General features: G+C 37.6%; 4 protein-coding genes and 2 long non-coding RNA genes across 8 annotated transcripts; 4 read left to right on the top strand and 2 right to left on the bottom strand.

Annotated features, from left to right (window-relative positions):
* The first annotated feature begins 11,740 nt into the window (after positions 1–11,740).
* Positions 11,741–29,909, top strand: rundc3aa (RUN domain containing 3Aa). Of its 3 annotated transcripts, none has more exons than XM_063018433.1 (11): positions 11,741–11,869; positions 21,786–21,901; positions 22,593–22,726; positions 22,890–22,975; positions 24,113–24,202; positions 24,345–24,425; positions 25,425–25,590; positions 27,323–27,480; positions 27,693–27,812; positions 29,130–29,230; positions 29,454–29,909. In XM_063018433.1, the coding sequence occupies exons 1-11, from the start codon at positions 11,763–11,765 to the stop codon at positions 29,594–29,596; spliced, it is 1,302 nt and encodes a 433-aa protein (XP_062874503.1). In that variant the 5' UTR covers positions 11,741–11,762; the 3' UTR covers positions 29,597–29,909. The 3 variants fall into 3 exon arrangements, with proteins under 3 accessions (XP_062874503.1, XP_062874502.1, XP_062874501.1); XM_063018432.1 differs by having other exon boundaries at positions 29,127–29,230; XM_063018431.1 differs by having other exon boundaries at positions 29,124–29,230.
* Positions 15,782–18,480, bottom strand: LOC134335827 (uncharacterized). The gene is made up of 2 exons (XR_010015654.1): positions 18,208–18,480; positions 15,782–16,961 (listed from the first exon to the last, which is right to left on the bottom strand). It is a non-coding gene; the product is annotated as an uncharacterized LOC134335827 (long non-coding RNA).
* Positions 27,409–32,276, bottom strand: LOC134335828 (uncharacterized). The gene is made up of 3 exons (XR_010015655.1): positions 32,238–32,276; positions 30,280–30,359; positions 27,409–27,478 (listed from the first exon to the last, which is right to left on the bottom strand). It is a non-coding gene; the product is annotated as an uncharacterized LOC134335828 (long non-coding RNA).
* A 483-nt stretch (positions 32,277–32,759) lies between these two features.
* Positions 32,760–52,225, top strand: fam117aa (family with sequence similarity 117 member Aa). Its single transcript, XM_063019048.1, has 8 exons — positions 32,760–32,977; positions 35,780–35,928; positions 43,223–43,318; positions 44,197–44,310; positions 47,363–47,479; positions 48,352–48,478; positions 49,156–49,309; positions 51,883–52,225. Exons 1-8 carry the CDS (start codon positions 32,866–32,868, stop codon positions 52,139–52,141), a joined length of 1,128 nt encoding a protein of 375 aa, XP_062875118.1. The 5' UTR covers positions 32,760–32,865; the 3' UTR covers positions 52,142–52,225.
* Positions 52,226–66,111: 13,886 nt separating this feature from the next.
* slc35b1 (solute carrier family 35 member B1) lies at positions 66,112–82,113 on the top strand. Its single transcript, XM_063018665.1, has 8 exons — positions 66,112–66,257; positions 66,933–67,063; positions 68,673–68,703; positions 73,382–73,542; positions 73,641–73,767; positions 77,934–78,040; positions 78,306–78,459; positions 79,910–82,113. Exons 1-8 carry the CDS (start codon positions 66,242–66,244, stop codon positions 79,960–79,962), a joined length of 780 nt encoding a protein of 259 aa, XP_062874735.1. The 5' UTR covers positions 66,112–66,241; the 3' UTR covers positions 79,963–82,113.
* A 6,142-nt stretch (positions 82,114–88,255) lies between these two features.
* On the top strand, positions 88,256–96,376 carry ndufa4a (NDUFA4 mitochondrial complex associated a). Its single transcript, XM_063018826.1, has 4 exons — positions 88,256–88,394; positions 92,602–92,690; positions 93,169–93,229; positions 96,080–96,376. The coding sequence occupies exons 1-4, from the start codon at positions 88,353–88,355 to the stop codon at positions 96,134–96,136; spliced, it is 249 nt and encodes an 82-aa protein (XP_062874896.1). The 5' UTR covers positions 88,256–88,352; the 3' UTR covers positions 96,137–96,376.
* Positions 96,377–111,990: the final 15,614 nt, after the last annotated feature.

Here is a 111,990-nt window from a genome sequence, read left to right as displayed (position 1 = left end):
GAGTACACCCCACAGTGAACATGTCCAAATTGTGCCCAAAGTGTCAATATTTTGTGTGACCACCATTATTATCCAGCACTGCCTTAACCCTCCTGGGCATGGAATTCACCAGAGCTGCACAGGTTGCTACTGGAATCCTCTTCCACGCCTCCATGATGACATCACAGAGCTGGTGGATGTTAGACACCTTGAACTCCTCCACCTTCCACTTGAGGATGTGCCACAGGTGCTCAATTTGGTTTAGTCCATCACCTTTACCTTCAGCTTCCTCAGCAAGGCAGTTGTCATCTTGGAGGTTGTGTTTGGGGTCGTTATCCTGTTGGAAAACTGCCATGCGGCCCAGTTTTCGAAGGGAGGGGATCATGCTCTGTTTCAGAATGTCACAGTACATGTTGGAATTCATGTTTCCCTCAATGAACTGCAGCTCCCCAGTGCCAGCAACACTCATGCAGCCCAAGACCATGATGCTACCACCACCATGCTTGACTGTAGGCAAGATACAGTTGTCTTGGTACTTCTCACCAGGGCGCCGCCACACATGCTGGACACCATCTGAGCCAAACAAGTTTATCTTGGTCTCGTCAGACCACAGGGCATTCCAGTAATCCATGTTCTTGGACTGCTTGTCTTCAGCAAACTGTTTGCGGGCTTTCTTGTGCGTCAGCTTCCTTCTGGGATGACGACCATGCAGACCGAGTTGATGCAGTGTGCGGCGTATGGTCTAAGCACTGACAGGCTGACCTCCCACGTCTTCAACCTCTGCAGCAATGCTGGCAGCACTCATGTGTCTATTTTTTAAAGCCAACCTCTGGATATGACGCCGAACACGTGGACTCAACTTCTTTGGTCGACCCTGGCGAAGCCTGTTCCGAGTGGAACCTGTCCTGGAAAACCGCTGTATGACCTTGGCCACCATGCTGTAGCTCAGTTTCAGGGTGTTAGCAATCTTCTTATAGCCCAGGCCATCTTTGTGGAGAGCAACAATTCTATTTCTCACATTCTCAGAGAGTTCTTTGCCATGAGGTGCCATGTTGAATATCTAGTGGCCAGTATGAGAGAATTGTACCCAAAACACCAAATTTAACAGCCCTGCTCCCCATTTACACCTGGGACCTTGACACATGACACCAGGGAAAGACAACGACACATTTGGGCACAATTTGGACATGTTCACTGTGGGGTGTACTCACTTATGTTGCCAGCTATTTAGACATTAATGGCTGTGTGTTGAGTTATTTTCAGAAGACAGTAAATCTACACTGCTATACAAGCTGTACACTGACTACTCTAAGTTATATCCAAGTTTCATGTCTATAGTGTTGTCCCATGAAAAGGTATAATGAAATATTTGCAGAAATGTGAGGGGTGTACTCACTTTTGTGATACACTGTATATATATATATGTATATATATGTATGTATATATATATGTATATATATATATACAGGTCCTTCTCAAAAAATTAGCATATTGTGATAAAGTTCATTATTTTCCATAATGTAATGATAAAAATTAAACTTTCATATATTTTAGATTCATTGCACACCAACTGAAATATTTCAGGTCTTTTATTGTTTTAATACTGATGATTTTGGCATACAGCTCATGAAAACCCAAAATTCCTATCTCAAAAAATTAGCATATTTCATCCGACCAATAAAAGAAAAGTGTTTTTAATACAAAAAAAGTCAACCTTCAAATAATTATGTTCAGTTATGCACTCAATACTTGGTCGGGAATCCTTTTGCAGAAATGACTGCTTCAATGCGGCGTGGCATGGAGGCAATCAGCCTGTGGCACTGCTGAGGTGTTATGGAGGCCCAGGATGCTTCGATAGCGGCCTTAAGCTCATCCAGAGTGTTGGGTCTTGTGTCTCTCAACTTTCTCTTCACAATATCCCACAGATTCTCTATGGGGTTCAGGTCAGGAGAGTTGGCAGGCCAATTGAGCACAGTAATACCATGGTCAGTAAACCATTCACCAGTGGTTTTGGCACTGTGAGCAGGTGCCAGGTCGTGCTGAAAAATGAAATCTTCATCTCCATAAAGCTTTTCAGCAGATGGAAGCATGAAGTGCTCCAAAATCTGCATTGACCCTGCCCTTGATAAAACACAGTGGACCAACACCAGCAGCTGACATGGCACCCCAGACCATCACTGACTGTGGGTACTTGACACTGGACTTCAGGCATTTTGGCATTTCCTTCTCCCCAGTCTTCCTCCAGACTCTGGCACCTTGATTTCCGAAAACAGTACTTTGGACCACTGAGCAACAGTCCAGTGCTGCTTCTCTGTAGCCCAGGTCAGGCGCTTCTGCCGCTGTTTCTGGTTCAAAAGTGGCTTGACCTGGGGAATGCGGCACCTGTAGCCCATTTCCTGCACACGCCTGTGCACGGTGGCTCTGGATGTTTCTACTCCAGACTCAGTCCACTGCTTCCGCAGGTCCCCCAAGGTCTGGAATCGGCCCTTCTCCACAATCTTCCTCAGGGTCCGGTCACCTCTTCTCGTTGTGCAGCGTTTTCTGCCACACTTTTTCCTTCCCACAGACTTCCCACTGAGGTGCCTTGATACAGCACTCTGGGAACAGCCTATTCGCTCAGAAATTTCTTTCTGTGTCTTACCCTCTTGCTTGAGGGTGTCAATGATGGCCTTCTGGACAGCAGTCAGGTCGGCAGTCTTACCCATGATTGCAGTTTTGAGTAATGAACCAGGCTGGGAGTTTTTAAAAGCCTCAGGAATCTTTTGCAGGTGTTTAGAGTTAATTCGTTGATTCAGATGATTAGGTTAATAGCTCGTTTAGAGAACCTTTTCATGATATGCTAATTTTTTGAGATAGGAATTTTGGGTTTTCATGAGCTGTATGCCAAAATCATCAGTATTAAAACAATAAAAGACCTGAAATATTTCAGTTGGTGTGCAATGAATCTAAAATATATGAAAGTTTAATTTTTATCATTACATTATGGAAAATAATGAACTTTATCACAATATGCTAATTTTTTGAGAAGGACCTGTATATATATATATATATATATATATACACACATAAGTGGCTTACCACTTCTGTCTTCCCCAAAAGCTTTTTAGTAAAGCACCAAGGGGACTAGTGAGTTTTTTTTTCTTGAATAGCTTTTATGCTTTGCACCTGTTTTTATCACCCCTAGAGTATGCCAATAACCCAACATAGCCGTTAGGTGCTTTTCTTTTTTTTATCCCAAAAAGCTACACTATGGAGGATCTGTTACATTTAACTGTAAATGGCCTGCAGTTTAAAATACCCCATTAGTGCTTTGGTGTTCAATTTTTAACCTCTGCTGTCTATGCTTTTATTTTCACTCTGTTACATCAGTTACACTAAAAACAAAATGATATGAGTGATGTACTTACATTTTTTATAGGGCTGCACAATATAAAATAGGAAAAGGAAATAAAACAATGTGATTTTGCTGCTACAAATTGCAATTGTGATAAACCCTCCATTATATTAACAATTTGTATAGCTGTAATGTGCCATGTGTCAGATTTCACAATTATTAACAGACCCACAGAAAACGTATCTAAAACCAAAGTGCCATGTCCATATTTGGCAATTTGCATTAGTAGATACTTTGGAGAAAAGTTTGAATATAGACTTGCTACAGTCATGGCCAAACATATTGGCACACCTGCATTTTTCTTAATAAAATGCACCACTATCCAGTAAAGCATTGCAATTATAAGAGCTTTGGTATTCACGTGTTTAATTCATGTTTGCATTAGAACAACACAGAAAATCTTACATTATGTTACATTATTTCACATGGAACTACAAAAATAGGCAGGAAAAACTGGCACCCTCAACTTAATATTAGGTAGCATAACTTTTGGAAACAAAAACTGAAATCAGTCTCTTCCTGTAACCATGAATGTGTTTCATACATCTCTCTACTGGAACTTTGGACCACTATTCTTTTACTTTGTTGTTGAGCTTTGTTGTTATCCAATTTTGTGTAAGTTTTAGATTTTAAACATTTGTTACTTTCCACAGGTGAGTTTAGAAACAAATTAAATAAGCATTACGAATTTAAAAGCATTACGGATGATGGAAATATTCCTAACCTTTATTCCCAACAATTGGTGGCAATAATTTTGTCTAGTCCATTTCTTTGTGGAATACTTGATATTTTCTTACTATGTTTGCAATGCAAAAAAAAAATGTGAATACCAAAGCATTTGTAATTTTCTGGAAGAAGTGTTGTACTTTCTGAAAGAAATTCAGTATTTTTGGACATGACGTGTTTATGCAGCATGATTTCTTGACTTATTAAAAGAAAGAGGTGTTATGTAATTACATCTAATCTATTTTTAAAACAAGTTTAGGGAATAAGCGAAAAAAAAATTGGGGTGAGTTGTAGTCTATTTTCACTAAGAATGCAATACTATACCACTATAATGGTATGACATTGCCAGGATAAGCATAAAGTAGATGTGTAAATTATTCATACAGTATTATTATGTTATATTTTGTTTGTTTCCATATAGATTTATATATATTATACATACAATATACACCTTTTTCCTTTGTATTTAGATTATACTTTTTATTGAAAAAGAAAATGAATGTGTCCCCTATAAGTGGCTTGCTAATTGTAGATTACTGCTTTCTGAGTGATTGATTCATAAGATGAAAAAAAGAGTTTCATTATATGTGATATTTTTCTGAAAGATCCATATGAGAAAGCTTTATAGTTAATCACACCAACTACCCCAGTAAGAATTGTTAGTTTATTGTACAACTTTTACACTTTTATTTGTGTAATTGAGTTATTGAACATTTAGACTATTTTAGGGACAAATTTTGCTATTGGATGTAAAACACTGAAAGAAGATTCATGTGAGTCAGAGAAAACACAGCACAAGACTAGTGTCAAAAATGTAAATAATTGATAATTAGGTGTCGGGTCGCTTATTAAAAATAATAATTACAAATAACACATCTAAAATTTACTACTGTCTTCAGATAGCATTCCTTATTGTTTGTGTATACTGATCTCGTAAAACCTGACATTCATTGCAAAATATTACACAATGAATGTACAGTGCAGTGCAAGTTGTCACACAGTAGAATTGGATCTGATGCTGTTTGTTAGTAGATATTATGCAGGAAAAGCAGTTTGGTTTGTAAATATAAAAAAAACAGTCCGTTTAAACACATTTTATATGCATATGTAACATCTTTGAACATGGCCTAAAATGCTTGAAGAATACAATATTTTAACTCATTTGCATGTTGCAGGCTTCTGCGATATTAGTGTTACAGGACAATATTGCAATAATATTTAAAATGATGTATTGTGCAGCCCTAATTTAATGTGTGAGGAACACAAGTTAAACTGGCGTGTGTTCTTTACTCTGCATTACTAACCTTACACTGAAAACAAGCAGACTGGATCAAGGTCTCTTGATTTTTTAAGGGAAATCCTCATGTTTGCCTATTGCCTATATAATGCCAGATATTTTAAAACATTAACTAGGAGGTGCTTGTATGCTTGTACACCCAAATGTTTGTAAAGATTAGTTTAACTGAGTAAGCAGTTGCTTTTCAGGCTATTTAAGATTTTTATTTTCTACAGGTTCACAAGTTTTAGATAGTAGCATTTTTTCCCTTTATTTCATGTGTCAATGTAGCTTAAATGGGCACATCTTTAATCTCTACGTACTGCAGTTGTCTGTAATACCATTGGCAGCACTGACTTTAAAATAACTGTCCAGAATGTGATCAGCTTTGGCAACCTGAACAAAAAAAAAATCATACTGATCCCTTTAATAAGCACTTTTGTAATAGTTTATAGAACCCCAGTTAGCTTGAATAAACTGAAGTCTGTCTAGATTTATGCTGTGAACCTGCACAGTTACAAAATAACAAAATAAACCTGTAATGGAAAACATGTTGTACCAACTGAATGGGACATTTACCATAGTTACAGGAACATTTTCTCTATTTATTTATTTATTTATTTATTTATTTATTTATTTATTTTAGTAAGTTGATATTTATACCAAGGACACTATATGTATGTATAAATACATCAGAATATTCTGTTAAATAGGCTGCCTGGCAAAATGCTCTTATTGTAACTTGTTCTTTCAGATAAAATATACTCCGCTGTCTTCTGTACTCCAGCACCTTGTGTGTGATGTATTTTTGCTGACACTTAGACAGTATGCAAGATACCACACTGCAGACACATGAAAAATTAATGTAGCCTAATCGAATGTGCTTGCTAAACACACTAGTGTTATTTAAGCATACCCTTAATGTTGAGTGCTCACTGAGGTTTCATCAGTAAAATCCAGTTATGGGCTTACACTTATGTGCTGCCTTTCAATTATAGCCAATTTGGCTACAATATAATAATAATATATATTTTTTATATCATTATAGTTTGACTAAGGGTTGTCTGTGTATAGCTGACACTTTCCCCCATAACAGCCACTGTGCAAACTTTTTGCTTTCCTTCTCTACAGTCCTTTACTGCTAGACCCATTTACTCTGTTTGCTGAGTTCCTCTCCAAACTGTTAAATGAAGGTTGGAAGCACATAAACTTCTAGAGTGAAATTAAATAACGTATTTACTGGAAGTAAACAAACTACTGCAGACTATTATTGCACCTTTGTTGCAGACCAATAGCAGTGGCCTTTTTCTATTAGGATATCTGCTAAACTGCAAAAACTGTTTAGGAATGGTTTGAGAAGCATGAAAAAAGTCTGAGTGTCTGTGGGATGTGCTGGACAAACAAATCAGATTTGTGGGGGGCCCACCTTGCAGCTTACAGGATCTGCTGCTAGCTTGCAAGCCATCACAGAACAAACAACTCTTTACTAAACATGAGAAAAATTTCATTTAGGGACTGCTGCATATATAATGTGGATATGGTATGTATAAGTATAACATCTGTTAATACAACCCCTGGCAAAAATTATGGAATCACCACTCTTGGAAGATGTTCTGTCAATTGTTTAATTTTGTAGAAAAAAAATTAATCACAGACATGCCACAAAACTATCATTTTTCAAAATGTCAACCTTCTGGCATTAAGAAACAATAAAAAAAAGAAACAAATATAATAGTTGTGGTCAGTCACAATTGCTTTTTTTAGATCAAGTAGAGGAAAAAAATATGGAATCACTCAAATCTGAGAAAAAAATTATGGAATCACTCTGTAATTTGCAGTTTAAAAACAAAACATCTGCAGCAGATTAGATTTGCTAATTATTCTTCAGTTTAAAAAGAGTGCTTACACCTCGGAGAGCTGTTGCACAAAGCAGATTGTCATGAATCATGGTTCCAACACAAGATATGTCAGTTGAAACAAATGAGAGGATTATAAAACTCCTTCAAGAAGATAAATCATTGTGGAATGTCGCAAAAGATGTTGGTTGTTCCCAGTAAGCTGTGTTTAAAATCTGGACCAAGTACAAACAAAATGGGAAGGTTGTAAAAGGGAAGCACTGGTAGACCAAGTAAGACATCAAAGCATCAAGAAAACTTAAAGCAATATGTCTTGAAAACAGAAAATGCACAACAAAACAAATGAGAAACAAGTGGCCGGAAAGTGGAGTCAATGTCTGTGACTGAACTGTAAGAAATCACCTAAAAGAAATGGGATTTACATACAGAAAAGCCAAACAAAAGCCATCATTAACACCTAAAAAGAAAAGAACAAGGTTAAAGTAGGCTAAAGAAAAGCAATCGTGGACTGTGGGTGACTGGATAAAAGTGATCTTCAGTGATGAATCGCGAATCTGCATTGGGCAAGGTGATGATGCTGGAACTTTTGTTTGGTGTCTGTCCAATGAAATTTATGAAGATAACTGCCTAAAGAAAACATGTTAATTTCCACAGTTGTTGATGATATGGGCCTGCATGTCGGGTAAAGGCACAGGGGAGATGGTCTTCAATAAATGCCAAAGTCCACATTGAAATTTTGGACGCTTTTCTTATTCCATCAGTTGAAAGGATGTTTGGTGATGATGACTTCATTTTTCAAGATGATAATGCATCTTGCCATAGGGCAAAGGACGTGAAAACTTTCCTTCAAGAAAACATATAATGTCAATGGCATGGCCTGCAAATAGTCCGGATCTCAATCCATTTGAAAATCTCTGGTGGAAATTGAAGAAAATGGTCAATGACAAGGTTCCAACCTGCAAAGCTGATCTGGCAACAGCAAGTGACAGTTGAAGGCAGATTGATGAAGAATACTGTTTGTCATTAGTTAACTCCATGCCTCATAGAGTTTAAACCATTATAAAAGCCAGAGGTGGTGCAACAAAGTAATAATGGTGCAGTGTTTTCTAATGATTCCATAATTTTTTCCTCAGATTTGAGTGATTCCATATTTTTTTCCTCTACTTGATCTAAAAAAAAGCAATTGTGACTGACCACAACTATTATATTTGTTTCTTTTTTTATTGTTTCTTAATGCCAGAGGGTTGACAGTTTGAGAAATGATAATTTTGTGGCATGTCTGTGATTTATTTTTTTTCTACAAAATTAAACAATTGAAAGAACATCTTCCAAGAGTGGTGATTCCATAATTTTTGCCAGGGGTTGTATACATATATTCCTGCATTTCAGGCTTGCAACATATTTCAGAAAAAGTTGGGATGTGGGCAGTTAAGGACTAGTAATGAGGTAAAAATAACTAAATAATACTAAAAAATAAAAAAATAATAACCAGGATGTAAAGAAGATGAAACTTTGGGTCTCTGCATTCATATGGATGTTAATTTGATACTTAACATCTACCTAAATCTTGAACCTTCCTAGAGTTAGGATGAACAAACATCTGTACAGCACTCCATAAATCAGCATTAATGGCAGAGTGGCAGGACTGAAGCCACTGTAAGTGTTTTGCTACACAGCATGTTAAGGACTCAAACAAAAAAGGCAACAAAATAGGAAAGTTTTTTTTGGTCTGATAAAACAAAAATGTAACTGAGCAAAACAGCAAGCAATATGTTTAGTGTAAAACATGCACTACACATAACTTAACTCAGCCTTTAAAAATATTCTGATAGTGATCGGTCGTTCGCGAACGATCCGATTCTATTGAACGGCTCTTTAAAAGGAACCGAGTCGCGCTTCTGGGAGCCGCTACATATATGTTTATTTCTGCGGAGTTTGGCTGTATTTCCACCAGTCCGCTTCCATCAGTAGAGGGAATTAATCAGTCATAATAAGAGCTGTTTATTGTCGAAATTCTAATCTGAAAGCGGAGAGCGAGCGAGACACGCACACGCACACACACACACACACACACACACACACACACACACACACACACACACACAGAGCGCGAGAGAGAGAGACACTCAAACTTAAAAGAAGCTTTATTGGCATGACAAATAAAGACATTTGTATTTCCAAAGCAAGTTACAGAGAAATAATAAAAATAACAATAAGAAAGAACAAATATATACAAAACAGTTACATGTGCAAAAAATATAAAATAGAATAAAATATTAATAATTTAATATTTAAATTATTAATATATAAAACACACACACAAAATGAGAGAGAGAGAAGCACACACACACAAACTGATCGTTATTACTACCTCAATAATGTAAATATTATAATTTTTATTGTTATTATTTCGCACTGTTTTTATTAATATTTTATTCTATTTTATATTTTTGCACATGTAACTGTTTTGTATATATTTGTTCTTTCTTATTGTTATTTTTTTTATTATTTCTCTCTAACTTGCTTTGGCAATACGAATGTCCTTATTTGTCATGCCAATAAAGCTTCTTTTGAGTTAAGAGGGCCGTTGCCGAGCTACAGAGAGAACATGCAGAAAAGAAGCAGTGCTCTTTAGTATAATGACAAATAATTGAGAAATAAACTATAAACTCATTTAATTATGTTAAATCTGATTCATTCATGGCGCAAACTGAGCTTTTCGAGCCTAACTTACATCAAAAACAAGTATAGGGAGCGACTGAGGGCTCTGGACCAGGAGCTCCATGTCTGCCTCTCATCCATCCCTGCCAGAATAGGGCGATTGTGTGCATCATCCCAGGCTCAGGTTTCCCATTAAAAGTAAGTCACGTTTACCCCTCCCTCCCTAAATGACACCTTATGGTGTGTGTGCGTGTGTGTTAGCAGTCCGAGGGATGCAGAGTGTAAGTTTTTTAATACATTTAAAAAAAAAAGACTGGGGTGACTTGAGATTTTGCATACTTTTAAAGGGTACCGTGACTGAAAAAAGGTTGAGAAACACTGACTTAACTAATACAATCTCTAAGGTAAAACATGAGCGTGGCAGCATCATGCCAGAGGGTGCTTTTCAGTGGTCGAGACAGGGCAGTTGGTAAGAATTAAGAAATGTGTGAACGCAACCAAATACAGGAACATCTTTAAGACAACCTCGTCCAGACTGGGGAGACAGCTTACCTTTCGCACAGAATATGAGATGGTTTTACTATTCGTTGGTTTGTGTTTAATTAAAACAAACTATTTTTAATGGGGTAGAGGTATGGCAATATGGCTGGATATGACTTGATCACCGTCCACAATTATTGCTAATAGAGAAGAAAGCAACTTCAGTGTAACCTTGTACGTGGCTTGAATGATTAGTCCTTCACAAAGGCAAATCTGCATGATTCCAGCCTTGCTGAAGTACCCCCAGATCATTACCAATCCAGGTCTCCATCTAACCATTAGATAACCAGGGGTTGGGCCCAGCCAAAAATTAGACTCCAGACCCCAGTTTATGTATGTTGAACAGTATGGTTGGGGGTTGTCTTACCCTCCTAATTAATACTTGGACTGAAGGTAAAAACAACAGTTCAGGGGTGTCTGTATTTAATATATAAAGTATATATAGATACTATGAAGTAATTATATTATATAAAGTTGACCCCCTAGTTGTCATGGCTATATGTTTCTACTTTGCATGTAGTACCCAACCAGTACTTGCCAGAAATTTCTGCAGCTCTGTTAGTGTTGGTGTAGGCCTCTTGGCAGCCCAGTCCAGTGTTCTTTTTGTTTTGTTTTTTCATGAATTTTGAAGGGATGACCAGTTCACTAGCTGTGTTCCATCGTTTGTATATGTAATTCCTTGGAATTTGTATACCCTTCACCTGACTGATAGCTTTCAGCAATGATCCCTTTGATGCTTTGTAAGCTCTTGTAAGCTCTTTGTGGATCATGGCTTTTGCTATAAGATGCAATCAAGTAAATGTAAAGAAAATTCTACTGAGTTGAACTTTAAGAGGGTTACACACATATGCAAGCACATTATTTAGAATTTATTTTTCCTCTCTAAATAATTTTAATTTGTTCAGCTTAAACATTAAAGATGGAAGGCTGGTCCGATGACACAGTGGGTAGCCTCACAGCTAGAAGGTCCTCTCTGTGTGGGGTTTGCATGTTTTCCCTGTGTCTGTGTGGGTTTCCTTCCACAAATCCAAAGACATGCAGTCAGGCCAATTTGAGCTACTAAAACTAACCTAATTGCGAGTGTGTTTGAGTGCCCTGTGATGTCTTCTCGTGACGTTAACCCAATGAATTAGACCCACCGCGACCATGACCAGGATACATAGTTGGTAAAACAGACGGTGTGTGAATGATAAAATGTGAAAAACATGTTTGACATCCCTGACGTAGTCCTAGCATTGATTTCGCTATGTTATAGCAAAGTGTACGTGTGATGTGTTTTGGTAGAAAGGTGGGGGTTGTGTGGGAAGCTCAGAGTTAGGTGTACCAGCGGATGGAAGCTGCTTGTGTCAACACCGCGATGGCTATGGGTCTGGCGTCGAAAAAACCTGCTTCTAGAAACGTGGCGGTGGAGCGCAAGAACCTCATCACTATGTGCAGGTAGTGTTTTATAATATATTAATTTCTAGTCCCATTAGGAAGCAGTGCGGTATTCGGTGCGTGAGAAAAAGACTGGGCTAAATGTCGGTTGTTTTGTCAGTCTGTAGCCTGCGTTATCGATTTGACTGGATTTGTTGTTGAAAGCTATTTAAATATATGAAAATAGTTGGTTAATGACCGTTTTTATTAAAATAGCCAAGGCACGTTATTCTAGAGTAGGGCAAATCCTTAGTACGACACCTGAGTTTAAATGTTGGCGTAAGCCATTTGTAGCGTTTACACATGCATGCATTTATTTTCTAGCATAAATCACTGCTTTGTAAATATAACGGGATTTAAACAGCAGCTGTAATTGTAGAATTGTTTGTAAAACCACCAGTACTGATACGAGCTTTCACCTTCAACTGATCTGTGCATCCTTCATCACATCAGAAAGGACAAACTGCTACTGATGCAGGCTGTGCTATCCGAGGCTAATGTCACACCAAAACATTGTACAAAAACATACACATAATGCTGTCTAAAATATGAAATGACACTGTGGTGTAGTGCAACTTAAAATTCCACTGCTTAATATTTTATTGTTGTTCTGCTACAAATAAGGAAAAAATTAATAGCCAGAAGCATGAAGACATCTGAGCATGAGCTAGCTGTTCATCCTATTTCAAAACCATAGCTAATATGGTAATGTAGGCTATATCAGCCTTCACTCTTCTGGAAAGGCCTTTTTCAAGTTTCAAGTTTCAAAAGTGTGTCTGTGGGAATAAAAAAAAACAATTTTGAGGTTAGGCACTGATGTTAGGCGTGAAGGCCTGACTCGCAATCGACATACCAGTTTAATCCAAAAGTGAGGCTGAGGTCAGGGCTCTGTAAAGGCCACTTTGAGTACTTTAACACTGAACTCATCAAACTACGTTTTAATGTACTTCACTTAGTCTACAGGGGCACAGTCATACTGGAACAGGAAAGGCTTCTTTCCAACAGTTGCCATAAAATTGAAAGCATGTCATTTATTTTATGTAGTTGTTTTATATAGGGGTGGCACTGTCACCTCAAAGCAAGTAGGTCCTGGGTTTGATCACCAGGCGGGGCAGTCCGGGTCCTTTCTGTGCGGAGTTTGCATGTTCTCCCCGTGTCCGTGTGGGTTTCCTCTGGGAGCTCCGGTTTCCTTCTACAGTCCAAAAACATGCAGTCAGGTTAATTGGAGACACTGAATTGCCCTATAGGTGAATGGGTGTGTGTGTGTGTGTGTGTGTGTGTGTGTGTGTGTGTGGGTGTGGGTGTATGTGTGTATGTGTGTCTGCCCTGCGATGGACTGGCGCCCTGTCCAGGGTGTTACTGTGTGCCTTGTGCCCATTGAAAAGCTGGGATAGGCTCCAGCACCCCCCTGCGACCCTAACTGGATAAGCGGTTAAGAAAGTGAGTGAGTGTTTTATATAGCTGTTAATAAGGCATGTGGCTGAAACATCGGAACTTGGCGATTACTATAAGTCCTAACATACTTTTGATAAATAATTAAACAATTTGATTAAGGCAAGTGTATCATAAAACAGAGAAAACAGTAATTAAAAAGCATTGCTAGTCATGGTATTGACTCAACCACATCAGAACTCGACCACTAACTGTTCACAAATATAAACATGACAGACTCTCTTGTTAAATGGTTGGGATTTACTAAAATTATTGACATTTTCTTAAGTATAATGTTTTGCAACATATTTTCTTGCCATTTTACTACATTTACTGATAGTAAAAACATATCTATGGTATTTATGAACATATGAGCGGCATGGTGGCTAAGTGGGTAGCACTGTCACCTCACAGCAAGAAGGTCCTGGGTTCGATCCCCAGGTGGGGCGGTCCGGGTCCTTTCTGTGTGGAGTTTGCATGTTCTCCCCGTGTCTGCATGGATTTACTTCGGGTGCTCCGGTTTCCTCCCACAGTCCAAAGACGTGAAAGTGAGGTGAATTGAAGACACTAAAAAACTGTCCATGACTGTGTTCGATTTAACCTTGTGAACTGATAAACCTTGCAATGAGTAACTACCATTCCTGTCATGAATGTAACCAAGGTGTAAAACATGACAAACAAACAAACTAACTAATACACAAACAAACATTTATGAACATACCAGAAACACTTAGAACAAGGCAGAAATACACCCTAGACAAAATGTCAGTCCATCAATTAAATTTTTGACACCTAGTGTGTGTAAGAAAACTGGAGTACCTTAAGGACAGTAATGGAAATGGCTCCAAGTCATTAAGCTTTTTTTCAGATATGTCTCATTGTAAAGTGCTGTGACTGTCTGTGGGGCTCATCAGTGGTTATATTCTGTACCTGGTAGAGCTCTTTGAAATCTGTTCTTGTTGGCTTTTTGCTTCCTGGCTCATTGGTTTTGCGTTCTATTCTGTTCATTCCTCAGTGACACCTACATGCCCTGTGAGGCCAGTATCTTTTGTTTCTACCAGCTCAGATGCTGGCATCTTTTAGCTTTTTCAGAGGAACTCAGCCGATGTTGTAGTGCCCTTTGGCTGTTGCAGAGTATCCAGCTTGACTGGGCAAGCTTCCTCCAGAGGTGGCGTAACTGCACTATTTTGACTGGAGCCCCACAGACGAATCCACACTGTATGTGTTCAGTTTGATACTGTACTCCTCTCTTTTATCTCTTCTTCCTAAAAAAATGAGTTATCACAAACTGGTGAACCAAGTAGCTAGAGTTGTAATGACTTTGTTTAAACACCTTTTGTTTAACCTTATTGTTTTCTACTTTCCTTTGTGGTTGTGCATTTTACTAGTGGTGTGTCGCTGATGTCCCTTTGGGGTGAGTGCATGGCCTCCTGAGTTTTCTGACATATGCTGGGAACAGCATAGACTTATGTCCCTGTGTATAGAATGTCTCTTTTCTGTTCTGGAGTTCTCTTCTTTTTCTGGAGTGTGATATCACCTACTCAACTAATGCGCTTGCCTATCTGTTCTTTTGCCTCTTCATCTTGGGTGTTTCTACTGGCTGACCAGCTGACTGTAACACTGTTAGTGTTAACTGGAAACCATATAGCATTCCCGCTACATCTATAAACTGGCTCTTTGCCCAGATTTTATTTCTGACTTGAACTTGATGTTTCTATGTGAAATGGATAAAGTGGTTGGTAAAATAAATGAGTACAGCTAAGTCTTATGTTAAAAAGTTTGCACATGGGTATTAGCGCACACGTACTTTACTTTGATGTACTCAGTCAATCGAGTTTGACATCAACATGGGCTTTAAGGCTGCTGTGCAACAAAAAGCTCCTAATCTAAAACCTTCAGATTATAACTTGACTATAGTACATTGATAAGTTTGTTGTTGATTGCATAGACAAAGAAAATGCAAGAGCATGGGGTGGACATTAAATTACATTATATAACTTTCTTTACCAAAAACTAATAGTCTGAATTGCTGAAATCACTGATAAAACATGAAGAGCAAAACACATCATTCACAAGTTACAATGTAATTTTTTATTAGAAAAGGGAATTGTATTACCTGCTTTTCCAGAGGTTTTCAAACATTATGTTAGCATAAGCATTAGATAATTTGGACATTTTCACACTGTAAACTGTTTTCATTATTTGGAAGTAGGCAACTTGTATGTTGAATATTGGTTATTTAAACATTTGTGAAATAAAATAAAGATTGAGAAATTATTTAGTTCACTAGCAATCTAGGAGTGGTTAACATATGGCCCACTGAGATAATAAATGGCAATTACTCTGTTCTGTAGCCTTTTAAAAAGTACAAAATAGTGTAAAAATCATAGACAAAGGAGGCAGTTTACTTTAGCATATAGAGATGCACATCTAAACTTAATGTATATTTAAACTTCAGTCAACAAAGTAGAGCTAAATAGTATTAAACAAGACATAACCAAACAAAGTCAGCTAGTGTTTATTAAACATGCACCATGGTCAGAACCTTCCTTTCAGATAGCTGCAAAACACTGGTTAAACACAACACAGCAACAGAGAAAAGACTTTAAAATAACAAGACATTTTTTTTGACAAGGACAGTTTAGAGCAGTGTAATCTACTACATTTAAAGACAGGCTACATAATGACTTAAATAATAAAAAATGTTAAACTCAAAATATTAATACTTGCTAGCTTAGACATATCAACATTACATGATCATTTAACTTTAGCTTAAATATAAAAATGAGCTCAGTTTACATTACTAACGTTTCTAAGTACTTACTGTATTTGAAGCCCTCTGTGTTTCCAGATCATTTTACTCCCCAAATCACATCAGACATTAACATGTACACAGGGAGTTTATGTCTGAACTTCAGACAACAAAAACACAGTTGGATCTTACAGTAAGTTCTTGCTTGCCCCTGCTTGTATGTTTCACTTTAAACCCCAGCTACAGTTGGTCAGTCCGTATTAAAAGGTGTTCACATACATAATGAACAATACATACAGTGACTGCTTACATTACAATATTCTAGATAAAACAATTATGAAAAGGACTACATATTTTAGTTTGTATTTTAGGACATTTTATCCACTTGTGGTGTTCACAATACACTGGTTTAAAAATCTGGGATCAGTTTTTAGCTTTCATTTCCCAATGTCATATAGACAGTGATGGAGCTAATACAGTACACTAATATAGAACAAAATATAAGCACAGTAGTATAGATGTAAAATGGTATCATCATCATTATCATGACAGGGTGATCTTGAGGGCATTGTATGGGGCATGATGACTTTTTTCCAGGTCAAAATTGAAAGGTCAGAGTTCCAGCAGATCTGAAGAAAGTCTCAGTTTTGGTAAGTTGCCATGCATGTGTTCAAAGGCTTTATGCAAACTTAAAAGGCAAACAAAAAATCCAAAAATCTCTTGTCCTGCATGTAATGACCAATTTGGCCATAAAATTGGTCATTTAGGGAACAGTTGTTCTTACTTAAAATATTTTTCTTAAGAACATGGCTGATATAAACTATTAATTCAGATGTGTAGGCTGTTAAAAGTCAAAAAAATGTGTCTTGATTAGAAGACCAATTCATGTGGCAGATGCTGAGGGAAGTTGGTGTCAGCAGCATGTTGAACCTATAGAACATATGGAAAATGTTAACATTAATTTTATATTATAAACCGGTTCTATCTCTAAGTTTTCCTTTGTTTCCTCTCTTACCCTTCCAAAATGAAGGAAAATGTGATGAGAGATAGAAAGGTTAAAATAGTTTTGTTTTTACAGAGCAAGCAGAAAAGCTATATATATATCATTTAAATCTGAATTTAGAAATCTTGGTATTTTTTATTCATATTTGTTAAAGTGTAGAGTGGGCACCACTTTTCTTCTAGCTTCTGTCTTAAGATAAATTCTGTTGCTTGCTTCCTGAATAGCCTTCAGCATAGCCTTCAACACCACATCTTTTGTGTTTTTTATCTAGGACTTTGTCAACCCTCAGAAACACATACTCTTGTCATTTACTCAACACTTACAATAAGCCATTTAACATTCTCATTGTGTAATTAATGGAGGACCTAACTATATAATAAATCCTTTACGTTTCTTTTAGGGATGTGGTATATTAAAATAATTGTTTTTTCTTATTTATAGTCCCTAATCTGAGAAGGACTGGGGTTGTGGCATATAATTTTGGAAGAAAAAAGTTTTAAAAGCTGATCATGGGTCTGCTGTTGAGCTTCAAAAATGGAGACACCCTCTTATGTCATCTGATCCTGCAGTTACTGAAGAAGAGACACAGAGAGGGAAAGAAAAAAAAAGTGTTAAATATCAATTTAGAAAGAAATAACGAGGATATGTGTTATGGTTACCAGAGGACAAGGGTTACCAGTTGAAATAGAAAAGTAGTCAGATAGGAAAAAAAGAGATGCAATATCTAGCCTAGGAAGGACAGCAAGCAGCTATTCAAAGTGTATTAAAATTCAGTAATTTGCCTATCTGAGGGAGTGTTTAAAGAGGGTACAGCAAGGCTTTCCCTTGGCATACTGCCATAGTGGGCAAGAAGACAAAAGACAATTGTTGAGTGGTGGTACAGTTGTTTATCAGTGTCAAATTGTACCATGAGCATCTTGCTGCAATTTTCACCAATTTTAGTAGTTAAGCCATGCACTTTTCTACACTATTTAAAAATGTAAATTTTTTGCCTTTGTGAAACGTCTTAAAATGAACATTTTATATTACATTTTATATTACATTTTATATATAACAGTTAAATTTTTTTTTATAGTTTTACTAATTTATACTATGCTAACACATAATTGTCTAGATTAAATTTCTGCAACAAAACTTTTACTGGAAAGCACATAATCAACATTTATCACTGACCTGCATCCATGTCTTAATCCAGAGCAATAAAAGGAACAGAAGTAACCTTGATGTCATGTTCAATCCCACAGTTTCTAGGTGTCAAAATAGAAATTAAAAAATCATGGCTGGTAGCCCAAAACAGTCCCTTCAGAATTCCACTGTGATGGTGCTCTGACTTAAATTGTCTTTGATATTCAGACATGGTAGATTATGCTTTCCTCAACGTCTCAACCCTGGTTCCCCACACCCTCACCACACACCCTTGTTTAGACAATTCTGACCCAATTCCTGTTAAAGAGTCTTCCTTTTCGGCAGGAATGCCTTTCGGAAGGATGTGGTCTTGGTGCCTCTGCTATAGGAAGCACCCCCCAGAGAGATCTTGGTCTTGCCACTAGTAATAGTCGAGCCGCCCAAGGATGTGGTGCTTTTCCCACGGGAAATTAAGCTGCTGCCCATCAGGATCTTGGTCTTGTCCCTCTTGATGGAAGTGTTTCCTAGGCTTAGGGCCGTCTTGCCCTCTGTGATGCTAGTGTTACCCATAGTTGAGTAGAACCAAGTTGCGGTAGAGGAGGAGAGGCAAGGAATCTCTTCCTGTAGCAGCCAGCCTGGAATTTGTTGAGCACGTTGGGGTTAACTCTTGACTCCTCTCCTATCGGGAATTTTTTGATCCCTCGGATTTACAGGACAGGGATGTAATAGCATATCACATTCCCTGTAAGCAGGACACTTTTGCCGACAGTGCCTGCTTGGGTGTGACAGATTCATGTAGCAATTGCTGGGATAAGACCAGAATGCAAAGTGCATTCAGTACAGCCCCCGTATAACAGCAAAAAGCCGTTGTTGAGCAGGACGACGTGGGCTCTACAAGGCCACATACCTCCCTGTGCTCAGTGAATGGATAGATACTGCTGTAGGAGGCCGCAGCCCTATCTGGGGGCCGAAGGGACAGTAGATTCCATTGTACCATTGCTAAAGCGATGCTGTGGAGCACACTGAAGGACACATTGTTGGAGGATACAATCGATTATGACATCACTAAGTTCCATGGCATTGTTTTCTGGTAGTATTGTTTGCTAGTGGTATCTGATAATACTGTACATGGGTACTAAGTGTGATCTTTATAAAATTGAAGTAATGCATAGGAATAGATTTTTAACAATTTGAGTGACCATAGTTAGTAAACTGTTAAAGATGTATTAAAATAAATTTTTTAAACCAAATGCTGGTACCTTGGTAGGTCTTCACATGCATGCTTTCAAACCCCTGCAACTAATACAACATTCAGACACATGCAATATGTTTGATCTGCAGTAGTACTAACACATTATCTTATTACTGTTGGACCTACAAAGCCAAGAAATGACCAGCCCCAACCTACCTGAAGGCACTGATTAAACAAAACCTTGTAGCCTTAAATACAAAAAATTGGCTTCACTTGACCCAGCCCTTAACACACAACAAAGGCACAAGTTTCCCATGTGTGGAATGAATTTTGTTGGCCAGCAACAGGAGCATTTGCTGTGTTCAATAAATATTAACTATCCCTACCCCATTAAGCACTAAACTTACACCTAATTAAATAAAAAAACAGTAATGTGTTTCTTTTACAAAATGTTTTTAACTTTTTGTACTAGTGTTATATCTACATAATCTTTATATTAGTGTTATAATATATTTACATATTTTTATATTTGCTTTGTAAAATTTGGATATTACATTCCCTCTGTTGGGGGAAAATAAACAACAAAAGTTTCTAATTACAGTATATTTTGATACAGTTTATTAATATAAGTTAGCTGAGTGTATTAAATTGGTCAGTACAAATATTTTGTGTATTGGTCATGTCACATAAAGCATCTGCACTTTGGAACATAGTATTTAGTGTTATTGGTTCTTTCTAGACACATGATTCATTGCTTGTGTACACATGACACTAAACCAGCTGTTTCATGCTAAAATCCTCCCACCACACTGACATACAAGAACTTGCTTCAAACCAACTAGACACTCATACCATTAGAATCAGAACCCAAGGCTGATTTCCATCATAGAAATAATGAACATATTATTTAAACCAGCTCAGACTTTTCAACCATATTCCAAATTTCAAAAAACAGTTTCATACAGGATCACAAGCTGATTTAAGTTACAATACTTCTGACTCCACAACCTTATCATTGGAACAAACAGGCAAAACACTTGCATCTTACACAGCAACTAACTTACATAAACCTTCTTTATTCTTTATTCTGAAGTCTGTTTTTGTTTGTTTCAGTCAGAGATGAAAATCCCAGTAGAGGTTCCATTGAGTTTCTTTGCCTCTTTTGAGGAATGTTTTTACTACAGTTACAGACTTCTTTCCTCGACTTAAAGTAGTCTTGCTTAAGGAACTAGTGGTCTCCCCATGTGTAATTGTGGTTGTACCCACCGTAAAGGCAGTCTCTCCCCTCCGCAGCTTGGTCTTGCTTCTAGACACGGCTGTCTGTCCCCATGAGATGGCATTCTTGCTTCTCAGCATTTTCATCTTTCCTTTAATAAATGAGGTCTTTCTCATTAAAAGAGATGCCTGACTTTCTAATCTTTTAGTTGTTTCTTGTTGTGCTTCTGCTGTCTTTCCCTTTTTGATTGTCCTTCTTACTCTCTGCAACTTTCTTCTCAAGCCCGAAACTATGGAGCTTTTTTCCATCTAGGTGGTCCGACGCTTAGACAAGAGGGCCTTGCCAAAGGAGGTGGTAGTTTTGCCTCTGCTGAAGCTGGCTCTGCCCAGAGAGATGGTAGTCTTGCCTCGGGTGATCGTGGAGTCCCCCATGGATGTTGTAGTTACCCCACGGGTGATGGAAGACTTGCCCATGGTAATGGAGGTTTTTCCACGGGCTATAGATGAACCACCCAAAGACAAGGCTGTCTTTCCTTCAGTGATGCTGGTGTTCCCCATAAAGGCATGAATGGTGGTGGCTGTGGTGATGCTGCCAGTCCTTTTTAGTCTCTCTCTCCCCTCTGAACTTTCGTTGAGAATGAGTGGGCTAAAGCAGTCTCTGCATACCTCCTCATTTGCTGCAGGACTCTACAGGTTTGGCTCTGTAGTGAAGTCCTGTGGAATTGAGAAAATCCGCAGTGGCAGTACTATAGGCAGCACTAAATAGATAAGGCCATCGCTTGTTGAGTGAGTGGGTGGAGAGACAGAGTGTGTGGGTATTTGTTTTTAAAGTCTTCTGTCATTTTTTTTTTACTGTGAAGTCAAGCTAAAACAGAATAAAACCCAGGCAAACGGAACAAAGGTCCTCATGCCAACAATAGCATTGCACTATTGCATAGGACTACAAGGATTTGGATTGTGATTGCTGTCATTGTTATACATGCAGGGCTTTTGAAGAGGCACATTGTGTAGCACACAGGACAATTGAAGTTGACCTCAGTTGCCTGTCATGGCACCATTCCTTAGAGCTGCCAGTTCCTTAGTTAGAGAGAACTAAAGCTTGTGTGTGTATGTGATCAGTGTAAGACAACACATTTGTGCACAAGTGTTTCTATTTATAATGAGTATATATATATGCAGATCCAGTCTTTTTAGGTTCTGTCAATTCTGTCTGTTTTAGGTTTTCAGTAAAGACTTTATTGGAGAAGTACACTGCTGAGCCCATTGATGACTCATCAGAAGAATTTATTAACTTTGCTGCGATTTTGGAGCATATACTCAGTCATCGCTTTAAAGGTAAACACGTGTCCATACATTAAAATACATAACTGTAGTTGCGAGAAAAAGTATGTAAACATATATAATGTGTGACACTGCATTATTTACTTTAAAAGCATTGTCTGATTTTATAAAAAGTTACACACAACAAACACATCAATGAACTATTCACAGTCTAGGCTGAAAAAGTATGTGGAAAAGAAATTGAATGTAATAATTCTGTTGCTGCTAATTTGAGTATTGAAAAGATTTTCCCCAAATTTAAGACATGCATCTTTTTTAGGTAACATTGTTTTTTTTATGTTGTGTCACTCTATGAACATGTTTTATAGAGGACTGCTAAATAGCCAAGTCATTAAAAATGTGTTTGTAACCCTTTTCTAGATTAATGAATCCTTGATTTACCTGAACAGTTTTTATCAAAAGAGGATTGCATGACACTTCTGCAGCCCACATTTCCGATCTCATCTCATTAATTGCACTAAGTTTTAAAAAAGTTGTTAGCTGAAAGGTTTGTTAACTATGTTTTAACCAGGATTTTAAGTAATCAGTTAGGACCACACTTTTTGCATAGTTAAAGCATAAATGTTAAACATTTTAAGGGTTTTACAGACCTGTTCTTGTAGTTGTTTGACCTTTTGTGCGCAAGTGTAAATAGTTTTATAAGCCATAATGCATCAGTGAAATATGTATTTTGGTGCTGGATCAGGTCCAGGAGGCTGGTTCAGTTCAGATGGACAGAGAAGCTTCTGGGATTATATTCGTCTGGCCTGCAGTAAAGTCCACAACAACTGTGTCAGCAGTATTGAGAACATTGAGAATATCAGCACCTCTCGAGCCAAGGCAAGATGTTAAACACTCCCATGATTTAAATGACTTTAATAACCTTTCAACTGTTTTACTTTTCTGACTACATATTTTGTTATTCTTCTCTGATTCAGTTTGACCTTTGTCTAAATGCATTTTCCCATTGTTTTGATATTTTTTTATTCTTTCCATTTTGTAGGGGAGAGCATGGATTCGCATGGCTCTTATGGAAAAGCGTCTATCTGAATATATTGCCACAGCTTTAAGAGATACTCGGACCACCAGGTTAGATTACCCTACAAATTTGGGGGCTCAAGAGTGGTACAACACGTTTGCAACACACAAGTGTTTGCACTAATGTTAAGATTAAAATACTGATAAAGCCATAGACATCTGTGGTCAGGGGTCCAAGAAGAACATAGCTGGCCCTGCTCTCTGTCTGCTCTGTCAATCATAGTGGCATTAACCAATCACAAAAACCTGGTAAAGTCATGGAATTCTGTAGTGATGGTTCTTAAACCAGTGACCAAAAAGAATTGCATGTGTTATTCAGTGATACTCTTTAATACATATTTGAGGTCACAGTTTTTCAGTAATGAAAAAGTCATAGTCTCAAAAGTCATAAAAGTTATGAACAGGAACTCCTAACAGAAGGAGACCTTTAGTGCTTACATTCAAGACTCGTTTTAATGAGGTTGTGTAAACAGCAGATTAAAAAAGTAGTGGTTCATGTCTCTTTGGAAGCTTTTTCAGGTTTGTGGTGTTGTTTAATAGGGGAGCTAGTGCAATTGGCAAAATGACTTATTTGGGTAACAAATACAGTAACTAAACACATACATTTAGTTTATTTTATTTATTTATTAGGATTTTAACGTCATGTTTTACACACTTTGGTTACGTTCATGACAGGAACAGTAGTTACTCATTACACAAGATTCATCAGTTCACACAAGGTTATATCGAAGACAGTCATGGACAATTTAGTATCTCAGATTCACCTCTTTTGCATGTCTTTGGATTGTGGGAGGAAACCGGTGCTCCCGGAGTAAACCCATGCAGACACAGGGAGAACATGCAAACTCCACACAGAACGGACCCGGACCCCCCCACCTGGGGATCGAACCCAGGACCTTCTTGCAGTGAGGCGACAGTGCTACCCACTGAGCCACCGTGACACCCCATACATTTAGTAAGATTATGAATAAATTTTTGATATTTTTGTAAAATTTACGAACACTTATTAAAAATGCATAAAGCTTTCTTAATTCAAAAAAGAATCATGTACACGTTGTTATCCCCTTTTTTTGCAAATACTTTGTTGTTGGACCTGATCCTGTGTGTGTGTGTGTGTGTGTGTGTGTGTGTGTGTGTGTGTGTGTGTGTGTCTGTCTGTCTGTCTGTCTGTCTGTCTGTCTCCTGCAGAAAGTTTTATGATGATGGTGCCATCATGCTTAGAGAAGAAGCTACAGTCCTGACAGGAATGCTGATCGGACTTAGTGCCATTGATTTCAGGTAAGAATGCTCACACCACGTTTACTTTTTAGTCTACAAAGAAAGACAGACAACACACTTAACCTTTATAGCTATGACCTATGGATACTGGTATAAGTATTTTACATATTTAGTTTCTTTAATCTTTTTTTTTTGTTTACAGTTTCTGTTTAAAAGGAGAGATACTGGATGGGAAAACACCAGCAGTGATTGATTACACACCATACCTAAAATTTACCCAGAGGTAAGCAACCCTGACTGTTGCTTTATCTCTTTGTTAATTAATAAGTAAAAAAAGCAGTGCTTTTTTTTTTTTTTTTTACCAAAAATTACATTATACAACAAAAAAAAAAGTTATATTGACACATGACATTTTACCTGTATATAAATGTGTTTATAAAATAGGGTAAGATTCTATAAAAAATGGGAAATTGTGTAGTACCGTCTGCATATTTTATCATGATTATCTAATTATGATGCAGTTACACTTTACATGCTTAATACAAACTGATATTTTACAATAACAGCTCAGTATGGGGCAACAGTAAAAATCTCCCTCATTGACCTATCTGTACACTCTAATTTCCATTAAAGCAGAGGTTCTTAAACTGGGGTGCAAGTACTACTAGTGATGTTTATAGCACCTTGGGTATTACACCTAATTACCTTGGAAGACTGAAATAACTGCACTGAAATAAAAGGAAATCTTTTAAAATCGGAGTAAAATTGTAATAAAATAAAGTGCATATATTCTAGTCTGTATATTTCTAATATATATAAATAAACTAGGTTTCCTGTTTAATAAAAATAATGTGGGCTATGTAGCCTCTGCACTTCATTTCCTGATCTCCATTCCACCAAGACCTATTTTTCCAAGACCTATAACTTAAATAGCAAGAATTAATGTTTTGCATAATGTTAAAGCAAACAAAATCAGATTAAAGAAAAAAATATGCTGATCAGACACAACTGTTGACAATGAGAGGAATTTCTCGTTGGCTGCCCATGCAACATCTGATGTTCATCTTGGCCCAATGCTAGTGTTAGCAACCATCACAGAATGAGTAGAACACAGTATAACACTATCTTGACTGATTGGGTTTGAGCTTTCGAATAACTTTAGGTGGTTTTTGGAGGTTTAAACCATTGGTTTAAATGATTTAATTATACATTACTTATTATTATTATTATTACCATGTGTTCTGCAGCTATAATTATTCTGTTAATATTTCTCATCTAATAGCTATGATTACCTAAGTGATGAGGAGGACCGTCGCAGTGTGGACAGCAGTGCAAGTGAGGACAGCATTGCTGAGCATCCTTACATCCCCCTGGTCACTGATGAAGAAAGCTGGAGCACCAGGTGTCGCAAGATGGAACAGAGATTCAAGATCGTATATGCTCAGAAGGTAAATTTACAATAAGTTTTTTACATGAAAGTTTACTTGCTCATGTACAGAAAAGTAAAAAAAAATAAAGTTATAGTGTCAATATTCCTTCAGAGTTTAATGTTTTATAAAAATGTTTGGGCAGGAGTGGTCTTTGTAGCAGTGTGTTGCCTAGTTGCCTAGTGTGCAATTATTTCTTCTGGTGGTTTTTGGTGACAACCAGTTAATATCACCAGGCCTGACTGACTTCATTAACGACATCTTGTGCCTTTTATGCATCTTTTCCACACCATGTAACCTCTATCTGCCACTTGTGTAAGGTTTTCTTTTAAGGTATTCCTGTTCTTGTCGCTAAGAAGCACCCCCATAGCATATTGCTGCCACCACCATTCATTTTGAGGACATTATTTGCAAGATTATGTGTGTTGGATATGGCTGAACAGCCAACTCTAGATAGATTCAATGTTGTGCTGAGCTTCTTCCATTTCAGTATGAATGAGGCCACTGTGGTCTTTTGAAAACTCAAAGCCTTACATATTTTATATCCTTGCCAGAATCAATACTTTTCTGAATAAAAGATTTGTTTTTTTATATTTTTTTATTGTGTCTCTACGTAGACACATTGTAGACCTGGGCATTGTATGGCCCACGGCCACATCTGGCCCTTTGGCTGTCCCCAACCGGCCCGCATGAGGTCAGTGGCAATTATTAGCTTTGTGATATCCAAAAAGAATATCCAACAATAACAAATGACAGCAAATGAGGTAGTTACACTTTAAACAAATTAGCACTTTGTGTAAAGTTAATTTTAAAAACCTGCACATTTTGTTCACACCTGTTTTCGAGAAAGTCAATTAAATAGTGAAATAATGTTGATATTTTAGTCTGTCTGCTTCTTATTTTCACTGCCTGATTGTAACATCTACTCTTAACAGTAAAAGCTTATCAGAACTGTACAATTTACAGCTTTTTTATATAGAGATACAATTAATATTGAGCAGAATTAACTTTACCTTTGTTGGTCCGGCCCTCCACAACAGTCCCAGTTTCCTATGTGGCCCCTTGGAAATTTAATTACCCACCTCTGTTGTAGACTATACTTAGAATATTGTAGATTGGTGGTTTATTTTTAATAAAACTATTTTAATATTTAAATGTATACATTTCTTGTTAACCTGTGGAGGGAGAGACAAATTTGGAATACCAGGAGGTAAATGACACTGAAACAGATAGAATGTGCCTTTACATTTAGACTTATCTCACAAATTCAAATTTTAGAAGTGCTACTGACCCGGCCATGCTGGGTCTAAAGAAGAAGGGGTCGGATGGGGTTTTCACTTGCTGCCACTGTGAAATATTATCTGAACCAAGGTGGTAGTATATGAACTTTACAGAGTGGTTAACTTTAGCCTTTGTTCATTTCAGTGTTTACTAGCAGTATGTGTTCTGGACATTGGCAAATTATATTTATAAAACATTTACTTTGTAAATCATTGAGTTTTAAATGTCATGGGACTCATTTTACCATAGCATTTTTTATGATTTTTGTGCCATCACAAAATAAACATTCACTGTAAAAAGAGGCAATTTTAATGTTACAGCAAATACCATTTTCTATTGTAGCAATTATTTTTAATAATGCCAGTTCAGCCACAACTCTTCAATCATTGTTGAAGTGGATCATTTCATGTTGTCATTTATGTGCAGGCAGAACCGTACAAAAACGATTTGTGTATATTGAAACTGTGTCCAGGGTTATCTGGAAGAGCTGGTGCGATTGCGAGAATCACAGCTGAAGAATGTGGAGACAGAGAATAAGAGACTAAATGCTAAACTTGAAGAGCTGCAAATCCAGAGCCAACAGGAAAAGAAAGAGCTTGAGGCCATCATTCTGGAGCTCCAGGCACAACTGTAAATAGACACATACATTCATCGCAGATTTTTAAAAATTAAATTTTTACACACTTGTAAATGCATCCAGTGCCGTATTGTTACAACAGTTTCTTTATGCATAGTTGCTTTCTGTGGAATGAAATAAATGCATACCAAATTCTGCCTCCATAGTCAAATGATCTCCATCTTTGTCTTTCATTCTTTATTTTTCTCTGATTGGTGCCCTGTAGAACTGGTGTCATTCCACGTGAACCAGCCCATTTGCCAACAGACCTGTCAGTCTCCTTAGTCAACCAATGGCCGTCCAGACGGACTACCAACAACCAAGGGAGTGTAAAGCTATTCCGCCGGTAAGTAAGCGTGTGTATGTGTTAGATTTGTTTAAATAGGTGCATTTTGCCCAACAACAGTCTATGGTGCAGTACATTTTTAAACCGGTTATCCCAAATTTAGTGGTTGATTTCTTTGACAAGTGTCCCATATTGTACCTGCTTGCTAAATTTGGATACCCTTCTTGACCAGGGACCATGCATATTGCAGCGGGCTGTATTGGTAGGATAAGAAACAGTGCGGACTGTTAATTGGTCAAGCAGAACTACCGCACAACTGAGAGAATAAAAGAGCCATATTTAAAACTGAACTGCAATAGATTTTATTAAAGTGGTGTCATGAAAAACATTTAAAGAAAACTAAAGGAAAGTGAACGCCACATCAACCGCATAGAGACAAACTGAAAATCATCCTATTGTTGCTACTGCTATTGTCATCCTGTTAATCGTTTGCAGTAACACAGGGGGTTTTTCTTCAAAATGAAATTGTATGCTTTGTCCCATAGCCAGGCAGGTTTGCTACTCTGCTTTCATTAATGTCTTTAGGAACGTTCAAGGTACCAGAAATGTTCTTATACCCATTGCCCATTGGTGCAATGAAATTATCTCCTCTCTCAGCTTTTGTAACAGCTTTTTAGTTTTCACCATGGTTGCAACACACTTCTCTGGTGATGCTTATATAACACATCACAGCTGAAGCAAATTAACGGCTGTTATTGAGTTCTCAATGGTTTAATTATGTGGTTACTCAACTTTAGGTCATACAGACTAGCAGGTTTGAAGTTCAGCAGTGCTTTCTGTGGGTTAAATAATAGTGACATGCCAGTATTAACAAAATATGTTGCTAATCAAAAATACTAAATTGTTCTATTTTTTGTTCATTTGTTGTGTCATGAAGACGTAATTTAAAGCAAAACTTTTGCTACAGTAAATTAGCTCTACAGTAAAGTTTATTTTCTTTGGGGTTCCATTATTTTATTGTAATTGTACATTTAACATTTTACTTTACATATGTAATTTGTTTAAATTCAGCATTTAAAAACAATATTATCCAAATGTTCATGTCCCTTTTTATTTGTAAATTAAATACATTGTTTCTCAGTGATCTCTGTGCATTTTGTGCAAGGTTTCTAAATCAACAGTTGGTCAAAGAGAAACTGTTACCTTTGGCTATTGTTTTTGTTGCAAAAAATCTTTCATTCACTTTTGTGCTGAAACATTTTAGTCTTTTTGTACATTAATATTATTTAGTAAACATGGACTTTTAAAACATTTTAACTTAACAGTGCTTGACAAAGATGCATTTATATAAACTTGTGTGTGTTTGTTAAGGAGAAGTTTTCACTGTTTGAACCTCTGTGCTGAGGCCAGTCTAAACTCAAAAGATCCTTTTAAGACAGATGGGAAGCAGAATGGAGAGACAGGCTGGTGCTCAGCAGGTATAAGCACTCACACACAGAGACACACAAACATACTCACACACAAATACAAATTTATATTTATATGATTATGGCTTATGACATATGATTGTAATAAGCTGGTAGTTCTGTAAAACTGTGTGGGGGATAGATCATGCAGATGCAGGTTTACCCATTCCAAAGTGGGAGAAGAATTCTGCTCTTTGCATGTGATTAAGCTTGTTTTTCTTTGGTCTCCTCCCAGAGAAAGACACTACTCCGTCTATGTTGGGCCTGTGTGGGTCTCTGGCTTCTTCACCGAGCTGCAAGTCGCTGGCCAGTCTCAAATCCAGTGAATATTTGGTAAACATCAGTGCAGAACCTAGCCCGGCCCTGTCTCCCAGCTAGGTGGCATCAGAGTTCACTGAACTAGCAATTCAGGCTGATTATATGATATAAGAAAAGAGGCTAGAATGAATTTGTGTTCATCTGCATGAGATCTGACCTTCATCCTAATGACTATCAGTGTATTCACAGATCTGATGTGCTTGTGCCACCACCATGGCCTGGTGTTGTATGTGGGTAGCAACAAAAGACCCAAAAGTCATGTTTTCTTTGTTTGTGAATGATTGGCTGAATAAATTGTGCTGCTTTATTTATACATATATATTTTTATTTGGTAATGTTTTGGTCTGACAATAAAATGGTTATTTTTAGCTGACATTTTTGGCTGCCTATTTTGTGCATTTAAATCACTATGATAAAGAACTATTTCAGGGATCTGTTTTGATTTTTAGTTTTTAGTTTTTTTGTGTGTTTTCAAAAATACATACTGAGGCTATGACAAATAAAAACTGTGATTTGAGGAAAGTTGTTCAAGATGTATAACGTATTTTGAACAATAAAAGATAAGTTGTAGATATGTGTAAACCTTGGTCATCTTTGTGTATAAAAACACTCAATAAAGATGTATGCAAAAGTTTGGGCACTTCTGGCCGAATCACATATTATTTATGTTTAAGATCTAAACAGCCTCTGGATTAAAATGTTAGAAGGAAAATTCTGGGGTGCAGTAAAACATGTTAGCCCACCTGTGCTGAGTTCTTGAGCCTGGGTTTTCCTTGATCTGCCGATGGGGTGGTGGCAGCAACGAGAGAGATATAAGCACCAACTGGCAATAAATGGATTAGGTAAAAAAAAAAAAGTGTCATATGTGGGTTTTGCTTCGCAATTTTGTCCAGAGTAAAGTCACTTGAAGCATGTTAATATCTTTTTAAAGTATTTTCCTGCTTGGTAAATATCAGTTAGCTTGATTTTCAGGCCCTTAGTCAGCTGCTTAAATGAGCCATTATCCCATGGTTGCTTTAAAGTATCAGAAGTTTTTTTTGCTCTGGAATTGTCATCAGCTGACAGCTAATAGTAATTCCTAACCTGCCTAATTAGTCCTATTAAGTCCTAGTAAGGCCTAACAAGTTAAGTTTACTAAACATTTACAGATGCTAAAAATCAAGAATCAACAGAGATTTAATTGACTCCCCAGAAAGAAAAAAACAACAATATACTGTGCAAAAAGAAGCCTTATTTTAATCGTCCATAAGCATCATTGAGTTTGCTGGGCTTTGAGGCACCTGGTATGGACCATCACACAGTGAATTTGTGTATTGTGGAAATGGACACTGTGTGATCCAGACCAAATACGAAAAGGACCATCCTAAATGTTGTCAGCAACAAGCCTGGGTCTGTCATGGTATGGGCTTGTGTCAGTGCCCTTGGCAAAGGTAATTTACACTTCTGTGATGACAGGATTAATGCAGAAAAGTACATTGAGATTTTAGAGCATTATATGCTGTCTTCATGACGACACATTGTCCAGGGACATCCATGCATTTTTCAACAAGACAATCCAAAACCATATGCTGCACACATTACAAAGGTGTGGCTGCAGTCCTGACCTTTTCGCAATAGAGAATGTGTGGAGAATTTTGAAATGAAAAATGTGACAATGACAACCACATACTGTTGCACACCTTAACACGTATTGGCAGGAAGTGAAATAACATCTGAAACACTTTATTGCTTGGTATCCTTGGTGCCAAAATCTATTTTAAGAGTTGTAAGAAGAAAAAGCAACATTACAACGTGGTAAATTAAGTATAGCTAAGAAGCTTCCATCAGGCTTCCAAAATATAACCTGTAGGACATACCACCTGTCTTCAAGGAAAACATCGGGAACTGATTTCAGATGCCAGACAAAATTGACAGAAAACCAAAGAAGCGACCAGTGGAACTTAAGAGGTCATCAAAAAGAATAAAAGAAAAGCCTGGGAAAATAAAAAGTAGTAAGAAATCAAATTGGATGGTCAATGATGAAAATTGCAAAAAAGCAGTGACAATAAGTATTTTTCAAGGAAACTAAATCATAAAGCTGATAGAAAGAACAAGAACCAGTACTGCAATATATGTAAAACTTGATGAGGATGAAAACAATTGTGGTAAAGCAAAATTTTTTTCCATCACAACAAAAATCTTTTTATGCCAACAAATAAGCTGAATAATTAAAAAGCCAGATATGAAGAATATTGATTCCTTTGAATTTTGTGCTGGCAAAGACTTTTAAGACCTTGGACGCCGAAGTAGACAAACAAATAGATCTAAAACAAAATCAAACTAAACTCAGTGTTACAACTCAAATCCCAAGTAGTCAAAGTTAAGCTCACACTGCTTGTGTTCAGTGTGGTGTTCAGACTTATATGGGTTTAAAAAAAAGAAAACTTGGCTAAGCACTTGAGGGCGACACCGAGGCACAGTTGGTAATAATTCAGGTTAATTTGGCGATTATAGTTAAATGTCCTTTCAAACTGCAAGAAGATTTTGTTCGATAAAAACTTCCCCTCACACAGCAATGGCCAACTCTCGTCCACGCCATCGATGGTAGGATATAAAATTACTTACTTCGTCTAAGTTTGTAAAAAGCACTGATAAATAATAAAGTTGGGGAGCCGAATGAATCGGCTCTTATTAATGAGCTGAGTAAATTGTTATGACTCACTGAAAAGATCCTGAATACCTCTTAAACACAGTCTAATAAAGTAAACGTAAATTTTAATAAAGTGGGCGGAACATCTGCGTTCACACCTCTCACTCAGAAGCCGTCGGTACCGTAAACAACCAATAGAACATCAGTAGTAGTTTGGTTAGCTAATCAGATTGTAAGCATGGGTTTTGAAGCCCCGCCTACTCGACAGCGCGTGGAGGCTTGCTGGTGTCATAGAGGAGTAAAGAGAAACTGCCACATTTACCCACAATGATAAAGATTCTGGAAAGTTTAACGTTTAATTGTTAGGCATTAGTTTATACTGCCGCCTCGGTTAACGGGTTTATGTCAGCTTTAGTACACATTTTGTACGATAAATGAGCGATAAACTTTGCTTTACCGTTCATTGAATGTAAAAAGTTTTGGAGTCCTTGTTTTCACAAAAGAACCTTTGCTGGCGGTTAGCTGAATGAGCTAGCGTCTCATTAACATAGCTTTATATGGATTTATTAAATGCGCGTTGGTAGCTGAAGGTAATACCAATATATACATATATATCAAGATTTAGAAGTTTTATCAAATTTCGTTATAGGATAAACGAAAAACAAAACGCCGTTTCGAAAAACAACTCGTTTTCCTCGGGATGTCTGGTCGCAGTCTGCAGCCTCTCAGAGCCACAGTTCCCTTCCAGCTGCACAATAATAGCAATAACAACAACAAACCCCCAGCACAGGGATGGAGAGACAGCAAAGCGGGTATGGACACTGGCACTAACCTTTTATAACATTTGTATAAAGTGCTTGTGCAGTTGAAATAAACTGCATACTGAAACTACTTGTTCTTTAACTCGTATTGGTGGTTGCAGTTAAATGTGTTTACTTCATGTGTGCTTACTTAAAGGTGCATAGGGTAAAATTTAAACGCAGGGTTGAATACAGCAGACAATGTTTACCTTTGCACCCAAAAGATGTTGAAATTCTGTGCCTTTATCAAACGAGTCTGCCTTGTTTGCACTTGTGAGTAGTAAAAATAAAAGGGGTTTTAGGGGCATGCTTAGAAAATGAGAAGTGTAAACATGCCAGCCTGTCTCTGTTTTCTTAGATGCTTTTTTTGGTCTTGTGAAACACTTGCTTTGATTGAATTGTTTCAGTAATTATCTTTTATTGTGTAGCAAGATTACTGATAAACTAAAACCATCTCCTGCAATTGCAATGTTTGGAACCCCAGAAAATACCAACAGCAAAGCAGTCTGACGTTGTCGCCTTCCTCATAACCAGGCACCAAATACTGTCATATTAAATATGTCGTTTTGCTTCATCTTTTAGTTTCTGACTTAAATAAATGCTGCTCTTCTATAAATTACAGTGAACTTAGTTTACATGGATCAACTGACTTTTTTTTTTAATTGAAAGTCATTTACGAAGTGCTTTGAAACCCTGTCAGTTCTCTTATCCAATTGATGGGTAAAGTGCATCTAAAATCTGTAACCTGACAGCTGCCAGTGCCCCAGTTTGTAACCCCTACTTTTTCCCTTTCTTCAGCTTTGTGTGTTTTTATTTATTTATTTAACTTTGAGGTGAGGTCTTTAATGTAGCTATGTGTGTGATGGGAGTTTTTGCTTGTGTTGTAATAAAAAAACAAAAACCTTTTTATTCAGTTTTATTCATTCAGTCAAAGGAGCATCAGTTAGGTAATAATGAAAATAATAATGCAAAATTACAGGCCATGGCGATTGATGTTCCAGTTTGTCTTAAATATGTTCAAATTAAGACCAGGAATGCTGTAAAATGTTAAAAAAACATATGGACTAGGTAATGCTATCATGGTTTGTCTAAAACGATTAACAAACATCTCAATCGCTGGCAAGTATGGGCCCATATTTGCAACTTTGCAGAAAACAGTGAGTGAGGATCCTTCCACACTTTAAATAACAAATGTTGTCAATGCACATGCAAAACATTTAAACATCTTTAGTTCATAACATTATTAACAAAAATTGAGAATCCAGAGAAACCATTATGCATAAGGATAAATGCTTAAAAAAAAAAAAAATTATCATGGTCCTTGCGCTCTCACTTAGCTCTGCGTTCAAAACCAACATAATTCTGTAATGTAATGAATTTGTTTGAGAGTATTTTGGAAAATCTTTGTAAGCAAGCTGTTTGTTCCTGCATCTACAAATGCAGGTCAAGACTCTACTATGCACAATTTATGCCATATATGAACAACAATCAGCAATGCAGGCGGCTTCTTTGGGATCAAAGTAATTTGATATGGACTGTCATTGTAAACATGCTGTGGTCTAACAGGTCCACGTTTTAAATTGTAATTGGAAGTGATAGACATTGTTCTGTCTGGACCAAAAAAAGAACTTGGACATCTGTAAAGGGATCATGCTGAGGGGTATATATCCATTTTGGAACAACATATGCCCAAAATCTAGCCCTTTTTATTCCTGTCTTTCAGGTTGTGTTTATACTTGTAGTTTGGTTTTCTTGTTTTGGACCAACCAAGAAAAAGATAAATTGTTAGATTTAGTCCTGGTTTGCTTAGTGTTCACACTCACAAATTTACAAACCAAAAAAGCACCAGAAATACCCCACTGCACATTTATAAATGTATTATAAATGTTATAACAGTCAATTTCAATGCACTTTGTTCTCTTTTGGCATGTTTAGTGTCCTTTCTTGGGACATGATCAACAATGAGCTCTTTTTGTATATTTGGATTTGTGATTGACTAAACAAAAGTGTTCAGGCTAAATAGTAACTGTAACTTCAGTCCATGTTCCAGTGTGTGTTTATTTTAGCAACCAGGTCACTGTGTTTGGAGAAGAAGAGATGGGGGTGGTTTGCAAGCTCTTTTAACACTGTACACATGCGTTTAATTGTGGTGTAACATCTGCTGGCAGGGACTAGGCTCTCAGTAATGTGTCTATAGCAGTACAAGACACAGTGGGACAGCAGTGGCTGGAAAATAAAACTGCTGTAGTGGCAGTGTAGATATAAACAAAGGCTTGAAATTCCATTATATGTCACTGGGGACTAAACATATAGTTTTGTAGATACAGTTGCTTTTACAAACCCCATTATCAGAAAAGGTAAATCAAACCCAATTAACATAAAATGCAGAAGGTGGATTGGCTACTCTAAACTGCCTGTAGGTCCTGCCTTGCGCTCAGTTTTTTTGTAGTGCAGCTGGGCCCTGCGTAGCCTTGTGCGAAATGAAGCAGTTGATAAAATATTGAGGAATGAACTAATGACAGTTTAGAAGCATACAGTTTTGAAGCACCTGCAGACAAGTTAGCAATTACATGCTAAATGCTAATTAGCTAGCTGCATTTATTAGTGGTAGGCACAAGTGAAATGTTAGTATTCAGTTTAAATGAAATATTTTAGTACTATGCTGCTTTTTACTGAAAACCTGAAATATAAGTTGGATTTCAGATAAGTAAAAAGTTTATGTTCATTTGAACAGCATGCTCCAATTTCTCGTCTGTCAAAACTTGACTTTCTTTGAGCTTTTCTTGCTTAACCTGTTATCCTATGTTTTTCTAGTTGAAACCAGAACAAAGGCTCGTCCTCCCAAGCCAGTGCTAAGACGAACTCTTTCCCTGGACACTTTAGTGGGGCCATACCTGCAAGGCCAGTGGCTCAAACAGACAGAGAGCCAGACTGTAACATGTTTCAATGATAAAGCCACACAGGTAAATATGTAAAAACTAAAAACAAAGTATGGAATTTATTGAAAATAACATATACAAATGCTAATATCTTTAATTATGACGGTGAGATTGTTTTAAAAAATGTAACATTTGTTACAAATGTAACAAATCTTACTAAATGATGCATTAGAAAAAACTTTGAGTATACAATTAATGACTGTAGCATCTGTTGCTCTGTACACATGGTCATACCCCACTGACCAGATGTTATTTGGATAGTTGACCATTCTCAGCACTACAATGACGTGGTAATAACATGTTCGTGTGTTGTACTGATACACATTTATCAAGTGCAGTAGTGTTGTTGGAATTTTTAAATACATTTTTAAATGTCAAGGAGTGGAGGAGAATAAAGCTCCAACCTAAAAACCAACAGCGCCCTGTGATCAGAAAGTGTGCACTGATAAATACTAGAGAAGGATTACCACACATTTTGCATGATACATTCCTAATAAAGTGGCCAGTAAGTTTAAATCCCTACACTTAAACAGAACAACACATTACATGCATTACTATGTTAGTGGCACTGAAGTACTCAAAATGCTTGACCACCTGGTCATTGGGGGTCCTATAGGGGTCTCTCTTGATTAATAACTGGGCTATAGTGAAGTGACCAAGTGTGCAATATAACCAACAAACTCTCACTTGTTCTGTAAAATGATTCCTAAAAAATAAATAACAGGTGTAAACTATGGAAAAAATATTTGAACTTTTTAAGGAGTGTAAACGGTGAATATCTAATGTATACTCTGCACTCCAGAACATTCTATAGACATTTAATAATGTTCAAAAAGAGGTAATTAAGAAAGCCATGGAATGTTATGAAGCCACTGTTAAACAATTTTAGCTGCATTATCATCCTGGACTATAGAAATTATTAGAACAGATAGTCGTATGACACAATGAGCAGGGAGACTGCTTAGTTCTGGAGACTGCTTAGTTCTGAGCTTTGTGTTGCGTTGTCCCCACTAAACAACTGAAACATTGTCAAAAAGCTTAAGTTGTCCTCCTGTGGAGATAATTAGACACTTGTGTTCTTACGTCTTTGATCCTGCTAATACTACAGATCAAGATGATGCAGACCCATCTCAGGCTGATGTTGAGCCTCATATGGGAAAGTCTGATTCTGATATACTTTTGGGCTGCAAAAACTATTTTAGGGGCCATACAGACATACACTGCACTACAGCACTGGTTAAGCATAATGTTCTAAACCTGATAACTACAGTGCCTTGCAAAAGTATTCAGCCCCCTTGAACTTTTCAACCTTTTGCCACATTTCAGGCTTCAAACATAACGATATGAAATTGTAATTTTTTGTGAAGAATCAACAACAAGTGGGACACAATCGTGAAGTGGAACGAAATTTATTGGATATTTTAAACTTTTTTTAGAAATAAAAAACTGAAAAGTGGGGCGTGCAATATTATTCAGCCCCCTTGCGTTAATACTTTGTAGCGCCACCTTTTGCTGCGATTACAGCTGCAAGTCGCTTGGGGTATGTCTCTATCAGTTTTGCACATCGAGAGACAGAAATTTATGCCCATTCTTCCTTGCAAAACAGCTCGAGCTCAGTGAGGTTGGATGGAGAGCGTTTGTGAACAGCAGTTTTCAGCTCTTTCCACAGATTCTCTATGGGATTCAGGTCTGGACTTTGACTTGGCCATTCTAACACCTGGATACGTTTATTTGTGAACCATTCCATTGTAGATTTTGCTTTATGTTTTGGATCATTGTCTTGTTGGAAGATAAATCTCCGTCCCAGTCTCAGGTCTTTTGCAGACTGCAACAGGTTTTCTTCCAGAATGGTCCTGTATTTGGCTCCATCCATCTTCCCATCAATTTTAACCATCTTCCCTGTCCCTGCTGAAGAAAAGCAGGCCCAAACCATGATGCTGCCACCACCATGTTTGACAGTGGGGATGGTGTGTTCAGGGTGATGAGCTGTGTTGCTTTTACGCCAAACATAACGTTTTGCATTGTGGCCAAAAAGTTCGATTTTGGTTTCATCTGACCAGAGCACCTTCTTCCACATGTTTGGTGTGTCTCCCAGGTGACTTTTTATAGATATCTTTGAGAAATGGCTTTCTTCTTGCCACTCTTCCATAAAGGCCAGATTTGTGCAGTGTACGACTGATTGTGTCCTATGGACAGAGTCTCCCACCTCAGCAGTAGATCTCTGCAGTTCATTCAGAGTGATCATGGGCCTCTTGGCTGCATCTCTGATCAGTCTTCTCCTTGTTTGAGCTGAAAGTTTAGAGGGACGGCCGGGTCTTGGTAGATTTGCAGTGGTCTGATACTCCTTCCATTTCAATATGATCGCTTGCACAGTGCTCCTTGAGATGTTTAAAGCTTGGGAAATCTTTTTGTATCCAAATCCGGCTTTAAACTTCTCCACAACAGTATCTCGGACCTGCCTGGTGTGTTCCTTGGTCTTCATGATGCTCTCTGCGCTTTAAACAGAACTCTGAGACTGTCACAGAGCAGGTGCATTTATACGGAGACTTGATTACACACAGGTGGATTCTATTTATCACCATCAGTCATTTAGGTCAACATTGGATCATTCAGAGATCCTCACTGAACTTCTGGAGTGAGTTTGCTGCACTGAAAGTAAAGGGGCTGAATAATATTGCACGCCCCACTTTTTAGTTTTTTATTTCTAAAAAAAGTTTAAAATATCCAATAAATTTCGTTCCACTTCACGATTGTGTCCCACTTGTTGTTGATTCTTCACAAAAAATTACAATTTCATATCGTTATGTTTGAAGCCTGAAATGTGGCAAAAGGTTGAAAAGTTCAAGGGGGCTGAATACTTTTGCAAGGCACTGTAGAATTGCAAATGTGGAGAAGAAGAGAGTGGATTTTTTAGAAGCAACTGATGGTGAAGCACAAGAAAATTCACTAAAGCAGATGTAGAAAAAAGAATAATAGTTTGTGCTTCATCCTGATGGCAATGACATAACATGACACGACACGACATGACATGACATGACATAATCTAATTTCTAAGTGAAGCTACTAACATCTGGGATTAATTATTGGCAGTGGCGGTTGCCAATTATTAATTATTGGCAGTGGCAGTTGTAGCGTAGCGGTTAAGGTACTGGACTTGTAAGCAGAAGGTTGCTGGTTTAAACCTCACCACTGCCAGGTTGCCACTGTTGGGCCCTTGAGCAAGGCCCTTAACACTGAATTGCTTAGACTGTAAGTCACTTTGAATAAAAAGCATCTCCTTAATGCCCAATCTCCTAAATTTAGTGAGACGTTAAAGACCAACATTATATCAAAACTACTGAGTACATAAATTAGTATACTAGTCAAAAACAAAACAGAGTGAAAGTTAATGATTTGGAGAATTAGATTACATAGAAAGAGAATTAAAGTGACTGGCGACAAGCAGCAAGTTCGAAGAACTTACTCAATTGAAATAACAGTAAAATGCTATCATATCCCCAGCAAGTTGCATGATTTTCGTTAAGAGCAAAGAAAACTTATTTTGAGTTGATAAGGCTAAATACATGCAACAAAAATACTAAATACATTCCTCTCTTAAATCTATGGCTACCTACCCTAAATTATTAACATATTCTTTAACCTTTTAAGATAAAAGGTTAACTGGGGTTATCTGAAGCTCTGAATCCGGAAAACACACCAGCCTCTTCTTTTGCACCTGGCCCATTCCAGTGGTGAAATCACGATATGTGATATCTTGGTGTTCTATTACTCCTCTGGCTGAACTATTTGCTAAAAGTGAATCTGGATTCATTAATCGCAAATAAAAAATTACATGACATTGACAGATCAATTATACTGTATATTGCAGTCACATTTGTTAGAAATACTATTTGCATTTTTTAAGCAATTTAATAGAATAATTATTTGGAATGGAAAATTTCAGTATATCTCTACTGAACTGTCTCAGTGAAAATCTTTTATTGCCAACTTAAATGCAACATTTTATATTCACAATTTATTTCTATTCTGTTCGTATATCTTGAACTTTCTACATTACTTAATTTTCTATTTCAATAGATAGTCTTGACTTCAATTTTACATTCAACATAGATAATATTGGATGACTGATAGATTGTACAGATTTGGGCTTAAAAATATAGCGGATTGTTGTCGGTGTGAAACTGTGACAGTGTATGCCTTGTTGGGGCTGTTTTAAAATCCAAAATATTGGACTGCTATTCATGAATATGGTTGTGGAGTATTAGAGACAAGTGAAGATGGCCACAAACCAGTATAATGACTGACAGGCAAATAATTTTTTAAGGCTTGAAAGTAGTGAGAACATCTTCTTTTTTGGGATGGGTTGCAGAGATGGATAAGGTGGCAGCATATGATAAATTGTCATATAAACTGAAAGACTTGATGTGTTTACCTGTAAATAAAGCAAATATTAAGGTTTGTTTATATATCTACCCTAGTATGTATGTAAAACATTTATTTACTTTAATTATTGTTTTAAGCTGACTGTGATTGTAAAACTGACATTATGAAGGTCTGGGATGGGAGCATAGGGGAATATTTTTGTTTTATGTGTGAATATAAATTGCACCTGGTGTTGTTAGATTGCCTCATATTGTTTGCTCCTAAACTTCCAGCAGTTATTATCCATTATAGATCTCTGTCTAGACCGTTATTGACCCTTATTTGGCAGCTGGCATTGGAGAAAGCCAGATGAGACACATAACCGACAAGTAACATTCATCCAATTTTAGAAAATTGTTTCTAAAGTTTTTTTCATTGATTTGTGAGTCCAAGTTTTGTGTCTTTGCAATTTGCCTTTTGATAGTTTTTTTTTTTAAATGGCTGCATTGCCATTAAACAGTTTTGGTTAACACTGTGCTACAGAGGTTCTTTTTCAGTTTTATGGTTATTTCTATGACTGTTCTTTTGAGGCATTCACCCAACTATGCAATTCATTAGATTTAACAGCCCCTGTTTCTCTTTGCTGATACCATTTGTCAGTGTTTGTCTTTCGAATTAAGCTTCTTTTTCCGTTTCTGCTATTTTGCTTTTCTTGAATCAAGGTCTTCTAGCAAGCAGGCACTATTTCTGTACTGTTTTTCTTCTATGCTCTTAGGTGAAACCCACCCCTGTATGATTTAAATCATACTTTTAAATACCAACAGATTATTATGCCTCTAATGAATCAATTAAATTTATTCTTACACCTGGCACATTTCCCACCTACAGCCATTTCAATAAAGTATACATTCACCCACTTACCTACTTACCCACATCCTAAAATCCCATACCACTTATACATGGCTGTTGAAACCTTGCACCTGTCATCCAGATCACAGCACAGATACTGTGGTCTGTTTATAGACTCTGACCTGTGATCCTGACCTCCTTATTTCATTACGGTCTAGATAGATATTAAAAGGGCATGCGTTTAAATTTAAATCAAGTGTTACATTGGCATGGTATTTGGTTCATGACACTCAGCTTTATGTCACACTCTTACTCTGGATTAAGCTATGTGAAGAGGGTTGGTATTAGTCTGTCATGATAAAGTATAAGCCCTTTCACATATGTTAAATTCATGGATTTGTGATGACATAACCTCATCCTGAAGCAATTGGGATTTCTGCTACCTGTTGCTATCGTCAAGGTTGAGGGAGGGAATCGATGCAGCAAACTTTTCAGAAAGAGGTGGAACAGCAGCTGCTAAAAAGTTCTTAAAAATGATCTAGTGATCTTTAGCTTTATACACTCAGAGGAAGTGAGATGCAGCTGCAGCAAAGACAAGCTGGTTTCAACGGTTGATATGCTAAAGGCATAGTGTTTTTCAGCCTTCCATTTCCTTTCAACGTGTGTACTGGTGCCTGTGGGTACAAACTAGAGGCCGGAGGTTGTCATGGCGGTATGTGTGTGCGGATATGCATGCATGCTAGTGTAAGCAAAAGTTCATGTTTAGGAAACATGGATGTATCACTGAATAGTTAAGTTATAGTGTTTTTTGGACTAGTGTAGTTAATGTCACAATATATATTTTAGTATTTTCATGCATGGTTTTGCACAGCTGTGTGTGTATAAGAGTGTGTGTGTGTGTGTGTGTGTCACACAGATGTGCCTACCAGGTGTGTTGCATATTCTTTGTAGCATATTCAAATGCAGTCGCTGGGGTGAGAACCTCTTTCAGTTCCATTTAAAACAGGCTGAAAATTGGGTCATTCAAAGAGTGATTCTAAGGTTGGTAAAATGATGTGGGACTTGCCAGGTGCTGTAACATGATCTGGTGCATTGCAGCTGATCCACAATGATACACAGTTTAGGCAGGATTGGACACGTTGCAAACAGTAACTTGTTTAGCAACTTACTTCGAATACAAATCCAAAAGCCAAATATTGGTGGTTTTTGTTGAACAATTAGAGAAATGACCTTAAAGCAGGACAGAATCTGAATTGGATTATTAAAAGTTTTGTGTATGGCTATATCACTGAGGCAGTTTTGTTAAAGCTACAGTGAGTGATAGGAGTTTTGGATTTGGCAGAAGTATTAATATATAAACAGTTTGTTATACGTGTTGTGGGTACAAGTATACCTCATGCCTGGCAAGTGACAGGGCAACACAATCATGTAATTGTAAACTTTTGTCTAGTCCTGACAGATTATTATTAATTCATTCATTAATTGTCTGATTTAACTATCGCTTTATTCTGGTCAGGGTCGCTGTGGGTGTGATTTATTGGGCAAAAGGCAGGAAACACCCTGGACAGGTCGCCAGTCCATCACAGGGCAGACACATACATCGACTAGGCATAACATTATGACCACTGACAGGTGAAGTGAATAACACTGATTATCTCTTCATCACGGCACCTGTTAGTGGGTGGGATATATTAGGCAGCAAGTGAACATTTTATCCTCAAAGTTGATGTGTTAGAAGCAGGAAAAATGGGGGAGTGAAGGCTGGCCCGTGTGGCCCAATCCAACAGACTAGCTATAGCTCAAATTGCTGAAGAAGTTAATGCTGGTTCTGATAGAAAGGTGTCAGAATACACCGTGCCTCACAGTTTGTTGCATACAGTCAAGCCGGAAAGTCTGCACACCCCTTTCACCTTGTCCACATTTTATTAGATTAGAGACTCATTCTATAATAGTTTGAGTTCATTTTTTGTCACAAAATTCTACACAAAATAGCCCACAATGACAAAGTGAAAGCAGGTTTTTAGACATTTGGTAAACAATGTAATAATTGACAGACATACCTACCAAGATTTATCATAGGTAATAAATTTTTTGTTTTTTTCATTAGACCCCCAGTTCCTGGGCTGTGGATGCACGGGGCAGAAGAGGTGGCGTGGGCCACAAGCGCTCAGCATCATGGGGGAGTGCTGAGCATCTCCGTGAGGTCAGTGCTTATCTGACACTTCTTTTTAGACAGTTTCTGTAAAAAGATTTAAATGGAAATACATTTCTTTAGGTTTTATAATTAATTTTCAGACCATTTTATTCCACTGCAAATGTTTTGATCAATCTGTTTGAAGCAAAGCATGTTCACCTGCCGTACTAAGAAAATATATGTGAACCCTTTTGCATTTCTGCATTGATTATTAATAACATGTTGATTGTTGTAATGTAATCAAGAGCATGATTATACAGTAGATAAACAGAGTATACTAATAACACAAACAGTTTCACAATTTACACTATGCTATGTTTAGAGAACAAAAGAACACTGTACACCAACATTAAAACCTCTTCCAAACAGTGAAGCATATTAGAGGCAGCATCATGGTTTAGGACTGCTTTGCTTCCTTAGGGACTGGGTGCCTTGTGATTATTGAGGGAACAATGAATTTAAAGATGTATCAAAACATTTTAATAGAGAATGTAAGGGCATAAACTCAAGCTGAAGAGATGTTGGGTGATGCAACAAGACAGTAAGTACACAAGTAAATCAAATGGTCAGGAACGGTCCAAAATAGATCCTCGGCGTTGTGCAAATTTTTATTGGCAGCATCAGGAAATGTTTGGTGACAACAGTGGGAATTACAGTTTATGTACTCAAAGACATAAACAGTGCAACTTAAGCTGTGTCTAGAATTGTGACTTGGAGAACTTCAGACAACATTCTATTTTACTCTATAAGTAATTCTATTAATAATCAATGCAGAAATCCAGTTATTCCAATTACAAAGGGTTCATATACTGTTCTTGCAACTGTGGATATATTAGACAAATACAGAATTTCTGTCATGTATAATATCTTGTATGTCAATGTAACAGGTTGCTAAGCTAAGACACTCACTACAGAAGCGCTTCAGACATGCGCCACCTTCTGTTGGCAGTGACCGGCCACATCCACCTTCCATTCACACAAGCGTGTCCGGGGTTACACAGGTAAAATGTTCACACACTCTTAGAACACATTCGTTAATATGTGATTACATATGTGTGTAAGATGAGCGTGCATTAAAGCCTTTAATACCTAGTAAAATAGGTATAGTAAAATAAAGCTATAATTTCACTGTTACTTTACTTAAAATATTTAGTATTTATATGCATTCAAATATTAACTTTAAAATTATATTGTAGGGTCCTGCAAATATGTGTTGCAGTAATGCACAAAGGGATTTGCAGATTACAAAACTAAACTAAAAATAAGTGTAAACATTACAGCTGATCACTGGCGTCTCAGTAGTCATTGTAAAACATGTCCCAGTTCACGTAATGCAACTTAAAATTGTTTAAAGCACAATATTACATTTAAAGGCTCCAGCCCTCTCTAGTAAGCACACACAAAAATTCATAATGCAAAACGGATCAACTGAACTCCCTCTGGATGATTTATTATTTTGAGTGAAATTTCTACACATACACATGCAAACTCATCAATATACTTCTTATTAAAGGTCATATATATTTTACATGACTTTTGTTAAACACCCTAATATTGTATGGGGCCAACACAACCTTCACCACTAAGGTCCGGTACCTGCATGCACGGAGAGATTTGCAGGATGCTTAACCAGGGTAAAAAAAATTTGTAGCTGAAGAGCCACAAGCAAAGATAAAGCAACAAAGTAAACGGTGGCCAAGATAACAGAAATTAATGGGAAAAAATACCAAAAGGATAAAATAAAATCCACAGCTCAAAGTGGGGAGAGGATAAAACTTTCCCCGTTGAGCTTGCCCAGAAAATAAATGAGACTTTTAGCCCACAGGGATGTTGTTGCAAGCATATGTCGGAAAACTTATAGGGGTGAAAACGCTGGGCGGAAATTAAAAAGGAGCAGAGCAACTGTTTAATCACTGACACAGTCCAGTGTGTATTCCTGTATGGGGCTTTGGTCAAAGGGGTGTGGTCATGCCAACCAGTAAGCCAGCAAGCAAAAGCTCAGCGAGAGCGGCTATTAAAAGGATTTTTTGAAGTGCAGTGCATTACTGCTGTTGAGACACAGAGACTGTCATCTGCACCTCTATGTGCTCTGCCTGCCATAAGTGACAGGACAGATGGACATGATTCTGTAATCTGAGCCCACAGCAGATCACATGCCAGGTGGTCCTGTTACATATACAAAATGTTATTTTAATTTTGAGTTGATTAAATTATAGCAGAGACAAATGGAAGATTAAAGCCATAAAATCCCTTTTTTCCCTCAAACATTCACATTTGGATTGCATAAAACAAACAAAGGCATTGCTGTGATGTATTCAGAAGCAAAGACTATCAGGAGAAGGTCATATAATGATTACAACTGTGAAGAGTAGTTGGAAAACCATCTATAATAGTTCATCTACATACTCCACTTCTGGAAATGTTAGGACTTTTTTTTTTTTACTTCTGAACCTTCATTTAACTAATACATACAGAGAAACAATTACTTATGTTTTTGCTGACCAACTTAAATGTATTTTATGCATAAAAACAAATTTTGAGTTTAAAGCCAATAACACACATACAAAAGGGGTGTACATCACAGTCTGGGTGGTCTTTTTTCATCTTTGGCACCATTTGACTGACAACAAGACAAAACATGGACTCTTGTTTTAACTCTTGTCTTGTAGTCTGTCTTTCTCAGCCATGACCAGTCTTTGCATGTAAAGACTGATCCTGTGGTGGATCTTCCTTCTATAACCTATTATAAAACCATCACATGTTACCAGTTCACTTGCTTGTTGTATATGCTTTAAATTATGTAATTAAAAATTCTAACTTTTGACTTATATTTTGTCCTGCCAAAACTAGGTCTAATAAGAGGTCTAATAGTGTGTAATTTGTAAAAATGTGACAGCCCTGTGTATGTAACACATATTGATGAGCCAAAACATTAGGACCACTACCCAAAAATGTGCAGTGTTAATTTGTAACAATTATGCATGTCACGTTCTTGGATATCTTGAATGGGGAAATGATGGTAGGTATGCAGAGTACATGTGTTAAATGCAGCAGATATTGACAGCATAAAGACCTGAGTGACTTTATTAACATCCAAATTCTTATGAGCAAGTGACTGGGTTGAAGTGTTTCCAAAAGGTGAACGAAAAGGGGTTTGCAGAGGTACAACCTAAGAACCGCTGACAGATTGCTGAGAAGTCAAGACTCTTTAATGTCAGAGAACATGAAGGATATGGCGTCTGGTACGGACTGACAGAAGGGTTACTGTGGCTCAGATTGCACATTATTTTAATACTGGTGATGAGCTCCGAACGCAATCTCCTGTCCACCATCGAAAGCAACAACACTGGGCATGCTCTATAACTGAACATTTGGGCAGTGGAAGAAGGTTGACTGGTTTGATGAATTTTTTTTTTCCCCAAGATTATTTACTGGTGAAAGAGAACTTAAAGGGACTGCTGGTAATGTCTTGGTACTAGATACACAGGCCTCCTTGATATGACTTGTAAAGTCCATGCCATGTCTCTGTGGCTCATAACTGTTTTGACAGCATATTAGGCAGATGGACTCATCAGTGAGGTATGCTGAGAGGAAGCATGTTTAGAGGAGGTGTATTTGTGCCTCATCTTGTTATAAGAAAAGCATCTGTTCCACATTCATCCAGCAACAAGGATTTAAATAGAGTCTGACTTATTTTAAGTGGTGCCATCACTGAGCCACTGAGATTGGTAACGTGTAGGGACATGATAAGTTAAGAGAAATAGTTTTACCAATAATTATATTTTGATAATCAACAATAACACTTGTTATTGGCTGCCATAAGTTCGATTAGTGGTTGGTGACATTGGTTTTGCAAAACTATAAAATAATTTAAGTTTAATCTTGGCTGATCACGTTAGGGGAAAGTGAAAAATGGTCTACATTTCTTTTTTGGCAAGACTTTTACCATTCATTGGTTGTTTTCTAATCTTTCTGAAACACACAAAGAGCTGTCATCTTTTACACTAACTTCTAAACATACCGTTTTTGTTGTTTCTCTGTTTTTGTGTGCAGACCATCCCTCTGCTACCCCTGAGCAGGCTGTCTCCTAGACTGAGGCGTAGTGTAGAAGGACTTAACCTGGAGCTGGAAGGGGTTTTTGTTTCTGAAACGGAAGAAAAACAGCATGAGGTTAGAAATCGTCACCACACGCCTATGCATTTTCATATTGCAATTTAAAGATGTTTCAGGATAATGTATGTAGCATTATAGAGCATTTCAATTTACAAACTAAGACTATTGTTTAAAAAGCAATTGTAAAAAAAAAAAATCTTGAACTTGGCATTAATTAAACAGCAACAAATACAGTAACACTATTCTGTTGTTAACAGTTCATTACAAGACAGGATTAAATAAATATGCTTATAAAAGCATAGAGATGCAACATGTTACATGCTTATCGTGTGTATTTTGAAATAACTACTTTTATACAGGGTATGATGCAAAAAATCCAACTGTATAAAAATCATAATACACACATGCAGTACAGTCAGTCTAGATATTGACGCAAAATACCCAAGTGATTATTAGATCACAGGTTTATAATTTTAATGCATAGTAGTTATGATGTAAATAATTAAAATTATACAAATTCATTGATGTTTTCCCTGATTGAGTTGCAGCATGCTCTTTTGAGAGTTGGTGCACAGGTGCATGATTCAATTATTTAACACCTATTAAATGTGCACTAAACAAGAGTGAGAGTCTACACTGCTTTTGCACCATTACTCGTTAGTGCTTGTGAGAGATCTATGGCTTTGCTTCCAATTCAAATCTTACTCTTGTTGGAAATGAATTTAAATGCCCGAATTAATCAAACAATGACTTATTTGTTGGTTAGCTGTTAACTGGTTAATCAATAACATTTATAGTAAATGTATAAAATGTATAACTGAACTACAGAGAAAGTTTAAACAAACTCCTCTTGTACAGGTTTCCAGAGAAGCCAGTGTCTAACATAAAATAACTCTCAGGTTGTGTGTAACTTTGTGTTTACTGCATAGATTCTTGATGTGCCAGATGGTCACAGAGCACCTGTTCCAGTGCAGAGGTGCAGCAGTGGGTCTCAGAGTGATCTTTCCACTGGCCTTCTTTCCCCCTCCCAGTCACCCTGTCCCATAGTAGATTCTGGTAAGTCCCTATAGTGGTGATTATTTATTTCATTAAGACATGCAAGATTAAATATGTGAATCTATTGCACTGTTACTTTCCACAAAAAGATTTTAATATTTTAGATTTGGTGTAAATGGTTATTTGTTTTATGTATTTGTCGTCGAATTTTTTTTTTTTAATTTTTGCATTTTTCCCAATTTTACTCTTATCAAATCTAGTTACACTGCCATATTATTAAACACTGGCTTTTGAAGTTTGTGCTAGTGACAATAGTTTTGATAATGTTCTTATTACTAGAGAACACGGCGACTGTTATTTCCAACAGTTTCAAAGGTGGACTCCACAGCACACACTTTTATTTTGCATCAGTCCATCTTAGATATACTTAGATGTACTTAAGCTCAGAGAGGTCAGCACCAATTCTAGATGTTGTTGATATATGGCTTCCACTTTGCATAGTAGCATCTTGCATTTTTAGATGCAGCATTTATTATAAATTTCTTCAGGTATCATAATTTCTTAATCTTTTAATAATGTATATGATAAAATTCCTGAATTCTTTGTAACCATGCATTGAAAAACATTATTTTTAAACTGTTGAACTATTTGCCATTGCAGTTTTGACAAACATTAACCCATCCTTGATCGTAAATGACTAAGCCATTTGTTTGTTTTCCTCTCTCCCTATTCTTTAGCTGTGGTTGTATGTGGGTCGTTGGATCCTTCTTCTTCTCCTTCTCTATATGTGGTTGATGCTCTGTCATCCTCCCCGGTGCCAAACAAGACCTATACCTTCCAGAGGGAGCCTCCAGAGGGCTGTGAGAGAGTACGTGTGTGTGAGGAGACCTTGTGAGTAAATCTTTCTTTTAACTGTTCACAAGCACAGATTCAATAAAAAAACAAATTTTATACACACTATGGTGTATTATATGATCCTCATTTAACATCAGAATGGAGACTCAAAGTAAGCACAGACATTCTTATTTTTTCTTTGTCTTATCTGTGAGGTTTGTAATGAAACTTGGATTGACTTTTGACATGACAGTGAAGTGTCTAAATTTGGGGTTATACTGATCCTAAATCCTGAACTAAGGGTGGGTTAGAATCTGTACTTACTCTGTACAGACTGCAGTTGTAGCTATCTCAATTACAAATGTGTCAGCAGTTGAAAATTTTTAACCAACAGCACTAATCAAACAATGACTTCTTTGTCAGTTATCTGTTAACCAGCTAATCACTGACATTCCCAATCTGGATTTGTTCTGATTAGCCCAAATGCATGTGTACAATGTTTAAACTAACATCCATTGCCCAACACTGCCATAGTGCAGTCAACACAAACTTACAAGAGATGGCAATGTGATTATCAAATATCTTTATAAGGACCATTACAATCTGCTCTATATACAATCTAATTCCAACCTAGTTCTCATGAAATGTCTGGGATGACCTTAGTGACAGCGGCCTTTTTTCAATTATCATCACATCAGAGAGATTGGTGCTGTTGCAAAAGGCCTAGCAATGGAAGCTGAAAGGAGCCAACTGAGTCCCGCTGCTGGGAGAGGCTGTGTGTGGCATGTGAGTCATGAGACGGATCTAGTGGAATGGTTCTCTAGCACTCTGAGAAACATAGCTGAGGAAATCATCCCAAAAACTTTCACAGGACCAGGCAAGAGATTCAACTCTTGGTAAATTAAAGATTGCAAGCAGGCAATCGGAGCATGTAAATATGCAGAGAGGGTTTTTAATAAACACCTGACAGCAGAGGACCTCGTCAAAATCAGTTGGTTTGTCTTAGCGCTTTGTGACACTTGCTGTTGAAAGTCTACAACCAAGTCTGTAAATCAAGAAAGATACTGAAAGGAGAGATGACTTACCCAGCCAGGGAAAGATCACAGGAACCCAAACAATTACAGGCATGTTGCCCTGATATGCTGCCTCTGCAAAACCCCAGAGAGAATGATGAACAATTGCCTGGTGTGGCAGTTGGAAACGGGCATAGCCGAAACATAGACCGGATTCTGTAAGTGTAGAGGAAAAACTGACAAACTGATCAGACTTGAGTTATTCATTAGGAATGCCTTCATCAAGAAGGAACATGCTGTGGCAGTATTTTATATTAACACCTGGTCAGTTATCAGTAGCTTTAAAATCTCCAAAACATCATGCATTCACTTCTGCCAGCTACAAACACTGCATTCTGAGCCAGAACTCCAAACACTTCAAACCAAAAGCCTTAGGAAACTACATTTAATAATAATTTAGGGTCCTGGTCAGCACTAAAAGGGGTGGGGCAGTCCTGGTCCAATCGACTGGATTATGGGAGCACAGTTTATGGAGCAGTCAAAGTCATATCTATAGACACTTAACACTGTGCATCATCAAAAAATTTGTCTGTTTCTGGAAGCAATCCGTACCTCCCCTGTACAAACTGTGTAAGTAGAAGCTGGTGAACGTTAATTGGATAGACGGATAGACAGCTGAAATTGGCCTTGTAAAATTCTGTTAAACTCAAAGGTAAGTCTCAACATGCTGCAAATACCCCGATCTGGTTCCCCATCACACCCTCCCTTGTACGAAGCCAAGCCAAATCATATTCGTCCATTTACATACACATATACAGCCACACATATTTACATATACAGCCACACCTAAAGGAGGTCAACTTGGACCTAGATTATATAAGGTATGTTATCCTTCTTTGGGAACTAAACATAATTATGGACCATGATGGAACAAGATCAAAAATTGTCATCCCGACCATAAGACCCTGTGAGCTGATGCTAAGCCAACAGTGCTTAGTACTGTTATGAGCAAATGGCTAAATGACTGAAACACACAAACTAGAAGTAGCAGAATTACAGCCTACCCTGAAAATCGGTGGGACAAAGTATATGCCAGATGCCACACTGGACATACAGTACAAAGATGATGCATTCCACCCTGATAGGTGTACCCCACACTGTGAAACCTGCCAAACTTCTGTCAAACACTGTAAGGAATGTACGATATATCAACAGAATATCACAGAATGTATGATATATCAACATGAACAAACATGCCAACTTTGGAAAGCACCACCTATAAAGGACATTTTTACTCAAATCAAAGCTAAAACATTACCCAAATTCCTGTCAATAACAGGACTAAAAGCATGCATCTGACCCCCTGACTGTATCCATTCCAAAACCATTCATGCCATGAATGTGGTATGAGTCATCCTTGCTGTTAAATTTGCTGCAACTATCTATTAGTGTTATGTGACATCAAATGATCTTGCAAGTTACAATAACTGTTAGTTAACTAGAATTAGATTAGGCTGTAACTTCAAGATATTAATTCTACTATGTATGACATTCATCTGAGCAAATCGTTTTAACTCTGTGTCTTTCCGTTCTCCTTTTTTTTTTGTTTCATTTTAGTTCTTCCTGTCTTGGAGATGTCCCTGTACAGCCATCATGCCCGGACCCTAACAAAGTAAACTTTACTTCTCATGGAGGCTCTGCCTTTTGCCCTGTCAGTTTGCTTAAACCACTTCTCCCGTCTATGGACTTGCTGTTTCGTGGCCTATCAGTCTCGCCGGTGACTGCCTGCTCAGGCCAAAGCCCCATTTCCTGCCAATCAACAGCACATGGGTACTTCAGTGGGCCATTGCAAGACTCTACCACATCCTCTGTTTGATAAGGTGACTCAAATGAGAAGGCAAACTGAAAAATTATGAACAAGAATAGGACGGAAGTTTTATTTTCTGATTCTATTAAATACTGTGCAAGTATTGTAAGCAATGGCTCAGCTGTAGCTGTGCCAGGCACTGAGTAAGTGTTTACGTTTCGATGAAGAGGAAAGAAACTAAACAGAAATAACTGTTCTGTCACCAAGGGTCTTTAGGTCTCATTCTCAGGACAAGCAACATTTTTATTGGTGAACAGTATTGAGTAATATTATTTAAAGGCTACATAGGGTTATCTGTATTAAGTGGGTGACACATTACACAACTGAAACTACTTTGTGTTGGTCAAAATAATACTGTATTTCTGCTTTTGGGGGGTTTTGGCACTTTTCACAAATTTTTGTTTTGAAATTTGCATTTTCACCAAGAGTTTGGTCATTTATACCAGTGTAAGCGATTTTGAACCTGGTATATTTTAGGAAAGCTGAAAACAGTTTTTGTTCACCTGAAAACAGCAGGTTGGGGTTAGGTGATTTAAACGCATGTGGATTGTGTGTGAAAGTGTTGCGTTCACAAAGGGATTGGTCAGTGTTTCTTACATTTACTGTGACTTTTTTGGTTCAAAATCAACCCAAGAAAGTTCATATTTTGTCAACTTAATTTCATTTGTTTTTATACATCCATTCCTACATTTTAAGTATAAGCATTTACCACAGTCTAATGTTGCCTTTTTTCAACACATCAAAGACATTTTGACAATGAAGATATGCGTCAAGCGATGCAGTGTCTTAAGGTGTGCAACAGTATGGGGTTGTCATGATAGCATGTTTTTTTCAAAATTCTCCACACACGCTCTATTGTGGACTGGTCAGGACTGGAGTCTGGCCGGTCTAGTACCCGTACCCTCTTCTTTCACAGCCATGCCTTTGTAATGTGTGCAGCATGTGGTTTTGCATTGTCTTGTTAAAAAATGCATGGACGTCCCTGGAAAGGATCTTCTTAAAGGCAGCATATGTTGCTCTAAAATCTCAATGTACTTTTCTGCATAACTGCTGCCATCACAGAAGTGTAAATGACCTTTGCCAAGCGTACTGACACAACCCCATATCATATCGGACCCTGGCTTTTGGACGGCTGGTCTTTTTTGTCTTTGGTCCAGAGAACATGACATCCATTTCTTCCAAAATTCATGATTTGGTCCAGAGCACATGACGTCCATTTCTTCCATTTCTTCCAAAATTATTGCTCACATTGCCCACTTATTGCTTCTTGACATCGTTAACAAAAGGCTTTTTTGCACAGTAAAGTTTTAAGTGGCATTTGTAAATGAAACTATTGTAGTGCTTGACAAAGGTTTGTCATGGTAATCCCTTGTCTATGTGGTTATATCAGCTATCGATGAAGGATGGTTCTTGATGCACTGCCGTCTGAGAGATCGAAATTACGGGTGTTCAGTTTAGGCCCTTTAATTACTAAAAATTCCTTCAGATACATTGAATCTAATGAGCTGTAGAGGGAGAAATATGCAAATCACTTTCAATCTTTCTTTGAGGAACAGTTTTTAAGAATTTCAATAATTTTCTCACGCATTTGTTGTGACAAACTGGAGATCATTCCATCTTTGCTCCTTAAAGACTTTTTTTTGGAAATGATTTTTTTGGAATGTGTTGTAGGCCCAAAATGCAGGAATGGATGTATATTAACAAATAAAATGAAGCTGAACAGACAAAATATAAATATCTTGGGTTAATCCTGTCCGCAATAAAATAAAAGTCAAAGTAAATGTAAGAAACACTCTGTAATAGCAATCCTAAGTGTACAATTACCTTAATTGTTAATTTTGGAAGAGTAATTTTTAGTATCTTAAATAAATAAAAATAACATGGAAACATTAATGTAGCTTAATAACACTCCCTTTATACTTCCCACAGACACTCTTTTCCCCATAGCACTTTAACAGGGCATTATTTCACTTGTGTTTTTTGTTTGTTTTTGTCTGTATGAAATGTTTAACATTTTGCCTATATTAAATATTTTCAGTTTGTTATCCCACTTTCTCTTCAGTTTAGAAATGGCAAATTCCCCCCTGCTTTTTAGGTTTTACCTACCAAATTACAGTCAACATTTTGGGAGAGTACTAGTTTGCACATGCTTCCACCAAGACCCATACAACCAGCCGACCTTGTCTTTATGAGCTGTGGCTCATAACTTTGGACGAGTCAGATGTTTGAAATTGACTGGCCAGCATGGTTAATAGAAGAAAATTTTAATCTTAATTTGAAAAGCAGGGCCAAGTAATTTTTAGCTCATAGCCACAAACAGCTTGCTTAAAGCTCTAGACTGTTCGGTCCTGATTCGGTTGCACAATTTGTTAACTATTAAAGCATACGACAGTGACCAGTTGTGTTGGACTCCTTTCCCATGCCACTCCTGTTTCCTTGCATAACTTTAAGCATAAACATTTCATTTATTTTTCATTTTTACCACTTATTTATTCTGGTCAGGGTCACAGTGGGTTCGGTTCCCCGATAGCACTTGCTAAAATTAGAACACGGTTCTCAGCTGTGGTGTTAAAAGACCACTGCACCAACCAAGCACCCTGTAATAAATATATAATATTGTGTGTAAAAAAAAACCCTGCTTGTTCTCATAGTTATTCTTTATCTATTATAAATTTATTGCCACCCCATCAGTAACATAGATGAACGATGTCCTTTAGGTGTTTTTTTCTGTATTCCTAAAAAGTATTTTTAAATATTGAATATATATTTTGTACATTATTTAGTTGGTATGCATCTATCAACTTTTGTACAGAAATAATTTGTATTTGTGTTAATGACTTAGTATGCATGAGTGGTTAACCATGTAAACTTTTTTGCATTTTGCATTAGATGTTTTTACAGTCTCTCCAGGAATAAGCTTTTTAAGTTCAACAGTAATTGCAATATTTTTTTGCCTCTCTACAAAATCTCTGCACTGTGTAATTCATCCAGAATTGCTTTTACCATTATTGTAACAAATATATATAAATATGAGCAAGCAGTACCTGAACATTCTACAAAATATGCAAAGAAAAAAAGTTGTACTCTTGTACTACATTTACGGCATTTAGCAGACACTTTTATCCAAAGCGACTTACAGTACTGTGGCAGTATATTGTCTAGGCAATTGAGGTTAAGGGCCTTGCTTAAGGGCCCAACAGTGGCAACCTGGGAGTGGTGAGGCTTGAACTGGTGACCTTTCAATAACTGGTCCAGTTCTCTAACCACTAGGCTACAACCCTACTAGAGCAACATTTTTTTGAAGATATTGTCAGAAATTGACTTTTATGTTGCCAACACAAAGTATAAAAGAATGTCAGAAATCTTGCATTTTTTAATACTTTAATTTTTAGTACTTTAATGCATTTTAGTACTCAAATTTCCTGTTCCAGGTCCTTGGGGCAGGTCACTTTGTTTGAAGGACAGGACTGCAATTCTTCCCAATCTGAGATTCGTTTTTGGCATCCAACCTGTTAATTGGTTTTCTGCATTTGAACTTGATTCCCAGGTGATAGGATGGAGGAACACTATTTTGTTTTACCAGATGAGAGGAAATATTACAAATATCAAAGTTATAATATAAATATTTTTGCAAAGATCCTGGTGGGACTGTTTTTAAATGTCTAAAACATTTTGTGAATCAGATTCAGTTCAGTTTAATTTCAGCTCAATGCATTTTGTTCTTTGTTTGAAAAGATTGTTAAATTGATGGTTATCAGGGTGTCTTAATATTTCCTTAACTTGTTATATTTTTCAAAGGTTCTTTGTTGTCATACGTTCAAAAATTTGATAAGCAAAATTTTGATAAGCTTTCTTTACTTTGTTGTTTTTAATTCACATAAAGTGATTAAAAAGCAAGATATTACTTTGTTATTGTAATTGTTATTGAAGTTTGTTAAATTGACAAGATTTTGTGTAGCTGATAATTAAAGGAACTTGAGACTGTCAATACTGAGAAATTTTTCAACCCACCGAACATTCAGAAAAACACACTTTCGTTCTGTTCTACAAAAGTAGGCAGCATGGTGGTACAGCAGGACGTGTGAGCACTGTACAGAACCCTTGTCCTGACAACCTAGGTTCAAAACTAACTGCCTGTGAAGAGTTTGGCATGCTACTCCCACCACATGCTCAGCTCCTCACAACATATGGAGGTGTACATTGAACCTAGTGATCTAGAGTGTTGTGGCAGCAACACTACCAGCTGTGGCACCGTGAAATCAGGATTATGTTTTTGTATTGCTGTGATTCATTGAAGAATGTGGGGTGAGACTTTACTTGGGAAAAAACAGAAAAATGTTATTTATTTAAGTTGTTTAAGTCCCTGAAACTTTAATTAAAACAGTCAAACATATTTAATTTTTAACTAATTTACTTTTTGATAAATTAACTGTGTTTACTGACTGAGGGCTTTCTTTCATCAATTTTTAAAAAAGCTTTAAAGCTTTTTAAATGCGCTTCAGTTGCCTATATTGATATTTAGCATAACAAATCACCCAAACCTTATTCTGATAATTTGCACTGAATGGTTTCAGCCAGGTTTATGTAGTCTGGACCGTAGCTGCTGATACCAATTCTCAAGCAGTCCTCCAAGTGTTCATCAGTAAGGGTGTATGGAGCTCAAACGCTGCCATAAGTATCTGAATCTGAATTTTATAAATTTGAAATATTTAATGGCGTAATTTATAAATTTGAAATATTTCAATCTGAATTTTATACATTTGAAATATTTAATGGCGTAATTTATAAATTTGAATTTTAACAATGCTTTTTTTGTGATTTGAACTTGTGAGGTGGTGAAATTTGCTGTTGAAAAAATTTCATTTCAAAATTACAACTTGCAATTTTCAGATTTTAAAAATTCAGATAAAAAAAATTCAGATCTCTCAGATTCAAATCTCAGAAATACGAATTCAAGCTTGAAGTGAAACATCCGGGTATCCCAGGAAAAGTAAACTTTCCAGAGCGATCGAACGCAGCATTTAACCAATCACAGCGCTGCCTCACCTGCGTTCATGTCTGTGGAGGAGAAATGAATCCCAATGAGGTAAGTGCATCCAAAGTGTCAACCTCAACTGACCAGATGAGTCGAACCAGGTGTGTTAGGTAAATGAGGTAAAGACTGAACTCTGAAGTGCTATACGGCACACCAGGAAAGAAGTTTCACAACATTTCTGAACTCCCCATTTTAATATGTGCAAGCAACGGAATATCCATGCCTTCCTAAACTCAGACCAGCTCATGCCAAGCAAAACTCTTAGCTAACCACTACCAACAAGCTAGCTAACGCTAACTAACCTTACCCCGCGCGTTATCACGCCACCAGCGTTACATAATGCAAAATATAAAACTTGCCGTAAAGCACGTTGAGTATTTACCAGAACTATAAATAATTAGCTGACTGTGGATCTGAAGAACTTTGGATGCACTTTCCTCATTGGGATTCATTTCTCCTCCACAGACATGAACGCAGGTGAGGCAGCGCTGTGATTGGTTAAATGCTGCGTTCGATCGCTCTGGAAAGTTTACTTTTCCTGGGAAACCCGGATGTTTCACTTCAAGCTTGAATTCGTATTTCTGAGATTTGAATCTGAGAGATCTGAATTCTTTTTATCTGAATTTTTAAAATCTGAAAATTGCAAGTTGTAATTTTGAAATGAAAATTTTTCAACAGCAAATTTCACCACCTCACAAGTTCAAATCACAAAAAAAGCATTGTTAAAATTCAAATTTATAAATTACGCCATTAAATATTTCAAATGTATAAAATTCAGATTGAAATATTTCAAATTTATAAATTACGCCATTAAATATTTCAAATTTATAAAATTCAGATTCAGATACTTATGGCAGCGTTTGAGCTCCATAGATGTTTCACCTCAAGCTTGAATTCGTATTTCTGAGATTTGAATCTGAGAGATCTGAATTTTTTTTATCTGAATTTTTAAAATCTGAAAATTGCAAGTTGTGATTTTGAAATGAAATTTTTTCAACAGCAAATGTCATTACCTCACAAGTTCAAATCACAAAAAAGCATTGTTAAATATCAAATTTATAAATTACGCCATTAAATATTTCAAATTTATAAAATTCAGATTGAAATATTTCAAATTTATAAAATTCAGATTGAAATATTTCAAATTTATAAAATTCAGATTCAAATACTTATGGCAGCGTTTGAGCTCCATATAAGGGCAGACCGATATTTAGACTTGATTATTTTCATGTGAGAAAAGGCTGATTCACACAAGTAGGTTGATCCAAAAATGTTGTAAAAAAGTATGTGGCACATGTTTTTATGTTTGGATATTTTTCCTTAGCCAGTTGCAAAATTGTCCAGCAAAGGCCCCTGACTTGATATGAATGTCAGATTGTAGGGTTAAAATTTCTGTATGTAACATGAGATCTGAATATCTTCCGTCAGCTTTTTCCACGTATGAACGAAACATCCGTCTGCAGTGGTCTTGGCCGAATCAAACCGTTTTTGGTTTCTTTGTGCTTGGTTGTGCACTCATCTTCACAAACGGTGTAAGTTACAAAAATAGTGCAAATTGGCTACTGATGAATGAAAATATTTCTATATTCGCTGTGCTTTAGGCGGGCTGAGGCGTAGCTATGGTAACAAACCGCAAATTAAAGAAAGTGGCCACATTTCATTTTAATCACTCTGACCTGTTTGAATGAGGCGCGATCTACCATCGTGCACTGTGCGATCGACTGGTAGATCGCGATCAACATATTGGGCACCCCTGCTTTGGAACTTTTATTTATGTTATGGACAGTAGATACTAAAATGTCTTACAATCATGTATTGTCAACATTGTGAAAACAATGTGTGGGCAAATTGACCCTTTCTTTCTTGTAAACAACTGAGACTTTCATAAATGCTATTTTTATACGTATGGCCTATTCCACATAGATTGTGAGAAAGCAGGATGGTGTTTCTTTGTTGCTTCTCATTCATTTACCCTAATGTAACCTCTGATTAGGGTTGTAATGGGTCTATCTGAAGTCTATGCACCACCTCACTGCAGGTCTTCTCTCAAACTCAATTACTCACTCTATTGTACTTAGTGGCAAGGCCTAAACCATCTATGTACTGGCATTTATTTGAAGGTGGAAAAAACCTATGCAGACACTACCTGCTGTGCTAAGTTAAATTGTTGACTGTGTTCTATTAATTTCAGTTATCAAAAATGTTTTCATTCATCTAGGAATAAGGGGTGACAATATTCATGTACAAATATTTATTAAATTCATTTAACGGTAAATTAATACAGGTCTTAGAGTGCTTTACAGCTCAAAAAGGCAGATGTTTAGCAGGTTGTCTTTTTGTCTGTGTATGTTTTTCCACCTCCTTAATAACTAATAACAGAAAAACATTTCTGTTTAATAGCTCCTTGGGTATTGCATTGTACCCCAAAGTGTGCTTTGACTTTTGGCCTTTTTCTGTGATATGATATGGACCTGCTGCCACACTTGCCAAAATAAAGAGGTTATTAACTAAATAAATTAATTTAAAATATGAAGATAAACATAATCAGATTCAGGTCTCAGATTGGTACAAGTTTAGTGCTCCAAAAATCGACCACACTGATTTGAAGCATTTTCTACATTGAAGGGGTCATGTGCATTTATTTATTTTATTTAGGTAAAGTGTAAAAGAGTAAACAATCAAGTCTAGTAATCTAGTAAACAATCTAGTCGTCTCCTTATGCAGGAGCACGAAAGAGAAATGCTTCTTTTAGCTAAAGGTGGAATTAGTATAAATAGAACCAGTTAAGGGTGCCGATGAATGAGTTTTCCAGACACGTGTAGTTGTGCTTTGCCACGCCCCCTAAACTATGTCTGCTCTGTGGTTCGCTGGAGTCTGCTTTGCCTAGATCAATCAGAATCCTCCACATACCGAGGCGGCGCACTGGCTGAGGAAAGACCTGTTGGTTTTGTATTTAGCTGCCTTGATCAAAAGCCTGTCAGTATTAGTAATTAACAATGAAATTTACGTGGTTTGTTCGTAAAACCAAAAAGCCACGGTTTCATGCATTGATGCAAAATGGCTAAAAAAATAAATGGCCGATAAATAAAAAAATATTTTACATTTATTTAGTGGTCTGAAATTGTCCCTGTGTGAGAACCTAGTCATTGTTGGATAGTCATATAATTGTGTGCTGAATTTTAGAGACAGTAAAATAACACTGTGGATTCGGAGTGAATATACTTACTCCGCATTTGATTACGTGTAGTTATAAGTAGTGTAAGTGCAATGTGTGGGTTCTCGGCATGTTTATAAGTCTATTGAAAAACAGGCACATACAATAGACCATCTGAAATGTAACGGTCCTACAGGAGCGCTTTTTCTCTGCTGCGTTAAATATCAAAACATCAGACACTTGGCACTTGGGAAGGCGAAGCTACAGACAGAAATGCAGTTTAAATAACACAGTCTACTTTAATGCTGTCATTGTTCATTTCAGTTAAAACAGAGTTACGAGATGCAGCGGGATACATGATTAGAAATCTGTACTTTATTGCACACCAGTAGTTGTGCTGTGTTGTATAAGGCATTTAAACATCTGTCATACAGAAACAGAACGCATTGGAGGATTTGGGTTGATAAAGCTACAGTAAAGTCGTGATTGAGGTTAGAAGCTCTGCGCCATCATTCTGGGGCTCGGAGCGGCTGCTAGAGTGGAGCGGGAGCGCGACGGGAGCGGAGCCTGTGGCTCTGGATCTATCTGTGTGTCCATACCGGGATTTGCTCTGCTTACTGAAGCTATGGCCGGTAAAAGTGCAGTGAAAGCGTCACTCTGGCAGAACGAAAGAATTAAGTTTATGGTATGTTTCCTCGGAGTGTTCGTTTGCTACTTCTACTACGGTATACTACAGGAGACAATGTAAGTACCTTTAATTTAGTTTAGCATTAAGACATTTTTTATCAAAGAAGCAAAACCTTTTTTATGATCTTAAATAATCCCGACTTTAGGTCCTGCTAAACAGCTTGACGTTACGGTTTTAAAGTAGACTTAATTAAAGTGTTGGGTTTCTTTCTTTCTTTTTTTTGTTTGTTTTTTAGATGTGAATCAATATGTTTTGTTTACTTTTTACTATTGTGTCTTGCAACAACGGTTTTTATTTTTTGTTTATCAGAATTTTAATGTCATGTTTTACACTGTCATTACATTCATGACAGGACAGGTAGTTACAGGTTACACATGATTCATCAGTTCAAGTTCAATGTCAGATACCGTCATGGGCAATTTTCTATATCCACTTAAGCGTTTTTGGGCTGTGGGAGGAAACCCACGCAGACACGGGGAGAACATGCACACTACACACAGAACGGATCCGAATCGGTCCATTTGGGAATTGAACCCAGGACCTTCTTGCTTTGAGGCGACAGTGCTACGTGACGATTTTTAAAACATCTAATTACACATGTACTAAACTCTCCTGTTTCCCTCTAATTTACTAAAAAATTTTTATCAGTGGGGTTAATTTGACCCCAGAAATTTAAACCTACAAAAATGATGACACTAATATTACTGCAAAAAAATTGTCAGCTACTTTGTTTCTCTGTTTTAACTACATTACCTTGAAACAAAATTTACCCTTCACCCCTTATACATCCAGAATATTTATTATGTGATTATGGAAAACTATGCAAATTACTATAAAATCTCACTGATTTACATACATTTGAACTTTAAATGATGTTTAAGTACAGATTTTTTATTATTTATAGCATTTGGAAAAAAACAGCTGTTTAGAAGGTTTTTATGTGTAAACTTGAACATTATCAGAATATCAGTAAGGAACACACCTTCTTCTTGTTCCTCAGCCTTTGTCCCGTTTTTCGGTTACGGGGTCGGCATTTCCGGCTTCTGCCCATTAGGGGTCGCCGGCGGGATTTGGCACAGTTTTTACGCCGGATGCCCTTCCTGACACAACCCTCCCTATTTATCCGAGCTTGTCTGTGCATCCCAGTGGCTAGGTAACTATGGGACAATTCAGTAGGCTTGTTCGACTTAACCCGGCGCTGCGCAGACCGATCGCCGCCTGGCTCGGTACGGTGCATGCCGGTAAGTTTTTTTTGTCCGACTTGCGTCGGCGCCACCGGCGCGTCACGATGACAGACTGGTTATAATCTCGCGAGAGCGGGGCGGCTGCAGGCGGCGGAAACAGTCGCTGCAGTTGCTCTCCACGGGCTGCGCTGCCTGGGAGACGGCTTGATGACGACAGAGCTTAATCCTCATTGGCTAGAAGCTCCGCTGAATCCTCTGGCGGTTGTTTCGTTTCATTCTAAAATGTAAATCTCAGTTTATTTGTCTTAAAGACCTGATATGTGCGAAATACTATCATGCTTTCTAGTAGCATGACAGTTTATTTTCGTACAAATTGCAACATATTTTATAATTATCATTCCATATCATGAAAAGACTCAAGTAGGCTACCTGATATTCTTTAATGTAACAGATCTTTTTATCTTGATGTTTTTCTAGAACTTCTGATGGTTCTTGTCTTCTAATTTTATTAATATAAAGCAATCTGAATTGCTTTAATATTTTATATCTTAACTGTTTTAATACCACTATCACTATTACACTTTGATTTATTTTTCATTCTTCTCTGTAAACTTTGTAAACATTTTAAAATATGCTACATAAATAAAAATGTGTGGATGAGCATGGTGTCATGTTTCTTTACAAGAACCAAGGCCAGAAGGTAAACTGTTCTGGAAGAACAAAACAATCTTGTTCAGATGATGATTGTGTTAAGAGATTCATCTTCAATAAACCACAGCCACTATTCATCATCAATGCCTAAATAACTGATGTGTCCATGCTCGAAGAAGCACAAACTTCTACACAATTGTACAATGTACTTATTAACCACATTATTCATTAGTGACTCATACTGGGCACATTGGTGAGCATACTGAAGTTTACTGTTTAACAATGCATCTATAAAATACAGTGGTGTGTGAACATTTGGGCACCCCGGTCACAATTACTGTTACTGTGAACAGTTAAGCAAGTTGAACATAAAATGATCTCCAACAGGCATGAAGTTAAAGATGACACAAAACATTTTTTTTGTTATGTCTCTATAATAAACTGCATCTTGGTTGTGAGGTTGTAGTGAATGCTGTTCATCATTCTCTTCATCCTGCACATCATCACCTTGGTCTCCTGGCTCCAAGCAAACATTGTGTAGAATGCAACAAGCTGACACTGCTGAGCTGATGGACTGGACATTCCTCATGTGCAGGCATCAGAGTCTCCTAAACTTTGCTTTCAGAAATCCAGTGAGAATGATAGAATAGAACTGTTTCCTGTTAAAATATGCCAGGGGGTTGTCACAGTGTGGCTTCTGAATATGAATGTGGCATCCATCTACTGCACAGATAGTGTTTGGAAATCCAGCTGCTTGAAAGCCTAACAAAGAATTGTGCAGGGTTTGTCCTAAAGGCCAGGAAATGTGCTGTGCCATGTGTGTATTTACCAGAGTACAAAACTCATGGAGATGTTTGGCAAGAGTGGATTTTGTGATACTGAATCGGTCTGAAATACCCCTATATGACTCCTGGTTCGAGTGTCCATAGACAGGCTAGGACACTCTTTGTCAGTGGCAATTTTGTTTGCTGTGGATTCATATAGACAGGGCCAAACGTGTTTATAAGATCCTAAATAGTAAGTGAGAGAAAAGACGGTTATCATGATAACATTGAAACCATCTGGATGATTATGTGGCTTCCACATACTCTACGTACCTCCACTTGTCCTTTGGTGAGTCTGGAATTACCTCTAAATTCTGAGAGACTATAGAGGGGGACAACATCCTCTACAAAATGATGTGTTTTTGGAACAAGCCTAAAGAAGGGTAAATGTGATTAATTCCTTATGTAGACAAAATAATTATGTAGACCAGGGGTCCTCAAACTTTTTAACCAAAGGGCCAGATTACTGTTCTTCAGTGTTTCGGGGGCCGGACCGCAGGTGAAATAGTAAACACACCCAAAAAAGCTATTTACTATGTATACTGGATGTATTGTCTGTGCTTTGTATAATTGTACTTCATAATGGTAATGCAGAAATTGTATTTATTTCAATAATTTCCATTATCCTTCCTCATACAGTGTGAACTGTGAGTCTGCTTTTGCCTGACGACAGTAAGCGTCAGGTTCCATATTTGTTACTGCCAGTCATAATAGCTAATAAATGTTGATCAGTGAGTCTGGATCTGGTTGGAGATTTAAGGTGTTTCAACTTCGAAAAAGTCTGCTCACAGAAGCATCGGGCCGTAGTTTGATGACCCCTGATATAGACAGTTTGGACTTTAAGCCACTTTGACACAATATAATTGCAGTCTATTTACCATATACACAACCATAATGATTAAGGTCTGATTGAGTGCACTTTATAATTTCCATCTAATTATTTTTGGAACACTTTTACATTGTTTATCACATTCACAGATTCTACCTTGAACAAACCATATATTTGGAATTATGTATTCACACGTTTTCATGTGAAATGTTTCAATAGTCTTGAAAAATAGGCTACTTAGTTTAGGTCTATTTATTTAAATTGTTGTAGACAGATATTTAAATCTATTCATTAACATAAATATGTGTTTGATAACATGTTTGTTAGAACTTTTCTTTCTTTTTTTTCAATCTACAAGATAAATGAATGATGAGTAAAACTATATTTATTTACAGAAACTTATTTTGACACTTTATGGTCATCTATATTCACCACTATGGATTTGGAAAACAAACGCTGGGCTTAACCTGCTCAATGATCAAGAATGTTTAGTTCGATTTTAGTTAGATTCGCTTCATCAGCCACGCAGAACGCAAACGCCACGAGATCCGCTGTAGCTCACGTGGGTTGCAGGTGGCGACCGTCCGACTTGACGGCTTTCTTTTAACCTCCTCCCCCAACTGCAACCGGCAGCTCTCGCTGACCACCAAGGCGAGGCGCAGTTCATCTCGAACAAGCCTAGTGTCTCCAATTAGCCTAGCGGCATGTCTTTGGACTGTGGGAGGAAACTGGAGCACCCGGAGGAAACCCACACAGACACGGGGAGAACATGCAAACTCCGCACAGAAAGGACCCAGACCGCCCCACCCGGGGATCGAACCCAGGACCTTCTCGCTGTGAGGCGGCAGTGCTAGCCACTGTGCCGCCCATCAGTAAGGAACACACCTTTATTTATAAAAACAGATATAAAAAGTGATTTATCCTCTGTCTTACCCACATTCTTCTCTATATCATTTTCACTCTGGAATAGCTGTGATTGGCCCAAAACCTTGCATAGAGGTCATTTTTAATTGAGAGAGAGAGAGATCTAACATTTACAGAGCAACTTACAATTATGAGCAACAGTGGCTACTTGGCAGTGGTGGGTCTTGAATGAACGACATTCTGATCACCAGTCCAGTACATTAACCCATGAGTTACCACTGCTGTGTAGGACTTTAAGTGTTTGCTTATGTGATGTGTGAAATGTATAAATTTTACTATAGAAACCATATTTACTGATGCATGCAACGTGTACAAGACAATTAAAACATATAATGTTAATTTTATGTTGTCCTCATTAAATTAGGAAAAGTCATAATATGATGGATAAATTGTTAATCAGTTATTTAGAGATGTTAGATTGAATGAAGTCAAATTGACCCAAATGATAATAGAAGATAAACATTACTAAAAAACTTTATAAAAGTATGTAAATTCTAGAAAAATACCCATATGTTCCCCCAATCAGCAAACCTCATAGCTCATTTTTGACTCCCCCTGATTGTTAATGTTTTTGATTATCTTTTTAAAAGGCTGTTAGGGTGGAATAGACATAAGCTCTGTTACAGGGTATTTCACCAGCATATTTTCCATTGCAAATGCACGTTTATATGTTGTTAATGCATTGTACAATATATTTTTCAATAGTTTTGTTCAAAATGTTTTGTGTTTCAGCACACGAGGAGAATACGGCCAGGGGGAGAAAAAGGAGAAGTTTCGCTATGCCACTACTCTAGTTTTTATTCAGTGTATTATCAATGGAATGTTTGCCCGAGTCAGTGAGTATTTCTTTCATATCATGATTCACTTACATGTTACATCAGGGTCCATTCAAATTGCAACATGTATTCCACAAATAAATCCTTTTGTGATCCATGGAAATCTGTCTTTTGTAAAGAGCGCAAATTAAGTGTCTGAAGTGTAACAGTGAGTTTAACACCACGCACACACACAAAAAACTATATACATTACTCAAACCTGGCGATTGTAAATTGTTTTTCCTAGGAGAAGGATGGTAAAACAATCCCATCCCAGTCCTTGGGTTTTGCTATGCCACTCACATTTATTCTATGCCAGTAACAACTATTATATTTACTCGAACTGTACTTCCAAAAGCGTTTTTGTGTCCTAGTTGTAGTAAAAGTACTGAAGAAATGACATGCTTAAATTATTTATTTTTATTTATTATCAGAGCTGCTTGATCTGTGAGCCACCGAATTAATACCAAACATGGACTTAAAACTTACTGCATGTAGCTTAATGTATAAGGAATTTAATTGGTAAATTAATGATTATTGATTAAACAAAGTAGAAAAAAAAATCAAAACATGCAGAACATTTTGCTTTAGGTTATAACAGAATTTAAAAAAGAATACACTCAGACATCTTGCTGTACCATAGATTTTTGGATTTTACTCATGTTTTGTTTTCTTTTATTTTTTGTCTTTGAACAGTGATCTGTTTTTTTGAGGGCTCCAGACAAGACCACACACGGAGCTGGCTCTATGCATTATGTGCGCTCTCTTATCTGGGAGCCATGGTGTCGAGCAACTCTGCTTTGCAGTATGTCAACTACCCCACACAGGTCAGACAACTCATTTACTCTCCATATCTCTTCAACTCTCTTAGTCTCCAGGGAACACTAAGTAAAAATGACAGCAACAGAAAGAAAAGCCTAATTTGATCAGGTTTTTTAATGTTTAGCTGGTAAAATTGGCATCATAATAAGGACAAGATGTCAAAAAACAACATGGAAACCTTTGTTCTAGTTTGTTTATATGCTGATATAATAACCAATCAATAACCAATTACTAACATATAAAAAAAAAAGCCTCTTCCCAAAAATTGTCATCTTGTATAATGCAAAGAAAACCAACTCATATTAATTGTTCATATTAAGATCACAATTTATCTGTTTAGAAATCAATATTGGGTAGAATAACCCTAATTTTCAATCACAGCTTTCATGTGTCCTGGCATGCTCTCCACCAGTCTTTTACATTGCTGTTACAACTTGATGCCACTTCTGGCAAGCAGCTCGGATTTGTTTGATGGTGTGTGACCATCCTCTTGATCACATCACTGGGGTTTTCAATAGGGTCTAGGTCTAGAGATTTTGCTAGCCTTGATAGGGTCTTGATCTGGTGGTCTTCCATCTACACCCTCATTGGCATTGTCCTGCTGCCTTGCAGAAGCACTTAACTGCATTCATCTGTCCCTCATTTTTTCTTCAGTCTTCCATCATTGCAAGGTGCTGCTGCCACCACATGTCATGTTTTACCAGACACAGGGCTTGCAAAGTTCATTTTTTTCTTATTAGTCCTCCTGTTACCTCATTGCCTCTGGCTTTGTGTTAGTGACTTCTGTTCTGCATGTATGAAGTGATGTAGAGATGATTGTCTGCCAACAGGTTCTCCTATTTCTCTATAGGACTTAGTAGTTGTTACCTTAGAGTTTCGTCTTGCCTCCCTGATCAAGACCCTTCTTTGTCTGGATGCCCAATTTTGGCCAGACATCCAAAGCAAAGGTTCAAGGCTTCCTCAAGCTTCTTCTAATTAAAATGATTGTGGCCTGTGGATCTGTGGTCCTGGCAACACCTGAAGCATTAGATGCCATGTGCTTTTCCAGACCATGTCCAGTCAATTCAGATTGCCACAAGTGGAATCCAATTGAGTTAGACACATCTCAAGAAAACAGAATGTACCCGATCAAGTCTGAATAATTGTGGGTATAACAGATTTTAGTTTCTTTATCTCCTAAAAAGACATGTTTTTACTTTGTGATTAATTATGGATGATTAAGTGTAGATTGGTGGGATAATGGCAATCATGACATCAGTTCCACAACACATTAAAGTTCACAAAAAATCAAGCAGTCTAAATAGTTTTTGAATCCACTGTGTAGTTTTCATATCGTGAGAATACTTTTTACACTATAAATGTAGTTATTTAAAAACTGCCTTTGTATTTTCATATTTGCAGTATAAGTCAAAAGATGACATTTCAACACATTTCTGTGAGCTTCTACTTTTATTTATACTTCTAAGTATTTTAATTAGTATAGCAACTGGTTGTGCTCTCCTGGTTGTGGTCAGCTCTTCATATAGCATTATCATCTGACTGTACCATTAATGTTTCATTCAAATTTCTTTAATAACAATTATATCTAAATCTTTTTTTTTTTTTTTTTTTTAGGTTTTGGGAAAATCGTGTAAACCCATTCCAGGTAGGAAAGTGGCTCCACAGTCTCCTGCACTTCTACACACTTGCATCTTTTGTGGTGTATGCACCAATGTCTTTTTTTAGGAGTCCCTACTCACAACTTCCACTTTGAACATAGTGATTGTTCTGTACATTCAGTATATCTTTATTAGTTTACTTCTCACAGAAATGACTAAAGCTGGCTGTATACTTCCAATGTCAGAATAAGCAAAAAACAGCATTGGAGAATATGCCGATTGAGCAAGGGTTCTAGGGTGTACATTAAATATTAAAAGATCTATGCAGGTTTAAATCTTTATTTTGGTAGATTTTTCAAAAAAAAAAATTTCCGGAACCGTTGGGGTAAATTGTAAAATGTGTGATTACAATTATTGTGATTGGTTACTTCTCTTAAACCTTTATTTAACTGACAAAAGTACAAAGAAAAGATTTTCAATCTTTTCAACCTTACCAACATTATATTTTGTAATTCTCTAAACACATTTTAAATGTAATGCCTGCAAAGTTGTGACACGACAAAATTAGAATGAAAATTGTATAGAATAGTAAAGTTACACCATTTAAAAACATTTCACAATAAGCAGGTTAATTGGTTACAGATGAGGATTTCTTGATAGATTTTAAAATGAGAATCCAACAAAGGGTCGGTCTTTGCAAGCTGAGGTTGTGGTCTACCACTTTGTGCCAAATTCTGTAAGAGACTTATCAGGGCGTTCAAAAAGAACATTCCTCAATACAAACTTTTCTGGAAAACTGGTGTGTATTTGTGCAGTCTAAATATAAAGCTGATCTGTAGTACAATACTTGTCATTATTTATTTGACAAGCATCTTTTTGGCAAAGCTTTTTAGCCCCATTGTGGAGGTTTTGTCTTTCTATATAAGATAATCTGTAATGAAATGATAGGATAGATCTTTGATTGGATAGCTCTTGTAAGATAAAACAAGATCTTACTAAATCACATTATTTACTGATTCATGCAGGCTAACACAATAGTTTTATTATAGGCTATATAAACTAAATAAATGTGTAGCAGAGCTGAATTTCAGTTTATAAATTGCATGCATTAACTATTATTAACGTCCCATTAAAAAAAAAAAAAAAAGTTTTTTCGAAATGTTAACTTGCTCTTCCTTGAAGGTTTGTGTTGTAGTTGCAGTTTAATTAGCATAATTTAATAATATCATCTTAAAATAGAAAAAAAGATCACTTTATTAAATATAATTTTACATTTAATGACACGGGCAGATAATACAGCTGCTTTTACTACCACAAGCAAAAAAAAAAAAAAAACCATAGAGGACATGGCCTTTTCTGTGGTGAGCAGCTACCACACAGACTAAACGGTTACAGTCAAGCCGGAAAGTCTGCACACTTTCATCTTCTCCACGTTTCATTACATTACAGACTCATTCTATAATAGAGAGATTTTTTTTTTTGCCTCAAACATCTGCACACAATAGCCAGTAATTACGAAGTGAAAACAGGGTTCATGTAATTTATTTTGCTGACAAAAATCCTTTATTTAGGGGTTACATATCTGTACACACCCTTAGCCTAATACTTGGCTGATGCACCTTTGACAGCAATTACAGCTTCAAGGCATCTTGGGAAAGAAACTACGAGCTTGGCACACTTGTTTTTGCCTATTCCTCTTGGCATATCCTTGCAAGCTCCCATCAGGTTGGATGGGGAGCGTTGGCACACACCCTTTTTCAGCTATTTCCACAGATGTTTTATTGGATTCAGGTCTGGGCTCTGGCTGGGCCACTCAAGGACATTTACAGGCTCCGAAGCCACTCCATTGTTCTCTTGGTTGTGTGCTTCCGGTTGTTGTCATGTTGGAAGGCAAACCTTTGCCCCAGTTTGAGGTCCAGAGTATTTTGGAGCAGGTTTTCTTCAAGGATCTCGGTGTACTTAACTGCATTCATCTTTTCCTCTATCATGACTAGTCGCCCTGGTCCTGCTGCTGAAAAACATCCCCACATTATGATGCTGCCACCGCCATGATTCACTGTAGGGATGGCATTAACCAGGTTTCCTCCAGACATGACGCTTGGTATTCAGACCAAAAAATTCAATTTTGGTTTCATCAGACCAGAGAATCTTGTTTCTCATGGTTTGAGAGTCCTCTAGGTGCCTATTGGCAAAGTCCAAGCTGGTTGTCATGTGCCTTTTACTAAGGAGTGGATTCCGACTGGCCACTTTACCATAAAGGCGTGATTTGTGGAGTGCTACCTGGATGATTGATCTTCTGATCTCCCATCTCCCATGGTTCCAAACTTCTTCCATTTATGAATGATGGTGGTCACTGTGCTCTTTGAGACCTGTAAAGCTGCAGCAATTTTTCTGTACCCTTCTCCATATCTACTGTACAGTGGTGTTCAAAAATATAGCAGTCCAATACCATTAACCTGATAAATCACTGTTTTTAGTAGAAATGCTATTTCTACATAGCAAAAAGTTTACTTGAAAGCATAATAGAGTAATGAAAACAAAACAAACCCAACAATTAGAACATGCATCCCACTCATTCTGAGTAATCGAAGCATTGATTGAAAGGGGGTTGTTCAAAATAATAGCAGTGAGGAGTTCAATTAGTGAAGTCATTCATTCTGCAGAAGAACGGGTGTGAATTTTGGCCCTTATTTAAGGTAGGAGGGTGGCAAATGTTGCACACGTTGGTAATAGCACATTTCCTTCTGAAATATTGGGTAAAATGGGTTGTTCCAGGCATTGTTCTGATGAACAGCGTACTTTGATTAAAAACTTGATTGTAGAGGGAAAAAACATACAGAGAAGTGCAGCAAATTATTGGCTGCTCATCTAAAATGATCTTAAATGCCTTAAAGTGACAACCAAAACCTGAAAGACGCAGAAGGAAGCGTGGAACTACTGTTCAAATGGATTAAAGAATAGCCAAATGGCAAATACTCAGCCAATGATCACCTCCAGAAAGATCAAGGAACATCTGAAGTTACCAGTAAGTACAGAAGATGATTAAGTGAAGCCAATTTACCAGCAAGAACTCCTTGCAAAGTCCTGTTATTAAGAAAAAAAGACGTCCTGAATGGGTTCAAATCTGCCAAGGAACACATTGACTGGTCCAAAGAGAAATGGCTCAACATTTGTGGACTGATGAAAGCAAAATTGTTCTTTTTGGGTCTAGTGGCCATAGACAGTATGTCAGACGACCCCTGAGCACTGAATTTAAGCCAAAGTTCACTGTAAAGGTAGTAAAGCGCGGTGGTACAAAATGATGATATGGGGATGTTTTTCATACCATGGTGTTACGCCTATTTATCACATACGAGGGATCATGGATCAGTTTGAATATATCAGAATACTTGAGGAGATCATGTTGGCCTATGTCAAAGAAGAAATGTCCTTAAAATGGGTGTTTCAACATGACAATGACTCAAAACATCTTGGTTACAGACAAACAAGATTGAGGTAATAGAGTTGCCAGCACAATCCCCTGACTTCAATCCCAGAGAGAACTTGTGGGCTGACGTCTAAAACGCGTTTTTTTGAGGCAAAACCCAAAATTGCAGAAGAACTGTGGAATGTAACCTAATCATCCTGGACTGGAATACCTGTTCAGAGGTGCCAGAAGTTGGTCGACTCCATGTAACACAGATCTCGGAAACAATTGTTATGCAACTAAATATTAGTTTAGTAATTTAAAGTAAAGTGAAACCTCAAACATTTTTTCATGTTATAGATACATTTTTTGAGTTTTTAAAGAAAAATGCTGCCACTGCTATTTTTTTGAACAGCCTAATATTCATTTTTCTTCATTTTCTGTAAAGAATTAACACAAACTGGCTAAATTTTGTTAATGTTTTGATTTATAATTGAAAGTGTAGTATTTTCAGTGCATTTGCATTTATGGAAATAAAAGTTATTATAATGATTTTGTGCTTTATTTACTTTTTTAAAATCACTGCTATTTTTTTGAACACCACTGTATGCCTTGACACAATCCTGTTTCTGAGGTCTGCAGATAATTCCTTTGACCCCATGGCTTGGAGTTTGCTCTGATATGCACTGTCAACTGTGGGCAGGTGTTGGCAATCCCCAATCATGTCCAATCAATTGAATTTACCACAGGTGGACTCCAATTAAATTATAGAAACATCTCAAGCAGTATCAGTGAAAACAAAATGCACCTCAGCTCACTTGGGTGCCATATCAAAGGGTGTGCACACTTATGTACATATGATATTTTACATTGAGATTTTCAATAAATTAGCACAAATGTCTAAAAACCTGCTTTCACTTTGTAATTGTGGGCTATTTTGTGTAGAATTTTGTGACAAAAAACAAACTTTATTATAGAATGAGTCTGTAATGTAAAAAAAACGTGGAGAAGGTGAAAGGGGTGTGCAGACTTGCCGGCTTGACTGTATATGATGTATTTGTACTCTTTAGCCAGTGGTAGATCTCTGCACATCCATTTAAATGTAAAGCAGTTCTGCACAAACTTTGCTTAAACAACACCTTTTTAAATACATCACTTTGTTTAGAAGCATTTTTTTAACATTTAAGTATACCTTAAACTGTTAAATCTCTAAGACGTGTCCTTACATGTTTATACCTTGCTTGTGTATCCATGAATACCCTCACTTGTTCTTCGTTTTGTACTCTCTGATATGTTTGTGTCTGGCTTTGCTTCTGTAGTGATGATTCTGGGAGTGACCATTCTAAGGAAAAAATACCCTTTGGCAAAGTATCTGTGTGTACTTCTGATCGTCGCTGGTGTGGCACTCTTCCTTTACAAACCAAAACAGAGCTCCGCCATCTCAGATGAGCACATTTTTGGCTTTGGCGAGATGCTGTTGGTAAGTTACTCCATTACATATTCAACATTAAAATGTATATTTTATATTTTATATATAATATTATCTCTTGATATACCTTTATTGTATTTTCTTTGCAGCTTCTCTCGCTGACTTTGGATGGCCTGACTGGTGTGACTCAGGATCACATGAGGGGGCATTTTCAGACAGGAGCCAATCACATGATGCTGAATGTCAACCTGTGGTCGACGCTGATGTTGGGTTTAGGTATGTTCCCATCATACAACAGAAAAATTGCTAGTGTAATCAATCAGTATAGCTTTCCTGTCAGTAATCACATATCTGAAGATTTACATTTACATTTACACTATTACAAATATTTTATAGCCAATTGAATATAAGCCAAAATTATGTGCACTGTTGACCGTTCAATCAATAGAGCAGTTGTGAAGTCAGACACTGCTGTATGGGAAGGAATAGCTCGTAATCGATAAGAAATTCAGTGCAGGTCATTGGAGTTTCTTCACACCAAACATCTTAAACAATGTCTTTATTGATCTTGCTATGTGCAAATGAGCATGGACATGCTAGAACAGAAAAGAGCCTTCCCCAAACTTTTCCACAACAATAAAAGCATATAATTGAGTTTATACACATGTTGGATGTGGCTGAAACTTGTTAACTCAGTAATTAGAAGGTGTGTCAGCATACCTTTGGTCATTCAGTTAAATTATTTTAAGCACATAATTATACATTTTCAGATGTAAAGTCAAAACACTAGGTAAGACAACAGAGGGCAGTCAATGGTAGTAGAACATCAACAAAATAAAAATTTAATAAAGACATATTTTAATGTTCCCAAATGTACTCTACTAACCAAACATGTTTGGCATCTGGCCTTTTTTCTTTTAGTTTTGAAACTATGAAGCCACTGTTGCTAACAGTCACAGTATTACAACCCCAAATATATTTTATGTTTGGTCTGGTAAGCTTCATTTCATTTATTAATAAACATCCATTCCTGCATTTTAGGTCTGCAACACGTTCCAAATAAGTCAGGATAGTAAAGCATTAAATTTGTAATGTTGCTATTCCTTCTCACAACACTTAAAATACATTTTGGCACAGAGGATACCAAGTGATTAGGTGTTTCAGGTGTTGTTTTGTCCCATTCTTCCTGCAAACATGCCTTAAAGTGTGCAACACTGAGGTTGTCACATTTTTTCTTTCATTCTTTCAGATTCTCTACATGTTTTAGATTGGGGACAGGTGAGGATTGAAAACAGGCCATACTCTTTTCCTCTGCAGCTATGCCGTAATGTGTGTACCATGAAAAATGCATGGGTGTCCCTGGAAAAGATGTTGTGTTGGAGGCAGCATATGTTGCTTCAAAATCTTAATGTACTTTTTCTGCATTAGTTTTGCAGTTACTAAAATAAATTACCTTTGCCAAGGACACTGACACAGCCCCATACCATGACAGACCCTGACTGTTATCAGTTGTTTCTGGATTATCCTTTTCGTCTTTGGTCCAGAGCATCCATGGCATCCATATCTTAAAAAAAAAAAAAAGATCTGAAATACTGATTCGTCTGACCACAATACACATTTTCACATGTATAGAATATGTGGACAATTTTAAAATGAAAAATATGACAACAACCCTGTACTGTTGCACACCTAAAGATTGTAAGACGGTATTGTCACCATTACTAAATAGTAAATGCTTTACTGCACCAACTTTTTTAGAATGTGTTGCCAGCCTGAAATGCGTGAATGAATGTATATTAACAAATGGAATGAAGTTGACCTTGAAATATCTTGGGTTCGTACTGTCTGCAATAAAATAAAAACTATTTTTTTAATACTGTCACAACTTTTTCTGAATTGGGGTTGTATAATACAATTAAAATGGTGGTTTGCAGGATACATAAGTGACCAGTAAACAAATAAAGGTCCTGGCAGCAAGGATCTATGCTATTTGGATAGTTATAAAATTATAATATCAAAAAATATTTTTTTCTTAGAGACTAAAATGATCTGTAAGTATTTGCAATAATGTAACACAAGAAAGTGTGATTTTTTTTGTAAATAATGTCAATAATCAATAAAATGTGTTGTGCCATAGTTGGCTAGTTTAGTGTATCAAAAAACTGAGGACAAGTTTGTCAGTCACATCAGGGGTTTGACTGGCAAATAGGTGCATCGGCATAGACCAGCAGTATCAGAAAGCTGATTTTATAATTATTAAAATAATGACTTACAATGACACTGAATGGAAAAAAATTAAATGCCTAAACTTAAGTGTTAAAAGTTTAAAAAGATAAGGAATATCTGATGTAGGTGCTTACTTAGTATGCTATTTGAGTGTTGCTCAGCAGGGGGAACTGTAGCTCCAGTGTTGCCTCTGCGCTGCTATTTTGTGTGCAAGCTGGCTTTGAGGGAAGCTTCCCTGCTGGTGTCGGGCAGCTGGACAGCCAGGGCATCTGCTCTGCCACAGCCAGGCTTTTAATCTTCCAGCTCATAACACTTTTAATCTCATCATACACTCTTGGGGAACCAACAGCAGGAACCGTGTATGTGTTCGCGTTTAAACATCTATGCATAACATGGTGCCATGTATTTTTTTTTTTTTTTACTTTACAAAAATACTTAGATACTTAGCAATACACCACTCATTCATAGTGGCCACTGTACAAGTTTCTCAAGGGCAGCACGGTGGCTAAGTGGGTAGTATTGTCTCCTTACAGCAAGAAGGTCCTGGGTTTGATCCCCAGGTGGGGCGTTCCAGGTTCTTTCTGTGTGGTCCCACAGTCCAAAGACATGCAAGGGGGGTTGAATTGGAGACACTAAATTGACTGTGTTCAATATAACCTTGTGAACTGATAAACCTTGTGTGTAATGAGTAAATACCGTTCCTGTCATAAATGTAACCAAAGTGTAAAACATGACATTAAAATCCTAATAAACCAACAAACAAGTTTCTCAAAATCGTAGCCAAATAAAACTAAATGCAACTCTGGCCAAAATGGTACAGTGATGTAGAAGACTTACTGCAAGTTATGACAAACCTTTGATTGCAATCATTACTGCCAAGGGTGACACAATCAGTTGTTAGGTTTAGGGGGGCAGTTACCTTTTTACATGTGTGATAAAGGTTTTGATTAAATCTGTATCTTCAATAAATGCAATGATTATTTAAAAGCTGCATTTTAAAATAGGTGGACAATCTGAAATATTTAAATGTGACAAATAAGCTTAAATAAAAGTGAGTAGTGTATTTGTAAATAAAATTGCCTAAAATGGATTTTTATGAAAACTAAAAAAAGACCACAGATTAAGCACAGAGGAAAAGGAAAAGAAAAAAGTTGTAGTCTGGTAGCCCTAACCATCTCAACATTTTTTTTTGGCATAAGCCCTCCAAACTAACCCACTTTAAACTACGCCATACAGTTTAACAAGACAACAAATTAACATGTATACACTACAAGCTTACTTGGGTCAAATAAGAATAAATGTCCCATAAGCAACAAACACAGTTACTGTGTGTATCTAATGAAACAAAAAAAACATCATATTACAGTTTCATCTTGATACTAGATAAAACAGAACCTCTGTCTATGACCGGCGACCCAATCTATGAGCTTTCAAAAATTGTTTGGCATTAAATCAGCATGGAGCCAAAAACTTTTGGCATGGAGCCTTTTTTATTTAAAAAGGCAAATAATCTAATAAATTCTGCTATTCTAATAACTTACAATTTGGACCTCCAAGAGCAATGTTTCAGTTTATCCAGTTTCTGATTTAGTGAAAAATTATTTGAGAGACCAGATGGTTAATAACACAACTGAATTTTGAGTCTCAACCTCTTAGGGTCTTTGGAGCTTTTATGCACATTCTGAGAGTATGCTTTTTAATACATCGCTTATAGCTAGTAAAAATCACAGTATTAAACTATTCATGATGAGCTTAGCCTCTTCATGAGGTGAGCTGCCACCTACCTAGTCACGGGTGCTCAAAGCATAATTTGTAGGCTACTGGCTGCACCACAGCAGTTTTATATCAAACTGTTGAAAAAATATTATGAAAGTCTCATCATAAATTACTATAAAACCAGGACTCATCATAATATTAATAACATTAATTAACATCAACGAAAACAGGTGCAGTCGGTACCTTAATGTTATTTCCAGCAATTCATCATTTATTAAAACATTGTCTACCTGAACCTTGTGTAACAGGGCTTATTATAGTAAGTTTTTTTTTTATTCCAACATATTTACAGGAACATGTGAACATTTTTTAACTGACAACATTAATTCAATATTATATCTGTCTAGTTGGATTTGGATTATAATTTTTGATAAAACATTGTGTTTACAATGTGTGTACATATTAAAATTACATAGTAAATGTACCTCCTTCCCTCATAGCTGTGCTGTGGACGGGTGAAGTGTGGGAGTTTTTGAGCTTTGCTGATCGATACCCCAATATCATCTACAACATTTTGCTGTTTGGCCTCACCAGTGCTTTGGGACAGGTGAGTTTATCTCTGTTGTTAATGAACACACACATTGGTTGCAGATCATGGATGAAATAGGGGATACCCACAATCATGTTTTAATATGAATTATGTAATGGGGTCTGTATCACCTTATAGAACTCACCTGTACAGCTATCATTGTGTTTAGTCTCTTCAGTGTCATTTCCTGTGGTGTTTATTTTGTCCTTCCTGTGTGCATTGTCCCTCTCATTATGCAGTATATTGCTAAAGTAATGGTACCTTTCTTCTCATTCTCTGGCAGACCTTCATCTTTATGACCGTTGTTCATTTTGGGCCTCTTACCTGCTCTATTGTCACAACAACACGGAAGTTTTTCACCATCCTGGGCTCTGTGCTGCTATTTGGAAATGTCATTACCCCATTACAGTGGTTTGGAACTATACTGGTATTTATGGGTGAGTGTGGACATTTACCATTATATTAAAAAGAAGCAAACTTATATATTTAGCAATAACAATAAATATTTTGGCATGCAAGATCATGTTGTAAGGTACATGCAAAATATTCTCATTTCAGCATTTCAGTTTGTTGCTGTCACCAAGTTTGACATCTTTGACTAAATTCATGGTTTTCTAACTTCTGATAAATTCATACTTATTATGACGCGTTTTTAAATATTAATGTTTATTCATATTAAGATTAAACAGTGTCTGATACAAAACATCAGTGTTTTCTTGCAGTAACATTTCTGCCATGTAATCAGATTATATTATTACAAGATTTACATGCACTTAAACTGTATGTATTATAGAATTACTGAGTTTACATGAGTCTCATTGTGATGATATGTAGTACTTCAGTGGAATCGCTACTATTCAAATCCAGAAATGTTTACTTATAATTAAGATGCATTACTGACCAGGTGTTGCTGATATAATAATTTAATTATTATATTGATATTAATAGTAATAGCTCTCAGACCCACAGGTTTTGGTATGAAATGTGTTTCTTTGATTGGGTCATTTATTTTCATATTCAGTAAAATTAGAGCCATTGCCAGCTGACTAAAAAGAACTGTAATTAATTTGATTAATAAATACCTTTAAATCAACTAAATAAAACTATTGCAAAGAACTGGTGTTTTAAAAAAATATGTAGTTCGTCAGTTCATTATATGCAGTGTCTACACTTATGAGCCACAGTATTTGGACCAGCTGCCTAATAATATGCTGCTCCAAAAGACATCTTAAGAAGTCATGTGGTGTCTGGTACCAGGATATAACCAACAGGTTCTTCAGCTTTTGTATCTTGCAAGGGAGATTGTACTACAGTGCATACTGGTGCAATGCGGTATTGCCCAGCTGTCCACATGATTTTGGAGAAAACAGGATTCGTTGGGTCTCTTGTCAAGTGTAGGAAGGGACGTTGACTGTGTTCCTCATTGCCATTGCAAATGCGACCTCTGCTGGCTTGTGGTGTCACCTGCACAAGTGGTGGATGTTTCACATAGCATTACTCTTAGTACACAGCATGGCTTAATGCAAGCATGTCAGAGTGAGGGTGGTGCAAATGACAGAGGAGTTGTCAACCTATTATTTCCTGGACCATTTGGGCCCTTTCCTGTTTCTTTTAAGGTTTGACCCAATTTGGTCATTTATAATTTATTTTAACTGATTGATTTTATACTGTATGTATACATCTATTAACAATGTGTAAACTTATACACATATGTTTACTTACATACACATACAATTTTTAATTTTTTTATTTTCTCTATTTAAAAATCAGCTATCCTAAGCTTTGATGATACAAATATGCTATCGTTTGTCATGCCAATAAAGCACATTTGACTAAGACTGTACAGACGATAAATGTACATTAACAAGCTCCGATTTTGTTTTGCAGGTCTGGGCCTGGATGCAAAGTTTGGAAAAGGGCCGAAGAAGACAACACATTAAGCATTCAAGAATTAAATAAAATATTTGTGCACTTACATGCACAAGTATATGTTCCATTGTGTGTGCGCACCACTTTAATGGACAGAGAATTATGAATTATGAATAAATTATGACTTTTTATTTACGCCCTCATAAATTTTAATGCAGTGACCACACCTTTACCTTTACTAAAACTGAATACTAAGTAAAAGAGGTTTTAAACTAGACTACCCTGGATAGCCCAGAGCCAGAGACTGATGATTTTTACCTAAACTGGATGAATGTCTTATTATGGACATCTACCTGGACATCAGAAATGATATTAAAAATAATACATACACAGCTAACTTAGTATTATGAAAACATAATAAACAACATGAATTACATTTGAAATTCTTGTTTAAAACCATGCACATGAATATGGAGTTAGTTCCTCTTTTAAATCTGCAACAACTAGCCTTCACTACATTCTGGAAATGCTTTAAACAGGATACTGTAACAATACAGGAGTTCAGGGCTTGTGCATGCAAGTCAAGTTCTTTCATACCAAACTTAGCAAAGCATTTCTTTAGGGACCTCACTTTGTGCACAGAGCCATTGTCATGCTATAACAGAAATGGGCCTAAACTGATGCCAAGATGTAGAAAGCACACAGTTCTCCTTAATGCAATTGCATGCTGTCATACCAGCATTTCTCTTTAAACTAAAACCATGAAAAAATAGCTTTACTACCTTTATTTATTTTCTATTATCATTGCAGATTGTGCATAAGTAGCCTCATGTAGTGTTTACCTGGAAACTACAACACCCAGAATCACCTATTAGTCAATTAAATGGCGATTTGGGATTTTAATGATGTTATGCTTTACACCTGCTAGGCATTGGACATGATCTTCAGGTTGTGTGAACTGCTCTGCCATTGAAACATATTTAAAGTTCTGAGCAAATTGTTTCTGTAATGATGGTGCTTTCAGAGAAAGTTTTAGATCTGAGAAGTGATGTTTCAAGTCACTGGGCTCTCTAGTAAAACTCATTCTTTTGCCAGCAATTGTTTATAACAGTTGTTTCTCAACCTTTTTTGTGGCTAGGTTAAAAAGCAATAGTGGCCAAAAGAATTGCAAGTCACGGCAACATATACAGACCACAGGTTGAGAATCATTGCCCAAAGGGTTACCTTGATGGATGGACGCTGTTTTTTTTAAGTTGGTGGTTAGTGGAGCTAAAATAGTGAAATTCACCAGTTAGATAGGCAATGTTTACTTTTGGCCATGTAGTTTACAGTGCTGTGGAAAACGTACTGCTTTCTGATTTCTAATTTTATTGCATACATTTAAACAAAATTGTATAAGATACTTAATATGGTTTGCTGGAATCCCCAAGCCCCAGAAATAACTTTTTATCCATTCAGGCTGTTTGTCTCTGTTTTTCAAATTTTTTTTCCCCTTTTGTCTGCTCCCGTATTTAGTAGTTGCTTCCTGGATCATTCTGGTCACATACATGATCTGGCACGGTTTTTATGCCGGATGTTCCTCCTGACACAACCGTCCTTATTTTTAACTGGGCTTGTGGCAGTTATTGAGAGCGCACTGATAAGTACACCTCCCACTGGCTAGGCTGTTTGGCCCCAACCTCAGACATAGCCAATCATGTCTGTGTAGACACTATACTGGCTGATAATTGGCTAGCATGTTTACAGCTGCGGCACCTGAGCGCTGCATAATGTGCTAATTTCCACACAGTGGCAGTTGGTGTTTGGTAACTTTTTACTTTCATTAAATAAAATGCTTATTTAAAAACTATACTTGTTTATGTTTACTCCATTTGTCTTTGTTTTATATTACATTTTGTTTAAATAACAGAGACAGCACAAACTGTTCTACTTAACTGTTTAAGTGTGAGAGGATTTTAGGATGTATGCATGTCTGTTACACACTGCATTGGAGACCTATGTGTTAAAAGTTTCATGTAAGACATGATAGTTTTGACATAAATGATCAACTCCAGTTGGGACTGTCAAGGCAATAAATTGAAAGAGAAACACAGTCAGGCTGTTTTTGCAGTCAGGCTATATGTGACTATTGCTCAAATTTGTAGACAAAGCCATGTTGTCTTTCTGTCCAGAAAGAGATAAACCTAGGTCATTAAACAAAATTTGGATGTAAGTAAATACAATTGTGTCTTTCCTGTCTATTTATTTATTATAAAACACCATACTGTTTCTCCCTATGTTAACAATTTTACAAGTTAACGTACCAAATACACAGATCAGTCACATCCACTGACAGCTTCTTCTTCTTCTTCTTCTGGCGTATGTCCTTAGACCTTCAGCTTCGTTGTTGCTAGCCAGTCTAGTGTTTCGTCATCCAAATCCATTAATCCATGAGCGCCATTCGGTGGCCGGAATTTGGGGCAGCTGGTCATCACATGTTCCACTGTCTGTAATGGGTCCCCACATTCACAGTGGGCACTGTCTCCAAGACCCCACTTCTGCATTGCTGCTCCAAAGCGTCCTACCCCTGTCCTCAGGCGATTAAGGATTGTCCACTGCTTACGGGTGAGGTGCTGGCCGGGAACATCTGTTGGATCTTTAATATAGTGATGAAGCGTAGATGGCCCTGCTGCCTTCCACTGGTCCCTCCATCTTGCCTTCACCCAGGAAGCCTTGGAGATGTCAACTGGTGTTGTGCGGAGCAGTTCCTGGGCATGTGTGGCAAAGGGGCGTCGGGACTTGAGGCGCATGCGCTGTGGTGTCTCTATGACGATCTTGTGGAGGAGGTGTGATTCACTTATCTGTGCCTTCCGAGTGAGGGCCAGTTGATAGGTTGGGGTGGCTCGTAGGCATCCACACACAGTCCGCAGGGCAGTGTTGAGGGCCACATCCAGCTTCTTCACATGGGGGCTATGGCAACAGACCGGGGCACAATACTCAGCGGTGGGGAACACCAGTGCCTCAGTGGAGATACGCAGTGTCTTTGTGCTGGCTCCCCATGTAGTGCCGGCGAGACAGCGTATCAGTGCAGCATGGGTGGTGGTCTTTGACGGACAGGTCTTTAAAAGACAGGGTTCTGTCTAGCTTCACACCGAGGTATGTCGGGGTGGACTGGGACTGTAGCCGGACATTGTCAACCACGATGTGGATCTCGCGGGTTGCTTCCTTGTTGTATAGGTGAAACACTGTTGCTACAGTCTTATCGGCACTGAGCTTGAGGCGCCAGTTCTTCAGGTAAGAGGACAAGATGGCCATGTCCTTGGAGAGGCCCTCCTCTACTGCTTCCCTACGTCTGCGTAGCTGTACTTCCGAGATGTTGTTATGGGTAGATTGTGAATGTAGATGTTGAACAGCATTCGTGCCAGCACTGAACCCTGTGGGACGCCGTTCCTGAGCTTTTTCACCCTGCTGCTTTGACCGTTGCTGGTATATAGCCGGAAGCTGCGGTTGCTCTGCATCTCCATAATGAAGCTCACCATGTGCTTGTCTGGGATGGTATCCAGAAGCTTCATATGTAGCCCACGCAGCCAGACAGTGTCGTAGGCAGCTGTGAGGTCCAGGAAGACGGCCCCAGCTTTCTCACCTGCCTGGAAACTGTCCTCTATGTCGTGGCACAGGAGGGTCACCTGGTCTGTTGTAGATCTGCCACTTCGCAAGCCAGCTTGTTCTTCGGGCAGCTGGGGGTCAATCAATGGGTGAGGCGTGCCAGGATAAGACGTTTGAGGAGCTTGTATGGTACACACAGCAGTGAGATGGGCCGGTATCCTTTGGGGTCATCGCTTGGCTTGTTCGGCTTTGGCAGGGCTATCACCTTTGCACGACGCCAGATTTTAGGCAGCTTTAAGTACTGAAGGCATACGGAGAGGAAGGAACGGAGCCAGTCAGTTACCTTCTTGCCTTGGTGTTTTATGTATTCGGGGTGGATGCCGTCTATGCCTGGTGCCTTGCCAGTCTTCAGGCGTTTAATTGCCAGTTCAAGTTCTTGTGTCATGAAGTTAGTAGATCGGTCGGAATCACACCCTGGGGCCCTAAGCAGCTCATGGACTCTCGAGTGGAGTCCTTGTCTGCATTGGGGAAGCGGCCATTACTAAGCAGGAGTGACGCGATGGAGTTTGCAGTGATGGGACACTGTGCAGGAGTTGTTGACCTACCGGTCAGCTTGTTCAGGGTCTGCCACCCCAGTCGGCTGGAGTGTGTGAAGTTAATTGACTCCACAGTCTAAGTCCAGTGTTGCCTACGCTTCTCGGTTAACCTGCAAAATAAATCATCTGCTGCTTTGTCCCTGTCTTCACTGATCTGCGATTCTGTATGGGCATGCAGTAGGTTTTCACATTCTTTGTCCCAGCAGGGAACATAGGCCTTACGCACACCACGGGGGATGTTATTTTTGGCGGCGGCCAGCAGCATCTTGCAGTATGAGTCGTAGGCATTGTTTAGGTTGTTAGGGCACGGGGGTAGTAGACCGGCAACTGCCTTGCTGACTTGTTTGGTGAAGCCTGCCCAGTTCGCTTTCCGAAAGTTCCACCTCTTGACATCCTTCCCTTGCACAGGCTGGACCAGAGATGGAATAGCAATAAGCAATGGTCGATGGTGTGACCGGGGTAACATGTCCAGGGTGCATCTCATTTTGCAAATGCCAGGTCTGGATTGGTGGTACTGTTCCATCGGGCAGAGTAGAATGTACATGGCTCCTTTGGGTCATATAGGAGTGTTGCATCTACAGTCGATGCCCAATTTACCAGAATGTCACCATCGCTGTTAGAGCTGCTGTATTCCCAGTCTGTGTGGTGACTATTAAAGTCACCAGCATACACAGCAGGGGCTGGGACATCTGGCAGAGACGATGGGACCATTCTGCTGGATGGTGGTTTGTAGATGTTGACGATGGTGATGTCATGCACTTTCGTTGTTAACCATTCTATCTCGGCACCCTCAAGAGATTGTCCAGCAGCTGACCAGGCCATATCTTTGCGGACAAATGTGGCAATGCCGTGATGTTTATTGGTGATGTGACCGGCCAAGGTGTACCCAGGAACCCTCAGGATGTTCTTGTTTTCCATATGGGTCTCCTGTAGGGTGATTACTGTCACATTACTTTGGATGGCTATTTGCTCAAGGACGTCAATCTTGTTAGTGGTAAGACCTTCAATGTTGAGCTGGAGAAGCACTAGCGCTGTGGTCAGTGGACGATGTGAAGACATTTGTTTCGCTTGAAGGGCATGCAACCTTGCAACTACTCTTCAGCTACTTGCCCCTGCCCCCCCCCCCCCCCCCCTGCCCCCGACAGCTGAAGGTGAATAACTTGAGATGACAAGATTCTTGTCCAATCACTTGTCATCTCAAGGCTGAACTACTGCAACTCCCTCCTGGCAGGTGCTCCCATATCCGCTCCCATATCCACTCTAAAACCACTGCAACTCATTCAAAATGTAGCTGACTGCCTGGTTTTTAACCAATCTAAACACTGCCACATCACCCCACCACTGCATTCTCTTCACTGGCTTCTTGTAGCTTCCCACATTTAGTTTAAAACACTGATGCCTACAAAGCCAAAAAATAGACCAGTGCCAAGCTACCTCGGAGAACTCATCAAACTCCACTCTGTACCATACAGCCTCCAGGCCACAAGCCTTGCTCGTCTTAATTCTACACCCAGAATTCGAGGAAGACGTGCATCAAGGCTTTTCAGGGGAATGAACTTCCCCTGTCTGTTTGAATATCTGAGGTACCTCATCATCTTTAAAAGACTATTAAAATCCCACCTCTTTACTAAGCACTTAAGCTGAAAACCAACATGCACTTATCTTCTACAGCATGTTAAAAAACCTATTCTACCTATTCCTTTGTTCTAGGGTTTCAAGGTTTCAGCAGATTTGTATCACTGGAGTGTTGTCTACTTAAACTGAAGTAGGGAAATGTTTACTGTGGAAGCACTTCTGTAAGTCGCTCTGGATTAGAGCATCTGCTAAATGCTGAAAATGTAAATGTAAATCTAAAAGGGTAAACCAATCCTATGCAGACATATTTCCTGTAAATGAAGTACAAAACTTGATAAGTGATATCTAGGAATAAAAACACTTTCTTAGCATAACCTTCTTTCAATAGAAGGGTCTTGGTGAAATGAGCCTTTAACAGGCTAAAGATATTTCCTAGTCTGACTACATGCAAGTAATCAACCAAAAACTATAAAAAAAACATGCGTTAAACTGTTTTCTTTGTACCAGTATAAGTACTTACTGGCCCATACATTACTACTGTAACAGGTTGAATCCACGAGTTGAATCCATACAACTGCAGAAGTGAAAATACTAACAAAAAAGGGGGCTAAATTAAGAGAATCAAAGTAACAAATGAAAGACACAAAAACATCCACAGCCTGCAACGGAGAAAGTTAGAACAGTGGTTAGAACAGGAATAAACCAGAGCTGAGAAATGGTTGCCACAATATGAGAGGATGCTTCGGCTGTCTGCAACAACTCAGAAAAAAGGAAAGATGGAATAAAAAAGAATAACCCTTCCATTTAATACAACTCCTTCAGAACCAGCCAGTTGCAGCAATAAACAAGCCCGGGCTGCAGTTTAATAACTCTACATAGCACATTCTCCATATTCTGAGCTCTATTTTAATATCTTATAGTTGAATCTCTCCCTGAATAGTTTTTAAAATTGATTTCATTGTTTTCCAGTGAAGCTATATGTGAAAAATATATGACTGAAACTGTTGAGCAGCTGTTTTACTTCAACTTATAGCAAATGTTATTACAATCAAAAATGTGGAAAAGATTACAATTTTAAAGATACAGTTGGTATAATCAGTTCCCACAAAAGAAAACAGTACATACTTTTGAGGTCTTTGTATTCCTTTTAATTAAATACAGGTTAGAAGTATAATACTGCTGTCTTGTTAGTAATATACAAAATGGATATTAAATTACACGTGTAAATGTGCCTCTTAAATTAAATATGTAGAAATTGCAGGTGGAAAAGATTACCATTTTTAAGTCCTCACCTGCATTTATCTCTCTATATGCTTTAATTTTTAAGCAACAACTCAAAAAAAGAACAGCTTGTGGCTGTTGAGTATAAGCAAAACACATACTGAAGATTCATACCCTGCAACAGGGAGTGAACCCATATCCCCAGGAACCTGGTTCTGTCTACCAACAGCTTTACCATGCTGGTCAAGACTAAGTATATTACAATTATACCTTTAAAAAATTATTAGTAAATACAATATATTAAATTAGTGAAAGTGTCTCAAAACCTTTGCACATCACCTTTACTTATTCACATGAACTCCAGACTAGCTAAAAAGGCACACTAATACCTCTACTTTTTAAGGAAGCAGACATGCAATATACAGTAGATTTAGCCTTTCCTGTTTTTCAGTACTGCATACAAATTTCTTGTCATTTCTGGTTGTATGCTAATAAAGAGACAACCCCAAAAAAATAAAAATACAACCCCAGATCAGAAAAAGTTGGGACAGCATAAAAAATGCAAATAATAAACACGGTTTCTTACATTTACTTTGACTTTTATTTAATTATTATAAATTATTATTTAATTTTGTCTGGTCAACTTCATTTCATTTATTAATAAACATCCATTCCTGCATTTCAGTGTTGAATGTGTTGCAGGCCTGAATTGCAGGAATGGAGGTATATTAACAAGTGAAATGAAGTTGAGCAGATAAAACATGAAATACCTTGGGTTCAAACTGTCTGCAATTCAACAAAAGTTAAAGTAAATGTAAGGAACACTGCATTTTTATTTATTTGTATTTTCCATACTGTTCCAACTTTTTCTGATTTGGGGTTGTAATTATATATAGTCATTATGCCATTGCTAAAACAACAAATTTAATGGTGGGCCTAAGAGCTGTGCACAGTATTGTATAAACTGTATATATGGCTAAAATTAAAGCAGAAGAGACAGTAGCCAAAAGGAAAGAAAAAAAGACACACTGCAGTGTAGCTCCACATAATAGCAAAACAAAACAGTTAACAGCCAGTTGCATAATACTTTCACCTACACAGTCTGCACTAACTTCTGAAGAATGCATATTAAAACATCTGCTGCCTTCTTCTCAGCCCATAAAAATGTCTGTCAATGATAGCGCCTAATGAAAATCGTCTGATCACCGGTCACTAATCAAATACTGCAAAATTGACTTTAATCTAAAAAACAAATTTTACACTGTTTTTGTTAATCAACACCAATATTCGCCAGTAGTCCGTACATAAACATCTACACCATGTATGTCGTGCATTTATTATGTCAGGCACATCATAGAACAGCTCTGTGTGTACTTCAAGAGACGCTGAGTCCTTTATGTTACCCTGATCTGACTGTCCGAAAGGCCGCAACTAATCCGTTTACCTCGTTTTATTTGGGAGATTTAACCCTTTATTTGGGAAAAATGCTGGGCACCGTTAGTAAACAGCTGAGAAGCCACCCTGCTGTAAGTGATAGAATAATTGGGTATTATTTAAATAATAGCTTACTGAGTTCTAATTATGTTAGTTCGTTAGCTTTAATGCTAAGAAGTTTAGCTAGCAATCAGTCTGTATAACTACAACTTTTTCCTTATAAGGTTCCTTAAAAAGTTGTTTGCTTTTTGCTTGCATTAAAATACTATAATACTGTATATAATAATATTTTCTAAAACGATTTAATTGGTAGTTGCGATGTTGCCAAGTTTTATTTTATGGTCCCGAACTATGCTACCATACTAAACAGTATGTAAGATTCTCGCCACTCATAAAAGTAGCGAATTTGTTGGCATACTACCTAATAAGTTAGTATGCGAATTGAGACAACGGAAATTAAGTACACAAAGCGCGGATGTTATTGCTACTTAAGAATATATTGCAGTTTGAAGTTTTTGTGTAAAACATTTTTATTAGTTGTTTTAGAAAATATACGAATACAAAATATTGACTTTGTGTGATGAAGTGTTAAGTCTTGTAGCGAAACAGCTAAATGCTAACATGCGAATGAAAGTGCGACAGCAGCTCAAGGACGAGTTAAACGAGGTCAAAACGTTTCAACCATGACACACTTTCTATATATATGTTAAAACATATCACAATTAATGGTGCAGTCTTGTGTGGTTCATAAAAGTAAATCTACAAATTACGTTTTAGGTAAATGATAGGAAACAATTGGTAGAAAGTGTGTAAATATTTCCACCATCCCCGGAGTTGCCTTGATTTTTGCATTACTTATGACATGTGGATTCATTAGCCTAAATATACATTACTAAAACACAACTGTACTTTTAAGTGCTTATTTAACACGTTAGTTGAGATATATATTTTGTTATTTTAAGTTGTATTTGTTCATGTTCATATTTGGACACTCCATCGATCGATCGGCTACGAATCGGTATCGGCCGATTTTTAATCAAAATATGCTATCGGCGATATTTCCTAAAAGTAGCCGATCCGATCGTGTGATATATAAAGATCACGTTAAGTTAACAGCTCAGTGGATTGATCCAGACTTTGAGCTACGAAGCACCAACCATCACATCACCATTCATCAACAATCGTACAGAAACCATCGTGAAAGCTCTTACGATGTAATTTTGCTGATTGTAATATTTACTTTAAAAAGATAATTCAACCCGGTCACATCTGAGTCGATTCTATCAGCACGTTATATAAACTCCTGGTTCACTTTGGTAAATCGTAAGCAGTTCTTACTTGTGATGTACAGGGGTTAGACAAAATAACTGAAACACCTGGTTTTAGACCACAATAATTTATTAGTATGGTGTAGGGCCTCCTTTTGCGGCCAATACAGCGTCAATTCGTCTTGGAAATGACATATACAAGTCCTGCACAGTGGTCAGAGGGATTTTAAGCCATTCTTCTTGCAGGATAGTGGCCAGGTCACTACGTGATGCTGGTGGAGGAAAACGTTTCCTGACTCGCTTCTCCAAAACACCCCAAAGTGGCTCAATAATATTTAGATCTGGTGACTGTGCAGGCCATGGGAGATGTTCAACTTCACTTTCATGTTCATCAAACCAATCTTTCACCAGTCTTGCTGTGTGTATTGGTGCATTGTCATCCTGATACACGGCACCGCCATTGGCTGCACATGGTCCTCCAGAATGGTTCGGTAGTCCTTGGCAGTGACGCGCCCATCTAGCACAAGTATTGGGCCAAGGGAATGCCATGATATGGCAGCCCAAACCATCACTGATCCACCCCCATGCTTCACTCTGGGCATGCAACAGTCTGGGTGGTACGCTTCTTTGGGGCTTCTCCACACCGTAACTCTCCCGGATGTGGGGAAAACAGTAAAGGTGGACTCATCAGAGAACAATACATGTTTCACATTGTCCACAGCCCAAGATTTGCGCTCCTTCCACCATTGAAACCGACGTTTGGCATTGGCACGAGTGACCAAAGGTTTGGCTATAGCAGCCCGGCCGTGTATATTGACCCTGTGGAGCTCCCGACGGACAGTTCTGGTGGAAACAGGAGAGTTGAGGTGCACATTTAATTCTGCCGTGATTTGGGCAGCCGTGGTTTTATGTTTTTTGGATACAATCCGGGTTAGCACCCGAACATCCCTTTCAGACAGCTTCCTCTTGCGTCCACAGTTAATCCTGTTGGATGTGGTTTGTCCTTCTTGGTGGTATGCTGACATTACCCTGGATACCGTGGCTCTTGATACATCACAAAGACTTGCTGTCTTGGTCACAGATGCGCCAGCAAGACGTGCACCAACAATTTGTCCTCTTTTGAACTCTGGTATGTCACCCATAATGTTGTGTGCATTGCAATATTTTGAGCAAAACTGTGCTCTTACCCTGCTAATTGAACCTTCACACTCTGCTCTTACTGGTGCAATGTGCAATTAATGAAGATTGGCCACCAGACTGGTCCAATTTAGCCATGAAACCTCCCACACTAAAATGACACGTGTTTCAGTTATTTTGTCCAACCCCTGTAGATGAGAACAGAAAACGTTACAGAGCCAATCCGAGGCAAAAGTTTATTCATTACCAAATTCGTTAGTTCAGGATCATCTGCTGAACTTTTAGAAAACTTTTAGCTCCTTAGACGGAACGAGTCTGACTCGGTTACAGATCTGTGGTAATAGCAGTTTAATTAAGCTTTTTAATTAAGCTTTTTAATGTAAGAGAGTCACACAAAATGTTCTGTAGTAGCTGGTGTTTATTTAAAACCACGACATTTAATTAATAACAGTAAACACGGAGAGATAACTGAGAAGAGAAACTTACGCTTCACATAAAAACGAATCAACTCATGAATCAATGAATCACTTATAGCGATACTGAACAAAGCGTATCTTCTAAAGGCACAAACACACACAGGTGCGCGCGCTGCTCCGGTTTATCTTTACTGTGAGGCTCTTTTTAAGTTTATTTACTGCTAATCCCCCCGCCCCCCGATCGGAATCGGCTATCGGCCATCGGCCGATGTCTCTGAAAGGAGATCGGAATCGGTGCCAAAAACCCAGATCGGTCCATCTCTACTACCATTATTTCCATGTACAACAATCTATGGTACATTTACCGATCCCGATATTTATGAACACAAAGCAAGATTTATTCAATGACAGTCATGTCATCATCTTCTGGAACATCATCACTGTATGGCGGCTTCCGGCCACCAGGGGAGCTCACCACAGCACACTCGTACAGCACAGCAGGGACAGCGTACGGTCTAAACAAAAACTTTGCTAGGTCTTACTTTCGGGGGAGGCCTTATATTTAGCAATTCAGCAAAACCTCTACTAGGTCTTATTTTCAGGGGATGTCTTATTTTCGGGGAAACACGGTAGTAAGAACATAATGCGTAATGCGTCACCCAGTCACCGGTGTTGTCAGGTTGTGGTAGAAGTGAGATGGTATTAGAAAATGCATTGGATTCTCTCTGGATTTCTCTTTAGATAGATAGATAGATAGATAGATAGATAGATAAGATAGATAAGATAGATAGATAGATAGATAGATAGATAGATAGATAGATAGATAGATAGATAGATAGATACTTTATTAATCCCGAAGGAAATTGAGGAAATTTTACTTGTTGTGTAGAGTGTATTAGACTAAAGTAGTACATTCAAGTTTTGGTAACATGCAGTTAGATATAACTTGAAGTTACGTTGGGTTACTTGCCTCAAGATTTGACGGCTCTGGTTCTCTAAAACTCAAGGAGCATGCCAGTGGTATGATCTCTTTAACCCAGCGAGTTATTTATGCTACACATTTTGCACTGGGCTTTTTGTTTTTATTGTTTGGAAAACGTAACATCTAAAAAATTTTTGGAAGACTGTTGTTTAGAAAACCATCCAGACAGTCTGGCAAGGGTTATTTGGACTTCTGTGATGGCAGCATTAAAGTAGAAAAGTAAATTTTAGAGCAACATATACAGCCTTCAAGACAACATTGTTTCCAGGGACGTCCATTTATTTTTCCAACAAGTTCATAAAATAAATGCATAAACTCTCTTGGGTTCATACTGTCTGCACTGAAATAAATAATAATTATAAACACATTTTTTTTGTTGCATTTTTCATGCTGTCCCACCTTTTCCTAATTCTGCACTTTATTTTGTGCAAGGTTTGTTGTGACAAAATTGTGAGACTAAAAATTTGAACTTTGCTGATCTGTTTTTCCCTTTTAGCTGATTCCCCTGTTTGTGTTTATCGGAGGTGGATGTACAATGTCCCTTACCTACCTGGCTAGACTGGCCCTCCGTAACCCCGATGTCTGGTAAGATATCACAGCACTGTAATTACCCACCAGAAAGAAATATTCTTGCCTTCTGTGAGATCTCTGTACCAGACGATTATTTACAAATGCATTAAATAATGACTGCTAATGATTAAGTACTTTTTTTTTTAAACCAGAAGCAAAGCCTTGCTAGTTTTATATAATCAGTGCATTTATAGCATTTGCTTGCAAATTTAATTTTGTGTACTTTTATAATTTAATTTTACTTTTAATCCTAAAGGTTTAAAATAGAGATGAACTTTTAAACCTTTAGTTTCAGTTAAGCAATTGAGATGTTCATAAGTCTCTCATGGCAATGAGCAATTTGATCTGCCTCCTATAATGAGTTTAGATGGCTGTGTTAGATTGTGTTTATTTTTCTTGTAGTTCAAGGCATTGCTTCTCCATTTAGCTTGTTTATTTGAACCATACATTTATCATTTTTCATCTGTTTATTTATTCATTTGTTCATTTACAGCTGGGATAAAACAAACAACCCAGAGCCCTGGAACAAACTGGGGCCCAATGGCCAGTACAAGGTAGGGTGATTGAGTGTTTCAGTGCTCCTTATATTACATAAAAAACTAAAGCAGTGTTGATTTCATTATATCATCAAAATCTAAAGTATTGCAACAACGTAAGAATATGTTTGATTTAAGAAATTCAAGTCCTAAATACATGGTACAAAAAATAAGGGAACACTTAATTCACAGATATAAATGAACAAATGACTCAAAGTTAAAATCTGCATTGATTCCTTTGCCATCCAGGAACTGCCTACACACTCTGCCCACATGAGGCCTGGCACTGTCTTGCACCAGATAAATGTATAGATAGATATTTTATTTATCCCGAGGCAAATTATTGAGGAACTCTTAGCCCAGTTCATAAGTGTAAAGTCCATGAGTGGTTCTGAGGATTACATCCCAGCAATCTGAATACCATTGACTATCACATAGAGGTTTGTATGACCCACCAAGGATATGCCTCCTCATCACTGACCGGTCATGCTGTTTGATGTTGCAGGCTGCATACCATTTACCAAAGTGTCTCCAGACTCTTCACGCCTGTCTCATAGTCAGTGTGAAACTGCACACATCTGTGAAGAGAACAGGGCACCAGTGGCGAACCTGCTAGTTGGGTGTTTTCTGGCAAATTTTAATTAGGCTGCACAGTGCTGGGCTGTGAGTGGTCCCCCCAGAGGATGTTGGACTCTCATTTCACTTTTATGGAGTCTGTTTCTGACATGTTGATCGGTAACATACACACCAGTAGCCTGCTAGAGGTCATTTTGTAGGGCTCTGACAGTGCTCCTCCTGTTTCTCCTTGCACGAAGGAACTGATACTGGTCCTCTTGCGGGGTCATGCCCGTCTGCAAGCATTCCTTGTTTAACAGCCCAAGTCCTGGTATCTTCATGCTCTTTAGACTATGCTGGGAGATACAGCAAACATTTTCGTGACAAACTGTATGGATGTGCCATCTTGGAGCAGCTGGACTACCTGTGCAACCTGAATGGGCTGCATGTGCCACCTCGTGCTACCAGTGGTGACAAAGACACCAGCAAAATGCAAAACTATAGAAGAATCAGTCAGCCATGATACAAAAAGACTGATTGTATGTGGCCACCACCTGCAAAACTATTCTCTTTTTGGAGTCTTACTTTGCCTCTGCCTCTCTAGTGTACCTGTTGTTAATTTCATTTGCACCAAAATTTTATTTGCAATCGCTTATGCTTTATAACTGGACAGATTAATTTTCCTGAAGTTGAACTGACTTGATGTTATACTGTGATGCTTACGTGTTCTTTAAATTTTTGATCAGTGTAGTTTAAGATATTGGGCCATAATTTAAAGGATCATATTTATTAATAAAAAAGACAAAATCTTTAATAACTGTTTAAGTAGTAAAATGTATGTATTTGTCAATTTTTGACAACATAAGCACTTCTTTATTTAACAATAATTAAAACAAGATGTAACAGTTAAATTGTTGTTTGGACAGACATGGCACTTTTTTAGTACAGGCATTTTGCAAAGTTTTATGTAAAATAAATTGTATGCTTCCAGATTTGGTGCAGTAAAAAATTGTTGGCCCTTCTATTTTACCAGATGCATGCACAGAACAATGGATTTAAATAAAGTGTAAATAAGAACATTAAGCAGCTGTTGAAGTGCTGTCAGATTTATATATTTTTTAAATTTGTACATAACATTAACTAAAAGTAAACTTATTCAGACTTGAGACATACATAGGGACTTGAGCCTCTATAATTACAATTGACATGGTCACAAGATCCTTTTTATTTGGTAGTGTCTATTTCATTAACTCCTTGTACATTACACCATCTGCGATGTTATAGCAAATAAGCATTTTAATTGTTTTCATTAAAGATCTGCTTACATTGCAAGATTTTGCTGCTGAGCTTAGAATTTCATTTAGTTCCTAAAAACTAAAAGATTAGGCAAGATTGTGCAGAGTATTCTGATTTACTCAACAGCACCCAAATGTTGTACAAACCTCACTGTTGCCTAAGGGGATCAAATTAGGATTTCTGGCAAGAGCGAATAACCGTATCAGAACCCAATCCCCAGTTTTAATGAGTTTAATTCATTAAGCCTTGCATTAGCTCACTTTATGCAAGCTCTGTTAGTAGTCACAAATCTCATCAAGCTCTTGCTTTAATGTAAATGTGATACAGAGTAGAGTTAGACACTTAAACAAGACCTTTGTTAAACTTTTAGCAAGTCAAATCCTGTTCAAGTGAATGGTTGGTGTTTTTTTTTTTTATACCGTTTTTAGAGTAAATGTCGTAATTTTGATGCATTGTAGGGATTAATTTTCACCCTGCCATGTTTTTTATTTTCATTGTATTTTATTTTTTTCTCCAACACAAAGGGGCAGCACTTACTTTTGGGTTAAATATTACATACTGTTCCATTAATTACTGAAAGTGTCCTATATGAAAGCTTGTTGCGTTTGTGAAAGAAAGCAGTATGGAATTTTTCAGATCCCTAGATGTGAAATAGCCTTGAATCTTTTGCATGGACAGTATTTGTTACCACTCTGCTTTAGCTTGCAAAAATACATAACGCTTGCTAACCAAATCTTTAAAGCCATGGTTTTATCCACATTTTTTAAACTCACTGTAACTGAGGATTCACTTAGGTTGCCCAATAATGAGATGAAATGTATGGAGTCAGAAACTAGTTAACTAGAATTAATGACGTTCTTGAATAAAATAAAATGTATAGTTATTGTGTACACTGCATTCATTTTAAAATTATTTAAAAATGTATTATAATTACATTAATTACATTATAATTTTGTTATTTTTTTATTTATCTCATACTGTTTTATTTCCCTAATTGTGTGTCTTTTTTGTGTGTAGTTCTACTCTGTAAACTTGGACTATGCTAAACTGAAGAAGGAAGGTCCCGACTTCTAAAGCAAAAGATCTGGTGAAGCCTCCTGCGCATGGTTGGACCAAAGGCTTGAGATTAAACCAAAAGACTTGGTCTGCACAATCACCCCAGTGTCCTTTATCCAAACTTTTAAAAGAGGCTTCTTGGCACAGTTTTGTCTTTACTTGATTACTGTGTCCCGTTTTCATTTACTTGGGATGCTTGGTAATTTCTCTACAGCAGCACAATAAAGGAGGCTTATCTCCCTTGTACAGAGAACATTACTGCAATGGTGTCGGCTATGTTTTTATGAGTGTTTTAGTTTTGCATCATGAAATTCTTCCTTATGCCTTTGCAACCACTGTTATCTCTGTGTAGTCCCTGAAAGCAGGAGTCTGAAAATCCATCGCTCGTAATTACCACCTGCATTGTCATTCTGCATAGCTTCTACGAGCATAACCTTTCAGAGTGCCAAATGTGGTGCAATAGCAGCTGTTTTCCAACAGGCAGAATTGTACAGAACTTTCTGAAGCCCCAGGTCATGTTCCTTGCTTGTGGAAAAGTTTATTTCCCCTTGCCTTGCTGTGCTTTCAGAGTTTGGTGTGTCATCTCTGTTGGTCCTTTTGAAGTTAAGAGTTTTCCTTACCTACTATGGATGACAAATTCTAGTCTTGGATTTTTTATAAGACCTGGTGAGACTTGTTTTGCAATTTTGTTGTCCTTCATGTAACATTTTAAAAAGCTTGTTGGTCACCATATTCCAAAACCATGGGCATTCATACGGATTTGGAATGAGAAGCCCTGCCTAACAATTCATCTCAAAGGTGTTTAATGGGGTCAAGGTCAGGACTTGGTACAGGCCACGAGTCCCTCCATACCACATTTGTCATGTTTTTGTAGGTTTTGCTTTGTACATTGGTATAGTCAACATGACAGGGCTTTTCCTAAACTGTTCTTTTGAAGTTAGGCATATAATTGTTTTTAAACATTATTTTAGGGTGTGAATAAAACATTTTAATACTTAGGAGGTACAGTAGTGTTCAAAATAATAGCAGTCCAACACCATTAACCTGATAAATCACTGTTTTTAGTAGAAATGCTATTTCTACATAGCAAAAAATTTACTTGAAAGTGTAGTAGAGTAATGAAAACAAAACAAACCCAACAATTAGGACATGCATCCCACTCATTCTGAGTAATCGAAGCATTGATTGAAAGGGGGTTGTTCAAAATAATAGCAGTGAGGAGTTCAATTGGTGAAGTCATTCATTCTGCAGAAGAACGGGTGTCAGTTTTGGCCCTTATTTAAGATAGGAGGGTGGCAAATGTTGCACAGGTTGGTCATAGCACATTTCCTTTTGAAATACTGGGGAAAATGAGTTGTTCCAGACACTGTTCTGATGAACAGTGTACTTTGATTAAAAAGTTGATTGTAGAGGGAAAAAACATACAGAGAAGTGCAGCAAATTATCGGCTGCTCAGCTAAAATGATCTCAAATGCCTTGAAGTGACAACCAAAACCTGAAAGATACGGAAGGAAGCATGAAACTACTGTTCAATTGGATCGAAGATTAGCCAAAATAGCAAATACTCAGTCAATGATCACCTCCAGAAAGATCAAGGAACATCTGAAGTTACCAGTAGAAGATGATTAAATGAAGCAAATTTACCAGCAAGAACTCCTTGCAAAGTCCCGTTGTTAAGAACAAGAAGTTTCCTGAATGGGTTAACATTTGCCAAGGAACACATTGACTGGTCCAAAGAGAAATGGCTCAACATTTTGTGGACTGATGAAAGCAAAATTGTTCTATTTGGGTCTAGTGGCCGTAGACAGTATGTCAGACGACCCCCAAGCACTGAATTCAAGCCAAAGTTCACTGTGAAGACAGTAAAGCATGGTGGTACAAAATGATGATATGGGGATGTTTATCATACCATGGTGTTACGTCTATTTATCGCATACGAGGGATCATGGATCAGTTTGAATTTATCAGAATACTTGAGATCATGTTGCCTTAAAAAGAAATGTCCTTAAAATGGGTGTTTTAACATGACAATGACCCAAAACATCTTGGTTACAGACAAACAAGATTGAGGTAATAGAGTGGCCAGCCCAATCCCCTGACTTCAATTCCATAGAGAACTTGTGGGCTGATATCTGAAACACGTTTTTTTGAGGCAAAACCCAAAATTGCAGAAGAACTGTGGAATGTAACCTAATCATTCTGGACTGGAATACCTGTTCAGAGGTGCCAGAAGTTGGTCGACTCCATGTAACACAGATCTCGGAAACAATTGTTATGCCACTAAATATTAGTTCAGTAATTTAAAGTAAAGTGAAACCTTAAACATTCAGTTTATACATATATTTTTTGAGTTTTTAAAGAAAAATGCTGGCACTGCTATTTTTTTGAACAGCCTAATATAAATTTTTCTTAACTTTCTGTAAAGGATTAACACAAACTGGCTAAATTTTGTTAATGTTTTGATTTAGAATTGAAAGTGTAGTATTTTCAGTGCATTTGCATTTATGGAAATAAAAGTTATTATAATGATTTTGTGCTTTATTCACTGTTTTAAAATCACTGCTATTTTTTTGAACACTACTGTATACTGAATACAATTTTGCAGCAGATTAATGATACAAAGTGTCTGGTAATTAGTGGCTCTATCAGTGGCTCTGCAAGTCGCATAAAATAGATATTCACATAACTGTAGTATCCAAAAGTTACAAAGATTTCCACTTTCACTGTAAGGATAACTTTTAATTAATTTTTAAACAAAACCTGAGAATAAACAAGTCCATAACAATTTTTTTTTACCACCCAAACTGCAAACATGTGGTTCCATGTGCCAAGTACTGTATGCTGAATGGCTGTTGGTGTCATGTGACAATATAAATCTCACCCTCCTTGCTGCCTAAAAAAAGAAAAAAGTAAACTTATACTGTATTAATAAATTTTCTGATGTGAAATGTATGTCTATACGGAAACAATAGTCAATAGTCTTGAGTATGAAAACTCCTGCAGTAATCAACTTAATGTCTAGGACAAATTCCACTAATTCACTTAACGTTGGCCATTTTCATTTTCTGCTAGGTTTTGGGCTGGTAGTTTTTGCTTGAATATTTTCAAATTCTGGTATGGTGGCCTTGGCACTTTAAAAATTTGATTATTTTTTAATGTGAATCTAGGGAGCTGTTCATATACCTAAACAAATTGTATAACTTCTAGAATTTAGAGTATATAGTAATGTAATTAAAGCCTTCAGTAGTCCTTCAGTGTTCAGAAAATACAGTGGTACTTTGTAACGCTGCGTCAATTGGTTCTAGGGAGTTGCGTCGAGAAGACATTGAGTTTCAATGTATTTTTTCCCCATAAGGATGTATGGGGAAACGTGTTAATGCATTTCATGGTCCTGGGGAACTGTGGAACAAATATAATATAAAAACTGAAATACAATTGGAAAAACAGTTTATTGTTTCCTTGGTTGATCTTGGAATACCGTATTCCTTAGCTAGTTCAGTGACGCTAACTGTGACCGCTGTCATATTTCCCTATTATCTCCTTCCTTCTACTGTAAGGGGACATTCACACAAGAAGCGGCAAAAACGCTTTTGGGCCAGCTGTGCCGTTGTTTCCTATGTAGTGTGGAGGTCCTGCTTAGCTTGCCACTGCATTTCCCTAAGCACTTTTACTGCGTTACGCTCAGGATTTTTGTGCTTGCCGTGCCGCTCAAAGTTCATCTGATTACCCTTTTGTTTACATTGCTCACCCCTTTGTTTTGCTGCGCAGCGTGGCCTATGCTAGTCAAACAAGTTCTCGCACGCATGTTAAGTTTAAGGGAAACGTTGCATTAAAGGGTACACATTTTTAGACGAAAAGCATCGAGTTTTAAAGATTCCAAGTTTAGGGGATGTCGAGTTAAAGGGTATGACTGTATTATAAAAAATTCTCTATAATAGAGGTAATCCTTAGCAAATGGCCACATGGGTAGGATATGTGTGATAGTTTTGGCCCTCAGTCAAAAGTGGAGGTCTGCAGCAGTAGGAAAATATGTGAAATATGATCGGGTAATTAAATATGACTAGATTGGGAGAAAAATTGGGGAAAATGGTTATAAAAAGTGTAATTAATAAGAACGGTAGAAACACCTTTGTCCAGAATTGAGTGTTGCAAAAATCCCATTAGTTACTTAAAACATGATAATGAAATGTAAGCAAAATATAGTGTAAATTAACTTTTCATTATTCTACATATTAGGAAATGTTTTAAAATGTGTGGCTTTTTGTCACTTACACAGTCATGGTACAGATGCAGCACATAAGAGAAGGTAGAAAAACATCCGCACACACTTCTTTAGTAAGGCAGCAGTTACAGGGACCTTGTTTTAAATAAAAAATACTATGTAGCATTAGCAGCAAAAACAAAAAAAACTTTCTGTAGGTGTTGTAATGAACTGATATAACTGAATTTCCTCCACAGCAATTTCGTCTTCAGGAATGTCATATTTTCTGTGGTAAATGTCACTGGGCTACGCTTCATCTCTCTCAGACAAGAGCGTGCACAGTCGAGGATGAGAGGCTTTTCGTGGCACAGTAAAATGTCAAGGAGACCTACACGCTTTAAAAGCTTCACACTCGTCTCAAAGGTTATTAGGCTACTTATTTTCTCAGCTAATGAAAGAATAGAGTTACTTTTATCTGCAGTGAATAAAAACTGTTTTTGCTTATTGGCCTCAAAACATTGTGGATATTATCAGAGGTAAAAAAAAAGTGTAAGATAAAATGTTTGAAAGGTCGAAGTCACCTTTACAGAAATGATTAAAAACTTTTTTTGTGGATATTATGATTTTCAACCAAATATCTAGTGTATGTGTAATGCACACATTTATGTTCACAGAAATAAACAATTCCAGCACTAATAAAATTCATTCACAAGCTATTTCAGTAAGCAACTAATCCTGATTAGGCTTTATTCTGTTTATTTTTTAGGCTTACAGATTAACCTACCATGTTAATCATGCATTTTTTTTGAAATTCTTGGAAGGATAGAAATATTTGAGTATTTTTTTTGGTGGCACAGCGGCTAAGTGGGTAGCACTGTTGCCTCACAGCAAGAAGGTCCTGGGTTTGATCCCCAGGTGGGGCGGTCTGGGTCCTTTCTGTGCGGAGTTTGCATGTTCTTCCCGTGTCTGCGCGGGTTTTCTCTGGGTGCTCCGGTTTCCTCCCACAGTCCAAAAACATGCAGCCAGGCTAAATGGAGACACTGAATTGTCCTATAGGTACCTAGCCACTAGGATGCATAAACCAGTGCATTGTAGTGCCGGTCCCAAGCCTGGATAAATAGGGAGAGTTGTGTCTAGAAGGGCATCCGGCATAAAAACTGTGCCAAATCAATAATGCGGATCACGATCCGCCGGCGACCCCTAACAGGAGCAGCCGAGGAAATAGATGGATTTGAGTATTTCCTTAATAGGAATATTTGAGATCGTTTTTAGGTCTATTCAAGCCTAAAAGACTTTTCTTAAATGTAATGATTTTAAGAGATCATGGCTCGTCTGGCTCGTAATACATGGGAAGTGCTAAACAGGATGTTGGTAAGCAAACAGATTTTAAAAATGTATTCTTCAGAGATATTGTTAGTATCTGACAATCTGACAAAAAGGACCCAGGTGGGGCGGTCCAGGTCTTTTCTGTGTGGAGTTTGCATGTTCTCCCTGTGTCTCCCTGTGTCTGTGTGGGTTTCCTCCCACAGTCCAAAGACATGCAAGTGAGGTAAATTTGAGATACAAAATTGTCCATGACTGTGTTCGATATAACCTTGTGAACTGATGAATCTTGTGTAATGAGTAACTACCGTTTCTGTCATGAATGTAACCAAGTGTACAAACATGATGTTAAAATCCTAATAAAAAAAACATTGTTGAAATTCATGTCTGCAACTCAAATAACATTGCGTAATTAAAATAACTCTACATGATCAAGGGAAACTGGAACTCAAATTCGCCTACACTCTTCTGTCTACACACCAGCTTACACACTTTTTTCTCCAGGCCACCCAGAAAGGATGAGACGATGTCTATTGTAAAAAGCACTATACAAATAAATTTGACTTGACTTGACACTTTGATAGCTCAATAATATGATGCACATAAAACAATCCAGAGTTTAGAATGTTGCATGCATATTAGATGTGTCCACCCTGCTTATGTACAACTTCTAAAGAATGAACACAGCAGAATCACCTGTTAAATCCCAAATGGTGTAAAAGACTTTAAACAGTGTCCATTTGTTGCTCTGGTTTCTAAAAAATATGTTTGTATCGACACATTTAACATTTAATCTTAATAGAAAATATTTTAAAGTATAGATCTCTGTTTTAGACTGTTGTGAGAATTGTACAGCATATGTTGCTATAAATAATAAAAAATATTGGGTGGGGTAAACTAATCTTTTTGAGGTAGTTAATGAAATGCCAGATTTATCTGAATAAGAAATAATGTTTGATACAGGTGTACATTTTTACACACAGATACAGTGTGCATTTTCAACAACTTGTTTCCTACTATGTTCATACAAATATAGTTACTGTAATGGTTCTTACAGAATCCAGAGCTTATAAGGACACATCAGGATTAAACAAAGATTACATTTACAGTAGAAATCTGTGACCAACAGGTCAGCCAAACTCTATCTTGGAACACTTAATCATCACAGTATAACACAAAGTTAGTTAAACTTCACCTGCTTTAGTGCAAATGAAAGTGACAACAGGTGCACCGGAGAGGCAACAGCAAGACAACCCCCAAAAAGAGAATGGTTTTGCAGGTGGTGGCCACAGACAAATACTCTCTCCTTATCCTTCCTGACTGATTCTTCTCTAGTTTTGTGTTTTACTGGTGTGTTTGTCACTACTGATAGCATAAGGTGGTACCTGCAGACCGTTCAGGTTGCACTCCTAGTCCAGCTCCTCTAGGATGGCACATACATACGTGCTGTCACAAGAAGGTTTGCTGTGTCTCCCAACACAGTCTCAAGCACATGGAGGAGATACCAGGACACAGGCCGTTAAACGAGAAGAGCAGGACAGGCCGTAAAAGGGCATCAACCCAGCAGCAGGACTTCTGCTTCTTTACAAATGAGAACAAACACCTATGTCCCGAATTGTAAAATGACAATATTATCTTAGAAAGTCCTTTCTTTTCATTGAATGCTGCCTTACAAATGCCACCTGTTCTCAATTACCTGGCAGTAAGAGAAGCTCACATTCGCGTGGTTGTTTGATCTGTAAATGGCAGCTGCCGAGTTCGACATTCCTTCACACAGAGGAACAGGAAAAGAGGACACATCTCTCTAAGCTAAGTTCAAAGCAGGTTCTAATTAATTAATAAACGTAATGTCTCCGCTTCAAGACATAATAGACAATATAATAAGATAATAGATAATAATGGAGCTAAAAACGTGAAAGTGGAGCCACAGAACATGCTAAAAACTGTTTGTTTGCCATGCTTGATAGCACTTAGCCCTCGTGGAGTCTCACTTTTCCACAATGATGTGGAGGTGCACACAGGCTCCATTTGGGATCAGATCACAGTAAACATAACTATGTCCAGCAAAAATTAAGCAAGGTTGCCAGACTTCTCCAAGTAGCAATAAAGAGGACCCCACTGATATCAACTGTAAAAACTGTTTGTGCATAATATGAAGAAAAAAACTCCTACCACATTCCATTACTGGCACTCAAACTGTGTCATTTACTTAAAAAAACTGCAGTAATGTAGAATTAAATGCCCTAACTCAGGGGTGTCAAACTCAAGGCCCGTGGGCCAAATCCGGTCTGTCACGTCATTTCATGTGGCCCGCGAGAGCTTAAAAGACGTATGATTGTTGTGATGGTTCAAATCGTTACAGAGACACACTTATAATTTAATGGGACACCTGTGCCTTTAAGCGGCAACCGTTAACATAGTAGTCATGGCAACTAACTTTGACCTTTGCTAAGAAGCCATGTCACTTTTACGTTTTAGTGGCAAAAGTGGGGTGCTATATAAGCAAACAAATACAACCCACCCCTTCAGTGTTCCCTTTCTACCTGAGCACTCAGGTGGCACAGCTGTAAAGTTCTGCTTTGGATTGACGTCCTGCCCAGTTACTCCACTGAGCCCAGTGGTTCTGGAAAAAATGGACCCACCAAGACCCTGACCAGGATAAAGCAGTTGTAAAACATGAAAAATAAATTAAATGAATGCACCTGAACAGAAGTACGAGAGGAAAAACTTTCTGAATTGACTGACATGTTAAAATCACTGACCCCACCTTTACTGTAAACTTGAGAAGTCCAAGTTTCATAATTATTAACACTAAAAGTAGCAATTCTGCTACTGAGACTGCGGGTGTGTTAATAACTTTAAAGTTTATTCACTTTAAGCATGTTCCCAAACGGGGATTAAGTGATTTAGTCTGTGTGTATTTGGCACGCAGTGTGATATGGGTTATAGCCCTACTGTTGGTTTTGGATTATTTAATATCTCAGAATAGAGAGCTGCTAGATGATTGAGTGGGTGGGCAAATATTAGCTGTGTGGATCGCGTTTAGCCTTTCCTTTTTAATTTTACTTATTTTAATTCAGTTTTTAAAACTTTAGGTTCCAATAACTAATTTGTTAACAACCCTGTCCAGGGTATTTCTGCCCTGCAAAAACATTTGGGCCTGGTTTAGGGAAGCTATGAGAGCAGAAAAGAGGGACCAAATTGATATGAATGCCAGTGATTTCAGGTATAATGTTTGGATATCCACAAACTTTTAACTTGTATAGTTGGCACTTTTGAATACAGATTTAGAGAGATTTTAATGTATTTTACACCTGCAATAAAGTCTGGCAGTTACAAATAATGCAGATTTTGTTGGCATGGTAATAGTGTGCTAAGAGCTTTTAGGTAATGGCTTGCTTGGCATTAGTTCAGAGATGTTGGCAACTGAAAATGGGTGCCGTCTGGTAATGTTCACTTCTGATTGGATTACAAACAAGCTTGCAAGTGATTGGGTTATACAGCAGGAACTGCTTACAGATTATTGGGTTAAAGTGATAGGTGGTTTAAATGTTGACAGCTCTCATTTCTGCAGCAGATATCTGTCTCACTATCTGTGTACCCAGGGAGAGATTTAACAGCCAGAAAACATCTGTCTCCTGCCCCTTACCTAACCATGCATGCTAAATTGTATATAACCTAATGTACTGGTGCTGGTCATAAAATTAGAATATCATGAAAAAGTTGATTTATTTCAGTAATTCCATTCAAAAAGTGAAACTTGTATATTATATTCATTCATTACACACAGACTGATATATTTCAAATGTTTATTTCTTTTAATGTTGATGATTATAACTGACAACTAATGAAAACCCCAAATTCAGTATCTCAGAAAATTACTTAAGACCAATACAAAAAAAGGATTTTTAGAAATGTTGGCCAACTGAAAAGTATGAACATGAAAAGTATGAGCATGTACAGCACTCAATACTTAGTTGGGGCTCCTTTTGCCTGGATTACTGCAGCAATGCGGCGTGGCATGGAGTCCATCAGTCTGTGGCACTGCTCAGGTGTTATGAGAGCCCAGGTTGCTCTGATAGTGGCCTTCAGCTCTTCTGAATTGTTGGGTCTGGCGTATCGCATCTTCCTCTTCACAATACCCCATAGATTTTCTATGGGGTTAAGGTCAGGCGAGTTTGCTGGCCAGTTAAGAACAGGGATACCATGGTCCTTAAACTAGGTACTGGTAGCTTTGGCACTGTGTGCAGGTGCCAAGTCCTGTTGGAAAATGAAATCTGCATCTCCATAAAGTTGGTCAGCAGCAGGAAGCATGAAGTGCTCTAAAACTTCCTGGTAGACGGCTGCGTTGACCTTGGACCTCAGAAAACACAGTGGACCAACACCAGCAGATGACATGGCACTCCAAACCATCACTGACTGTGGAAACTTTACACTGGACCTCAAGCAACGTGGATTCTGTGCCTCTCCTCTCTTCCTCCAGACTCTGGGACCTTGATTTCCAAAGGTAATGCAAAATTTACTTTCATCAGAGAACATAACTTTGGACCACTGAGCAGTCCTTTTTGTCTTTAGCCCAAGCGAGACGCTTCTGACGCTGTCTCTTGTTCTAGAGTGGCTTGACACAAGGAATGCGACAGCTGAAACCCATGTCTTGCATACGTCTGTGCGTGGTGGTTCTTGAAGCACTGACTCCAGCTGCAGTCCACTCTTTGTGAATCTCCCCCACATTTTTGAATGGGTTTTGTTTCACAATCCTCTCCAGGGTGCGGTTATCCCTATTGCTTGTACACTTTTTTCTACCACATCTTTTCCTTCCCTTTGCCTCTCTATTAATGTGCTTGGACACAGAGCTCTGTGAACACCCAGCCTCTTTAGCAATGACCTTTTGTGTCTTGCCCTCCTTGTGCAAGGTGTCAATGGTCGTCTTTTGGACAACTGTCAAGTCAGCAGTCTTCCCCATGATTGTGTAGCCTACAGAACTAGGCCTTTGCAGGTGTTTTGAGTTAATTAGCTGATTAGAGTGTGGCACCAGGTGTCTTCAATGTTGTACCTTGTCACAATATTCTAATTTTCTGAGATACTGAATTTGGGGTTTTCATTAGTTGTCAGTTATAATCATCAACATTAAAAGAAATAAACATTTGAAATACAGGTATATCAGTCTGTGTGTAATGAATGAATATAATATACAAGTTTCACTTTTTGAATGGAATTACTGAAATAAATAAACTTTTTCATGATATTCTAATTTTAAGACCAGCACCAGTATGTTGTGACCCACTAAAAAAGCTGCCCAAGAAAATCCCCAATTCTCTTCTAGATATATGCAATTTTGATCTGTTAAATTACAGAAAAGAGTATTTTTATAGTAGGCTACTCACATTTACCAGGATTTTCTTTAGAGTCTGCTTTACACTTTAAACCTCTTTGATAGTTTCATCAATCAATTCAAACCACAACTATGGAGCAAGTACTTGCATTTCCTCCCTTTTTCTCACAATCACATTTTTCTCCAATTTCCCATTTTTCTGATTTTAATAACTCTGCTGCTTGCACCACCAACGCTCTGAAAGACGAGAGCCGCGGACTATCATGCACCCCTCTGTCCCACAGAAAGCCATATAGTGTATGAAAGAAAAACTATGCTGCTCTGTAATTTCCCCACCCCCTGTGCAAACGTCTTGACCAGCTAGCAGAGGTCACATCTGTAGCAATAATTAAGTACCTATTCAATCATTCTACAATAAATTACATATTTTCCATATATCAATAATTCTAAACACTCTATAGTACAGTAGTAAAGTGATAGATGCTTTGGCTTATGTAACTGTTTTTCCATGTTGTGTTATAACTGAAGGTTTGTAATGTGTGCAGCATGTGATTTTGCACTGTCTTGTTAAAAAATGCATGGACATTCCTGGAAAAGCTGTTGTTTTGAAGGCAGCATATGTTGCTCTAAAATCTTAGTGTATGCAGTCTGCATTAACGCTGCCATCACAGAAGTGTAAATTACCTTTGCCAAGTGCACTGACACAGCCCCATACCATGACAGACCCTGGCTTTTGGACTGCTGATAACAGTCTGGATGTAGTGCTTGACAAAGGTCTGACCATGTTGACCATGTGGTTTTATCAGCAATTGATGAATGACAATTCCTCCAGAATCCTTAAATCATTTAATGATATTATGCACTATAGAGGGAGAAATATGCAAATCCCTTTCCAATCTTTCTTTAAGGAACATTTAAAACATTTTAATAATTTTCTTGCACCTTTGTCCCCAAAATACTCCCCCCTCCAAAACATGATTACAATCATCTGTTGACATCACCTGTTTCAAACCACATCATATTTTTTTAACCTCATTACTAACCCTAAATTGCCCCTGCCCCAACTTTTTTTTGGAATGTAATGCAGGCCTGAAATGCAAAAATGGATGTAAATTAACAAATGTAACAAAGGTGACCGGACAAAACATAAAATATTTTGGGTTCATACTTTGGCTCATACATAAAAGTCAAAGTAAATATATAAACCACTGTCTTTTATATTTGCATTTTTCATACTTTTATAATTTTTTCTGATTTGGGTTTGTAAATGTAGCAGAGATGGTTTTTATTTACTAAATTTTTTTTCCCATTTCCAACACCCCCCCCCCCCCCCCCTCCCCCCCAAAGAAAAAAAAAAACACACTTTCTAACAGGTTTCAGCAGATTTGTGTTCTTCGACTGTTGAGAAATGAAATGTTTACTATGGAAGCACTTCTGTAAGTCGCTCTGGATAAGAGTGTCTGCTAAATGCAGAAAATGTAAATGTAATGGTTTTTAGTATTTTGAGGTCAATAGTCCTCACTACAGAAGTAGGCTGCAGTAGGCATTTACACTATTGTTATCCAATAGTTTTATTATTCTTTTTATTCTTATTATTATTTTTATAACTGTGATTGTAGTAAGCAGTCACATTATTGTTTTCCAATATTATTATTGGCAGCAGGCAATCACACTATTGTTATCCAATAGTTTTAATTCTTATTACTGTTAGTATACTGTAATTGCAGTAGGTAGTCACACTATTGTTATCTGATAGGCTTATTATTCTTCATCTTATTATTAGTGTGACTGCAATCGGCAATGTAGCGTGACGTATGTGTATATAACATGGCTGTTTACAAGTGCCTATCAACTGCTACTCATCTAAATATCTGATCTTCTCACCTGTTTCAGTATTTTCTATCAGTTTTATACAAAGGGGTATTTATAGTGTTTTTCAGTGTATTGTATAGCGTGCATTGTTGTAAATAGTGTTTTTAGTCAAATTTTTCAGTTTTATTCTGTGCTTGTAGTAACTAATGAAACAATGTTGGTGAATATGGCTAACTTTTTTTTAATGCCTTTTCTCCCTATTTTCCTTCCAAATTAAGCTCACTCAATTTATCTTCCACTGCTGAGGGATACCCGATTGCATCCGAGGAGAGCACCTTGCTGTACACGCCTCTTGCTGGACACGTGCACAGCCCTCCTCCTCTCGCTCCTGCATTCTGCACAGGCGTCTCTTCCACCAATCAGGGTCCTTACACAGCGTATGAAGATCCGACCCCACATATAGTCTGGCCCCCACCTTGCACATACGGTGGCCAATTAGTATCTGCTGCAGGCACTGCCAGTTGTGCCCGCCACATGGCGCCCAGCCGACTGGTGGCAACGCCAAGTTTCGAAACAAGGAGTTCAGAATCTCTGCGTTGGTGTGCTAGTGGAATATCCCGCTGCACCACCTTGGCCCCCTGGGTAACCTTTTAAGCTACTTGATGATTTTGGAGATTTAAAGGAAAAGTTGGGACAGTATGGACAATTCAAATACAAAACCTCAGTGTTTTTTTTACATTTACTTTGACTTTTATTTCATTGCAGACAGTATGCAGGTATTCCTAGGCACATAACTATAATCTGCAACATAATGGTTGAAGAACAAATGCTTCCCGTTTAAATCTGAATAGTAGCTACAGGTAAATATTAATGGTAGGGGAGGTTTTACTATTTACTAAATACAAAAATTTACATACAGTTCTGTATGTACAGTTCTGTTCTTTTCTGAAAAGGAGTTGCCAGGTTCCGAGAGGCTTGTAATGTTTGGGGGCTGTTTAGCAAAGAATCTGTCTGAGAGAATACTTAAAGGTACAGCAACAACAGCTAAAATAAAAAAAGGAACTGGAGATGGATAAAAAAGAATGTAAATTATTAGCCCTGTAGCCTCCTGATATATTCTGACATCCCATGACTTGCATCTTCCCCAGACCCACCATTTGGTTTAGTGGAGTGTCCTAATGTCCTGAGCTCTGTGGACTGCAAATACATTGTAATGCAGAGAGACTCACTTGTCCTGAAAAGGAAGCATGTCTACAACTGGCAAGTTCAATGCCAGGTTCTCATTTCAGGCTTGGAGTGGTGTGTTTTTATTGTCGGCATACATGAAGACATTTTTTGGAAAGGATCTACAAGAACCCAGAGCTGCTGTCGCAAAAAGACAGAGAGGTGACTGGTTCTATTACTGTTGTGTGCTATGATTGGTCTGACTGCAAGATGCCAAATTTCAATGTACTCTTGAACAGTTGCATCACTGGGGTCTGCATCAATAAACAAAGTTTTTTTTAAACTGGGTTAAGATCTGATTATTTTAGCTAATGGAAATATAAATATACAATACAGAGAGTAATATTTTTAATGGTTGTTACGAAACGGATAGTATCCCTCTTTATTTATCACTAATTTAAGACACAAAATGACAAATATGAAATATTCAACACTGAGGTACAAGTTCAAAACAGTGCACATCCATTAAGACCATTAGAATTAATTTATTCATACATTTTAAACATAAATTAATTTATTAATTCAGTTTGACCTGGGGTAATCAATAAATAGTCGCAGTTTTTTTTAATTTTCATTTGCCTATAACTTATTAAGAGGTCTGTACTAATAGCTGCAAAACAAACAAGCAACAGTCCATAAAGTGTTAATGCTTACCATGCTGGAAATGGGCATCTGCTTCTGTTGTGAGAGGAACAGTGGATGGTAAAGTTTACCTGGTATACAGTCCTTGATTAAAAAGCCCTTCAAAGCCATGTCTTGAAGGCCTTACTGCTTAAGAGTGCTTGTCGTTTATGAATCCTAAGTAGAGGTTTGAGACAAAGGTCACTGCTCCATGTGGTGCTATCTCAATCAGGCTTTTCAGATACTGTGTGATTTATAGCTGGAGTACATCTATCTCACTTTGAACAGGTAGACTGGCTGGCTGTTGCCATCTCTGTTCCATGCAATCAAGGATGATTGTTACATACACCGACCATGTGTTTTTCTGTATACTTTGTTAGCCCCCATTCACCCTGTTGTTCAATGGTGAGAACATCTGCAGAACAGGTATTATTTGGGTTGTGAATCATTCTCAGCACTGCAGTGACTCAAGAACAGCAGACAGGCCATGAACAAATATTAAACAGTGATTTGTGAGCAGTTCTTTATACTAAACTTTATTCTACTCTCAAACTGTGTGGTTTCTTATGCTTCTACTGTATATTGACCTGTAGCAACAAGCTCTCACTTTGACTTCCCATCACAACCTGTCTAGATACAAAATAAAATGAGTAACATTATACATATAAATAAAGCCAAAGCTTGACCAAATGAGTGAAATTTGTCATATCAGTGTTTATAAGTAATGTGCTTGTAGTAGCTAATGAAACAATGTTGGTGAATATGGGTAACTTTTTTTTTAAATGCCTTTTCTCCCTATTTTCCTCCTGATTTAGTGCACTCAATTTACCTTCCACTGCTGAGGGATACCCGCATGCATCCGAGGAGAGCACCTTGCTGTACACGCCTCTTCCGGCACGTGCACAGCCCTCCTCTTCTCGCTCCTGCATTCTGCACAGGCGTCCCTTCCGCCAATCAGGGTCCTTACACAGCGTATGAAGATCCCAGACTACACATAGTCCGGCCCCCACCATGCAGATACGGTGGCCAATTAGTATCTGCTGCAGGCACTGCCAATTGTGCCCACCAGATGGCGCCTAGCCAACTGGTGGCGACACCAAGTTTCGAACCAGAATCTTCAGAATCTCTGCGTTGGTGTGCTAGTTGAATATCTTGCTGCGCCTTTGTACAATTTAAAGCCCCTCTCTAACAATGATTTTGGAGATTTACAACCTTTATGGCAACTCCTCCACACACAGTGTATAAAAAAACAACCATGATTAAAGTTAATCTGTTAACACTGGTGCTACAATGAGTGAACAGTCAAACAATTAAAAAAAAACTACAACCCAAAATCAGAAAAAGTTGGGACAGTATGGA

Source organism: Trichomycterus rosablanca, chromosome 22 (assembly GCF_030014385.1).
Source record: "Trichomycterus rosablanca isolate fTriRos1 chromosome 22, fTriRos1.hap1, whole genome shotgun sequence".
Classification (NCBI taxonomy): domain Eukaryota; kingdom Metazoa; phylum Chordata; class Actinopteri; order Siluriformes; family Trichomycteridae; genus Trichomycterus; species Trichomycterus rosablanca.
The sequence above is the reverse complement of the archived record's forward strand: the minus strand, read 5'-3'. Positions and strand labels throughout refer to the sequence as shown.

Excerpts from the sequence above, each read along its gene's own strand:
- rundc3aa (XM_063018431.1), top strand. The coding sequence starts at position 11,763 with ATGGAAGCTGCTTGTGTCAACACCGCGATGGCTATGGGTCTGGCGTCG. Across the intron at positions 21,902-22,592 it reads ACTCAGTCATCGCTTTAAAG|GTCCAGGAGGCTGGTTCAGT; the intron begins GTAAACACGTGT and ends GTGCTGGATCAG. Across the intron at positions 25,591-27,322 it reads AGATCGTATATGCTCAGAAG|GGTTATCTGGAAGAGCTGGT; the intron begins GTAAATTTACAA and ends AACTGTGTCCAG.
- fam117aa (XM_063019048.1), top strand. The coding sequence starts at position 32,866 with ATGTCTGGTCGCAGTCTGCAGCCTCTCAGAGCCACAGTTCCCTTCCAG. Across the intron at positions 47,480-48,351 it reads CGGAAGAAAAACAGCATGAG|ATTCTTGATGTGCCAGATGG; the intron begins GTTAGAAATCGT and ends TTTACTGCATAG. Across the intron at positions 49,310-51,882 it reads CGTGTGTGTGAGGAGACCTT|TTCTTCCTGTCTTGGAGATG; the intron begins GTGAGTAAATCT and ends GTTTCATTTTAG.
- slc35b1 (XM_063018665.1), top strand. Across the intron at positions 78,041-78,305 it reads TCACCAGTGCTTTGGGACAG|ACCTTCATCTTTATGACCGT; the intron begins GTGAGTTTATCT and ends ATTCTCTGGCAG. Across the intron at positions 78,460-79,909 it reads AACTATACTGGTATTTATGG|GTCTGGGCCTGGATGCAAAG; the intron begins GTGAGTGTGGAC and ends TTTGTTTTGCAG.
- ndufa4a (XM_063018826.1), top strand. The coding sequence starts at position 88,353 with ATGCTGGGCACCGTTAGTAAACAGCTGAGAAGCCACCCTGCT. Across the intron at positions 88,395-92,601 it reads AGCTGAGAAGCCACCCTGCT|CTGATTCCCCTGTTTGTGTT; the intron begins GTAAGTGATAGA and ends TTTCCCTTTTAG. Across the intron at positions 93,230-96,079 it reads GGCCCAATGGCCAGTACAAG|TTCTACTCTGTAAACTTGGA; the intron begins GTAGGGTGATTG and ends TTTTGTGTGTAG.